Consider the following 115,904-nt stretch of genomic DNA (forward strand, 5'->3'; position numbering starts at 1 on the left):
TCAAACCCCCCTCCTCCTCCTCCTCCTCCTCCTCCTCCTCCTCCTCCTTGTTCTCGCCCAAACAACGTGTCCAACATTTGCATACAAAGTGAGCAATTAGCGTGATGCCTGCGAGTTGGTTTAACTAATACGTCCATTAGAGGCGTATTAATTGCAGGCGTGAGACGTTTTGACGTTTATGGATGGTGGCGGACATTTACTTTGACATATTTAGGGGGATGCTCAACGGGAAATTCCTTCCCTTTGGGTTTTGTGGATGATTTATGATTACATTACATTTTTTTTTTTTTTTTTTTTTTTTTTTTTTTAATGGTAAAAGCTATAACTTTAACATTTAATAAATGGATTCTAAGCAGGGATAAATGTATTTGTCAGCATAAACTTATCCCGTGGGCACCAATAAGTGAGGGCTGGGGTACAAACACAATGAATAAGTACATAAAAAGATTATATATATATATATATATAATATTATAGTAAACAACAGTTGTGACAATACAAATGATGTTTAAATAGAAGTTATAAACAAACGTCTGTGATTACAGTGTGTTATTATGTAAAGTACAAATAAGTTAAAATATATTTTAAAGTGTGAAAAACATGAATTACGAGGGCAAAATCCTTGGTGCAATAAAAAAAAAAAAAAAAAAAAAAAACTCAAAACATGACTGATTTAGCTTTTGACAAATTGGAGCAGTGACAAGAATTTATAAATTTGTAATCAAGATAAATGGTTGGAAATCCATCATGCTTCAGCGCAGAAACACTGTTTTCTTGGTTTTTTTTATATCTTTAATTTGACATCGACTGTCTTTAAAGTTCTGATATTCTCATAAAGTGTCCCGGGTCATTCTCTACAGGCTGATATCTCGACCCCTTTTTTTTTTGGTCGCTCCACACATAGAAAACGCATTAAATGCAAAGCGTGATTCCAGCCTTATGTGGGGCTTCTTCTTCCCCCCACCTCTGTATTTGATATTGATATCGGCCCTCATCCACTTCAGCGAGGTGCATGAGGGCCGAGGAGGAGAGGAGGAGAGTGTCGGCGGTGGACAGGCCTCCCCAGTCGTCCTGGGTGGTCGGAGGAGAGGGGGAACACAAATACATGGCAGCCAGAGGAGGGGGAACAAAAGGGGGAAATGTTGCCCCGCGTCCGAGACCCGTTGGAAGCATTTGTTCCAGTCAAGATTTTTGCATTTGTTCAGTCCCGCAATAATGCCTGATTGACGCCCCGGCACAATGTCCTTTAACTTCGCGGGATAAACCCGAGCTTGTTCTGTGTTGTCATGGTTGTGAATGGAGCTGAATGGGATCTGGGACACTATCTACTGCTCTGCGTCCACTGCCGCCAAGTCTATAGTCAGAAGCAATATTACATCTGTGATTCAGGACGTATTAAACTGCTGTTAGATTTGCATGGTTCAACACAGTCGGTGACCTGTATTATCAGCCCAAAAATGCCCATGGATCAACATTTATCCACAGTTTTTTTTACGCACAGTTTTTACGCACATTTTACGCACAAATTGCAAAGCAAACACTATTAAGCAACCTTTAGTGGATAACACAAGACACTGAGAGGGCTGATTTCCTCTTGTAGCATCATGTCTGTGTACACATCAGCCTCCCAGCGGTGGACAAACACCAGAGGATTACAGTAGGTTTGCTGCTGGAGTGGATGGTTTACAGAGGGCACTCGATTGGAGAGCAGAAACACGCAAAGGCAAAGAGAAGTCATGTCCAAAGAGCGCCAATTTCTCTGTCCACAATGACCCAGCAGCCACTTAATCTATTTAACACCCGCAGGCTTCAGCTCAGAGAGGGTCCTCTGCAGCTCCCAAGAGCTCTCCACTGCCAAATATTTACTCTGTTGTTCAGCTTTCCGTTCCCAATCCCCCTTTCTCAGCCAAATGGAGATTTTTTTTTTTCTTTCTCACATGGTTCTGGATTTAGCAGCTAAACTGACAGTTTTAACATTTTAGCCCTCCAATGAATATTTTGCATACTGATCAACCACACGTTTGAAATTCAACAATGTTTAACTCCAGTCTTGAAATGAATTATAAAACTTAAGTTATTTAAGCTCCCATCGTTGCAGAATGTTGTTAATTGGATGTTTGAGCTTAACAGTGCAGAATGATGTTTGACACTTTTTCCCACATGAATCTGCTGAAGGGGGGGACGTTTATCTGTGCTCCCCTTAAATCTGATTAGAAGACCTGTATGTACGAGTATGACCTTTTGACATTACAACTAATTTGAGAGCCAATCGTGGCCCAATAAGTGGGATCAGGGGACTTGAAACCACCAGTGCTCAAACACAGAATGGAAGCTGTGTGTCTAGAAGTTAAACTTTTAAAATGAAAAGATATTTGCATATTTATTCTGGATTTTCAATGTAAGAGAGGGAAAAGCATTACAAATGACAATCCCACGTATAGGGAAAACCTCTACCTATAAAAAGGTAAACAACATTTAAGAACAGTATAAAAAACAAACATATCTGTCTATCCATCTATCATCTACTTATCTTCCAATAAACTGCAGTTATACTTTTTTACTTCCATTAATTGTGCATTTATACTTTTTTATACATATTTTTGTTATTTATCGTAGCATAATGTACATAATTAACAATTTATTTTACAAAGTCCTTTATTTCCTTTTTTCTTATATTTCTTTATGCTTATAAATAAGAGCAACTGTAACATACAAATTTCTCCCTGGGAATCAAAAAAGTATTCTGATTCCGATGATCAATGACTAATATGAAAAAACAGTGAAGACTTTTTCAAACCAGAGATGGTCTTTTTCAAATTTCGAATTATTTTTCTGCCTCGACAAAATGTAACGCCTACACTGACAGTTCGTCCTGACATTCAGGTGTGTTATGCTAGTTGTGGCCTAAGTAGACTAGAGATGAGCGGGCTACAGAGACTCATTTCTTTGTAATCCACACCCAAAGATTTTTTAACATTTTTAAACTTGTAGTCTTCAGGCTGAATGCAAATTTTTACACATGTGCAATGTTACATCCCTGTAACACCTGTAAGAAGACGGTGATGTGTGAAAATTGGTGGAGTTCTCCTTTAAGTCGAGTAAACAAACAAAAGTCCAGCCAATAAGTTATAAAAGCGGGAAGATCATCTTCTATTCTGCCTTTTATCGTGAAGCACTTGACCGAACTTTAGTTTTGAAAAGTGCTGTATAAATAAATCTTATTGCTTATATACGACATCACTGCTCAACCAAGTCAGCGTCCTTAAAGCAAACAAACAACGTCCCCCACAGTGTCCTCTATTCTACTTTTGTTGTCCAGCTTTTAAACACTATCTGTTTAAATTAAATCCTAAAGCCCGGGATGTTTATCTGATTTCGGTCTGACTGGTTATCCATCACATCAACGCCCACAATGACCCCTCTGTTACTCCTCAGTGCAGTTGTGGCGGCTCAGTGTAGCATGATGCTGCAGCAGCTGCACCTGCCGCTGGTGTCCTCTCCCTGTCCCAGTCCTGTAAATACCATTAGCATTTCGGAGAGGGGCTGCTGGGGGATAATTACTTGGCAGACACGTCTCTCTCTATGCAGTAAACTGTGGTCTTGTGAGGCTGCTTGATCATGTAGCAGCTGTGTGTGCTGCTTAGTGAAAGTGTGTGCAAAATATGTCAGGCTTGTTTAAACGTTGCTTTAAGGCACAAAACTTAGTGTGTGCCAACGAGATTTTCTATAAAGGAGTTACCAAACAGGGAGAAGTGGGACATCAACAGGAAAGTAGACATTAAGGGCAAAGACACTTGAAACAACATGTCACACACGTAGAAAAGCCCATTTTTAAACTCTTTTGAAGTTCAACTTGTTTGGTATTTTGAGGGAACTATTCCACAGTTTTAGCGAAATGTATTTCAGACCAGTTTAACAAAAATAAATCATTTACTTGTTTTAGTATTAAATTAAAGGCACAATGTTGCCTCTAAGTTCTTTGCATGTAACAAAATGATGTATTATTATTTTATTAAGATACCAAATAATATAGTGAGCAGTGATCAGTCATTGCTCCAATTAGACACAAAGCGTGTGATGACATATTAACACTTAATTTTGTTTACTCAATATGAAAAAAAAAAAGCCAAAGTCTCTCAACAATAATGAAATAGTCTTACCTTGAGCCATCGCCACAGTCTGTCAGTGTTGATTGGAGTCACAGTGAGTTGATGATATCAGACGCTGTTGGAAAAAAAGAGGAAAACATGTTTATATATGTACACGAAATTTACCTTAAAGATCTAACCATTCAAGACCAAAGAATTAAGTTCTAGACTGTTTTAAACAAACATACTGCATCTTCTGTTCCAGCTATCAAGAAGTCTCACTGTTCTCATTTCTGTTTAATGTCTATAATATTAATATGATGCTTTGATGTAAAGGAATATGAGATCACTTACATGTAACTTTAGAAGATCTGCAGCTCCTGAAACCCAGATGATGATCCGTGTTGAACTTCTACAACAGAAGCAGCATCAATTAATACAGTTTTGTTTTTAAGGTAGCAACAGTAGAAAAAAAGGTTATTATTATATTCCTTTATTGATCCCCATGGGGGAAATTCAAGTGTTGCAGCAGCTCAACTACACAGACACAGACAATAAATACACATACTATACAACAAAATAAAGATAGAACAAAAATAAGAAATAAGAATAAAAATAAAAATGTACAGTATATCCACATGGGGGGGCCTGGTCAGCATGTTGACAGACTGTGGTCTCCGCTGTTGTTGTACAGTCTGATGGCATTACTTTAATAATCTTTCTTATTCCATCTGCAGACATTTGATGAGGAGAACAAAATGGGATATATTTGTTGGAATGAGGGGCATGAATGGAAACTAAAGCAGCTGTTTCAGTTCCTGATTATGCACTCTAGAGTTTATGACATTAGGTAGATTGGCAATAAAAAAGTTGTGATCATTAAAACTCACGTGCGTCAGACTCACCATGGAAACGGATGATTCAGGCTTCAGCAACTAATATCATGGCACCGACTATCCTGAAAGAAGAAATTTTAAAAAAAACGTTTGGGTCTTACTGCCTGAACACAAAAAACATGTAACTTCTGAGCACCAGCTTTAGACTCTGGACTGTCTTTGTTACCTCTGACATGTGTGATACTTGGAGGCCCTCTAGAGGACACAAGGTCAAACTGACAGACTCAGACCAACCTCAAACTTTGCCTGGAGTTCAGCTCACTTCATCTCTGTTGGCAAACAGATGTGACAGTTCCTCGGAGGTGTCCTTTTGGTCATTTGTTTGTACCTGTTGCTCTTCATTCTCACCAAGCGTGTTGTGTAACTAAGGAAGACAGAATCAGAGGGTGAAATAATCTGAAATGATGAAACAGGGTCCTTTACAGCTGTAAGTGTTCAGTACCTCAGAAAAAGGGACATTTCTTGTTGACCATCCAGACCTGGACATGAATATTAGAAAAATAAATGATTAATTTCATAATGAGTAGAACCTTTCATCTGGGTTGATGCGTTTTAAGGTGCCTTACAGGTGAACAGCGTTGTAAGAAATATTGAGATGATTTACTCAAGTTAAAGTACCACAGTGTAAAAATACTTAATTACAACTAAAAGTCCTGCATACAGAATCAAACTTAAGTAAATGTAAATTATCAGCAAAACATTCAAGTATTAAAAGTACTCATTATGAAAAACATCCCCATTCAGAGGGTTTATATTTGTCATAAAGGCTGGTCAATATAACTTAATATATTATTGTATTATAACTGACTCTTTAATGTGTTGGCAGCATTTAAAAGTTGAGTCTTGATCGGAAAAGTTACTAGTAACTGTGACAATGAAATTAAAGTAGTGGCATTAAAAGTCCAACATTTGCCTCCCAAATGTAATTAAGTAGAAGTACGATTATCTGACAGCTGGAGTTACGAATGACTTTACAGATACATGTTTTTTAAAACATTAAGATGCTGCCTACTAGTGTAATTGTCAATAATATTATTCCAATGATATGACGGGAATTAAATGGACCTACTGCTCAACAAGTATTCTTACTTTTAAACCCAAGTAAACTAATAGATTTGTACTTTTACTTATAAATCTTGAAACTTGTGACAGTATTTTACAGAGCAATATTTATAGTAAAATATATGAGAACATTTGGCACCACTGCTAAGAAGCTATTAATACTCCTGGAAAACTACTCTTTTTTTTTTTTCCCTCTGATGACTGGTTGTTACATTCCTAAATGTCCACCAGATGGCGCCACGGTATTTGGGACTAAACATGCTGTCTGGTCAGAGGACTCTGCAGCATCATTGACACCACACACACTGCACACACACACACACACACACACACACACACACACACACACACACACACACACACACACACACACACACACACACACACACACACACACACACACACACACACACACACACACACACACACACAGACAGACAGACACACACACAGAGAGAGAGAGAGAGAGACAGACAGACAGACAGAGAGAGAGAGAGAGAGAGAGAGAGAGAGAGACTTCAGATAAAAAGAAGATGCTTCAATATTTCTGCCTCATCTGCTGCCAGGAAACACCTGGAAAATGTCTGATTTCAGGAGCATCTGCTGCTCGACGGGTCCTGGATGTTCCTCCTTGTTATTATCATTCTTGCAGGAAAATCAACTCACCTCGATGTACCAGATCTGCCTGTCAACGCGCTGCTTCATCTTCCACTAACATGCCATTTAAATTTGCAATAAAAACTCAACAGCCTCACCTCGATTCCACGTTGGGAGTGTCGCCAGGCTGCGTGCCGAGCAGCTCACGGAGGCCTCGGTGCTGCTTCAGTCCTGTGAACTGTTCTCTCCTTCATTAAAACAGAAAGAGTTACATCACACTCCACTGAACTGAGAACTAGTGGATGTAAAGTTGTGTTCTGATTTCTATCCTTTAGAACTTCTTATTTGTTTATTTTTGAATAACAAAACTAGATCAGAGGACACAATTCTCACTGACATACATCTGACTCTCTGTTTATGGGGATATTGAACTCTCAGTCAGCTCGGTAATCTAATAACATTGTGTATTCTTATGCGTTGATCTTAATGTATGAGGAAATTTAATATAAGTCCAATCCAGGTATGACTCAACGATTCCTCCAGTATGAACACCCCATTTGCACGTTTCTGCACAAAGAAAACGCCGCGTAAAAAAGCGCACTGAAGGTACAAGTCTCCATTTTTAGTTTTTTTGCTCCAGTGTCCTTGGTGCGGGACAAAGAGCGCTCCAAATTAGGTCTGGAATGAAATATCTAATACTAATGCGTGCCAGGTGCCAGACGAACAGATGTCAAAGTGATGTATGCTTAAAAGTGTCGTAAATATTGTTTCTTTGTGTCCCTCTCCGCTGAAACCCGGAGCCGGCCTCTGAAACACGACTACATAGTCGTTAACCCGCGTTCGTCCTCATTAAGGCCGCACTAAAAGTTACCGGGAGAAGTGCTAACCTGCAGAAGGACGTTAAAGGTGTCACCGCCGTCTGGGCTGCAGAGGTCACAGTCATCAGTGCGGGAGATTTTAAAAAGGCGCTCAAGCGATAGCGTTGTCCTCCGCACATTAAAGCGTCACATAGTCTTATATTATTTGTAACAAACAGCTGGAGGCGACACCGTTTCTCTCTGCGCCTTAATAACCTGGATTAGTGGCACACACACACACACACACACACACACACACACACACACACACACACACACACACACACACACACACACACACACACACACACACACACACACACACACACACACACACACACACACACACACACACACACACACACACACAGAAGAAACACACACGCACAGAGACACACACAAAAACACACACACACACACAGAAACACAGAAACACACACACACAGACAGAAAAACACACACACAGAGACAGAAAAACACACGCACAGAGACAGAAAAAACACACACACAGAAAACACACACACACACACAGACAGAAAAACACACACACACACAGAAAAACACACACACAGAAAAAACACACACACACAGAAACAGAATAAGACAGAAACACACACACACACACAATGAATAAGACAGAAACAGAGAAACAAACACACACACACACACACACACACACACACACACACACACACACACACACACACACACACACACACACACACACACACACACACACACACACACACACACACACACACACACACACACACACACACACACACACACACACACACACACACACACACACACAGTGTATCTTATTGCAGATGTCAGTCAGTTTGGGGACATTAGTATGAGATGACAGACCTCCAGCTCCTCTGAAACAAGGACTCACTGCGCGTCCCCATAATAAGCCATTAGTGGTGACTTGGATTTCCCGCAGGATCATACTGGGAACATTAAAACAGGAAGGTTTTTTTGGTTGTGTTTTGTTTTTTTGCCCGGCTCTGCAGCTTTTCTCCAACCGGGAATATGAACTGCTCTGCACACACGTGTTTCACAGATATTAAAGCATGTCCTGCACTACTTATCTGTTTATTTTAAACCACAAAGAAGAATCAGTTGACGGATTACAGTCAAAGCAACTTAATCCATTTCCGGTTACTTCTCTCTCTCTCTCGATAGGAGAATTGTTTTGAAAGTTTTGGTTTTGAAGTTCAGGTCCACTGATACAAAGTCATGCATGATGTCGCGATAGATTAACGTGGATGGATGGGATTATGACAAAAAACAAAAACAAATCACTGCATGCAAAATAGAGTTCTTCACCGCTGTAATGCTGATGGTGATAATAATAAAAATAAAAATAATAATATGTAATGTAATAACAAATTTTATTTTAAAACAGCATTTGTAATAGGGAAGTGCCTGTTATAATAATTGAATACAGATTCTCAAAATAATAACTCAAATTACTGATATTATTTTTAAACTATAAAAGTCACTTGACTTGTTTCAGCCTATTTTCTGAATCCGAAATGCTATTTTTATATTATTTTAAATTACAGCAGAGAAACACATTTTCATTGAAAATCCAAAATGACTGAACATCCAATTGAGTGTTTTTTTTGTTTGTTTTAAAACTTGTAGTATGTCACTTAACCAATATTTTGACCTCTGAAATGGTGTGCTATTTATCATTTATGTCCTCTTATGTAGTTGGAGTCCGCGTTGCATAATAAGGTTCAAACTGTGGGTGAGCTGATGAATAAATTGTCAAGTGCGTCAGTTTATTACTTTTATGTCTTAGGTTTCCATTCAACTCCCGGCAGACGTGAGAGACAAAGATAACCTTTTGCTTGATTGAGAGATTGAAGCGCGAAAAATAGATGTTTAGTACTTCAGACTATTTATTACAAATGAATTAGGGAATACTGTGACCTGCATTTGAATAATCGGAGTGTATTAATCTGTTGTATTTGCATTTCAAATCTATAGTGTTGTGCACCACGTGTTGTGTGCTCTGTGGAACACTGCCCCCATCATCATCATCATCATCATCATCATTATTCAGATAAATAAAATGCATCTGACAGGAGCTGAATAGATCATTACAATAAATCCTCAAAACACCTTCACGGTTTAAAGTTTTGATTCTGATTCTGAAACTGTTTTGGTTTCAACAAGATGAGAATTTTTTTTTATCGTATTAAGTTCGTTGCAGTGTTGCATTAATTCGGTCACTAATATTAACTTATTCTCCCATTTAGATGAAGAATATACGTTGATTATGAGACAGGGTTTGGTTGAGATTCATTTTTTATAAAGTAGAACGAATAGACCCTCTTGAGGAAGACATTATTTCCAGAAGATACAAGCGATTGATCTCCGTTTGATTTTAGATTGCTATGCATTAGCCACTTTTGTTATTTACCACAATATCGTGATGATACCAAACTCCAATGATGAGAAATCGTAACGTATGTCCGCTTAATATTTAGGTATATTCGATCAGACTTAATCGAAATCCTGCAACTCTTTTCTGTTTCTAAACTTGACTTGATGAGAAACGTTTGAGCCTCATAAACCAGGACAGGTTTTCCTTTTTTGGTTCTCTCCCAGAGCTGCACTGCATCTCTCTCATCGGGGTGACAACAACAAAACGTTCGATCAAGTCCTCACTTGTTGGAAAAAATGTGGAAATTAAAAACAAAAAGGCGGTTCAGCAACTTTGTTCACACATGAAGAAGATATTTGAAGTGGGGGAGGCTGATAAATCACAGTGTAGAACTTCTCAGGATATTGATGTAAACAGAGTCTCTCGGATCTTTTTTTGGCTCAGTAGTTTTCTCTCCTCTGCTCACATCTCTTAGACTGAAGCCATTGTGTGATTCAGAAATGTGGCTATTTGGCATTGGAGCACGAGCAGACGGGTTTCTGTAAAAACAAATTCATTTTCGAAAAGTTTCATCTTTGAGAGTGTTTCCATTTGAGGTAATAAAATGGGTGACATATGATATCCAGTGACAGTAAACACAAATAAGAAGACGATTTACTCATTCTTTTTTACAATTTCATGATGTACAGGTTTCATATCTACCTGATAAATGCCGTCATGACTTTGAGTTCCTCTGCTCTTCATCCTGCTGGTGGACATCTTCCCGGTCTATCTATCGGCTGGGACCGTCAACACCTTCATGACACGAATGTAAAAAAATGAAAGGACACAGAGGAGCAGCACAAAAATATCTTACGCCTGGAGCCAACACGCTTCTTCCATCATCTTGAGTCAATGAGGACCTTCTGTGTTCATGAAATCAATTATGAGCAAAGCAAACACTTTCCCATGAAAGAAAGCTGTGATATAAACCGGTACGAGGTGAGCCAGTTCAGTAAAACATCCCCATCCAGCTGGAACAACAGCTGTTTGCTGAAGAAATTCCACAAAAGGCAAATAGAAGAAATCTTTAAACAAGAAGAGACGCATAACACAATAAAACTCCCATAATAGATCCATCAGTAAGAACTCAAATAACTGAGTATCCTGATATAAATCATGAGCTATCTTAGGTTCATATTCATTTAAACCCCTCACTGTTTATTCTCTATGCACATTAACCTTCAATTGACAGCTTCATTGTCTCAGTTATCTGTGCAATGGCAGTAACGTTTAAATAAAATTAAATTAAAAAATATCTCGCATCTCCAAGAGTTTAATTACATTAAAACTAAATTACATTTTCTTTAAATACAAGTATAAGTATGTATTTTGAGTAATTTGAGCGCATTTTTAAAGTGTAATACAACTTTTTACAGAGATCAAATATATCATATAGAGAGAGAAATGAGGAAGGAAAAAAACGCACTGCAGGAAAAACAAGAAACTCACGTGTGATATTATCTACAGCATGTCCATCACGCATTAACCTGAGATTATGGAGGCTAAATGACACTGTGTGCTGCAAGATCTGCCTTGCTAATGTTTGCACATAAACCGTAAAGTTCGCAGTGCTGTGCATGTTTGCACTTTAGTCCAATCCATCAAACATCCTGCAGGATTTAGCCAAACACACACTTTCAAAGTAAAAGTACACTTTTAGTTGATTTCTTTTTTGTTTTGTTAGCCAAGTAAGAACTGTGCAATTATCTTAAAAGTTACTACAAAATCTGATTATCATTATTAAAAGGCCCGCAGCAGATTATGTAGAGGAGGAAGAAATCTGCTGCCAAATCCGCAGAAACAGTGTGAGATGATGGAACACATCGGGCCGGACTGTCTCCTGCAGAGAGCTGCAGTCGAGGCTTTGGACTCCATCGTTACACAATTTGTCTGACAAGTGATGCGTTGCCTTCACCGGCTGTTTGAACAATTCAATTCGACATGGACGAGTTCGGGCTTGTGAGCTGCGCAGGCATGTGACAGCCATGCAGAGTCTGGATATCATTATTGACACAATGTGGCAATGCGCGTTCAATTCTGACGCATAATAACAATAATAATAATATTATAATAGCCTAGAATAATAATATTACTCGCTGTGCCATGGTTCGTCCTTGTGTAATAATCACATCATTTGCCATACTTTTGTGCAATGATTTAAATCACCTACATTTATTTATTTCAAAGCATATTTTCCAGGTGCAGTGTGATGTCATTAATAAACATGAATAAAGGTAACAGAGTGCGGTGATGTGGCTGCAGCGTCCTCAGGTGGACTCTATTCTATCACAGACCAAAAAAAAAAAAAGAAAAAAGGAGGAAGCTCAGGTGTCCGTTCAGTCGAAACAAACAAACAAACAAAAAAAAAATATGCTGAAGATGGAGCAGTCTGCAGAGACCTTTGATCCTTCACCACTGACCTTTTGTTATTTCAGCCACCAGAGGAACCTCAGTGGAAACTAGTCGAGCACGTTTCCCCACGGTAAACATTATCCTTGACGCATTAGTGGCCTGGGAGCTGAGCAGGGTGGGCAGGTGGGGGGGGGGATAAACGGTGGTAAATAAGAAGAAAAAAAAATAGATATAACAAAGTAAACTAAAAACCTCGCTGGATTGCTGAGTAAAATAACACGTCATGTAAACAAAACCATTCCCAGAAAATATTTTTTTAAAAATACGCCTCCTATAATAATAATAATAATAAATAAATAAATAAAACCAGTCTGCTGACTACCATTGTGTGGAAGGCAGGCGCTCTAATCTGTGCTCCCTCAGAGATTTATGCCATCCTGCAAAGGTGAGAAAACCAGACGACTAAAAGTGTTGGTACGTTCACCCCGCAGCACCGAGCCCGGGACCGGTGTGTCCGCGTCGGGCCCGCACCGCCGCTCCCAGGGCCTCATGTCAGCAGAGGGCTTTTTGCAACAATATTCCTAATTGCACGGCCGAACACAGGAGCGCCGTTTGATGTTTACATGCACGTTGATCCCTTTTTTCTTTTAGCTCGCACAGAGATGAAGGCCGGTCATGCGCCATGGCCTTTTTAAAATATGACACGAGAAAACCCAAAGCATGTGTCAACAAAAAAATTTGGGGGGAAGAAAAAAAAAAAAGAAAAAAGAGTGAAGGCGCAAAGTTATGGCCTGTGTTTGTTTCTCGTGTCGGGGAGCAACAAATCTTTCTTACTGCTTGCAAAGAGGGGTTTGTGTTCAGAGACAGCATGGACGCAGAGGTAGCAACGTTAGGAGATACTGGTCGGAAGACTTTTAGCATGAACAGTAATTATCTAAAAGGTTAAGACGCAAAAAGGCACTTTCTTTATCATATTATAGATGTGTATGGCTTGACGCCTGAAGAGCACAATTGGCCAAAAAAAAAAGGCCACATCTGACCTGCCCGGTGCAAAAACACCCTAATGCAGATCAAATGGACTGAGTTTGAAATTGAAAGGGGGGGAAAACTGTTGAGCACTTTAAAGCTTAATGTTCGTCTAAATAAATCACACCGTATTTAATTTTAAATTGGCACAGGGGATTAAAACTAACGTCTGTCATGTATTTTCTAAATGCATGACCAGAGATTTTTTTTTTTTTTTTTCTTCCAAATGTTGAACATTTTGACCGCCTCGTTTGCAGCTCGAGATCATCCCCGTGAAGGGTTGGTTTTGTGTTTTTACAAAGAGTAGCAGCGAAAACATGGGCGAAGAAGGAGGAGGAAAGGCTCGACAATCCTCTAATGCTCTGAGATACAATTTAGAAGAAAACAAAAATCTGCCAACTGCATTACTCAAAATCAATCATTCATTTCCTCCCGGGTCCTTAATGATGACATTTAAAAAAGGTTGAGATGAATGGTGGTGCAGTGGAGCGGAAAAGCCACCCAGACTCAGGTGTTACACCTTTCTCTGCTTTTATTAGAAAACTTGGAACTTTTTTTGTTGTTTTCTTTGGAAAGGGTTCATCCCCGTTATAAAACCAAAAACAAACTAAAATATATGCTTGAATGTATTATACGTTATATGGGGTTTTAAGTGCAATTTATTTTTCATTTTTCATGAAAATATTTGTATTTTCTTTCCCCAGGTGACGGATCCTTGTGTTGGAGCTTTTACGCATCTTTTTTTATTTAGCGCCACATCACTGCTGAGGAGGTGGAGATCTGATCCAAAAATCTTGATATTTCTTTCTACTCACCATATCCGTCTCAATAACAAACGCATTCATGGTGGTATATCCCCAACTTTGCTTTCTGATGGGAGCAGGACGAGGAGGAGGATGGGGGGAGGGGGAGGAGAGGAGGAGGAGAGGAGAGGGGTCTCCATGGACTTGTCATGTCAAAAACTTTTTGGACCAATAGCAACACAGCTCTGGGAAATCTCGAAAGTCTATTGGAGGGCTGGGCCAATCAGCGTGGGAGAAGCGTTGGAAGTCCTGCCTCCTAATTTCAGCAGATTGAAATGTAAGACTGTCTGCAGCGCCGTCAGGAAACACATCGAGCATTTTGTCCCTCTTGTTCCTTATCGCGCAAGAAGATTTTCTTGGACGCGGTTTCGGACAGTGGACACGCTGGACGCGGAGCAGGACCCACGCAGGAGGCACAAACCGGACGCCGTGTTCTTCGTTTGCGGCTTTAACACGATGGGTGAGTTCAATGTGGGATCGTTTCATTTTATTGTTGTTTTTTTTCTTCCTTGTCAGGGATGCAGAGACCCAGGGTGGTTCACATGTAGCGAGATACCGGCTGCTCGGTGGCGCTCCGGCGGGTCGGTGAGGCTGATGATCCGGTGGGAGGACACCAGCAGACTGAGTTATGACATGTGTCACTTACGCACCAGTTTTTGGGACTTTCGTCTGAAGTTTAGCCCGTGCCCATCTGCTGGTGCTTTTAACCAAACGTTCACACAGAAAATAAACGTGCTACATTTGTATTTTGGCGTGATAACCTTTTTGGTTAGAGCACTTTAAAAGATGAGCCTTTGCGTTTTTTTTTAAAATGAACTATTAAAACACGTTAAAGAGATTTGGTTGCACAATGCTCTTATAGAATAAGTAGATTCAAACACTTTTGCCATATTTGAATTACACAATCTAGTGTTTGAATATGAGGCCTTTTTTTTTAAATAGGTGGTCTAACCCGGGTGGGAGCGGTCTGTGCTGGGCCTTTTGCTCGCTTATGCTCGCTGTCTCATTGTTCTTGCCCGTCTTGTGCGTTTGTTTTTGACACCAGAGCCAGCCTTCGGTGAGGTGAACCAACTCGGCGGTGTCTTCGTGAACGGCAGGCCGCTCCCCAACGCGATCCGGCTCCGGATAGTGGAGCTGGCCCAGCTCGGGATTCGACCCTGTGACATCAGCAGGCAGCTGCGCGTCTCGCACGGCTGCGTCAGCAAGATCCTGGCCCGCTACAACGAGACCGGCTCCATCCTGCCGGGGGCCATCGGGGGCAGCAAGCCGCGGGTCACCACGCCCACCGTGGTCAAGCACATACGGACATACAAGCAGAGAGACCCGGGGATTTTTGCCTGGGAGATCCGGGACAGGCTACTCGCCGACGGGGTTTGCGACAAGTTCAACCTGCCCTCCGTCAGCTCCATCAGTCGGATCCTCCGCAACAAGATCGGGAATCTGTCCCAGCAGAGCCAGTACGAGTCAGGCAAGCAGGCGCCTCACCCCCCGCCCCAACCAACGCTACCCTACAACCACTTATACACGTACCCGACGTCCAAAGTGCCCACTCCCCCTGGCATGCCCACCCTACCCGGACACATGGCCATGCACAGGATATGGCCCTCCTCGCACTCCGTCACAGATATTCTGGGGATACGGTCTATTACAGAGCAACAAAGTAAGCATGGCTGTGTGGAGGGCGGTTGCTTTTGTTTATTGCACTACATTTAAAAACTGCGTTTGAAGAGGCTTTTTGCGCGCAAGTGTGCGAATGTGTGTGTTTGTGTGTGTGTGAGAGAGAGAGAGAAAGTGGATGTATTTGAGTTACTGTGATTGGGTTTTTTTACATTTATTTTATTTTATAGGCCTTCAAAAGTAACTATCAGGACGATATAAACTCAAAGGTCTCTATGGAGGGGAGAGAGAGAGAGAGAGAGAGAAAGTGGATGTATTTGAGTTACTGTGATTGGTTTTTTTTTACATTTTATTTTATTTTATAGGCCTTCAAAAGTAACTATTGGGACGATATAAACTCAAAGGTCTCTATGGAGGGAGAGAGATAGAGAGAAAGTGGATGTATTTGACTTACTGTGATTGTTTTTTTTTACATTTAATTTTTATTTTTATAGGCCTTCAAAAGTAACTATCAGGACGATATAAACTCAAAGGTCTCTATGGAGGGAGAGAGAGAGAGAGAGAGAGAGAGCTTAAATGCCAGTTGACCTGCCGACTAATATTGATTTGAAAGGGAGGCAGGTCAGTCCAGAAACAGATGGTCAGGCTTGCAGTAATAATTAAGAGGCGGATGTGTAATATTAGAGGTGAAGAGCATCACAATGAGGTGTGCTGTGTGTTGGCCATGACCTGGAGCCAGGCATGTTGTGCAGGACTGCGTATTCAGCAGCTTTTAACCGGCATTCGGGTCCCAAAAAAGGGGGCCAAGCAGCTCACACATTAAAGGCACGGGTTTTTTTTTGTTTTTTTTTCCCCCCACTGTGCTGCATGTGTTGTGATCGTCGCTTCTACGTGTCACATGCAGCAGGTATAGCTGGCTTGCATTCTGCGAGACCACAAATGTTTTGTTAACAGTGAAACGGGACCCGGCATAAATCAGTGTGAACGGTCGGCTCGGTGTTGTGAGAGGGGATTTCTTCTTTCTTTTCTTTGTGAGAGCTTGTGTTGTGGAGGGCGGTGCTGTCAGGCCACTGATCCCGGGCCTGCTGTCAGGATTCATGGCTACCAGGCTCTCAAACACCGCCCCGGCGCCTCTCCGCCTCTTAACGACCCAAACAAGACGTCTGTAAGGCGAGATATTCCGCGAGAAATCACGAGAGGATGAATGCGGTTGTTTTTTTGTTGAAAAGTTGCCTTTTTTTTTTTTTTTTTTTTAAACAATTTGCTCATTTTCAAAATGATTAGCAGATGTTTGTGGCAGGTTTTTTTTTTTTTTTTAGATGCTTAGTTTTACAGTAGGCCTACGTTTGGTGAGGCGAGAGCACATTTGCACCAAAGTTTTTTTTTTTTTTTTTTTTTTATACCAGTCAGGCTATTAAAAAAAAAATAGATTTTTAATATGTAGGAAATAGCAGGTAAAAGGAGAACAATATGTACAGGATTACTACTCAGGCCCAGTGCTTTTACTTGCGCTATCTGTATTATTAATTTGACGTGCATGCGTTGACACACACTGATTTAAACGCACATATATTAAATAGCTGAATTCTATTACTAACATGCAAAATGCTATTTCCACATGTCCAAAACGCATATTAAAAAAAAAAAAAAAAAAAAAAAAAAAAAAAAAAAAGCTCTCTTTATCGAGTTATGACTTTGGTGGGCTTGCTTTTCCCAGACCAAACGTTTAAGGAGGACTGTGTTTAACAGAGTATCCATCACGCACAGAGGAGGGAGACGGTGAAAGTAAATCTAATTTGTTCCCCCGACAGGAAGACGCTTTGCTGGGCTCAAATGTCGCTGACCCACAGGAGAGTCGTCTCACTTCTCCACCCATCAGCTCAGTCTGGTCCTCAGGGGAACCAAAACATTTGAGTTTCATTCACTTTTTAGACTTTTAAAATAAAATACTTTAACAACAAATCACAGTGTTATAAGTCAAACTCCCGATCAGAGACAGTTGAGGCTTAATCACGTTTATTGATAAATTAAATGGACTGAAATAAGAGAATATATGTTAATATTATATCACGTGCAGAGTGAGACGACTATAACATATTATGTTCATATTGGATTAGACACTAAAACGGCAATTTTTTTTATTTAAATGACAAAGAATAGAAATGTTTTGTTTAAACTTGACGCACAGTGGATGTTTGGGCTTTTCGTGCGTAAAATGACAAATAGTCGTTCTCCCGTGCAAAATGTCTCAGTTTATGGTCAAATGCAACCTGGCTAACCTGAACCTGCTCGATGGATGAGAGGCAGCGGCCTGTGCGGGTCTTTTCCTAATCTTAAAATCTCCTCTTCCTCTCTTCTCCTCTTCCTCTCTCTCTTTTGCCCTCCCAGTTAGTGACAGTCCATCCTTTTCCAGCGCCATACTAGAAGAATGGAGCGCTATAAACAGGATTAATTTCCCTCCAGTCACTGGCGTGGATAAACTGCATTTAGAACCTGAAGCAAAATACACACAGGTAAAAAAAAAAAAAAAAAAAAAAAAAAAAAAAAAAAAAAAATGCACACCTCTCGTTTTTTTGCAACCTAAAAAAATGCAACATTAGTGAAGAGAGTACATCCAAACCTCTGGCAAGCTGGCTTTTAATCCAATTGACCTCTTGGGTACGTCATAACTTTTTTTTTTTTTTACAATTATGTGGCTTGGAAATTTACACAGCTTTAATGCACTTCTTCTGCTGGCTAGTTGGTAATGGAGCTTTTTTAAAATCTCTTATTATTGTTTCACTTCCTGTACATCCTGCTGCATCGCCAGAGTGAAACTCATTGAATATTCAGTAGGTTAAAGAGATTTGGAGGGTATAGTTATTCTCTTGATTCTTGTTTTCAAGCTTGATATGTTTTTTTTTTTTTTAATTCATTTTGGCGTGTTAAAACACTCAGAAACTGCTTGGACCCATAAATAAGAGTCAACAAACTTAAACGGTTTCCTGGTTAATGATTCTAACATAGGCCTTCAGTATTTTTAATGGATTGATTTAATCGTTAGAATCAATGCAGAGATTGAGCTGCATAGAAGGAACATTGATCTCTGCAGAATGTGTATTTGTCACGTTTATTGCGAAAATATGCAGCAGGTTTTTTTTTGTATAAAAGAACTGTCGTGCAAGCCTAAACCTTCGGCACATTAATTATAATTATTATTATTATTCACTGAGTTCCAAAAAACAAGTACATTAATACACATAGCGACGCAGCATTTCACACATTCACGTTAATTTAAAACATTCAGTTTCCCAATTATAATTATTATAAATACAATTTATTGTACTCCCTGATTTATTCAGATTTGAATTATTTTTCCCCCAATGAAAATGTATTTTAATCGTTTTATAGGTTTTTATTTCCATTTCTTTCCTAGAGAAGGTGTAACACGTGACGGGCTATGAGTACCCGATGTGTGCGCACGCATGCGTCCTTGTTTTCTCCTATTTTGACAGACAGGGCGTCCGATTCTCGTTACACACACAAATATATATATATATATAATCAATTTCATGCCGCATAATTTATTTAGCCACTTTTCACGCTTGTAACTCAGACCCCGGCCCGGTGCTGTGCGACCTGCAGCGTTACGTCACAGAGGACACGCTGACTGTCTGAGCGGTCAGAAAACCGACCATACAAAGACACGAGTGAGCCTTTAAATGCAGAAAATAACAACTCTAGAAATTACAGACTTTTATTGCGTGAAAAACAAAAAAGTAAGTAGTGTTCCAGCATAAGACTGGAGGATGAAACGAGCCTCTGTAGCTACTGCTCTCATCTAATGTGAAATAGATGCGTTTATGCTTTGAGATAAACACAGTAAAAGAGAGATGTCATGTGAGCAGCGTGCTGAAAAGAGTTCAAACTGCATTTTTTATTTGAATTTCTAAAACTAAATGTTACTTGTTTTGCTCTTTTTTTTCTAATTGGTCTTATTCTTATTTTCCGTAAGGTAGAGTGTCATTAAAAAAGATAATTCAAATGGGACACTGAACACATCATCGGCCTAAATCAAGTCCACTGATTGGCCCATGAGGCCTGTAGGCGCTGTGCGGAGGGCAGATGCTCCCATGGGACACTAGAGAGAAGAGGAGCATCATTAAAACAGATTTAAGGTTAAGCGGCGGCGGCTCCACGTTTGGAAAACGGTTGAACCCTTCAGTAAAATGGATTTTCCCCCAAGAACAGCTCTTTATAACGGGGTAATAGTTGTGCACACGGTATTAAGGTTCTTTTACATATTTTTAATGATTTATTTGAAATATAAACAGTGGGATCAGAGCGTGACAAAGTGAAATACGTTTGAGTTGTAATTATTTGGATGAATGGCTTCAATGCTTTTATTTATTAATCAGCAATGCTTTTTTACGTGTTCTTATTAATACTAATCCAAGAAGGCATCAACACGTGTATTATTTAAAAATATATATTTTGACAAAAAAAAAAAAAAAAAAAAAAAGGATTAACCTAATCAAATTCATTTTTAAAAATATTACTTAAATACAATACACACATTTAATATTTTGAATAGGATGGGTATGATAATATATTTTTTATAGGTATATAAATATTAAATAAAACCCATGTCTAATTTCTAAAATATAGAAAATATATTATAGATACTTAAGAGGTATATTCACTTCAGTTTTGGATGAAAAAAACAAATACAGCTAAACATATCTGTCAATCTATAAGAGCCATAAATACATCCTTTGAAAACTTTTCGATGCGGTTGACTTTGTGTCAGACAGGTGTTGATCGTCTCTGCAGCCATTTGGCTGGAATGTTTTCATTGCTTTATACTGTAGTTGTGTGCGTTTTGTATGGTTCTTTTCATTAGTGGGAGATGTGATCATCCTTTAGTCTAATTAAACATTTTTCCAATGGATTTAATTGAAAAAACAACAACATTATTTTAGCTCAAAGCTTTTGTGGTTCTTTTCTGAAATGAGCTTCAGTATAGTTGAGCAGAGTGAAGACACACAAACACCCACAAACACCAACAGACACCCACAGTCACCCAACGCAGACCCACAAGGCAATCAGACACACACAAAACGAGGTTCCTCTCTATAGTTATGTTTTATAATCCCCACAAATGTCAGCTCAGAGTATTCGTTTTATATATCTATTTAAAAAAAAAACAAGCAGTGACTCTGGTGGACAATGAAGTCAACAAAACCAAAAAAGATCCCAATTTTAGAAATAATTCTCAGTAGTCGCAGACCACCCAGGAACAGAAATTTCAGCCTCCCTGTTGAAATGCTTTGGTGAATTCCTCAAGTTAAGTCCTGTCGCTGTGCCAGAAGAGCAAAATCCCATTCATGCTCCGAAACCCCGTGTTCGCCTCATTCTCTATCATATTTCCCCTCTTCCTGCCCTTTCACTCTCAATCTCTCATGACATCTGTTTTGTGGCGCTCCCCCCCCTCCCCAACCACCCCGTCTCCCATCGTCTGACGTGGTGTATCAACGCAGGCCTGGAGTAAAGGTCCACTTTTTGGGGGGTTAGAAAACAAGCCCCATAGACAGACGGGCAATCACGCATGTATGGTTTTTATCCATCCTTAATATGTTCCAGGGGCACGAGGGCGCATAATTGATCATTCATGCTTTCATCAAAATTGGGGAAAATGGGTTTTTTATGTGGTGGCTGTGAAGTTGGAATTATAGTTTCACTATTCCTTTCACTTTCCTCAGCTTTTTCCCCCCATTATAACTCAACAGCTTTGGTGTGTCTACCTGGGGTTGGGGGGGTCACCAAACAATGTAGCTAAAAAGTCTTGCTTCCCAATGCGCTGTCAAAAGACTAGTATTTGTGGCAGATCATTTCATGTTTTCATATTCTGAGGTAAACCACAGACTGAAAATCCAAATATGTGATTTCTACCCCGAGCAGGGGGCCCAAAAGACAAGTTACTTGCGACCTTTCAGACGTTTAACGCTGACTTTTCTCTCTCTCTTCTGTCCCCAGACGCTGAATGGCTTGCCCACAGCGAACAGCTATGTCACAGCACCCAGCATCCCTCCCTACCACCCTCCCACCACCCAAGTGTCACCCTACATGGGGTACAGCGCCACCACGTCGGCCTATGTGACCGGTCCCACATGGCAGCCGGCCAGTGGCAGTGCTCTATCTCCCCACAGCTGTGACATCGCCGCCTCTCTTGCCTTCAAGAGCATGACTGCCAACCGTGACGTCTTCCACCCCGTCACCGCCTTGGCGCTGTGAGGTCAAGACTGATGGGGAGAGAGCGCGGGGGGGTGGAGACAGACAGCGAGGACAGGAGACAACAAGTCTGTCCCGTGGCTTCATTTCATTCCCGCTGCCTCCTTTCCATGAAGGACTCGGCCCCAGGACCCATGTTTGTGCCCCCTCCTCCCCCCCTCCTGCTACACACAGTCAGACCAAAGACACCCAAGGAATAAACTGACAACAAACTTGTTTGAAAGAACTTGCAGGACAGACAGGTGTACTGAAGGACTGATGTATGACTGCTCCTCCATCCATCAACACAATTCCTCTCAGATTCTTTACTGCACACTTCTGCAAATGTCTTTGGGCAAAATGGGGTAATGTATAACTTCACAAGTACGCAATCAGAGAAGAGGGGGGAAAAAAACTTTGCATTAGTGTTTCAGGGTGCTTAATAATTGCTATTGTTTTTTATATATATATATATATTTGTTTGTATGCTTTTTTTGTGTTATGTTTTGATAAAAGTAACTGGCTTATGGAGCATTGTTTTCCCACTTCTCTAAAAATGTAGCTGTATGCAAGAGCTCCAGAGAGAAGTTTATTTATTAGATTAAGGTACGTTGAATGAAGTGCAATTAGCCTTACAGACAGCACGGGAAACTCCACCTACGTTTAGACAGAATTGGCATTGGTCTTATGTTGGGAGTCTAGAGCATTGACAATTGACAAATGTTGCACAATGAAATTGAATGTATCTTATTAAATTGTTTGGCTGTTACTGGTCTTCATGGAGTCTGCCGGTTGTTTTTTAGGGAATCCTAAACAGTTTTTATTCTGAGAACATTAGACGTTGAAAATACTTATGTTCCCTCTCTCTCTCTCTGTGAGTAGCTAACTTCAGGTAAATTCTGGCTATTGTAGCCTGACGGCCTGTTTTACATGAGCAGGAAACTGCTTTTCATAAAAAAAAAAAAAAAAAAGAATGTGTCCACACTCACGCAGGGCCTGTATTTTCTATTAGCGAGGGTCACGGCTCACTAGGAAAGTTCATCAGAAATGCTTTGAGCACGAATGCTTTTTGTCACCACATAAAGCAATTCTTTAAAATGGTTTAAGTCATTAAAATAACCTCAGCTCATTACACTTAATATGGCCCTTTGTATATTCATAAACATTTATACCAGATTATTAGCTCAATGCTTAAGGAAAACATAGCTTAAAGAAATTAATTTATGTCTTTATAAATAACTATATATAAACACTACCAAATGCTATTTTGCACAATTATTTTAAAATTAGCTTAGGGTCTTAAGTGCATATTTTATTCATTTAAAAAAATAATAATATATAAAGCACAGTAGTATTACAGGATAAAGAGAAGTGATATTTTCTAATCTCACTATTTTTTCATTTTATAGAAAAGGCTTTAGGTAAATATCTCATAAGAGAAAGTGTTATGATTTTGAAAGCTACTATCTTTTGTAAAAAAAAAAATAGCTAAAGTCTAACATCAAGCATTATAATTTAAAGTCAAAGAATTTTTCAGTTGCATCTATGCGTGTGCAGGACACAGTAAATCAGAACATCACTGTTGCATTAAAATTTGAGATCTGTGAGCCGAAGACTCCCAGACTCGGAGCGAGGTGGAGTCTGTGCGCATTCGGAGATCCGCAAATAGTCTCATTGGCCTGCGGTCTCCAAGGTCATCAGACATCTGACCCAAACACGAACCTCCGACAGCCACAAAAAGGCCTCGTCGGGGCCGACTCAACACGTTCATTACAAAAGAAAAAGCACACGTGCCAGTTGACATAATTACATGTTTGCAAAAATGATGCAAAAATACTTTCTGAACGACTTGAGGGGGGAAAGTGTAGTGAAATAAATTCTGAGTGTGTCTGGCAAGCTCTCTCTGGCACCTCAGTGGAAACCAGATATGCAAACAAACTTGCATGAATATGAAATCACAGATTAATATCTAGATAAAAATGCTCACCTGCTCTTTTACATAGCATGAGCTGCTGCTAAAGGGTTCAGAGGGTGCTTTCTTTTAGTTATGTTTCCAAACCTCCCGGGTTACAGTGTAAACAGTCGCCCCCATGTGACAGTGTCAACAGTCCTCCCGATTCACGGGCTGATTTGACTTGGAAAGCACTCTTCCCCGCATCCAGTGGTCACGGACCGTTGCTCAGGGATCGTAGTGTTGCTTTGACCGTATGTGAACCACATCACAGGGACGTGCTGATCATACAGCCGCTGTACCAGCCAGCCATCACGGCCAACCCCTTTACCAGCCATCACGTACAGTAAATGATGGTTGACTCTCTTGAGTGGCATGAAAAAAAGTCGTTACATGCTTCTTTTTTTCTTTTCTCTGTTCACCTCAGCTTCCAAACAACAAGGCCAAACAACTTTTCCTTTCAACTAAGCTTCACGAACTAAGCAGAGCCTTGTTAGTCTCCTCTGACTCATGCAACAAAATTAAAATGTGGTCTTCCTAATTGACACCAGTATTTAAAAAAAAAAAAAAAAAATAGGAACATTGTGTTTTCTAGACAGGAGGAATAGCTTCTCGAAAGTCTAATAATCCGCGCTCTTGTAGTCCTATGTTGGTCAGCTCTGTGGAAGCGGGGGCCTACAAGGCGTAGTTTTAAAATTAGGGGCAGACACGTGTTTAGAATTAATGATGTTGAGTCTGACTTCAGTGTCATATGGTTATCTTTACTTCTCCACATGCAATCAGAAACAAGACAGCCATGCAGAGTAACACAGAGCAGAGTACCGGGTGAACACAGTGCCTCATGCGTGCGCCTGCTCAATGAACATTTCCAAAAGGAGGCTGACAACAGCCAGAGTGTTTTCTTAATGCCTTAAAACAGCAATGTTGAGCACACAGGTGAGCAAAAAAAAAAGTAAAAAAAAAAAGAACAACATGTCTGGTTCTGTGTCTTTGGTATGTACGCACGCGGCTCCCGTGTCCAATCACACCGACATGAATCACTGCTTCTCACATGTAGTGAAACTCCTGGACATTTTAATCTATATTAATCATTAGCCTCATTGGGCAAGACAGGTACTGCCATGTCCTAATTACAGGTTTGTGTAAGCGGAGGCACTGAATTAAGATGTTGCCGTTGAGGAGCGTACATGGACAGGAGTATAAAGAAAATAATGACGAGGTGGGGAGAAGACTTTGCCGAGGAAGATTTATGATGAGTGTGGTGTGCAGGGAATTCAGGTGAAGGGTGGGTCTGTTGCTTAGCTACCGGCAATACACGCTGCACATGTTGCAAGCTGTCAGGTCTGAAACAAAGATGCATGCAGCACTTCATTACAGAAACGACAGGTTAAGCGCTAACAATTCCATCAGTCTGCAAGCCGCAGTTGTGAGTCCATCACCACAGGCCCCCCGGGCAAGAGAACCAGGAGCCGTTACACTTTTGGCTGAGAGAGAAACTCCCACATTAATGATGACTGTCAAATGCCAACGTGGCTCAATATAAGCTACTACCAGATGAGGCTGAGATGAGTCTCTCACAGAGCAGCCATTACCCCGAAGGCTGTGCAACAGGTGTGTGTGTGTGTTTGCATATTTGCATAAGAGATAGACTGGCAGAAGGAGAATGTGTGCGGTGACCCCCCCACCACCACCACCATTCCTGCAGCAACATTTGCATTTCTTGAGCTTGTTGTTTTAGCTTGCACTAAAACTACGCACAGGCACCTAATCCAACTTCTACAGTTGACAGGTTCTCAAAGAACTAAGTGCTCCGACGGGGGGAGACGAGGAGGAGGAGGAGGGCGAAGTGGTGAAGTGAAGGAAAGTGATACTCTTATATCAACGCCAAGCTGAAACGGTCCCAGTGAGACACAAAACACCCAACAACACAAACTTACGGGACACACAAGTGCTTAACCCAACACACAAACAGTGAGGAACCCAGTGAGGAGTTTAATATTATTCATCTTTTATTTGTTACCGATACATAGAAGTGAATTTTAACAAAAGCTACATTGAGATAAAAGTCAAATTAACAATTTCTTACCAATAAAAGGTTTCATGCTTCAATTCCAAGGAGGTCCATAAAAGTATCAGTCATGCAAAAGGATATTCGATAAAAAACTTCTGCAATAGGCCATAACAATATCAGTGTATAAGAAATTAACAGTAATTCTTATTAACAATTATCAGGCACTATTGCGGCTCTTTGGTTCGTTTAAGATATAGAGTAAGGCTCAGTATTATGGGTGTGATCACAGTATATTTAAGACATATATCAAGAGGTGTACATACACACACATACTATGTGTGTGTGTATAGACACTCTGCTGCTGCATGCACTGTAGCTGACTTTAAAAGCAGTTTATATTTATATTATATTATTAGTAATGCATCGTTATACTATTAAGATACAAGTGATGTTTGATATATATGGATTATCCACTGAGTCCAGCAGAGCTAGGAGTGAGACTCTTCTAAACTCAGTATATGTTAGTTTCATCATATAAGTCATGTACTGTGCAGCTATACATCATCTATACTTGAGCGCTCTTGAGCTGAGTTTTGGTATTTTGTAACCATGCCTTCATTCCATTATCGGTGTTATATTTAATTTGAAACTGAAAATGATGACCCTTGAAAACTTCAAATATTTAGCATAATAACATTATGGAATTCATGACTTAATAAACTACTTCATAACACTTCTTAGTTATTATTCTTTAAGAGTTTAACTATCAAAGACATAATTTGCTTAATTTGGGTTTACTTTGCTCAGATTTGACTGACAGTACTGGCAACATACTTAGCTCCGCCCACTACAACCCAGTAAGAGGAGCACAAAATGCATAAATCTTTCATGTCAAGTAAGACAACATTTTCTAAATTTGGCAGAAAATTCTGAAAATATTGAGTTCAAGTAGGACCCCATTACTCAAAGTAGGAAGCTGATTGAGAAAATAGGTTTTCAGGGCCTTTGATCCACTGTTAAAAAAAGCTGTTTTCCATTAAAAAGTCACTGGTCACGTTCAAATATTGCAGCTGTTTTGAATTCCTGAGAAAGCTACTTAGATGAAGATGTAGTTTATCCTTAGAAAGCTGCATTGAGGTACATGGTAATGCTGATGGGTTATTTCGGAGAGCAGTATTGTGTATTCAAGGTAAAAACAAACAACGTATTTGGTCAGACGTTACTGGAATCAGTTAACGATAATGGCGATGAGGCACGATCCATAAGGCACTCTTTTGGTTTTCCTTTCTGTGATTGTTTTTGTTACCAGTTCTTCTGTAGCCATCCGGACACATATTCATAGACCAGCAGCATCACTGCTCCACCTGTAACCCAACAGAAGAGAGACACAGTGAATCAACCGGTGTTTCTCTGCTAGTGAACGAGCAGCATGAATCACTAGGAAGTGTGTTTAAGTGTCATGTTTAGGCTTTCTGGGAAACACACAGGAATAAATTGTATTACAGATAAGAGTGGAATGGTTGGGGACATTAGGGAAAGATTAATGGGGGTAGGCAGTGGTTATGGCTCACAATATTTACATTCAAATTGTATAAATATGCGAAAAAACAATACAAAATAGTAAGAATTTATACATCCAATAAGGACATAGTGCCAGTTCCCTACTCATTTAATTGGAAACACTCGGGCAAAGATTAATTTAACACTAGCATGCTTTGGAAAGCTCTGTCTAGATTAATAATTTGAGAGTTCCCAGACTTAAAAAAAAAAAAAAAAAAAAAAGTTCCTTAACCAATCTCAATATTATTCGAACATTTTCATCTGCTGTAACATGGAATTTGTGATTATAAGGACGACTTGAATACCAGTATAAATATATTTTCATAGTTACCTGGTCCAAGCCTCATTATCTTGGGCACCAACCCCTTGTATAGTGCCAGGTACCTATAGAAAAAAAACAAGATGTTAATTATGTGCAAATACAAAATACCATAGTTAAAACTCAAAATATCTAGATCCATTTTTATCCATGTAAACCTAAAGTGTGTGTACTTGCATGTGTGTGTAGGCTGGAGTGTGGCGGTGAGTTCTTGCCTCGTCTGTCTGTCTCTCACCCTGTCGTCAGGTACCTAGTTGGGGTCTAACGGCCAGCGGTGGCGAGTACCTGCCCCTTAATGCATTCAAGGTGATCAGTGGCTGCCTGCCTCCGCCTCGTGCTCCCTGTCCGGCTCCCTGCCCCCGCCACTGATGGCGTTAATAAGGCTCGACCCACTTCCTCCCTGGCCTTCTGTCTGATTAGATTGACCCGTGGAGCGCAGCGCGGCTCGTTAGGGTCTGCTTAACGACGTCTCCCATAGGGACCACTAATTAGCTGGGACTGTGTTGTGTTAGAGCAGGGGACTGGATGTGGCGGAGGGGGCACCCTCCATGCACCCCTGCGACGACAACGTTTCAGTGCCGTTCCTGCAGCAGCCCCCCCGAGGCTCCTACGTCCACTAACTACAAACATCTCGCTGGCCCTTGTCTAGTGGAGCTGCATGGGGGAAAGTGGAACGCCGAGGGCAATGCTAACATAACGCACACCTTTTTCCTTGAAGCTTTCATTTAGAGCTGCCATTCTCCGAGGCTCCAAAATATGTTAACATTTACTTTACGTTTGACAGACTGCAGAAATATATATATATGATCACACACGTGGGGGATGCAGCCCGAAGAATGTAACGTCACTATTTTGGTTACCATTTATCGGATCACAGCTTTGCATCAAGCTATTCATGCACTTCTCCTGTGGTTATTGCAAGAAACTCACACTGCACAATCAAACCGTTCTAACTTGTAGCTGCAGCTGGTACATTTGTCTTTTCTGACAGCCAGTTTGGCAGATAACCAACTATTAATTGCTAACAAAGCAGACAAAGTGCCTCATTAATTCTTGGACGCATCTGTGCCAGCGCTTCATTCTTTTTCTTTTTTACTGATGATCCCCTACTTATCCCCCCCCATGTTCTTACCCCTCCTCCCGGTACACCAGTGCCATGGACTGGAAGCAGGTGCGGTACTTGATCTCTCCGGGCACAGGCTGGGGGCCCTGGATGCGGCTCTTGGCTACGTCGAAGGGAATGTTCACGCAGGAGGAGATGGTCCCCGACACTAGGCCGATAGCAAACTTCCTCATGAACTCCAGGGTGGGGTCCTGGTAAAGAAGAGGACATACCGGATTAAAACAAAGTATGCTTGTTCGACGAGCACCATTTTACTGGAAACATTTCAAGAGTGAGCACCAGGTGTTCAATAACATTGCCCTAAAATATAAGGAGTGAATAAAACTAACAGCAATAAAGAGAAAGTAGTGTCATGGAGTCGTTATGTGTATGTATATGAGAGCTAAAGTGGGGGAGACCATGAGGGGGCTTGTGCGTATGACTGCAAAGCTGGCATGAAAGCCCTGATCATTTTATGGTAGCGGGGGGCAGATTAGTGCTTCCTGACTGCGGTGCAGCGTTCTGATTGGCTGAGCAGAAGCACATGTTCTTTGGGGAGCCAAGACAGAGGATTTATAAACAGGGTGCATGCAGGCAGACTGGGGAGGCATATGGGGACAATTTGGGTAATTGGGCTGTGACTCGGTACAGGGGTATTACTGTACCAAAGAAGCCCAGACTCAGAGAGCTCTGACAGCTAATTGGCCGGGATATTTTTACAAATGACAGCAGCCTCTCTGGTCCAGGCCTTTCTCAAGCGGCTGGACACCCTGAGAGCCGAGGTAAATCAACAGCTAATCCCACTTCTTCTTTTTTTTTTTTTTTTTCTTCTTCAAGTGGGATGTGGGGAAGGGGGTAACATACCCTCAGCCTAAGTACACCCATCAACCCACTTCCTAACAGCCTTAAGCAAACATCTCCTCACACATCCACTTGTGAATGATGGCAGTGTGCTATCTGCCTCCTCTGTACCATTAAAAGTGAGATATGAGAGAAGCCCGAGCTCGGCCAGCTTCATTTGACTACGGACATGTTTGAGCTGCCAGCTCGTTGCTCATGTTGCTGACAAATGGGCTCAGGAGGAACGCCACTATCAGCTCAGGCAGTAAGCTGTCAGAGGCCACAATATTTATCTTTTTTCTGCCTCAACAATAGCCTTTGTTAGCCTCTCACAAACAGGATCATTCCATCACCGTACATACCGATGGATAATTCCCAAAAGCGACGGCCACAATCTAAGAAGAGAGCTATTTGGGTCATCCAGCCACATAATTATCATTCACAGAAGATGACCACTTGCTTCTCTGTGCATGCGTCACTGGAAAAATGTTGAAAATATAGCAGGGCTTTGGCTCCCACTGTAACCGTCTCTTGAAAATAGCACAGTTGCCTGCTTCCAATTAGTTCATTGGAGTTAATCTAATGCTCCGGTTTGTACATATGGAACTGCCGTATGGCAACGTTTCCATTAAACAAAATTAACTTTTGTTTGGGCCATCAGGCGCTGCCGGATGTGTAATCTGAAACTTTGAGGATGTTATGACGAGCAAACAGACGAGGTATTAGCGGGGCTGATCTTACAAGCTCCTCTCTGATTTTTGCTTCCTCCTTGCCGTGGCAGTCAGGCTAACTAATCACACTGTCAAACACTTGCAATTGCCCACCGGCGAGGTGGCTGGGACACGTGCGTATCATATAGCTTGAAGTTAGGTGTAGTCAAGGTTACAAACACAAGCAAAGCATTTGTCCCAAAAAAAATAAAAAAATATAAAACAGCCCTGGAGGTCGGAGTGTGATCATAGATTTTGATTGGCATATTACCGGGCTGGAAGGAATAGCATCCTTGACATTGAAGTAGAAGCCAAAGTAGATCATGTTGAAAACTCCATGGCGTCCCAGCGTCGATGTTAGTCCTTTATTCAGGCCCCGCAGTCCGAATCCGTCTGAATTAATTATGCGCCTTGCTTGAGCAAATGAAGAGGGTTGCTGTATTGGAGAGAGTGAATACAATAGAGGATGTGTCACATGCTGGTTAAAAAAACAAAACACTGGGCATCTAGAGAAACACATTACAGTATTTTATTTTTTATCAACCTGAGTGAAGGAGTCTCTGTTGGCTTGGAGACTGACTTTCACCACTTCGAAAGGATTGACGACGACAGCCTCAGTCAAGCCTGCGCCGAGCCCTGCTACAGACAGCGCCTGGAGGGGAGATGGACATGATTTAGGAGTGAGAATGTGCAGATAATATTCGGGTAGAGACAGCGCAGAATAGACAAACTCATGTAGACGGTGTATGAAATTGTCAATGCGTCCGAGCTACAAGAACTTAATGGCGAATCTTAGTTACACTTTGAGAAACTTGTTCTCCGAGTTGTTTTTGTCTCGTCTAAAATGGACATTTGTTTCTGTCAGTCTTGTCATTGTTGTCATGTGACAAATGTTTAAAAGACACCTGTGTTTTTTATCATTTGACAAAATGTTATATGACAGACAGGATGCAAGAGGAAGGTGACGGAAAGGAGAGAAAAGAAGGAATGTGAGCAAAGTAGCAATCTGTTTAAGATTTATCTTTAAAAAGGATAAGTGGAAAAAAAAACCCACATTAATACAAGTTATTCTCTAATAACCAAAGCACTTCGTTTTGTGCCACCCGAAGACTCCACTACCTATTTATAAATGTAGAACCCTGACATGTAATTAAGACTGGATGTTGCCACACCGCATGTATTTGCATTGGGGCAGCACAAGTATGCATGCAAGTGTGAGTGCGTGCATGTGTGCGCACTCAGAGAAGCGTAATGGGAACATGTCAAGAACGTGTCTTTAGCTCATTACTCTTCCTGCCTCTTTATCCTGCTGTCAGGGCCCCGGGACCCATCCTCTCAGACATGCCCCCCCATGTTTACACAGCCAGCCAGCCACATTTTAATTCCTTATTTGTATTATTACTGTGTGTGTCCTCATTAATCAGAGTGAAGGCATTCAGCTGTGCCCTGCTGAATAGGAGAGAGAGAAAGAGAGAGACATTTAGAACCAATCCTTAATTCACTCGCACTAATGATCTTATGTGATTACAGTACTTGATACGCGTGGGCCTCTGGGTGGGGAAATGGGGTTTGGAGGCACTTGAGGAAGAGGAGGATGAAGAGATAGAGAAGGAGGTGGATAGCGTGATGGATGGGACGGGTAAACATTTCTCCACCAATGGCTGTGAAAACAAGACGAGGATACTCGCCGTGCCGGGGTGGCCTCCACGTTGAGTTACAGGTAAGTCATCAATCACGCCTGACACTTTGCTGCCACCTGAATTTGTAGGTGTGTGTGTGTGTGTGTGTGTGGTGACCACACCCCAGCAACATAGCTCTGTCTAGCTCAAAAAACACTGACTCAGTATAACATAAACCAGATTGGTCGAGAAGGATGAAACCACTTGTAGATTCATGACCTGAGGCGTAGTCATTCAAGAATTAACAACCGCCAAGCATACATACATACGAGTCTGCTTATTAAGACTATGAATAATTGTCATTATTTTGGCTTCACTCCAATACTCTGGTTTTCAAATGAAACAATGACTTTGCAGTTTAAGTGACAAATTTCAGCTCTAAAAAGATGTCTTGGTGTTCACGACCTTGTTCATTTTACCTTGGGTACTACACATTTTTTTTTATGTAAAACCCTTAAATTTTAATCAGGAAGTTACATTGAGATCGAGATATCATTCACAAGGTAGGTCTGACTCCATAAGAAAATTTATAAAATGACAGTAAATAAATAACAATGTCAATGGCAATGACAAAAATATAGTAAAAGTAGCAAATATCTAAATATACATACATATAGACAAATAATAAATAAAGGCTTTCTGAAATATCCTTGGCGTAGGTATACATAAGAAACAACCATACAAGCATATCATGTTAAACGGTCATAGGTAAAATCAATTAAACCTCCAACAAAAGTTTTTGAATTGCCCATCGATAGTGAGTAAAGTTTCATTCTAAATTATTCTATTACTTTCCTACAATAAAATGTGAAACAGGACTTATTCATATAAAAAGAACCCCAAAAAGTTGCATCCTTAAAGGGACAGTAGGTAGGATTGGGTGGCATTTAGCCCTCAGCTCACTCCTGCCTTTCCGAGACTGAGCTGAGACTTAAAACTTCAAACGCCAAGTGCAAAATCTTGGTTACGCTGTTTGCCTCACTCAGATGCCATCGTTACCATAACAACACTGCTTTAGGAGCAAAGGAAGTTAGACGGCGGCTGGCAGCACCACGGTTTTTCACTCTGCGGCTCACGTTACACAAGTTTGTTTCACAAGTTTGTTTCACAAACGTGTCGAAGAACTACGATGGCCTTCAAGTAACATAAAAACATGGAAGGCACTTGCTAGAGTCGGTTTTTGGTTCTGGGCTACTATAGAAAAAAAAGATGTATTCTATTTTTGCGAATATATCCCCCCAATGTTAACTTCCTTAGCTCTCAATAAACTTTGTTTTATCTGTACTTATTATAGTATTAAATGAAAGGAGCAGATTATCAATGGCTGACTGGTTAGAGTTTGCTGACTTTAATAAAATGGGTGTCATCTGCATAAAAACGTAAATTACATGTATTGATGGACATGCCAATGTTATTAATATCATAGATTAAACCGGGAAGACACTGCATGGATCAAGCCAGATTCGAACGTTCAACTGGGCGCCCTCGGCTCATTTTAGAACTGGACTTTACTCCTTCACCAGTAAAAAATCATATTTGTATTAGCTTTTAATGTTTAAGGAGAATTACACTTAACCACGCTGATCATTATACAATTTCTCACACTTAAAGCACATAAAATCAAAACAAAACCTCTGTAATAAAAGAAAATGGCTCCTGACAACCTGCCAGTTCCACTGACTTTACACAAAGTGGTAGAAAACCAAAAAATTGCCTCTGGCTGCTCTGTTGCCTGGAATAAAGCTCATACAGCGGAGGTTCAGGCAGGAACATGTGGTCATTAGTATCGCCCTGATCAGCTGATTTTAAATGACACACTTCATAAATCAAAAAAAGTGAAACTGGAACTTTCAGGTTCCGTTTTAAGACGTAAGTAAAAAACAGTTCCTCTTGATCATTTATACCTGATATTTGGATCTTTTAGTTAACAATCAAGCATGTTTTCATATGTTCTTCAAACCTAACACAAGTGTTATTTCAGGCTCTCTTTGCTTAATCCGCACTTGAGATGTTTACTTTTTAACCTGTCCAATGTGAGATGACCTTCTGTTTAGTGAGTAAAGCCAATTGTATATGACCCCAACAGTAGACTTGAACAAAACCATCTAACAAAATAAAGCAAATGTTTTTTTAAGCAAGCAACAGTAGAAACGGTATGCTTGGTTTATGGTCAGCAGGTAAAGACAAGGATGTAAAAAGTTGAGTAAATTCTCCAAGACTACTCGAGCATTACCTGGATTTGTACATGAAACAGAAAACTGTACGATCACTCACTACTCTGCATTGACAGGGAAATTTACATAAATGATTTGGCCATAAAATCATTCTTGGCATTTATCTTTGTTTTTCCAGCCTTTGGCAGGTGAGGGGGATCGTTAATTCTCTTCCTGAGAAGAGCGTTACACCCGCGTGTTTATTTTTCAGGTGAGAGTGTATTCAGGTGTTTCTGTGCGCAAAGACTCACCAAACCAGGAGACAAAGGGGTCAAATTCAGCAACTTCTTGTATTGCTCAAAGGTGAAAAACTGCAGAGGGAGGATCAGGATAAACAAACCGTCAGAAAGTCACAGTGCATTCACAAAACTGACATCTGAGCACACATACACACCCACGTATATACACATTATTAACAGCAGCTTCCATAGAAAACACTCCAGAGGAAAGGGGAATTCGGGTGAGCATTGTATTGACCAAACTAGCATATGAACATGAAGCCGCACTGTGAATCTTAGAGCAGAATCTCTGTGGAAAGGGAAAGGTCTAATGCACAGACTGAAAAGGAGACACAACGGATTAGTTTATCCGAGCAAGGGGCAAAATGCCAGCAGAGGTGTTTTATTCGGGGCTTTAATTTACTTTAATCCTTCGCTCCAGACATTTCTCACCATTGGAATCTTTGTCCGGTGTGTGAGCGATTACCCCATCTTCTCAGTGTGAGCGTTTATTTTTAAAGTTCACACATCCTCGTCTCCAGTATCTCATTACAGAGCAGCTCTGTGCCAGGTAGCAAGCCCTCTTTGTGTCACCCCAATTATATGTTGTAAGCCTTCCATATCAAAAGATGGAGGCTCAGTGGAAGGCTTTCTGTAAACACTTGTAAGTCAATATTTAGTAGGCCAACAGTACAAATGGGAGAGGCTGAGGTCGAGGCAGACATGGCGGAGGACGTTGTGTGTTTAATCAACATGTGTGTACCATGTTAGAGCAATTGCGGTTGGAGTGTTTTCGTAGAGCAGTTTACGGCTAAACAGGAGCCGGAGCATTGCATCACAGCGCAAAGAAGCTCCGCGGGTTTCTACGAATCAACATTAACAATCCTTTTTCTCACCTTCACTGCTCTCTTTGGAGTCTCCGCCACAATTGGAGGGAGGATCCCCTTGTAGAAGCCGAGAATTCTGTACGGAGAGAAAATAAAATGTTACGCCTTACTATTATTATTATCTGATGACGCCTAGTGTAATATAGCCTTTATGACTTGTCAAGTTCCCCCTCATTCTTTAAAGCAAAATTGCAAAATCTTGACCAAGATCTAACTCCTCAGTTAAGAGTTGCTGCTGGTCTTTGTCATATGTGATAGTAAACTGAATATTTTGAAGTTTTGGACTGCAAGTTGGACAATACAAGCATTTTGAAGACAATCAAGAGTATAAACAGATGAAGTGATGTGGAAAGTAGTTGTTAGTTGCAATCCTAAAGTAGTGATATCATTTAGAAAGTAGGCCCTATGCAAACATACGAGTTGTTTTGCATGTTTAATCCCATTTACTACAAATTTGCAGATTGCTTTACATTAGAGCTAACCATTTTGCAAACCATGTATTCATTTTGTCATTCAAGGCAGCCGTTGGTTTCCATTCATATCTGTAAGATGTTAAAAGCATTAGCAGTTAAGAAAGCCACGATTTGAGTAAATTTGTAAGTCACTTTTGTCCAAAGCGACGAACATATAAAGAGTAAATATCTAGTCTCCATCCATTTTTGCGATGAGTGCATTATCACTGAGTCTTTTCAAGTTAATTTACACTTATATATGATCTGCTTTAATAGTGCATTAAAAGGGCAGTACAGCCAAATGACCAAACATTTCTATGCAGAGGCACTGTGTTGTCTATTTACTAAGGTACCTTTATGAATGGAGTCCAATACAACAGATCTGGGAGAAATCTTACCTTCTTGTACGTTATACTACTCAAATCTCTGACAATACTAAATATATACATAGCAGGACTAATACTGGGCTCAGAAAATGGCAACAGAAAGTATATAGCTGCCGTTTGGCAACATAACTACCAAGATATATTTTCAAACCACAAACCCTGGCAACAAGTTCCCCAGGAATCTGCGGAGGAAATGATTTAAGAGTTTATTTCAGCCTATGATGTACTGGATGTTTCAAAAGACGGTAGCTGTATAATTTTACTCAATTTGGTATTTGCCTTTGCTAAATCATACGTCCAGACATGATTTAAAGTGTACTTGGAGGTAGGAAAAATAATAAAATGGTACAGTGAGTTATGTATATGGAGATGTATGCCTACATTTGACAGACTGTATTTTGTAGCAGTCCACTTTATGGAGTATATTTACAGCAGAGTAAATGGTCAGTCTGGTTAGATTGCTACACACTTGTTTAAACAGCCAGAAATGTGATTGGATGTCTCTAAAATGTACAAGTTCATTTCTGTATTGCTAAACTATACAATTTATCCAATTTCTTTTTAATCAAAGAGTATTGTTATTCTTGTGGTTAAATCATGGGAATATAATGACAGGTTATGATTTCCCCTTCTAAAAAGCTCTTGGGTTATATTGAGGAGCATCACACTGGAGGTTTTCCCCCCAAAATACACCTGACCTGTCTTTCACGTATATGTGTAAGAAGAGTAGTACGTTTTCTGTTTTGCAAAGACAGCACAAAGCATGTTTCGTATACATTCAGAAGTGCATACGTGCGCTGCCCCATGGGGGGGGGCAGCGCTTAAGTCCCAGTTGTGAAACGCAGCACACCTGAAGCATCAGACACTACTGAGTCAATAGCTGTTGTGTTGATAACTAACTGTTGCTGGGAAGAGCAAACTACTTACTTCTAATTCCTAAATGTTGTTTTAAGAGGATGGCCTCATAGTGAAATAGGTCAAACCGGTCTAAATATTCAAACAAGACTAATCATAAAAATCATCTTACATTTTGGAACGGATAAAAATGTTCTGTATCTGATCACTTCTGCAATGACTATATGTAAAGGGAAATTGAAGACATTCTGTGGACTTGATCAGATCATAAAGGATGATTTTTAGACTCTGTATATTTGATGTGATCAGTATTGCGATGTGGGTTGACATGAATGCTTCGTCTGTGGTGAGCTGGGCTACTCACTCTGAGTGGCATTGTGGTCTTTTTTTCTAAACATGACATTATTCATGTACTTGGTTGACTCCAGATGTTGCTTTTGTTTCCTTCCTCTGTCTTTATCCATGAGCTCGATATAGTAGATTCCTGTTTCGAGACTCGAGAAAAGACATCTTATTATAAATATAGAGGCCCCTCTATTCAATTCTAGCCATATAGAAGGTATGAAAGCTACTGGTTCAATGTTATTCTTATGAGCTGTGAGGTTTAACCTTTATATTTGTTTGCATGTTTTTGTTCTTATACGTTTAGATAAGCTTTTCTTAATATGTGTTTGTGAAGGGTGTTTTGTATGGGTTGTATGGTTCAACGGTATTATCATGTGACCATCATCCGACCAGAGCGCATGTTTTTAAAGATGGCATCTCTGTTATTACTTAGAAGTCTGAAGAAGAGCATTAGCTTTAAACGTCACTTATGAAATGATAAAAAAAAATATTTTCCTTTAAAATGTTGAGGATAAGAACATCCCCCGTCTTACGCTTGTTAGAGTATAAGGCTGAGTCAGATTTAAGGATAAAGTCAGATAATCTTTGATTTTCTTATCGTCAACGGATCCCAAGCAAAGACCAAAATAAATTAACCAATCTAACACACACTAACATAAATCTGTGAAGCCAGATTTATCTCCTATTCCTCTGTGCCAAAGAGCTCCACTGTTGTTAAACAATTATTTAATACACATCAATCAATTCTTGCACTGTGTAGACATGCTGCTCACTGTGATGAACATGGGCAAAGTACAGTTCATTTGCAGTCAGTTCAAAAGAAACCGTCATGCTATTGTAAATGCTCACTGGAGCCGCAAATGGATATTAATCTGCAGCTAAATATAGTCCCCAACAAATATCGAATTTACCCCCATTTGAGTGATGTTTACTATAAACTACTGAGCCCTGTGTTTAAAAAAAAAAAAAAAAAAAAGAAAGTACATATACATGAGCAGTTGTTTTCAGTAGAATGGTCTAAAGGCTCAGAGCTACAGACAGCATAGGGAAGTAGGAAAAGTGAGAGACAGACTAACACATCTGTGATTTTGTTATTTTCATGAGATGTGTTGAGAAACAACAAAAATACAGAATATCATCAGCTTCATCCTTGAAGTCAAACTCTTTTTTTTTTTTTAACCATTGCAAAAATGACATAACTTTCCACTTAGCTGCTTGCAGGTTACAGGAAGAGAGAGAGAGTTCATATTGATACTGAACACAGCTCTGTGGACAAAGAGGTGGCGTGACCGACTGTATCTTGTGAACAAGTGGCACCGGCTCTGTTTTGGCAACATCCTCGACAAGTCAACAGAGATGATTTTGCTTGATTGGGCGCGTGTGTAAATATTTTCGCTGCCGGCACACCTTTCCACTGAATAACAACCGGAGAAGGAGGACGGGCAATTACACCCAGCAGTGTGGCCGCCTTCCAAAAACAGCAGGGAACCAGACGTAATTATCAAAACACTTGTTATCAGGTGGACAGAGCAAACACCTGAAGTTGCATACGTGGTACTGGCTTCAAAGGCCGAGAATTAATCCTTTGTATCGTTTGTGTAAACAAGTTATTTCAGACGAACGGAAGACCCTTTCCTCTGCTCTCTTTGTCCATGCAAATGGTGGCCACAGATTTCCCGGGTGTGGTCAGCCTGGGGAGCCACCAGGTGATGAAGGAGGAGTGAAATTTGTTACAGAACAAATATGGCCTCTAGTGAGTGGCCATCATTTGAATCCTCATTTGATTTCCAATGTAAAGTACACACTAAGTCCCTTTTTGGCTTTCCTAAACAAATGCCCTCCTGACACAGAACGAGGGAAGAGGATGGATATGTGTGTATGTATGTTATTGCGTGTGTGTGTGTGTGTGTGTGTGTGTTTTGTCTTTCATTTTCATAAACCTTTTTTTAAACAGCCTACATCCGTTTGGAGAAGAGCTTAGCACGGACCGGACCGATTAATTAAACTGACCAATAACATCCTTCAGATTAAACGTGTAAATGCATAAAGGAAACGGATCATTTCCGTCAGCAGGCTGATTCATTTTCACACCACTGCTGTGGGGAAATATGAGCCGCCCCAGGGAACATTTTAAAGCGTAAACAACCGGCATGCTTCATCTGCAAATATTTTCTCTTTCCCAGCGTCTAATGTAACCTTGACATTGTCATTAACAGCATAATCAGTAGTGATGAGAAATGTTGCGCTAAAAAAGGGACAAAACTTAAAAATAATTTTAATTCACACCTTAATAAATAAAATAATATTTGGGCATTTTGTAAAATACCCTTATTTCCTTTCTTGCTGAGAGTTACATGAGGAGATCAACACATGTCTGTGCGCTAAATATGAAGTAACCATCAACAGCCTGTTGGCATTACTTGGCATACAGACTTAAAACAGAGGGAAACAGCTAGTGTGGTTCTTTCCAGAGGTAACAAACTACTAGCAAGTCTGAAGCTCCTCATTAACATGCTCCATCATCCATCCATCCATTTTCCGTAACCTGCTTATCCAGTTAAGGGTCGCAAGGGTGCTGGAGCCGATCTCAGCTGTCAATGGGCGAAGGCAGGGTACACCCTGGACAGGTCGCCAGTCTGTCACAGGGCTGACATATAGAGACAAACAACCACTCACCCTCACATCCACACCTACGGGCAATTTAGAGTCTTCAATGCACCTAAGCTGCATGTCTTTGGACTGTGGGAGGAAGCCGGAGAACCCGGAGAGAACCCACGCTGACACGGGGAGAACATGCAAACTCCACACAGAAGGTTGTCCAGCCCGGGAATTGAACCCAGGCCCCTCTTGCTGTGAGGCGACAGTGCTAACCACTACACCACCGTGCAGCCCATGCTCCATCATGTTTAATCTATATTAAAAATGAGGTGAAAAATCAAGTCCTGGCAAAGACACAAATACATTTATCTTAATGTCGAACACGATTGCTGCTTCATACAAACCATATGAACCATGTGTTTCACGGTAGCTTAACATATATAATCTGATTGACAGCCTTATCTGCATTTCTTCACATTTCCATGAAAGTGTATATTTTTTGGTATGTGTGGTCCCAGCTGGAATCAACCGCCCCGCTCAACCCTGCCCTGTCAGTTCCAGGCATTAGTCACTGATCTACTGTACGCGCTCCGCTGTAAGGCACGGACCTTTTTCATATTCCTGTGGCCGTGCTTTGGGTCCCGACCCGCTCTCTGGATACCACACTGGTAAAGAATGCTCGAGAATAGAGTCTTTTTGTTTCCCTCCAGACGGAAACACTTAACACATGCTCATGGCTGCTGCACCCGCATGCAACAGAAAAAAGGAGCGTGGCCTGTAAGGCAATCCACCAACCAAGAGCTGGTGAGCATAGTTCACACTGTCACACACTTATGAGCACAGCTACAGGATTTCATGCTAGATTTTCCAGATTAAATAGCAATTTAATGTGTTATGAGTTTTTAACCCAAATAATCCCGACTATAAAAGTGAATTTTTAACTACAGGCGTTCAAAATATATTCTGTTTCTGCATTAAAACGAAAGTCTATTGTGTTCAGGCTTCAAATTGTCTCGGTGTCACAGATGTGCATATTTCCATGTCTTTCCTCAGTTGAACCCCAGCGATGGAGCCGAGAGCTCAGGTTTCCTCCTTCACCTCAGAGAGAGAGAGCGATGCCTGGTGTTAGCCCCGTGCTGCCATGAGCTGACGGGAAATGTTTATTTTTAATAATAATTCAAAACAGTGGGGCCTAAAGCTATTTGTATAAATTATAACTAAGTGGTTTGGCCTGGGGGTAATCCCCAATGTGCTACTGGGGAGTCATTACAGCCTCAGCAAAAATATACTCTTAGTGATAATTGGCCGACAAGAAAGTGGATCTTCTGTCTATAGGGACTCTCCGACACACTTCGTTGAGTCAACCAACTGTCAAAATGTCTGTCATAGTAGAGGATGTTGATGCTGTGAAATTTGCCAACAATTGTTTTTGTGTCAGAGAAAATTCAAGCGAATTCACACCCAGGAGACACACCCAAAAGGCATGCAGCAACAATGGCATTCACTTTATGTGAGTGTGTGTGTGTGTGTGGGTGTAAGGGTGTGTGTAGGGTGAAGAGGGCACAGCTACTGTAGCAGGATAGCCGTGTCTGTTGAACTGCAGCCAGAGTAGGATTTCCAACTGTCACTAGCCGGCCTCTCACCTTGCGCTCACTCACACCTCGCAGCAGATCAACTTTATATCCGCTGTAAAGCTGTCGACTCGCCGTAAACAGAGCGAGTGGCAAACACTTTCCCCTGCACCTGCACTGTCTCACAGTGCTGTCACAGGGCAGGCAGAGGAGGAGGGAGCACAGCGGGACAACTGTCTCTAGTTAGTAGGGAAACCTGCAACACTTTCAGCTTTCCAGCCACGAGACCATCTCAATGCCAAAATACCCGCCAGTGACATTTGAATAAATCAGCATGACTAATAATATTTCACTACGCTCATAATATTTCACCACTAATGTATTCAGATCGTTTCCTCTGCAGATTATTTTTGAACACTGTCAGCCAGCTACGGATTGGCTAATTGTGTATTTCAACTTTTTCTTTTGCATTATTTTGTATTTTAAAACATGATTTCATGTGTGTAAATGAATTGTTTATGTGTTATTGTGTTTGCAAATGTAAATCGCCCCTTGTCAGATAAAGTATTTTGAATTGCTATACATTGGGCTATACAAAATAAATTGAATTGAATGAAGACGGAGGAATAACTTATATAACCCTGCATTCGGGAAACAGGAAGTGTGACTCCATTGGTGCTCTGAAGAAACTGTTTAACCAACTAAAACAATTGTTGAAGATCACCTACCCCTCATTGCGGAAGATGGTCCGGAAGCAATCACTGAGGTTCTTGTAGCTGTTGGGGTCACTGGTTCCCCTTTGGATCTGGAACCTGCAATGACAAAGATTTTATTTAAGCTCACAAACTGTAAATATTACAGCAGATAGTCACAACTTTTCTTTGTTTTATTGACCTTATTGTGTAAATTACATTGGGACACTTGTGTGAAAAATACACTAAACCAATTTGACCTCATCATAACTGAGCTCATTCCCCTCCTTTCTGCCCCCTCACCCTTTTATCTGCTGTGTTTTCCTTTTCTGTTAAGATGAGAGGCTCCTTCCACCAAGTCCTCCCAGCGCAGGGGAGAACTCAAACATTTATTTAACCCAACCGATCCAATTAGCCACCCAACTCCCCAGGACCAGGCCTTTTGCAGCAAGCCTTTCGACTACTAACATGCTAGTAAGCCAATTGTAACAGCTCTTTAGTTACGTGTAAATGTTTAATATGATGGAGCCAGTCGAAGGACCTTTTCTTGTATAGCAAACACGCTGGTACCTCCCTAATAAAGGCTGGCGAGCGGTGTGTAAATCTTTTACATGAGACCAGTGGGGGTGGGAGAATGAATATAAAAGTAGCCTGTTGGAGATAAAGAGTTTCAGGTATTGAGAGGATAAGAGATCTCATTATACCCTGCCACATGGTTACGACAACCAAATGCCAACAAAACAACATGTTGAACTAAATGGTCTGATGAGATTACGCCGTGATTTTAGACCCAAACATTTGAGAGATTAACAAAACACAATAAACTAAAGCATGTTTCAAAATGTGATCGATAATAACTGGAGGAATTATTAGGAAGGGAATCCTTTTCCCGCAAAAAGTGAAGGAACATCAGGGTTTCTGAGGGTAGAAACAGTAGTAGAAGTGAAGAGAGTAGGAGGGATTGGGACAAGAGAAAGATTCCCTCCTCATATGGCTTCAACTGCCAGGTCACAAGGTCAGCAGTAAGTCGTCCATGCGGGTGCCTGATGGGGCCATAAAGGGCCCCCAGGTTCCAGTGGAGGGGGACTTTAGTGGGGTGAGCGGCCTTTCATATCGCTAACAGATTAACATCTTGGAGGGGTGTCCCTCCAATCCTATTTGGTGGATTCCCAAATAGCTTGTAACCCGTTCCTGAAAACTAGTTAAAACAGCATAATAAATAGATGTCTGACACCATATTAAAGAGAAGAAGAAAAAAGAAGGACTTGAGGTATGAGACGGTGCTGGAATACGGGGGTACAGAGGTTTGGGGGAGGGCAAGGACCCGGAAGATTTAAGACCACTGGGGCTTGTAAACATATTCAAATCTGGCTTAATTGAAGGCACATGATGCTGGGGTCAAGGATGGAAGGGATCCTGTCCACAGTCTCCCCCCGTCTCCTTTGCTTTGCCTGCCTCGACCCGAACCGGCCCTGAGAGTGTGGGGTTGGCAGGGCCGTGGTCCGGTTCCAGCCCCCTGACTCCTCTCGTGACCCCGGGGTCACCTCATTTCCTCATGGCCCTCTCCTACCCTGCAATAAAAGCCAAGGACCAAACAGCAAGGCCAAGGGAGTGGGAGATAATAGGAGGACCAGAAGAACTTGTGGCTGAAGGGGGACGGTCAGGCCCCTGGCTGGAAAACTGCAAATGTTCCTTTTCACAGCAACAAAAGGTGGAAAATAAGACTCAAATCTTCAGTCAGTCCAGTTTCAATGTTCTGTTTAAGAGGATTTTTAACAGACAAAAGGCTCTAGTTTCTGTTAATAAAGCCTCAGTGAGTAGGGAGATATACTGGTTGGCTGAAGAAGAGCACAAGATGGCCTCTATGGCGGAGTCACTTGGCCTTGGAGTCCGCCATGCGGATCGTAAACGCAGCAGACAGAAGACCCAAAGAAAACCCTGGGGCTTCCTTAAAACACATCGCTCAGAGCAACTCCTTCAATCATCAGCGAAAAGCTAGCGGAGATACAGTATACTCAGAGGTGATGAGATCTGTGAGTTCATCAAAGGTACTCCTTTGTTCTCCTACCCATATCCCCCTCTCCCTGTGTTTGTTGCTTTACAGGCCCCGAGCTGCCCAGGTGAGGGTGAGGGCGAGGGCAGGTTGCTGCTTCTGTGAACGAGACAAGCACTCTGGGGTAAATAATCCTGAGGACCTCGCCCACCTGACCTCCACTGCCTATAAAAGTACAAACTCTAGGCGTCCACAAAGAAGTCAAAAAGGTAAATGAGGGCGGAGCAGCAGGCCAGAGCCCCATTCTTTGTATTTTTATGGACACAAGCGCGCCGTTTGAGGGGCCTTACAAAGCCGTGTCCGCTCCCAGACCCCGGTGGTAATGGGCTCGAACCGGGGCCCAACAAGACGGGCTGTCACCCCACAGAGGACGAGATGTTGAGGTGAGGCTCATTAATGATGGTGTTAAAAAAAAAAATGCCTATGGGAAAGGGGTAGGGGGGTTTGATCAAAAGGCAGAGGTTTGATGGGTCTACTTTTAAAAAGGGGCCGGCCATGCTTTTTAGGAGATCTCTTAAAAATATGCCCTATTAAACGAGGGGTATTCCCTCAGTGGCACTTTTTGATGACTTGCTCACTTTAAAATTAAGGATCTAATAAAGCTGATAGGAAATCATATTTATAGCTTTTCAGACAGATCGACATATAAATTAACACTCTATATAAAGAAGTAATGACCCAACCTACAACAGGTAGTTATCTTATGCCATCTATTATGCTGTAATATTTAAAATGGTGCCATTTTCGCCAAGTATGAACATTATGATTTATGTGTGTTGGTGTGCATTTGGACTGGTTGCTACAGAGAGAGCCTTGATCTACTCATGCCTCCCCTATAGGAATGCCAAGTGCTTTGGCGAAAAGAAAAAAAAACAAAAGGAGAGAGACAAAATATATGAATGAAGAAAAAGAAGAAGTGAATCACCGAGGGGAACGTCTGAATGTTTAGCAATTTCTCATGTTAGATCTGAAGTGCACAAAAAAAAAATCTAGAAGGCAACATAAAGGGGGAATCTATTTTTACAGCCAGACAATTAATTTTAATGAGCAGGATCATAAAGATGGTAGAAGTCCATTGCATTGGTACATGAGGTTAAGAGCGCTTTTTCGACCTAAATGGTCCAACATGGCAAATGTGGCCAATCGGGTCTTTAGCCATCCAATCCTGCTTCAGAGTTAAAGAGTGAAACCATAAATAAAAAAGGGTCCCCTTTGGATCCAGTGGCGGCTTGTTTGGCTGTAGTGGTTGTCAGCGCTGTCTGTAAAAAGTGTTTGACAACTAAAAAGAACATAAAACAACGAGTAGGACACTTGATGTCTGAGCACTGAGGACGTTTTTGGTACATTTTTAAAAAAGGAATACAGTATACAGTAGACAAAAGGGTCAAATAATAATGATGTAATAATGTTAATTTCAACGGAACTCCATCCTGCAAAATAACTTAAACAAGTAAGGGAAACGTATATCGCTGGATGGAATAGACGGCATAACTGTTGGAGGGCAAAGTGTTTGAGCATGGCAGGAGGAGGCCAATAAAAATGAACGCGCCTTGGAGAGACGAATAGGAAATAAAGTCGAGGGGAAGAAGATGCAAGATGGGAGCAGAGGGGAAGTGATAAACCTTTGGCGCTTGTGACACGGCAGGCTGCCAGAGCTTGATCTGGACCAGGCCAGGTTGGGTTTCACCAGCGCCACAAACCTACTGAACCTGGGACAGCCCACGTTATGGAGCAGGTTGTGGCGTGGATAATAGAGAAAGAGTTCCTCTGACTGTTGAAAGTGCTGCTACATTGCTCTTTCACTCTGGACTCGTTCTCACTCTGATAAAACTGACTCCCCTGACTACCCTATGGTGATGTTGGGACCAGTTTGCCGGTCCAGATGTCGGCTCATATACTGTGACCTCTGTGACCCGAGATCAGGCTGTGTTAGTGTGTTAGAGCAGGAAAAGAGCTGCATAAAACAGCGTGAGGACAGGCTAGGAAGGCCCAGACTCAGACTCAGATGTTTTGAGCATTACAAACTTCTGGTTGACTGACAGATCACTCTATATCTTAAGAGAGGACTGTAGCAAATTAAGAAAGCTGCTAATGCAGCGGAGCAGATGGAAAAAATGAGCACTCTTACGGACATTTCCAGTAAGTGGTTGTATAACAAAAAGGATTTCTCGGGTGTTTAAACCGGGGTCTATTAACCTCTGCCAAATGCTGTAAACTGAAATTATGGTGCTAATGTTTGAGCAATTGTTGTAATTTTATGTATATTGTATATAACATTAAAGTTAAACAGATATAACCGTTAAAGTAACATAAAAAATTGTTTATCCAACGTTCTGCAAGTATCCATAGAACTTTTTTTTTTTTTTTTTTTTCTATAGGAACCAAACTAGCTTAGTTCTTAATTTAAATGTAGGAGAAAGATGAAAAACAAAAACAGAAGACGTGAATGATGATGGCAGGTCAGACGAGCTAGGTCAGGACTACCCGGTGATAGACTGGTCCGGGCCGGCGACATTAAGAGCCACTTTGATGTGAGGAGAGGCTGCAGGATTTTGGAGACTTCCCTGACAGCAGGTGACCACTGGCTATAACACAGTGAGCTCCAGACAGAAGACCACGGCCCTGCATGCTTCCAGAGAGAAACCTGAGAGACAGCAATACTTCACTTATTTCAGCTCCTTGTTATATTCTTTCTTCTATATAAACATTTTTTAACGTTTAAGTGTTTAGTCACGGCTATTTAGACTGGAGCCGTATAATTTTGGTTTGTTAAGGCAGACTGTTGGGCAGAATTTCATCTCCCAACCATTGATGGATAAAGAGGTCTCTAAGTAAGAGGCCACCACTTCTGTTATCTCTCTCCATAATTTTTCCTCATTTTAGCTTCCCATTCATTGTTTATCTGACATATTGATCTTTCTCGGGCAAACACTACTACTCTGTCGTCAACTGGTATTACTGAGGAAGAACTCAGCCTGTTCAGGTAGTCACTTCAACTGGATTTTGTACCTCAGATCCAGTTATTTTAAGTGCATCATGAGTGACATGAAGTGTTATGGTTCCAGTCAGTGATGCAGACCTTTGAAAGCAACAACACATAACGACCCTGTTGGAACCCATCGGCTTTGGGCCCCGACTACAGATAAGCCTCTTGGGGCGAGGGGCTATATTTCTGGGACTCTTGTGTAGGCAGCGGACATCTGATGAGCATCTTAAGATGCAAATCCTGAGTTGAAGTTGAGAGACATTGTGTACAACCAGATTACAACTGGCTTTTAGCTGCCTTCAACCAAAACCTTCTTGAACCTTCTTGGTCAATACTACTCCGACTACAAACGAGTGGCCAGCTGTGTTCTGTATCTGAATGCAGAATCTTTCTTGTAGATACTATGCAAGCGTTCATAAACAGGTTTGAGCTAGGACCTCGTGGCAAAGATCAAGTGGAATTATTGGAGAAGTACAAGGCTTGCTGTAATATATTTGTCCTGGTCTTTGCGATCTGCGAATGCCAGCAAGCCTCTGCAATTACACAATTATGGCAGGAATGTGATTACCAGAGCCAATCAACTTCTCTTCAACCATCTTCAAACAATACACCAGCAACCAGATAGCCAAGGTATTATGAAAGACGCAAAGAATGAGGAAGCAAGGAGAGGAAAAACAACACATGTGCTGTGTGCAATGGCCACATGCAGCCGTTGTGAATGTTTACACAACAGAGACACCATGTCCTGCTGTAGATTCGTCCACTGGGACATTTTGGAGAGCGAGGGTAACTCCCACAAGGACGAGAGAGCGACTTGTGTCAATATGTACCCATTACTGTTTGGTGCAGTGACCGTGTCTGTTCAACACTACAGGCACAGATTATCACCACTGCACTAAAGAAAGGGAAATGGATTGTGGCTATGCCAAAAAGTAAAGCACACCCACAGTTTGAATGGGTGAAAGATCAGAGGGGTTCCACTGAAAACAGAGTTGTGCCATTTGAGATTTATCAAGCACTGCAGCCTGGTCACAGTCTGTTCAAGTAGTAATGCCACAGTGATGATAATTTTTTGCTTAATTTAAAAGTGCCTTTACTAATGACTCATAAGTGCAAAAAGCTGTTTGCAAGAAGTTGGAAAATGGGTGATTAAGGCTGGATAAAGGACATAGCGACATGCATGAGTTTTGAGAGTCAAAAATAAAAGCGCGATGGGGCAGCAGGGGGGGAAGCACTGTGGTTGTAGCACAGTCAGGGTCTAGAGAAATCAAAGCATGCAATGCCTCCACTCTGTAATTAGTATACTGGAATGTGAACCCCTTCACTGATAATGATTACAGGTGCGCCAGTACGACACACAAACACACCGACACGCACATCTGCTATTTATGTACACCTCGATCTATAGTGAAATCTCTCATTTAGTCATCCATTTGTGACTGCAGCAACATCTGTCACAACATTAAAAGTAATGGGTTAGGTTTTAAAACTTTATTTTTCTGGCATTTTGATTTTATTAGATAGTCGACACTAAAAAGGTGAATAGAAATGACGTTCCAGTTACATCATATCATATTATAATAATAATAAAATAAAATGTATTTATAAAGCGCTTTTCACAAAGTGCTTAACAGCAGCGGAATTACAGTCAAGCAAGAAAACAAAAACAAATCAATAAAAACAAGACAAAGCATTAAACCGTGATAAGAAGTTACAAACAATAAAAACATAAGTTAAAAGCAGACCTGGAGCATGACTTTTATACAAAGGCCTTTCTAAAAAGGTATGTCTTAATCTGGCCTTTGAAAGAAATAACCGATTCAGCTAACCGTAGGTGTGCAGGCAGAGCGTTCCATCATTTTGGAGCTACCGCCTCAAAGGCTCAGTCACCACGGGTCGTAAGGCGAGTGCGTGGGACAGAAAGAAAATTCAAGTCGTTTGACCGGAGAGTGCGGGCTGATAAATGGGGGTGAAGAAGTCCTGCTACATATGATGGAGTCTGACCGTGTAATATAATGCTGGGACCACCAGGATGTCCAGTTCCTACGTTAAAAAAAAAAAAAAAAAAAGACACATTATTCAGGAACTCTTGCAAAAAATGACTCTTCGCTAGGCTTTGTCCTCCGCTGCTGCTATTCCGTCAAGCTGTCAGAGCTACCATGGAGCCCACACTGTAACTTATTGCACTCACTGCAGAAAATTATCAACATTTTGGAGAAACAAAAAAAGCTATTTCAGAAAGCAGCAAACGGTCTACAATACAAGACAAAAACACAAGTGTTTGTCACCAGCATGATCTTGCTGCACAGAGGGCACACTGCTTCCTGCATTGGCATTAATGTTAATCATGCTGGTGTGTACATACATAGGCCTGTTTATTCATCTGTACATCTTGCCCACGGGTTAAAATGTTCAACATTTTCAATCTGATTGGACAAATACACTCTGATTGGCCACATACTTTCATACAGAAGACTGAGGCAATCATCCGAGAGCGTGTGACTGGAATGCCAAGGCATCCTAGTTAATCCTGCCAAAAATTCTGCTCTCATGAAAGGACTTGCTCTCCTCCTTGTGCACTGGACTCACCCTCGCTAATGCTTGTAGCGATGTAGCAATGCACAGACTGAGCCCGGTTCATCCTAGACGCACGCCGCATGTGTGTTTGGCTTTAAACTGGGAGTATAGTCTTGCCCTGCAGTCCCTCAGCGCCGGAGGGATTAGGAGCCTGCTTGACGACCGCTGACCTGCCTGCTCCTTTACAAGGCAAGATCAGCTATCAGGCTGCTGCTGCTTTGTGCCCTGCTGTTTGAGGGTTGTGTCAGGGATTCCTCCATAAGTGCACTGGGGTTCACCAAGCAGTTGGGGGGCAAACGGAGGTGGGAGGTGGGAGGGAGGGGTGAAGCCTTTGGGGCATCCTCAGCGCCGTCACACGTTCCCCCAAAAAGACTGGACGTCATCTGTCAAAGCCCTCATCAAAGATCACTTTCAAGCCCCCCAAGTGGGACACACTTTCAAGCATGCTGTGACCAAATGGAGGTAGTGTTGCCATGGATACTGCCGCGAGCAAGGGCCAGTACCAGGTTTTTCTAATCAGGCTTGAAACAGGCTACTGGCAGGCTTAGTGGTTTGCAATGACTGACAGCCATGTCATACAATACAATTTACGGAATTGCGTAATTCAATACAAATCTTCTAAAAACACATGTAGAACAGGGATTTAAAACAACATTACATAATCGCTCAACAAACTACAACTTCAGGGGGAATGATGGCAGTTTAAACAACGCACTCGACATGATGTTGTTACACAATATGGTTTATATTAGCCAAAGTGGAGGCTAATTCAACAACGGGCTAACTGAGATGGTTGCTGAAAAGCTTAAACCATATAGACTGAATGTAAAAACAGTGGAAACGGTTAAAGCTCAGTGGGAGGAGTTTAGAAAAAGCTGGATGAAGAGTGGATATCGGAGAGAGAGAAAAGACCAGAAAAGGAGGAAACAGAATGGGAAAGCATTAGAGAGAAAGAAAGTGTGTGTGCAGAGGGAGAACGGGGGCAAAGGAGGAGTGGCTCAGTCAAGAGTTATTCCACAAAATACATCTTTGGGGCTAAAAACCAAATCATGTGCACGACGTAGAGACCGCAGGAAGTTCACGATGTCAGGAGAAGTTGCTCAGGGAAACGCAAACACGAGGAAGATGTGGTTTCACTCTTTGGCCGGAAGTGAAATGGGTGATGGGAAGCTGCTTTTCAGATGAGCGTGCGTATGTTTGCGCATGAATGTGTATAAGGGTGGAGCTCCATGTAATAGGACCTCGACATGAAGGGAAATGCAGGCTCAGTGCGACTCTCTAATGAGAGGGAGAACCTGATCAGAGTCAGATGGGGTGCCCCGAGCGCACAGCCCCCTGCAGAAAGTGCCGCCCGACACCCTTTGTTACCTCCAAGTGAGCTGAGACCAGCCCATGAACCATGTAACTAGGTGGTTTCCAGGTTAATGAAAAGCTGTAACTCCGGTCCCACTGTCTCTCTTTCTGCTAAACCGACGACTTGGCTTCCCCACAATGCATAGCGCCCACCATCTTCAACCCCCGCATTCCTGCCCCAACCCGCGGAGGGAGGGAGGCGAGGTTCAGGGTCAATTAACGGTTTACTTTGTGTGAAGAATGCTACATTTAAATATTGGGCTGATTATTATCCGGATTGACTCATAACAAGAAAACAAAGGACAAGACAGGCAACTGTTTTAGATTTCAAGTTAGGTGTGTAATAAGTAGTCGTCCTAAACTTTAAATAGCTCAGAAAAAAAAAAAAAAAAAAAAAAAAAAAAAAAAAAAAAAAGAATCACGGCACACAACTCTTCTCCAACATAACACGCTAAATGTTCCATAACATTTTGGCTATTTTGCCTTCATCCAACCTGATGTGCTTGTAATGACACAGAGTTTGGTCTAAATCTGTGTGTGTGTGCGTTATCAATGAATAAATACTGAAAAACGTGTGTGATCATATGCCTTTCTCTGTTTTGTATCATTGTAAATGGAATATCTTTAGGTTTTGGTCTGTTTTTTCAGACAAAACGAGCACTTCCTGCATCGGATGTAGCAAACAATTAATTCCCAATGGAAACACTTGTTAGTTTGTAATCCTACTAGCGGTTCTGTCATCTGCTAAAAAAGGTCGCTTCACACTACAACTCATGCCATTAGCTATTCCAGTAAATAAGTCTCAACTAAGACACAGAACCTCTACCAGCCTGTTTGCTGCATCCCTGAACTTAGCAATATAAATTTGTTCATGTTCAACTCCTTCACAACGATGAAAGAGGTGTAGTAAGTCACACTGATGGAAGGTGGGCTCTGCAGGAGTCCCTCAGATGTAAGATAGATGTACTTGTTAGCAAAGGCGAGTAACAGGGGTCATGGCTCAACTGGTCAGTGAGCCCGCAACGGGGAGTTAAAGTGCAACAACAAAGGCAACAAGTCTGACAAGATGTTTACTTTTACATCGAAAGCAATGTCCGGTGTGGTTTAGAGAAATACTTTCTATCATTATCCAAAAACATTTTCCCCAACAGTATTTTGAAAAACATATACTAAGCTGATCATTCAGTCATAATGAACTTGCTTTCATATTCTTTAAAATATAAATAATCCAATTTTTTTTAGGTCACCCAGTATTGAAATCTGTGGAACACAGCTTTTCATTTATCTGCCAAAACGTTCAACTTTGATGGTTAATCAGCACTTTTTATTTAAAGGAAAAAGTTGTCAAATTCTCTAAACATCTTTATGATTCATAACAGCAGTATTTAGCTATAGTGGCAGTGCCTCTATACCAACTCCTGCAGCTAATACTAGATCTGAAATGCACTGCCCCTCCTCCCCTTCCTCAGAGGAAGAAGAGAGAGATAAACCCTCATTTGGAAAACAGGTAAACATTAGCTCCAAGGCAGGTACGCATTTAGTCAAGTTTACCTTGCAAAAAAAAAAAAAAAAAAAAAAAAAGGGAGAAAGGAAGGGGGGGGATCCCTTTGATTCTTAGTTGGTGGAAAAAAGTAAATTTACTCCAGTTGCTGTTCAATTTGGACCGGTGGACATTAAAGCAGGAGTCGGTGCCTAATAAGAGCCATGCCTGAGCGAGAGAGAGAGAGAGAGAGAAGGAAGGAGAGAGAGAGACCCAGTGGAGGTGTGTCTGTGTCTGACTCTCGGCTCCAAGGTTCCTGCTAATAGATTTCAGCTCCCTCAGTGTCCCAATTAGCTGGTATGTATGCTTGGTTTATGAATTCATGTGTGGATGTTTAAGTGTGTGAACATGCATGTACAGTATGCATGCATATCTACACGAGTATGGTTTGTTTTTGTGTGGATGTCTGCCATCAAAATAAGCAGCAACCTCCTGGTGTTAAGCAATTTTTGACATCATCTAAAGCTCCCAATAAAAATAGAAGAAAGACTTTTCCGTTTGTTCATTTTGTTAAAAAACAAACCCAGATCATGACCAAAGGGAATCAATTTAGACAGATGCATTCTCAGCAATAAAAAGCCCATCAACACGAACACATGGCGACACAAACAGAAAACAAACAGATAAACCTGTCCAATTTTAGAGCGGCTTTTACCGCTTTTTAAAGGGAAGAGCGTTACAAAGAAAATAGTGAGTGCACTTTTAACCCTGACCCCGTGTGAGGACGGACAGGCAGAGCTCAAGCCTTACCTGTAATAAACCCCCAAAGTTTCTACACGTGACCATAAATCACACTGTGTGCCTTCAAAGTATCAAATATCGACTAATACACCAGCGCTCACCCCCCTGGCTTTTATCCCTGCGCTTCCCTCTCTGTGTTCAGGTGGTGGCACGGCCTTCAAAGTGCAACCATCTCACTATTTTTTTTTTTAAAAAGGGCACGCCAAGCAATTTATTTACCAAGAAACTGCTGCCGTAAATGACAAAAAAAAGCAGCACAATTTACTGACAGGTAGTGAACTGGGCAGGGGGGGGGTGTACAAAACGAAGCCAGAGGTCTTGGCTATGCCTGTGAAAGACTATAAAGCTTTAGTAGTAGCCCACGACCTGTTTATGGCCGGCTGAGACACTGTGGTGTGAGGCTCTTGATCACTCAACAGCTTGGGACTGCTGCCACTCTTGCATAACACACACACAAAAAAAAAAGGAGATGCTAACGGAAAACCAGCTAATAGACACAGAGAGTTCATTTAGTGGCATTTGATTGATCCTGCAAGTCCCCTTTTTTCACAAGAACGAAATTAAAAAAAAAAAGTCTTTATTCTTAAATTAAGTAATAAGGTAAGAAATGTGGCTGATTTGCAGATATAAAACCTTCTAACATTGTGGGGGGAATGAATGGGTAAATGAAGCATTTCATTTTCCACAAAATGTCTCAGGCTCTTGGCATTGCTGCCCACTTGTGAGGAGAATGAGCACAGAGTTGGCCAGCTGGAAAAAAAAAAAAAAAAGAGCTGGTATGCTGGGAACTTCGCTACACACAGACCCAAATACCCACCGAGAGGATTCAAGGCAGATGTGGAATTAAAAGTGGCTTTTCTTTTAAGATTATGAGTGAGGTAAAGTTACCCGAAATATAGGTTCATGTATTAGTAAACGAGTTTGGATGGGTGGCTTACCTTGTCTTCACTACATCGAGGGGATGCATCAAGCAGATCTCTACCAGACCTGAAAGGAAGAAACAGTCAGGATGAGTCACTTTAATAACCATGAACATTGAGGCGAATGCCGGTTTGTCATGTTCTCAGATTTCAGGCATCCGAGCAGTGAAGAACATTTTTAACAGCAGAGATTAAAGGATTTAAAAAAAAAAAGGGGAATTGACTGAGAAAACGCCAGTGCCTGCCAACCTTCTACCAGAACCTCTACCACACTGATTGTCACTCCGCCTAATTTAAATGCCAACCATCTCAGTTATTCCTGGTGTTTTCAGCCTTGTGCCATCTTTGCAAGAACATGGGTCTGAATGCGTGATATAGTGAGACTATGTTCCAAAAGGTTGTGAGTGACCATAATTCTCGGTCTTTTGAAGGGCCGAAGCCACCAACCATGTCATCCATGCAAACCCAGTAACACCAGCAATGAGCCAGCAGCTGGAGAGTCAATGCAGCCTGGTTGATCAGCGGGGGCCTCTGAGGTTTCTCACACGCACACGCACACACACACACACACACACACACACACACTAACTATGTGCATCTGTGTTGAAAAAAAGCCACTGCTTTGGCCCGGATGCCTTAAGACTCAATCAAGTTTTTTTTTTTCTCAAAATTCTCACTACATCCCTTTCCTGGTGCCGTGCAGATTCCACCGTGTGTGTACACAGCTGCTGTGCAATATGGACTCTTTCTAATTTGCTCAATTAAACATATTGTCTATTAAAAAAAAGGGAGCGTCCTCTGGGGTTTTTTTTCCAGAGAAGTAATTATCAAGTAAAATACCACAGAGAAAAACGACTTTTGTCTACAGTTGCATCTAAATGTACAAATGGGGAGGACCAAGAAATACTGAGCCAAGCTACCAGCAGGAAAAAGTCAAACAAAATCCAAACCGCTACGGCTCAGCTGACCTGACTATTGTCGTTTAAAGATCCTGCACTGAAAAGTTAACAGGACGGCTTTGGACGCATCATTTTCTGGCCTTGCTTTTAAATGGGCCTGCAGTGAAGATGAGGCGCATCAAATCTTTCAGCCGGTAATCAGATTGCACGTTGAAACCAAACCTGCCTGATCAGCCTGTGCAAACATTAAGATGCTGGGAAGTGACCGAACATGCTCCAACAGGTGAGATGGGTGGTGGGGGAGTCTGGGAAAGAGGAGAGCTCCTGCAATCTCATAGAAACCAAACACTCTATTCTTAGGGCGAGTCTCTGCAAACTAAAATAACCTATTGGAAAATAGCCAGTGGTTGAATCAGTTGTTGATTTAGATCTTCTACTACAAGTTTACTTACGTTTTTAGATTATCAAACCTTTGGAACTTACCTTTGTAAGTATCTACAGAAGTATTTGCAATGAATACTACTAAATACTTTACTATTTGGTAGTTCAACACTTGAGAATATATCAATTTAGGAAGTCAATCCAGATTTGTACTCTGTACATTTTCTAATCTGTAAAGTAATAACAGCTGTCAGATAAATGTAGAAATGTAATAGAGTAAAAGTAGCTTTGAATGTAAACACTCACGTAAAGTACGTCAAAATTGTAAATATATTAAGTTACATTTCACCAATGCAAATAGCAATTTGCAAAAACTGCTGCATTTGCAGATTATACCCTCTTGATCTGTTATGATTAGACTACTTGGCTGAATGACTTTTAAGACATGAAATTTGTTGGATCACCTTACCGACTCAAACTGTGTTTTCTTAATTTTACTGGCTAATATTTCATCAGATTTGTTTCCAGTTTGATCTTAATAGAATCATGATTTATTACATTTAGAAACATTCATTCATTTGTCCTTTAACTGAACATCGGTGCAGGATCGTAAATACAATGGAGGTAGTGCAGACATCTTGTTTTTTCTAGGATTTATGAGTTGTACTGTTGCAAAAGGCTACATTTTCTCTTAAAAAAGGTAAGGTGCAAGTTTCTTACATTTTTAACATGGAAAAAGGTATAAAATGGGTTTGAGTCTGTAAAGTAATACAGATAATACCACAGAGAGGTAGGGCTTGAAGCAAAAGAAGAGTAAAAAAATATTGGAAAGTTAAGAATTATGATGGAATGCAGGTGTCTGAATAAAACAAGCGATAAAGCATATGAAGTATTTTCTTCAATTATCAAAAGGAGTGTTCTGTTAGAGGCTACTTGTACCTGCAAGTGACCAGAGCAGCTGTGCACATCTGGATACTTCACTTAAAATGATTCACACTAGATTTTGGGCCTCATCGTAAACCCCAGATTACAGGAACTCTGAAGGATACAGGTTAGCGAATGCTTCATTAACTTAGAAAGGTAACAGTAGTTAACACTCTTTGCTAATTAACAGGCCTGCCCTGCTGTGCCATTCAGATACAGTGATTAGTTCCGCGTGTTGAGTTCAGGTTCTCAGGCTGTCGAGAATTCGTGTCTATGTGCAGTATGAGCCGGTGTCTTTAGATTGCCAGGTTAACGTCAGTCAGCAATGTCTGCGGAATCTACATGACGTCAGTTGCAGAAGCATTAAGTGATGACAAGCATGGTTGCAAAGCTAGGTTGTGTTTATTTTAGCATCTGCCTAACGACCTTCCACCTTAAGAACAGCTGATGGCAGATGAGGTGACAGGCTGTAGGGAAAAACTAAAAAGAACAGAAAGTGCAACCACAATCAGAAATTGACCTTTCTATGACATGTAGAACAGCTCTCGTTTCCGCCTATGTTGTTAAGCAGCAGCTTTGCAACACAAGACAACCTACTGAGTTCAATATACTATGAAATAGTACACCTACTAACTGACAGCAGACTAAAAGAGGTATTCTAGCGCCAAACACTCACGCTCAGACGTTTTTTGTGATGAAGTGTAACTTTAGTGATTACCGTCATGTCCCAGAATGCTTTCCGACAACTTGCAGTAACAAAGGTTCTCTGTGCTGTATATGTAAATGTGACAAGAGCAACCGTTAGTTTTTCCAGTACAGAAAAAGTGTTAAATGCTTTTGTGTGCCTTGTCGAGCAAACTTGGAAAGATACTGCAGAAGAGGGCGTTGCATTTCTATAACTGATGACAGATCCACAAAGGATGCAACCTGTGATGCATCACATTTTGATCTTTTGATGCGATTGTTAGCGAAGCAATTAATTACCTACTGACACCTACTGTAGCGTGAACTATCTCAGAAGCCATTTTAAGTATGTTGTATGTGTAGTGTGTCTGTCTGTTGAGTCTTTTTCACAACCGTGCAAGCTGCAGTTACGAAACTTTACAGGGCACTAGTTGAGATCAAAATGAAGTTCTGCAGGAAATGTTTGATGGTTTACTATCACAAAAAGTAATGTCATCATTTATTTAGATTCAGCTCTGGTGCTAGGGATGGGATTATAGGATTACATTGCGGGTTGTGGATTTAAAAAAAATGCTCACGATAAATTGATTGAGGAAAATTTCCATCACTGGGATAATCGTTAATATAGTAGTGCGTGATCTGAAAAATCCATCTAGCTCTCTATCTTAGTAGAGAAGTGAAAAATAGAGCGGGGGATGTATAATAACCTTATTTATTACAGTTAGATTTTCACCAGAAACTTATGTTCGTTAAAAAGAAGGGTGTGTCCTATCTGTGATGCCATAAAATATCTGTCCATAACTAAATGTAAAAAATAAAAAAAATAAAGTTTGTTTCAGTGCAATTTGAAGAGTTTTAACAACATTTTGATGATTATCAGGATAACAACGATAGTCGTGGCTTGACATTTTCACATCTTTCCATGCCTTGTGGTAACAAGTCGTTGAACTGCATCGAGGCCCTTAAGACACCAAATATGTAATTTCCTCGACACCACCGAGAAGCAGCTTCTCGCTCCGCTGTGCCCGAGTGCATCATGCTCCTCCACTCCAGCTGTCAGCACATACTACCGTTTAATCACAGAGCGCGGCAGCAGTGAACCCACACACACTCGCGGGAGCACTTCACACCCCTACTACAGCCTCTGGTGCACTGAGCATGGTGAGGGCAAACCAAAGGGATGATGATGCCGAGTTGCTTCACAAAGTCTTCCCTTCTCTGGCTCAAGCTGCTCCTGCAGACAGGCGGCCTCTCCCAGCTGCGAGGAGGGGCCTAATATCACAACGACATGCCATCTGGTTGACGTAAATTCCTTTTCTATGAATCAGTTAGTGACAAATTGGGAGATTCCAGCATTTGAAGGTTTCTTTTGTTTCTGAACCACAATGGTCGTGACGGGGCAAGTCGTTCAGCACCTTGCAGACACACGGAAACAGTCGGGCACAAGAGCTAATGACAAAGGAGTGTCTGGAGCACAGCCATTAAAACGTACTCTTACATATACACTAAAAGACTGTTAATTGCCACATATGCATTCTGTGCCAAGACACAAGTTGTGCAGTGGAAACAAATGAGCTATAAGGATAGTTGTATTTTATACTGTGACAACATATTTTTGACTCGATGCCTGGTTTTCTTATTCCACAGAGCTGACGTCACGTGCAGCTTTTTAACAGCCGTGGAATTCAGTAATTGATAAGAAGACCATATGGCAGAAACAATGGTGCCGGGTGTTAAAAAGTGCTGCATCACTCCATTGTTCAGCTGGAGTGAAATTTTACAGTAGGTCTCTGGGACGGACCCGACAAGAACAGCCTCACCAGTAGCATTACCACGGTATTGGCGAGACATTCCAGTCCTTCCGAATAACTTGTCCTCCAAAGAGATAAGATCATACATCACGCAGATGAGATGATTATCTGAGTTGGTTTTGGCTAGGGAATGCACACAGTTTGCTCCCACGCAAAAGTGAGAAAGAAAAACAACAGTGCACCAGGGAGCGATTGCTCAACGGGTGCAGGTGTCATCCATCATACTGAGACACACACTGAATGACTGTAATTCCCAGCAGCCACAGGGAGAAGGTCACTGCCACAGGAAGCACAGCTCCCCCAGTTAAATGGGCTAATACATGAGAGACATACTGGTTGCTCATTTCACACGCTTACTTGACCTGGTAAATGCTACAGTCTCTTATAATAGCGTACACTCTACTTTCTTAAATTTGCTCATGATAGTTTCTTAATGACGCTCATAAAATAATGGAGATTTCCATTGGAAACAAGTCACAAATGCATGATTAAACATAACATGGACTCTTCGTCTTTGGTTATGAAAACCAACAACATCAAAAGTAAATTAGATTTTGGCAAACAATTTTTTTTAGATAATGTACTTCAGAAAGGAAGATAAATATTGCTAATTGTTTTAAAAACATTGTATTACACGATACATTTCTTGGTTCATTGAGAGGCGAAGCAGAAAAATCACAGGTCATCCTGGTGTTTCGAGGCGTGACATGAAGCATAAGAGTGTCATGATGACAGAGCTTCACCCCACAGGCCCACTCGGGTTTTGACAAGAGCTCCTGACTGAACCTGCAGGTGATATGTCATGAATGCATGTCCTCCATTAATACTTTTCAAAACACATCGCATCTGGAATGCTAAACAAACCCTGCAAGCTGCTGCTCCCCAGCAATTTGTCATCTGTGGTAACAAAGCCAACGCGATATCCATCAGCGGTTGGGCCGGGTGCCGTGATATAGAAACGCTGATTAATTCTTCTAGGCGCTCAGGTAAAAGTACAGTTGAGGTGAAAGAATGAAGAACAGCACGGCGGCAAATGAACGATAAAAACATGCCCAGGATTATAAACTCCAGGGAGTAAACTCAGACAACCAACAAGATGAAAATAATAAAGAAATAATTCATATTAGCCCATTTTCACCTCCAGACTTGAATCTTTTATACACGGCAAACATTAAACCAGGTTGTGTGGAATTTAGTCGTGTTTATCTTTCATTACAAACAATTAGAGCCTGTCCGACTACATGTAAATGGGATATTTATTGTGTTAGTTTAATAAAAAAAAAATGGACTATGACAATAACTTACACTGTAGCTGTAAGAAAACACTTGCGGTTGGGCAAGAAGGCAAATCATGGAAGTGGGTATAATAAATGTAACATAAAGAGGTATCCAAATAACACGTTGCCCGGGTGAGGTCAATAAACTATAGTTACTACCAAGTGAAGCAAACTGTAGTATTGAAATATGGCCTTGGGGCCAAACCTGTTTTTTCAAGCCAACAGGCGCTGCAACACTTCCAAACTGCTCACATTAAAATAGAAATGTAGTATAAACCATTTTGTACAATAATGGCACAAGAAAGAAATGTAGTTTTATAAATTATTATTATTATATAATCAAATATTTGTGAGAGAAAGTAAAAAATTCCAATAATGCAGAAGCAGGCAACCATTACTAAAAGTAATTTATGCTCCCCTCTTCTCTTCTGTCCTAAACCAAACACTAGTGAGAGGGAACAGATTATGTTGGAATTTACATATTATAAAAAAATAAGTAATGGCTTAAGACATCTGGGAGGTAGGGGGGAGGCAGGGAGGTAGGGAGAGAGGGTGAGAGAGAGAGCACTATTAATCACAGATATCACCATCATCAGGCTTCCTGTCTCAGCAGTGCAGACGCGTTCTGGTTAACTCCCCAAACAGTCCCTAATTCTGCACTTGAAAAAGCTCAAAGGGTGCTTGTAAAAACAAGCGAGGCCATCTCCAATGACAGCAGGGGATGTGAGGGCCCCCGACGTGAAGTGCAAGCCGGCATCCAGCACTAGGCCTCCGTCGGCTACCGGTGCCGCTGCTTCATCTGTTATCACCTGGGACGGCTCACAGAGTGGATATCCACACTAGAAATCTGAGGCCGGAGCCTTTTTCTTACATTCTGCAATGTCAAAAATGTTATAAAATGAGATTATCAACATTCATTTTGTGATGATTTTAAGAGACAATATTGTCATTTTAGACTGAAGTGTGTCAGTTAACCGACTCATTTGGTTTCAGTATTGCAGATTATTTCATTTGCTGAGGATTTGAGCCACAATGGAAGTAGATGGAATGCTGCTTAAAAACTTCAACAACGTAGAGACTCTCCATTAAAAAACATATTGGCCTTCTGTGGAAGATTTACTACTTTTCTAGAAAGGAACCTAGTGTACTGACTCTTTCAGAGTCATAAAACAATCACAGATACACAGATATGATCGCAATTTTGCTAAGAAAACGTGACCCCTCCATGCTAAACTGAACAAGATCTGAACAATAAGGACATGTCTCACAGTTCTACTGTTTACAGGTCAGTGGTCTTCAATGCATAAATTGAGATGAAAAGGAAAATAAGATCTTGTTGGTTTACTTCATCTGATAACTTTGCCTTTTCTGCAATACAGTTGGCCAACACCTTCAAACATCGCCTTTATCTCTTTATTTGATAGATTTACCAAATAATCTGCATATACAAACGTACGTTGATCATACAACAGGTGGACTAACATGATTGTAAACTATTGATTTGTCAGTTGAGTGTGCCGTCTCCAGTTTAGATTTTCCGTTGGAAGCGATGCGTCATGGAGCATTTTCCCCACTGGCGATACGCAGAGACAGCTAGGGTATGTCCCTGTCTGTCAAACTCGCGATGAACTCTGTGATATTGATGGATATGTAAAGGTGTGTGTGTGTGTGTGTGTGTGTGTGTGTGTGTGTGTGTGTGTGTGTGTGTGTGTGTGTGTGTGTGTGCTGATGACTGGGTTAGGGCGTGAGTTGATGGGCTAATGATAAACTAGTGACGGATTGACAGGCAATCCGTGCCGACAGTGCAGCACTGTCACTGATGGAGCCTCTCTCATCCATTACTGTCACTTTTTCTTGACACCTGTGGTCATATTTCTTTTCCTTTTGACACCCACCCACCCACACACCCCCACCCCACACACCACACACACACACGACCATCTGATGCAAATACACGCGCCAGCAGCACGGAAGTGGGTGACAGGAGGAGAAGAAAGGGGGACAAAATTAATGCAAAACCTGGTGTAACTGATGTTTGAGAGGAAGTGCCCCGTGTCATCTGGGTCCGATTCTTTCACGAGGATGGCTTTTTAAACAAATTGTCTCCAACTCCTGCAGGACACCTGTCACCATCTAAATAAACGGTATAATCTAGAAACAATAGACATAGTTCTGCAAATATGAGCTAAACAAGCAGCTAGAAATCCTTCAGGGGATTGTAGTTAGAGATGCCGGCGTTGTTCACTACAAACCAGTGGTTTCCTAAACTATGGGTGGGGAGACTTTAAGTGGTCACAGCAAAAATCTTAAGGGTCATAATATAACTACTTGAGAATTAAATATAAAAAAAATAAACCAACACTTGACTTTTAGCCAGCAGACTGCAGTTGGTGTCTCTTGTTAAAGCAAACGTGAACAGTGACTTATTTGACCCAACTTTTGTTACATAACTTACGTACATAACTGTGTGAGTTGCGTGTCAGACATACTTATATTATATTAACCCAAACCACAATCTTTCCTAAACCTAACCACCATTGACGCTTTCATTAAATATTTACTTAATGAGATTTGTTGTAAGTAATTATCGGTGAAGTGGATATAATGACTAAGTGCAATTAAAAATACATCACTTTACTGTAATGAAGCCTTAAATCCAGGATAAGACAACACTTGTCATATTACGATTAAATCCTAGTCTCACATCACAATATTTATATATCAATTTATTGCCTATTGATCATATTAGGAGCTAGTGATTATCTGAAAGTTCACCAACAAATGTATCATATTTTATATGTGAAAGTACAAGTAAAAAGATGGACAAAATGGGCAGCAGCTCTATATTTAAGAAGATACTGAGACCATGGTTCTTATACTGAGGTAGTACTGGAGTCCAAACAACATCTGAACTCCAAAAAGTTTAAGCAGACACCAAGAAATTCATCCATAAAATGTTTGAATGTTTTATCCTATTTCATTCATATCATAGGCCTACTCCTGTAAATTGTGTTTATGAAAGCTTGTTCTCAAAGGCTTCTCGACAATGACGAGGAAAACATTCATGGGAAATTCTGAACCATTTATTGATTTATTAGCCTGAATGTAGCGCGGTTTAAATATACTATATCATTATTGTAATCAGGCTAAAAAAACCCCCCCAAAAAACCCAGTGTGTTAGCTTTGACAATTGAATAATGCAACTCCCAACAGAAGGCATAAACCTCAGTGTCAATAGAAGTCGAAAGAGATCGTCACACACAACGGTCAGTTTATAATCAAAATGGTATTGATACAGTTTTAAAACCTCTTGCATCGCTGTTAAAATTTAAACATGTCTATTTTATTAAAAACTAGCTCAAAATGCAATACCCTTCCTAATTTAATAAAAAAGTAATTTTAAAAGGGATGGTTCGACAGTGTTGGTAGAAAGGAATTGGACGACCTGGACAAGAAAGTGTGACGTGTCACCAAACTGCCAAGTAGAAGATCTGAAATCCCAGTACTGTGCATCATAGATGCGGCCGAAGTCCTTAATGAAACACTTCATGAGTGTTATAGGGATTTTTCATGCGGCTTTAGCCAGCCACATATCTAAGACAGTATCCAACTGCCTCATAAACCCATCATAAGATTTGCCAAATCAGCAGTTGAAAACCATTTTGTTTTAATCAAATAATAATACAAAAATCTTAACTGCAGTACTAAATTATTTCACATGCCTACAAGTCAAATCCAGTCTGAAAACCACACAAGCCCAAACTCCTTGGCTGCTGGCACCAATGCTTTGATTACCAGACTGTAATTGCCGGAACATGAATTTCACAAAAGAGAATAAATGGCCCTGTTGCAACAATATTAAACTGTTAATCAAAATGTGACAAAAGATATATTTTTAAAAACTGGATCTACAAAATAAAGATCAGTCAGTGCGGCAGACAGACTTTGCTTTAAATCTATTTAAGTGGAGTCCTTGATAAAGAGATTACAGGAAACCAAAACAGTGAGAAAACACAAATAGCCCGTCCCACCACACTGCTCTCTACCATCATCTTTTTGCAATCACAGAGATCTCACGGTGTGATGTTTACTTAGCTGCATCACAGTCTAATTTATGAAAACACAATTTCACAAGAAACAGAAATGACTGATGTGTTAAATGCTCAATGTGTCACAACTTATCACTATAATTGCTAAACGTTATCTGTTCTTCAGAACTTCAATGAACCGGGCTGGCGTGCGTGCGTGCGTGCGTGCATGCGTGCGTACCTGCATGTTATTGTGGCATCATTACACGTCATAGTGGTCATCGGCTCACACTGTTCTAGTTTTCACATGTTTGATAATTACATCAGTTAACGGTCCTTCGTCATACTGGACGGGAGAATACAGAGTAAACACTACTACCACAGTACTACGGTTTCGGGCAAACAGGCTGCACAATATATCGTCAATTTACCATGTAAATTTGCTGAATAAACAAACCACAAATATCCAGCTTTTTAATTGGTTGTAAGAGAGCATCAGTAGAAAACTGAGCTTCTAAATGTAGTTATCTTTCTTTATTGGTGCCTTTTGTGTTCAGTTCGATATTCAACTCATTCAGCAAAATAAAGTTGGAAATCATTTTCTTTCATTGAAAAATGTATTTTTGATTTTGAAATCAGAGCATGAACCGTTCCTGATTTAAATTAATAACAAGACACAAGCCTGTTTACAAAAAAAATGTCTGTGGAGAAGTTAACTGTTGGTCCCAAAGGTCAATTGTCTGGAAAAGATGAATAATCTGCATCTTAAAACAGTTCACTTTGGATTTATGGGTCAGTTTTGGGGGGACTATGGCGTTAGTGGAGAGCAAGGTAGTTCTCCAATCAGAGGGTCGGTGGTTCAATACCCGGCTTCGGCAGTCGATGTGTCCTTGGGCAAGACACTTAACCCCAAGTTGCTCCCGAAGGCTTGCCTGTGTGGACTGGATGTTGCATGAATGTTAGAGTCTGATGGTGGCACCTTGCATGGTAGCCTGTCATCAGTGTGTGAATGGGTGAATGATATGTAATATACTACTGACTGTAAGTCGCTTTGGATAAAAGCATCTGCTAAATGACTAATGTAATGTAATGTTATTTTTTGTTTACAACTGCAACAGCAAATACTTTTTGAACTTCAATTTGAACCTTCTCCAGCCAGGCTCACAGGTATTGTAGTCTTTAGAGCCATCCGCAATACCAAATATGATAGACGAAGTTGAAATAATTAAAACTGGTGCTCATAACATAAACCTGTATGATCATTTCCTTGTCCGCGAGTCATTTCTTTCTATGTTGAAAGAAAAGATGTAAATGGGAGTGAAGAACGGGGAATTAAAACAAACCCCTCCCCCACAACTCACTATAAAGATGTACTACGTCTTGATTGAAAGGAATATTATAAAATCTACTTTTACCATAGTGTTAAACAACATTCTGTTTAAAATCTGTTCACATAAACACTTGATGGGTGAAGTTCATCCGAACAGGCTGTGAGGTCGGATAAAGAAAAGTACTGCTGCTGCTACTACTACTTTTTAACAAAATCAAGTCTCTATGTTCTATGATACTTTTCGGAGCTTTCACAGAGCACAATACATGCGCCATTATGGTGAGCCTTTATATGCTGCTGAGTGATGTGAAGCAGAATAGTAAATGGGTAGTAAGTGGACTTCCCACTGTAGTCACCACCATCATTAACCTCACCACCACGTCACCACATCACTACAACATGACCACCGCTGCTGACACACCCACCCGGTCCATAACCCCTAGTCTTCAGCCAATTCACCTTCTGTAAACAGAGATTACACCTCTTCTCATCACCAGCCCCCAGAGGGGAGAACCGTGTCATTACTGTCACCTAGTGGACGGAGGGGAGACAGAGATTGATTAACAAAGCAAAGGGGTGAGGCTGTGAGAGAGAGACATGGTAAGCACATGTGGGCAGACAAAGATGTCTCTCTGACTGACAGAGAAGAAAAGCAGCTGTAGAAGCATATTCCATTTCATTTAACAAGAAAAGTACATATGCAAATTATTCATCAGCAAAGTGTGTCAATTCAGAAATGATCTCTTTACCACAACAACTCCAGAGATTCTAGCCTCTGGGCTTCATCCTGGTATTTTATATACGGGGCCGGAGCTGACCACTCAGCCAAAACAAGCACAACTTTCTCCGGAGGCTCACCTGAGTCCATAAAAGCTGATAATAGAGCCAATAATAGGGAGGGAACAGCAATAATGGAGTTTTAGTGAGGCAGTAAATCCTTTAATTAGTTGTTAACACCCTATGTCTATATGGATAGGTGGAAGCCTCCACCAGTAATAGCTGCTGTCTGGAGACGGCTGGATGAACATTCAGGCTGAGGGCCAGCGACTCGTCTTTAAAAAGGAGAAAAAGAGCATCGCCTTTACTTTTAACAGGCTGACGAGCACCTGTATGTCATAATGGAAAGCTGCTGGGAGACATCTTCTACTACAAAAGCTGTCATGTGCAAGCTAAGTTGTAACTTTGCAGCTCAAGAGCCTGAAATGTTGGTCTTCTGCCGGCCCGGGCCTCTTGCCGCGCCTGGAAGAAAACCCTTGTTGGCTGACATTTAGGGATGCATCATGGCAGGGACGTTCTCTAAACATTCAATCTTTGCGGGCAGAGAAAAAAAGGCTGCAAGGTAGATAAATGCAAATGATGCAGGGATTGGAAAACCAGCGGACATTCCTGAAGAGTGATACGATTGTTCGGTCCACAAACTATCCATGGCAGGAGTGATACAACAGGGGAGAGAGTGAATAATCGGACAGGGTGGTCCGGGCTTTCTCTACTGGGTTTGGCTGACGGGCGTGAAGGAGGAGGAAGAGCAGAAGAGCTGCGAGGCTGCAGTGGAAGCAGAGGCTGTAGCAAAAAGGGAAGTACCCGCATGATTCGCTCGTGTCCTAAGCCAGGAGAGTTAAAGGCAGGAAGCCATTACCAAAGTGTAAATGCACTCAGCCATCACTGCTCAAACACAGTGGAGGTACGTTCCAGCACTTCGGGTGTGGGAGGAGGTTCGATTCAAACACAACAAGACTCTCTTGTCCCCTTTTAGAAAAAGGACTCTGGGACAAGGCCCTACACGAGCCCACCAGCTTCACACATATTGTCAGCAAGCTCGCTGTGTCTCTTTCCAAACATTGCATAATGACGCTCCAGATGCGAGCCGGTGGTTCGAGCCTGATGAAAGACAGTGATTATGTTACATACGCCAGTGGTTTGATGCAATAATTATGTAATCAGCAGCACAGTTTTGTGTTATGTCTATGATTTATCAACATCATTTCAACATGATTAATTGTCGCGGGCGGGCGGGCTTAATGGCTCAGTGTGTGACAGGGCATCTCTGACGGCTTTTGTTTTGGCAGATGGCCCTGTGCCACGTCGCTCACCCAGCTACAGGGAAACCATACTCTGGATTAATCACAATACAGGCCTTACCCTCTGCCTATGAGTGCCCTCTAAGTCGTAAACAAACAGACTTTATATCTACAGAAGTGACTAACAGGTTCTTCATGTCCTGTAGGAGTAAAATACAGGAAAAAAAAAAAAAAGGTCAAACGAGGGAAACCCAGAGCAAATTCCTGCAATCTTAGACCGTTAAATCAAGATTTGTAAACATGATCACGTGTCACTCAAGCTGGAAATGAGAGGCAGAGCTCTCCGGTTGTTAGAGACAAACCCTGTAGCTGCTCCATTGGCACTGAATGACAGACGGACTTTCAGGTCGGACTCAGTGGCCGAGGTGATGCGAAGAAAGGTCAAGCAAACATTCTTTGAGTCCATAAGTCTCCGATTCATTGTCAGTGGAGCAGATCCACGTTTTGTCTCCTGATGGCGTCAGATTATAGCCCTGGCTCTCTGGTTTCTGGCTTGTAGAAGGAGGCAGCGGAAGGAACCAGAGATCACAGACCTACAGATGTATTCGGTTGCATTTAAAAAAGGGAACTAGTTAGAAAGTCTTTGTAAGAAACGCACAGCAGTTAGCATACCAAAGCCAACAAATAATAGGAAAAATCCAAAGCTTCACCGGGTTCATTCCACATGTGTGGATGCAAAATTGTTAATGCATTCAGCAACACGCAAAAGAAACAGCTCCATCATCCTGTAATTGAGGGGTCAAGATCTCCTCGTTGGACAAACGCCAACTGAACCGTGCACGGATGTGGTGGTCGCTTTTATCCTGCTTTTTGTCAGAAAAACTGAAATAACTCCAAACTGTCAGCAAAGAATTATGCATGGGAACCAGTTTTGGGAAGGAAAAAAAAAAAAAAAAAAAAAAAAAGGAAAAAGGCACACAATAACCAGACTAATAAAATCAAAAGGAGGTGTTTGACGAGTTCCAATCATACAACGCAACACAAATCATTTGAAAACATCTGATAATTAAAACTAAAAGATCGGGAGGATCAAACTTGAACTTTATGGAGTACTACGGAGGTTTTAAACTATTTCATTTTATAACGAAAGTTAAAGTTAGTTAAAAAAAAATGAAATGTAACATGCTGTTAAAATCTTGATTTATGAAGTTCAAGGACCACTTTTATATTTGCATCAAATGGAAATGCAGTATTTTCATTTGGATATGTAAAGGTTCATAAAACTAACAGATGACACCTTGGCCCTGACCCACTACTATGTGTGGGGCCTCTTGTGCAGGAGCCAACCGGGTCCCGGGACAGATCCTAACATGTCCTAAAAGGATCCGTCAGTTTGCTTATGTTCAGCCATCGCTGAGGCCAGTTTGGCGACAGCAGTTGCGTGGCCTGTGTACATTTGAAGCACGAGCGAGGCGCTGCGGTGTGAGAGCGGCAAATGCTTTTTGGGCGCTGGCTTTGCTATGACAGATGCCGACGATGAACTCTTGACACTGGCTCAACCGGTTTATGTTCAACATGTGTGTCTCCGTTACTGTCTCTGGTTTCCAGGAGGGCTGCCCTGGCTGGCTCACCGCGGACGTAGGTGTGTGTGTGTGTGTGTGTGTGTGTGTGTGTGTGTGTGTGTGTGTGTGTGTGTGTGTGTGTGTGTGTGTGTGTGGATAGGGGGAGAGATGAGAGGAGCAGCAGGATCTGTAGCTATCTGGGAGGTTGAGCGTAATGACACACCGGGGACAGATTAGGTTCCTGTCCATCAGGGTTCCATCAGGAATACTCTGATTTACAGCCGCGCTGACCAGCCAGCTTGCCCTCCACCCAAAGCAAACACACACGGAAAACACCACCGCCTCTGTGTGGTGGCAGCTGGTGGGCTCGCACACATGTTGCGTTTGGCGAGCCGGGTCAGTCTTTTAGACTTCAACATCAGTGCAGAAGTGTGCATGGAGGGGAAAAAAAAAAAAAAAAGAAAAAGCTTGAAATTTCAATGAAGTCAATTTTGATATTAATTTTCTTCAAGTGAGTGCATATGATTACTAGAATATATGCAATGCTGTGCATGCTGCAGGCTGCCTACCTCCCCAGAACAGTGAAAGAAAGGAGACAGACAGATCCATTAAACAAGATGTCACCCCCAAACACAACAATGATTAATCACACGCTGCAAATTATAAGCACCTGTATGAATGAACGGCAAAGCAAAGGCCACTCCCACCGTCTGACTGCATGCTTTCACTCTCTCAGACAGCCACACCACCACCTCGGCCCCTGCAACCCCCCAGGCCCCTTTCTCTCCTCGCCGACCCTCTGCCCCCCCCACTCGAGCAAAGAGGAAGTCTGCCTGAAAAAGAAATAACTCACTGCGTACACAAAAGGCCATTTTGACTTAAACTCTCCATGAAATGATAGATTTTGATGTTTTACTCTGTCGACCTACAGGAGCTGTGAAGCTCAAAGCAAATACGTGATTAAGTCTGAAAAAACTCTTACAAAGAAAATGGAGAATTCAGCATTTAAGCTAAACAAAAACAGCAAAAAAAAATAAAAGTTCTTGATTTATTCATCACCCAGCATACCGAATTCACTTTTAGAGGACTGTGGCCCTCTGTGTGAAACCACCTGAATTCATTATGCTAACAAGCTAGCCTCGCTGATAGGCACACGGGCTGATGTGAGGAAATGTGAGTTTGATTAATGTGGGCAAAATTGAGCTGTGCAGACCGCTCCCCAGCCCCAGTTAAAGGAGTCGCCTGCCATCAGGCTCAAAAAAGGCTGCAAGCTGCAGAACAGGCTGCAGAACAGGCTGCCCAACACTTCAGAGCAAATCTGCAGCAGACCTTCCCTCCACTGCCACACAAAACAAAAGTGGCCCCTGCCTCCACCTGAATAAATCTAGCTGCCGCAAATAGCCCTAAATGAAAGCCATATTCCTGATAGGTTACACAATGAGGGGAGATGTGCTTTGTGTTTTATGTTCATGTATATATAAAATAGACCTGGGCTGGCATGTCTCTGTCTGTGATCCTCCAGCGCTCTTAAACTAGCCAGACCACAGCAGACTCTCTTGAGAGGCCGGTCCCAGGAGACGGACCATCTCACGGAGCACAGCCGACCAGCAGGCTGGATCCAAAAGCAGCAACCCTGGCAATCTCCAGCCCTAAGGGGAGCGTGGCCCACCGCAGAGCATGGAGAAGGCACAGAGGTGGAGAGGTAGAGGGGGAGAAGGGAGGAGGAGAGAGAGAGAGAGAGAGAGTGGGGAGGAAGGGGAAAGCTGAGCAACTAACAGAGCCCCCAGGTACCTGCCTGTACAGTCGCCTCTCTCCAAATGTTTACTTTGGACCAGACTGGCGGCCAACTGGTTGCAATTGACCCTCTACCAGGACGAGTTAGAGAGCGAACATGAGACTTTTCCTTCAGGGAAAAAAAGATGGAGGAAAGCCACACACGTACACAGACTCCAGAGCGCACACATGCATACAAATGCATATCAACAGATGAAAGGAAAATGCCAAAATACACAAATCACTTTAAGTCACACACAAGAAAAATGTTTTGTAAGAAGAGCCTACATGTTCAGCCCAAAGCATTAGAGTAAAAAAAGCAAGGACAAATAAAATCTAGAACTGAGCTGGAAGGAGGCCGATGTCAACAGCAGACCCAAAACCTACACAAGTCCACCTGCCACAGGTGTTAAAGCTCAGGGCTGCTGACTCCGTCTGGTGGAAAACGTGGAGGCTGGCACACGGTCACCACCAAAAATACTATTCTACCGACTCTAAACCCTCCTCGGCCATCCCACGTGTTAACTGGCTGGTCATCCACCCAGACAGCGGGGGGGGAGGCTAGGAGGCAATGGAGGAGGGTTGCAGAGAGGACGCCCGCAGGCCCCGCAGACTAAATAAAACCTCTTAATCCTCATAAACTGCTCCATTTGAGTATTACATCCCAAACTCTGCACAAGACTTCCAAGGGAACGGAATTCATTTTCGTGGCTCAAACATTACCAGGATTCCTCCTGTTGCTGCTCGGCTCTCATAATAGGTTCCGTGTTCTGCTGAGGCCCGCCTCGATGAAAACACTCAATCCCCCCCCCACCGCAAATATCGATGACAGAACGCGCTTATGATGACAAAATGCTCCGGAAAATGTAAATGAGGGGGGCTGGCTGAGATGAAATGATCGCTGCTTATGAGTAAGTATGTGTGTTCAGACAGGCAAAGCAAGTCGCCCGTCAAGAAACAACCCGTGTGCTAAAAGCCCTTTTGGGATTCGTTGCAGAAGAAGAAAAAAACATGGCAAAGCCGACATGCCACCCACTTGCTAAAACGTGATCATACAGGCCAGAGTTGATATGATTCATCAATAAAAATCACGTTTAAAATAAACACGGCGATGTAATCATTTCCCTTGTCAGCTGGCCTATTCATGCTCAGCACGCAAGCCCTCTCAGAGCACACCTGAGCAGTGTAAGCAAGCGTCGGCCCCCGGGGCAGGAAACAAGGGGAGGAGGGGGCAGGTTGGCGTTTCACTCCAGGCCGGTCATTTGTCACAATTGTCACAGAATGCACAAACACAAATTACTGAATTATAACTGCGGATGTGTGTGTCCTGCCTTGGCTAAATCAAGACCGAGCGCTGGGAGATGTCATAACAGGGAGTGGTGTCTGGGCCACCATGGGGGGGGGACGACGACGATGGAGGAGGTGGCCTGAGACAGTATTCAGGACTCCTGTGTTGGTCGTTAGGTGTTTATTTAGGTAAGCGAAAAGGCAGGACAACTGGAAAATAATCATGTAGTGAGAAATACATGAAAAAGTCTGGGAAGCAAGACAGAATTTAAAAACTCCCAACTAAGTTGAGTGTTTTCTATAAAGATGGCGGTATTGACATGGGAATTAAACATCCTCATGCATATTAAAAGGTGCTACAATTAACATTTTGTGATATTTCACTCATTGTGATATATTGATGTTATCACTGTGAACAAAATAACGTCAAAATAGCTTTAATATCTTAAAGCTTGGAAATGAGAGGGCCTGTGCAGTCCTCCTACTTTAGGTGATAAAGTAACCAATCAGATTTCCCACAAAACACAACCCAGTGGCATGAAAGGTATAATGCAATGGCCGCCTATCCTATCAGCAATGTTGCCCTAATTACGACCTACCAATACCCTAAAGCTAAGGATTAAATGATGTTGAAATGCTACAATATATTAAAGGCACAATAACCATATCAATTCTGCACAGGACAAAATGTCAAAGGCATCTGTATCCATCCTGCACAAACTATATCCCCAGTGTTACTAAAAGAGGTAGTGGTGTGCGTCTGACTTGCTCTGTTGTACAGTGAGTGTGCGTGGAGGTGAACCACACAGGTACGGTGGGCCAGACACAGGAAACGTATTAACACGGACCACCGTTTACCCTCCAGACCACACTGCGTCCCACAGGGACATGGGTAGAAAGCTCAAACCAAAGTCTCTTCACACACACACACAAGAACACACACACGTATACAAACAAATCCAAACATATAAATTCAGATATACTAGGCAGTTGCGCAGACAGATAAACAATCATTTTTATATATACTGCAAAAATTGAGACATAAAAATGCACACAGGCACGCACTCACAGCAATAAATGCAGCTACATATAAAAATGTAGAAACACAAATTAAGCCACGCGCAGACAAATTCAAATACCTAAACATGCAAACATTCATTCATGCATATGAACACACATTCAGTCATGAACAAAAATATCACACACACACACACACACACACACACACACACACACACACACACACACACACACACACACACACACACACACACACACACACACACACACACACACACACACACACACACACACACTCTCAGACAGAAAGGAAACCGTTTCTCCGCCCCTCCGTGTTAACACCTGTCCACATACTATCCATTAACACCTACATAAAACACCTACAGGCACCCGTATTCTATTAGAGGTCAGCACCCGGCTCCTCAATTTCATGGCCCATGCATGAGGGCTGCAAAGGTGAATGTGATGACAAGAGCGGCAGGCGAGCTGCACTGCTGCAGACGGACTGATCACTCACTGATACGTAAAAGGCACATTGGTGTTGGACAGGCATGAAGCGGCCTTTACATCTCAAATCAAATCAGGTTTCTACATAAAACACTAAATATTGAACAAATTGGATCTCTGGATTCCATCGTTTCCTCTTTCTCTCAGAGGTATTGAGTTGTTCTCGTTGGCTATCCGTCTCTCTCTGAGCTCTCCCCCTTTTTTCTTCCCCCTCCTCCCCCCCTTCCTCTCACTCAGGAACTACGTCTCTTCCATGGCTGGGAGGTTGTAATTTGTTACAGGCGGCTGGGCCGGCAGAGAGGTCTCCCTCTTATCTGGACAGGGGATCACCAGGAAAATCATATCAGAGGGGAAGGCGTGTTTAAATATAGCCGTAATTGCAGCAATCATTTCTCGATGTCTCTTCAAACCCCCCCCCAACCTCTCGGTTTGAAAAGGCTCCACCCTCCGTTCCCCCAACTTTATCCTTTCTCCGGTCCCCCCCACAACAATTCCCCAACATTTTTCCCCCCTGGCTTTTCAGAACAACCTCCCTCTTCCCCAGTGTTTCCTCTTCTAGTATCCAGTTTAATCCCGGCTCGTGGTGTGGGCTCGGGGGCTGACAGTTGCATGACAAGGAATGTTTCCCTTTGTAAGAGCCTACTTCCTCCTCGTGCAGTTTTAGCCTAATTGAAATGTTTCCTATTGAGCTCAATCAAGAGGGCAATTACCTAATTATTCGCTTATGCTTAACTCTAGCCTGTAGAGAGAGACGGGGAGAGGGATGGAAAGAGGGGCGAGAGGAGGAGGAGGAGGAAAGTAGAAATATTGAGATGAAGGCAGAAAAAAAAGGGAGGAGAAAGAGGGACGGAGAAAATATAATATAAAATATTAATAAAGGCATTATATTTTCACTTCGGGGAGAAGATTCTGTACAGAGTTTTATCCCTAAGCATGTTGGAATGAGCACTCTGCTATTTTAGCTATTTTATACACACAAAGTTAGGAGCGATTTGAAGATATTGCCACTTAGAAAAATCAAGAAAAACAAGTTAAACCAGTCCTAAACTGAAAAATGTAATTCCAAGACTAACTTAAGATGCACATTTATTGCAGTGCACAAAGGGGAAAAAGGTGGTTCTCTGAGAAAGCGTCTGGTTTTATGGGCTCATAAGGAGAAGTATTATCAAAGAGAGGAGCGAGGGGGACGGGGGAGACATTAAAGGAGCTGGAATGTTTTGTCCCAGCTCAGCCGGCCTCCAACACATTTAATAATGAGACAGGTAATAAAACACACTGGCACACGGACGCACGCACGCACACACACACACACACACACACACACACGCACACACACGCACACTCGTGTTTTCATACGTTTTCTTCCAGGCTTTCCCGACATTAAAACAGATTGCCTATGTCATGTTCCGAACCATAATAAACAAAATTTTATAGCTCATTTGAAAATGGAGTATGTTAAAAAGCAATCAGTACATCATTAAAAGTATCCATCTTGTGCAAAGTAAAGCTTTACTTCTGAATAATTTACTTCAGCTCAGTGAATAATGTCCCTCGGCAGCGCGATGGATGGCCTAAACGCCACTACCTGTGTGAGAGAGGCCGTGTGTGCTCTGATCTGAATTCTCGCCTTTCTTCTCTCTCATCTCTGAGAGCCCGCCCCCATCCGCAGCCTCAACAAGTGTTGGCGGGATGACTCTTAAATCAATCATTTAAATATATGGATAAATCAGCGAGCTGTCTGGGTTTAAGCACACATGCCGTAGCTTAATTCACCCGAGCAAACGAGCACAGCGGCCATATTTCAGCCAACATGTGCACCACTGTTGTCTAAACAAGCGCTGAGAGGCAGGCCGCAGAGGAGGGTCCTGGCTGGAGGTCATGGAAAGCAGTTATAATGCACGCACACAAACACACACATAAATACACACACACACAAATACAGACACACACACAGGCAGGCCGTGAGGGCCCTGGCTTGAGGTCATGGAAATCAGTTATAATGCCGCCTTTCACCAGGGAAAAATGAGAAGAGCAGGGGATCACAGACAGAAGTTGCTTTCCTGTGACACATATGAACATGTGTACACAACCACACACACATTAACATATGTACGCACACACATATGCTCTGTGGAATAAGGTGAAATAGGCGCAAACATACGACGGTCTGATTTGCTCACACACTCACAGTCACACACACACACACTGACCTCTCCAGTCCGCTGAGAGAAGAAAAATGGAAGCCCACTCTCTCACAGGCTGGGTGGGCTGGTCACCTGGACTTAGCGGGGCAGTGCATTTGGGAATTCTGTTAAAACGCTTTACACACACGCAAACAATTTCATAGAAACCTGGTAATGGCCATCCACTTCCTATAGAATGACTATATGTGATGAAAAGAAAACTGAAAAAGCTAAACTCGGATGAAACTATATATTTTTTCTAAACACGCAAAACTCCTTTTTTTTCGACATGAAATTACAACACTGCCGGGCAAAGGAAAGAGAGAGAGAGCAGATCTGTGGATCGTCCAGGTGGTCTCTTACCCCCGGAGCCTGAATTGGGCACTACACTGACATGAAGGGCAAAAACCTGAAACCCATGCAAATGTGATCACCAGAGCTGGTCCTTGATTGGGAAGGCCGCATATGATTAAATATAATTGCAAAGAACCTTTTCCAAATGCTTCGGTGGTTTTGAAAAAGTAGGAAGGAAGGATTTAAAACCAATTCCAGGCTTTTTAAACAGAAAGGAGAAGAGGAGAAAGGAGGTGTGTTTGCGATTTAAAAAAAAAAGAAGTGAAAAAGTGAATTTTGTAAGACAGCGGGAGAGAGACACAGAGACAAAAATGTTATTTACTTATATTTCGGATCGGGGCTGGTTTTTACATGCACACACTGAGCAGGGAGGCTTTGCTGGCTGATAAAGTAGGCCGGGGTTCAGGGGCAGACCCGTCACACTCGGATGATTGATGGCTCAGTCTGAATGCTTAAGTCAACAGAGCATGAGCACGTCTCAGCAGCCCGGCCCAGGCCCTCCACTCAGCACCTATTTAAGGGTCAGGTGCTTCAGAACACACTCACTGTGCGACTGCTCCCATTATCTTATCAAAGCCCGCGCTGAGAAGTAGAGAAACGGGGAATCACCGCGCAGGTTTGAAAAACTATGACGCGCATGAGACGCATTAGTGTTAAGGAGCACATGTGACCTCTTGATGACAATTTCGGTTAAACTGAAGTATTAAAGGACAGGTTCACATTCTTTCAAGTTCGGCTAAAAACAATACTGAAATGTTCCATTATGTAAAATGTTGTTTGCTTTAAATGTCCCTCTTAGGAGATTTAGCAATTTCTTATTCAAACAATTGAAATGTAAATGATGGGGGGATAACATTTTTAGTCCTATTTCTGTGCAAACATTTAATCCAAATGTTAGCACAACACACTTTGACGCTCCAGAGCCATGACAAATTAAGGCTGTGTTTGGGTGCACCAATCACAATTTAGCAACATTTGATTCAAAATCTGATGACAGCTGTAGGATTGTGTGCTTATATTGTCAGATTAACTGAGCTTAACTTCATAAATAACACCTGAGAATGTTTTGTTCCAAACTTTAGCAGAGATTGTTGCTCTTTTATGAATAATTCATGTAGAAGAAATACTTAAGATTTAAAGCAACTCTTTCAGTAGCTCTAATATTACACAAGTGTGTGAATATCCAGCAGAGAAAGAGAACATTCAGTGTGTGTGTGTATATATATATATAACCCTCCACTGTGTAAGGGAGGATTTTGGAGATCCTGGGTTTCTTGTTTCAGGGGGCAGGTGTCCGACCTGCTGATCTGTGGGCTGTTCCACTTCAACACCTTGTCACCAAACCCCCAAAGCCTCCTCCACACTCTCCACCCACTGTCCACTGGATCCAGGTGAGAAATATGTCTCTTTTTAAAGTACTACACCCCCCTCCCCCGTGTCAGAGTGAGTTGTACTTACAAATGTGCATTTCCTCATCTGCATCTGGGGAAATGAACATGTTTACAGTTTGGCGTCCCATTGTTTTAAAGTAAAACCTGCGTCTGGGTTGGGCCATCTTTTATGACATTTCACTCACCAGACACACTTTACAACAGAGTGCATTAAGGAAAGTAACAGGAGCAGTCAGACAAACATGATCATTTCATTTGGATAATAAAATTAAACTGGGGATTTGTTTACAGCCTGTCTGAACGTCTGACTGCTCGTGATCCTTCTTTTATTGAGCTTTTCTATGTAAGTATGTTAGACATAGAGTTAATGAGTACACTCATTAACTTAATGATCGCAAATCTATATGAAGAAGACCGGAGTAATAAAATCAAACTTTACTTTAATACGAGGCTGCTGACGGGATGAATCTGCCAGAAGCGTATTATATTTTAACAGTAAAAGTTATCTAACACTTTATAGATGGACAAACATGAAGAAAAGAGTTCTAGAAAGTCACCCGTAAATGCCTCCGAGTTGCATTGTGATCTTTACCCCTTCAGTATCCACATGTCAAACCTACAAAAATCAAACACAGATGCACTACAACTACACACATGCATCTGACTCTTCAGTGGGGTTCGCTGCAGATTGGCGACATCGCCGAGGCAGCAATGAGAGTGTGTTTAAACAAAGTAAAATTCAATTGTGGAGATGTAGCTGGAGTTGGAAATTTGCTCCATGTGCTGTGCAAACATGTGTTTAAAATGCAGTAGATATGCACATATACAATGGAGTGACCCCCAGAAAGAGAAAAAGGAAAAGAAACAGAGAGACAGACGGCAAAAGAGGCAGTCAGGAAGTTAAGAGAAGGACACAAATGGTCCTGTGGTCTGAGTCATTTTCATCAGTGTGTTTGTCTTCCACTCCAAATGAATGACAGATGCTACAAGGTGGGCTACTAACAATTGCAAGGCCGCTCACACACACACACACACACACACACACACACACACACACACACACACACACACACACACACACACACACACACACACACACACACACACACACACACACACACACACACACACACACACACACACACACACACACACACACACACACACCTCGGTGATACAGTGTTGCGGCAATCTCCGTTTGATTAGGAGCAGGCCCCGAGTCAGCTGCGAGGAGATAAGCTTTGAGGGGCGGAAGGACGAGGAAACTGAGACGGCTTTGACATGCTGTAGGTCTTGGCTGGAGCGAAGGCCAATAAATCGCCTGGCTCCGTCATGGTTCCACCCAGCCCTGTACGTATGCATGTGTGAGTGCATGTCTAGGCCTATTTGCAGATGTCTCCCCAATAGGCGTACAGCTCTGACAGGACCTACACACCCCTGCATGTGTGAGAGTATATTGTATGCGTGTGTGTGTGTGTGTGTGTGTGTGTGTGTGTGTGTGTGTGTGTGTGTGTGTGTGTGTGTGTGTGTGTGTGTGTGTGTGTGTGTGTGTGTGTGTGTGTGTGTGTGTCTTCCTGTGGGGCCTGCAGCTGTGACAGGACCTACATCACAACACAAACATCAGGAAAACAGCTCCGAACACAATCACTGGATCACACAAGATCAGATTCGGTGACTCAGCAGGGGCCTGGGGAGCACTAACGAAACAATCACATGTAGACAAAACACACAGACGCACACACACACACACACACACACACACGCACGCACACGCACGACAGGAACAGCATTTAACCTTCACTCTGCAGGGGGAGTCTCATCTCTGATTTCCCCAATTTCCCCCGTTGATTCACTCCCTGTTGGAGCCAGATGAGGACGAGGATGGCACAACAAAGCCTGGCGCTCCTGGTCATCAGTGTCCACATCGTCATCCCGACCAAACCCCCCCCCCCCAGCCTTCTCACTCACCCACCCGCTCACCCGCTGCCACCCCTTGCCCCATGGGTTGGGTGCCTCCGAGCTGCAGCCCGGCTCGTCCTGATTGCGCCTGATTTGGGTTAAGTGATTATTACCCTGCTGCGGTTTGGGTAGGGACTCTCCCACAGGCTGGAAACAAGGAAGGAGGGAGACCTCTCCCTCTCTCACACACACACACAGACACATACACAGACACACATACCCTGTCTGTTTAGGTGTGTATCTAAGAGAGGACAGAAACAGAGAAACTGCCTGAAGGGAAAAGATGACTGTAAACACACATGACAAGAAGGCAGACATCAGAGAAATGTGTCTGTGCGAGTCCATCCAAATTTAGCACACATTTTAAAGACAATTTCTAGAAAATCAGAAGACAAAAAATAGAATGTACACATTGAGATTGAGAAGAAGACAACGAGGTGACATGCTCAAAATAAGACCAGTCATACATCAAACAATGGAAAACTACGTGAGAAACATGATGGAACTATAAACAGTATATGTATCATTTTTGTTAGTTTTCTTTTAATTTGAGGAGTCTACTCATCTCGCCACAAATATTTGAATTTGTCATCCACTGCCCTTTTGCAACTTGCAAATTAGACATTTTGACTATTTTTGCGTTTTTAGAAAGTTGTTTTTGTGTGCAAATTGAAAATGTGCATTAAAACAGGTGGATGGAAACACACCAAGTGAGAGAGACGTAGAAAAAGAGAGACAAAAAGACGCATGGAGAAAAATAGCATAGTCGTAAACGTACATATCTAAAAAAAAAAAAGGGATGTGTCTCGACAAAATATAGCCATAAAGACATGCACACTAAAGACACCGTATAGCAGGGTAACGGGGACGCTACAGGAGAAGCGTGGAGGGAGGGAAAAAGCCAAAATGTTCCAAACACATATTTACGACCCGGAGTTAAACTGTCTCTCACTCTGTAATTCTCAGAGCTTTTTACTGCAGGCTGGGGGTGAACAAAGTGCACGTTCTGTTATTCTACCGTTCGTCTCGTCTTACATCCACCCATCAGATTTAGGGCTGAGGTTTCAGGGCCGCCGCTGCAGAGGCTCGGGGCCTTCGCTGCATTAGGAACACCCTGAAATTGGGTCGAGTTCAGGATGGGTTTTCTATTCATAATCTCTTCCTTTCTGATTTGCTGTTTCTGGAGAGACGGTGCCGTTTCCATGGCCGATCTGTCTGCGCTCTTGCTAAGACGTTATTTTCCGATAGATATTTGGTTCAAATCGTTCGGACTTTGATTCATGACTCGTGTTAGAATAATGACAGAACGGTGACTTTGGTTTATTGTTCCCTCTAAAAGGTGACTTGACCTTTTTAAAAAGCCAAAAACTAATGTTAAAGTACTCAACTGTTTTAAAGGAAATCTATTAACATCATGAATACTGGAATTTTTTTGATATTACCCATTATTTTTCCAGGCCTGAAATAAAACCTATAGCTTGGAGCTCACAGAAGTTTTTAATCAGACATTTTTACAGCAGCAAGATCCATCTATTATTTAGTTTTCCATTTATCTGTGGTTATTTTTGAATACTATGCCATGCAGCTTGTAGAATCACAAAACATTTCCATATCTCATTCTGCAAATCAAAAGCAGAATTTGGGGTTAATGTACCCCGTCCTATCAGATGTTCCTTTTATTATGAATTCATGGTGTCCTGAGTTCACATTGGAGATAATGAGTGGACAGCTGCAGTCCAGCTTTGGCTCTCTGAATGTGGCCTATTTCAGGCTGTCCAGCTCCCAGCTAAGATAAGTCGGCCCAGCAGCATGTGAATAGAGAAACAGCAACGAGTTCAGAATGAATCCACACAGAACCTCCGAACGGCGGGGAGCCAAAGAACACACCATAATCTAAAACATACCAATTTAATCACGGTGGGAAAGATTCAACAAGGCATGCACACCTGCTCCACGGAGCATTTCCATACGGCAGGGATATTTCACAAGTCAAACAATGAATTTTAATCATGTGTCTGCAGCGGACAGAATGCAAAGTAACTGTCAAAGCCAAAAATAGTTTCATCTATGGAAATATATATGAATTACCAAAAATGACCTTAAACACAGCTGAGTAGCAGAACAGATGGTGCTATTTTAAAATACATCTCCAGAAGAAGTCACTAAATAGAGCTTCATGCTACCATGTTACACTCTGCTACCACACTACACGGTAACATAAGGCAGAAATCTTGATTTTTATCAACATTCTTTTTGGTCAAACATTTACAGCTTGAACGCAAACAAATTTTGACATTGTATAATACTGCACCAATATTGCAAAACAAAAACCTATTTCTAATTTCAAAAAACACAAACAGTGCATTGCAAGTTTCAACACAAGTCAATCAAAATTAAGTTGCACTACTCTTCTTCATACTTTATACCGCAAACATTTTAATGTTCTACCCAAAATTTATTTAAACATCTTATAACCTACTTCCCAAATTTACAAACATTTGGGTTACATAGCGCACTGGAGAAAAGTTGTGTAATATTTAATTTTGATGGCACAAAAGACAAGATGTTTAAGTTCATTTCCAAGTATTACTTTAAAAGTTGCTCATTGGCTTTCAAAACTATTTCTGCCTATAGTCAGGTGTGGTTTAAAAAAAAAAAAAAAAAAAAAAAAAAAGGACATCAAAGTCTAAACATAAAATGTGGGTGATCATAAACCATTTTAAATTTTCTTTTACTTTTGCCTTCAAATACCATCACATTTCAAGTGTCTTAATGTTTTTGAATAATCCACAACTTGTGAGACTGCAAAACTATGCACAAAGCACCAAGACATTTACCATGTTTGTAACAGGTCAACCTGTCACACTAAGGAAATACATAAAGGAATCACTAATATTCTCTCAGATGCTAGAAATAATTAATTTAAGAGCAGTAAATCTAGTTCAATGCCAAGATTAGAATTGATGCAATTAAAACTCCTGATCTACCAGCACGCCTCAGTCAGATAGTTCTCTACATCAGCCTCATCTTCATTCACCACTCAAGCTTCAGTAGCTTAAACTAACACATTCAAACAAACCTTCCTATTATTAGACCACAGCACTACTAAACAAATTCTCCAAGTCACTTTTATCCATCATTAAATCTGTGGCATTTGTAGCGACATTGCTCATTGTTACATAGCGAAATACTTGCTCACATAGCATCTAAAACACTTTGGAGGATACAGTAAGCCTCACAGAAACTAGCTGTGCAGCAGTGGAATGGAACAACATGTCTTAAGATAGCACTAATGAGTGAGATGGGGATGCGTGAGATGACTCTCAGCCTCGCGGAGCATGGCCACAGATCCTGAGGCCCAATTACGCACACCAAGAACATGGTGTGAAGTTTTTGAGAAGCCAATTGGTCTGCTTTTAATTATGTAGAAAAGCAGTTGGACATTAAGGCTGGAATGCAGGGTGTGAATAGATTCTTCAGCAGCAACTAATTTCAGATGTTTACCACGCATGAGCTGGTTTAAAAGTTGAAAATGGTGCTCCAAAGTGGAAAACATAACACTGTTTTTTTTGTCGGGGGGGATATTAAAATGAAAGAGAAATGAATTATATTTGACACTGATCGTTGGCATACAGCAATAAAACATACTAACTATAAAGTAGCTTTTTAAAACGTGAGTTACTTTACTGTTATACGGCTTTCACTTTCACAAAATCATGACCGGCTAAAGAAGTGCAGTGAGGAAATATATTTATGTAAATGTTTAAATTGGATTATCTCAATGGAAACAAGTGTTTACATTGGTACACTAGTGCACGTTTTCCAGACTCGCCCCACCTCTGTAAGTGCATCTATAGACTTGTGACGGCATTAAATTAGACTGAATTAATACCAGTGGAGTGTGAATGTACAGTAGTGTATTCTCAAGCAAAGCAAACTACGAGACCGGGCCACTGGGGAAATGGCACCACACTGCACACTGTTGTCCAAACAAGGGCAGAGGAGAGAGAAAACATCAACTGAGAGGGGGGGGGACCCCAGACCACCAGGGTTATCCCCCCGCTCCATATTTACTTAAACTTTCATGGTTTGGCTCGGGTCCTACAGGGCCATCTTTCACCCCACGTTTTCCCCTCCTTCACGCCCCAAAACAGCATGCAGCGCAAGAGGTTTCCTGTAGCAGCCGTCTGACTAACATGTACATCCTAAACACACCAACACACAAACGCACACGCACACACACACCTTGGTCAGTCTGACCTGGAGGTAAGGTCAAGCAAATGGGAATGTTTCCCGCCGGGAGCTTCACAGGGTCAAAGCTGCTTGACCATCTTATTTTAGCGGGTCCACTCTAGAGCGTTTGTCGTTGGAAGTGAATAACACTAGTACGCCTTCTAATATTGCAGATATTTCATTTTAATATTTGAAAGCAGTTCTGATCTGATCAGATATAGCAACTTGCATTTTTTTAAATATCATTTTTTCAATACTGTGATTACCAGAAAATGTAATTCCATTCAGCTCCACTGTATTGGAGGGGCAGCCGAAGTAGAAAAATATGACTTGGCAAAATAAAAACCCCAAAAAACTGTATGTACTGCTAAACAAGCATTGTTTTTGGCCTTTCTAAAAAAGATGTATAGCCTTTACATATATTATATATAATAAATAGGCCTTTAATCAAAAGGAATGTGCAGTGCAAGCTATCCAATGGTAAACATATCATGGAACAACTAGTTTGAGGATTAATCATTTGTGCATTTAGAACAAGGAGAAAACTGCAAAAAACATGTAATCTTCACCACCTAATTTTGAAGATTACATGTTGATTACACACCTAAAAAAAAAAACTGTTTGCTTGCGCCTTTCTGATGCAATCAGGGCTGAGAAGATTAGCCAGCTCATCGCCATAATTGTGACTGGGATATGCTCCAATTAAGCTTTGTGGAAAAAGAAACGCTTCAGCTAACCAAAGCAAAAGCAGCCATCACTGTAAACAACAACTACGAGAGTGGAGAAGATGCAACGTTATGAGAAAAGTGTGGTGACAATTAAAAGCTGATCTGTAAAGAGCAGACAAGGTAGCCATTACCACAGACTCATGGAAAGCTCTTAGCATGTTGTCATATGGAACCGTCACTTGCCATTTCATACCGCAGCTTTTTATCCCCAAAGTCCTCTGTGATACATTAATGAGAGTACTCGAATATTGAAATTACTTCAAATGAACATCCCTAGTCACAACAGGGGAGACGTATGTAAATATTTTTTAGCTTTCAAAACCAACAGTTTGACAAGCAAGCCCCCTTCACATAGTGATGGGCAAAGGATTACAGAGGTGAGAGAGTATGCAGGACTTAAAGATCTCTCTTTTCTTGTTCTTTAAATATTGACTGTAACTCTTTTATTTTTGTGTATAATTGAGGGTAAGCTCTTGAATTCTTTCTTTTTTTGGCATTTCATTGATTATTGCATCATGCCTCCCTCTGTGATGGAGTGTGGCCATTCGGACAGCTACAAACAAACAAACTACAAACACTTCCTCCTTTAGTCGGGGTTGATGGACACTTCATACAAACTAGTTTTTTTTCAAGCATACAACGATAATGAATAAAATGAAAACGATAATAGCAAACGGCATAGGCATCCCAAAAAAGGGGACTTCTCACACTCAGCGTCAGGATGGGTGAGGCAGTTTACTGCTCGGGGGGGACGGGACTGCTGTGTGTTCCCCCTCCCAGGGGACCTGAGCCCAGGACGGCTGCTTGTTGTTCTGCAATCCCCTGAGATTCCCCTCACTGCCTATCACAGCCCCAAAACCACTAAAATCACCGAGGAGTATTCAGATCATGACATCACGTCAGAAACCACTAGTCTGTGTGTTTTCTTGTGGTGTGTGAAGCTTCTCCCGCCCATGTCTTAAGTAAGACCTCCTTGTGTGTGTGTGTGTGTGTGTGTGTGTGTGTGTGTGTGTGTGTGTGTGTGTGTGTGTGTGTGTGTGTGTGCATCTTCGCTCTCCCACACACTTCGCCTCCCACACACTTCGCCTCCTTATGATACAGACTTCCCACAAAGGTCTTGTGCTTTGACAGGGGTGAGTTTTTTTTTTTTTTTTTTTTTTTTTTTTTTTTTTTTCCTGTCTGTGGAAAATGGAGGCGAGTTTTATGACCCATGTTCCCTATCCTCCTGTAAAAATCACACCAGCCGTTTTGCAGCGTTGCAGCATCATTGGTTGCGCAGCCAATGAAAACAATGGAGCGTGTGGAGAAGAGAAACAAGGCAAACAAAGAGAGAGAGAGAGAGAGAGAGAGAGAGAGAGAGAGAGAGAGAAGAAAAGAGACCTCTTGGAAGGAAATACCTGCAGGTCTACTTTATACATATACATCATCCTTTCCCTCCCCGTCAGACTCTGAGGTAGACCCCTTACCTACGCACACACATGTAGAAATCTTTAGGACTCATAGCCTTAGAGAAGTTCTCATGGGTTTTCAGTGGCAATCCAGCCTGGCAATCTTCCAACGCTCTCTGCAGGCACTTTGTTTTGCGGAGGGGGGGTCTTCTGGGTCAAACCCAACTAAAGATGCATCACTGCATGGGCCCACCACGTGTGGGTGGATAACTGGGCACAGTTTTGTAATTCCATATTGCAAAAGGGAACGCTGCCAGGCTACTCTGCCTTCGCACTAATTGTGATTGTCAAACTCTCTATTGAATTATGCGAAGAGAAGGGGGGGGAATGCAGACGCATGTCTCTACTAAGCCTTGAAGATGAGAGAACAGGAAATGCCAAAGTGGCTGTCCTGTGAGGTCCTGTCTGTAGAGGTCGGATGAAGACATGCATTGTGTGTATGATTCACGTGCCACATTGTGTTAGCGCACAACAAGGGCCGAGAGGAGGCAGGTTGGCTTGGAACGCTGGAGGAGCGGGACAAGGCATTTGTATTCTCCTGTGCTGGTAATACATGGTAACAAGGGTGATTTGCACAGCTAAATCAAAACCAAGTGATGGTGACATTGAGGTCCGATGCCTCTTAGGATGATGAAGCTCTTCGGCGTGTTTCGCATCGAAGCCCACTGCAATCCATTTGCTTGCTCAGGAGACTCAGTCACTCGCGGTAACGTGAAGAGTTGGTTAACCTGCGAGAGAGCGTGCTTGAACCCTAATGCGCTGCAGATGTAGCCATCTTAGGAGTCACACGTTTTATTGAAAGCTCGCTGCACTGCTGCGACGTTGCTTCTCCGTCCCTTGAAGGAAATGTTTAGAGAACGAAAATTTATCTGGGGGATGTAAGGAACCGATGCTGCAAACACTTTGATTCAAGACGCACAAGACGTTTTGCGTTTACGGCGACATGACTGTTTGGTTATTCGAGACGTTCTAAGTTAGAACAGGCTGGGAGTCGCTAAGGGCGGCACTAATGCAGGATAGGTGCAAGATGGATGCATGATAGGGGACTTCTGTTAGGGCTTCCAATGGACATGCCTGCCAGGCAGCCACATTACTCATGTAGTTGGAAGGTCTATTATAAAATTGGCTATGCATTACAGGGACCTAATGTGGGCTCCTGGCAGTCCTGCACACTGCCTGCGGTGAAGCTATCCAACACAGTCGGTGGGGTTTATCTGATGTTACAATCAGACCCACAGCAGACCTGCCTAAACACACGCTTATCGGCCCACTTCAACCCAGATCACATCCAGCCCCCGGAGAAAGGTCTGAAAGAGGGAGGCTGCGCGAACAAGTCCGCATCGGACGATTCAACCCGAAATCACACGAGAAAGCAAAACCTAGACCTGACTCACACCTCTTTTCTTCATCAAACCCTCCCTCCTTCGAGGCTCCTCCTCCTCCCCCTTCCCTTGCTCAGACCCCCCCCCCACACCCACTACCTCCCCCGCCCCCCTTCCCGGCTCCATTGCTCCAGGAGATCCTATCATTTCTCCCGCAGACTAGATTTCTTGGGTGACTTCAAAGCTTGTTCACTAAGTGTTTAGAAGAATGCAATGGAAACAGGAAAATAATGTTCTGATTTCTGTAAACTTTATAACATCTGCTTTTGCTTAGTGCTGGTGCAGTGTGAAGCTGGGGGCTCCGTGCTGTGTTCATTTCGGGACACTTTTTTCCCCCACAGTTTAAGCGGCATCTTGCACATTGTGCACAATGGATAGGGTACATTAAAAAAAAAAAGAAAAAGTGTCATGAGTTTAAAAAAACATTCTTATTGGTTACAAAATAATGACACAGCAAGAGCCTTTCTTTCCCTTTCATGGCGGGCAGTTTCATTTTCTCCCATTTTCAGCCATGTCACAGACCATTAGAAAAGCAGGTGAGGATGAATCCCACAAGAAAGGCAATAGCTTAACCCTCTAAGACCTAATTTCCATCACTGTTTGTATAACCTTCATCTTCTGAGAATTCAGAGGATGCAATGAGTACATTCCCAGTGAGAGGGAAAGGAACCAGGCGAGGCTTTGCTCGTGTCCCAAAAGGCCTGTGAGTAATGTTGCTGGCACCGCACAAGCATACACACAGACTAACGCTACCTCCTTGTGTATACACAAGATGACAAGCCGTTTTCAGGGCCAGGCCAGATAACTCCATCACAATCTCCCATGCTAACAGGGCAGCATGACAAGAGCGCCGTGTATACACGCATACACACACACACACACACACACATACAACACACACACACACACACACACACACACACACACACACACACACAGCATCCGACTAGGCAGCCTCAGGGCTCCTGTCTCCTTTCCCCTAACTCAATCATGCTCGGGTTTCACTCTCGCCCATCCGAGGCTAACTCGCTTCCTCTCTCTATCCCGTCACACTACCTACCCCCCCATCCTTAAAGATCCTTAACCCACATCCCACCCATACAGTATCAGTTCCTAGTCCAATATCTATGCATGTTAAGAAAAGGCAAGGCTTATAGAAAATAAGATATTTCATGCCCCGTATTGCTAAATTAAATATTTTTTTGTTCAGAATAAAAAAATAAAGAAATAAAAATAAAATAAAACAAGTATTATAAATAAGCAATAGACAAAAAAAAATGATGTACATTTAAGGGAAAGGGAGCAACATTTAAGGGAAAGGGAGCAACCTATGAACCATTTACTAGTTTATTTTTCTTGTTCTAAGTTGAAAATAGAAGAACGCGAGTGGCTTCAGAGACAGCAGCCCTGAACACTGAATTCTCCAAAAAGGTAATAATCCTCCCTAAATCACTCCGACACTGCTGAAGAAAAATATGTATTGGCAATACACCTTGCACTTCTCCATTTCATTGTTTGGTTGTATATATTTTTTTCCATATTCCATCAAAAGTGCCGTCGTTGAGCTGGTTCCAGTGCAGCTACAAATGCATTCGCCAAGTCTGCTAGGAAATGGTTCAGCTATTTAGAACCGCAAATGTCAGATTTCGGTGTCAGTTCCTCATAGTTAAATAGCAGTAGCATCTTTTCTGCAGAGCTCATTCTGCTCTGATGTATAACAACCTAGCGGGGATGAGGAGAGTAACCAAATCCCCACTGACAGCAGCCTCAATAAACCAAAATGCACTGCAGCCAAAAGAGATCCAGACCTGTCGACTTCACAAGCCTGAAGAAAACTCAGACTCTCTGACCTGACAGTTTTGGCATCCATACACACAGAAGGTCTTTCTCTCAGAGAGTACATTCATCAGGTGGGCTGGACTTTTATGGCCTGCTCATAATGACAGTGTGTTACCATCTCCAACACTGAAATACTATAACTCATAGCTGAATGCAAGTTTAGGCAAGCTCTCTCTCTGAGTTGTCAAAAGACAATTTCCTAAGTGTAGACCATACTGGTGTTTTTGAATGGGTTTTTTTTTTTTTTTAGCCTATTCACAACATAAAATTCACTGCTGACACAACTTTGCTAAAATGTCTTACCATTCCATGCCTTTTTCTCTGCAAGTTTAATTTTTTTTGACATCAAATAAATAATAAAAACAAACTTGTGTCTTCCTGAAAGGTACAAAAAAAAATAAAAATATTTGATTGTTCAGTTGAACTGGAATCACTAAATCGACCATAGATGAGACTTTCTGTCTGGCTACACTGTGTGTACATATCCAGGGTGTAACCTGTCTCTTGCCCAGTGCATACTGCCACCTTAACAGGACGCACTGTATAAATATAGACAGATGTGCTTAAACATGCACAAACACTGATATTCTATAATCAACAAGGAACAGGAAAATGCTAGCTGGAAGTAAGTAACTCTTTAAACGCATTGGAAAGAGTGACACTGATTTGACCATTTTAATAATTTTTTCCACCTTACTTTACAATATTTTTATAATCTTTTGCTTCCAGACCAGACCACTGGAGGTACTCACAGGTTAACTCAAGCTGAACTAGGCCACAAGTGTGTGTGGGTTGGGGGGGACCAAATCCTTGTCAAGCCTGAGTTTCTGTGTGAGGTTGAACATGTGCCGGGTCCACCCGGCTCTGTTCTCTGTTAGCCAGGACTTCACACATTTACTTGTAGAAACTGTGACAATGCCATTTTGTTTACAGCATTGTTGTACTGCACGTGTTGAAGGGTTAATGACTTGCAGATGCAGCATCAGGTTTGTTTCTAGGATGAGGAACTAACAGGGCGAGGGTGTTAAACACAGGACAGGTTTCGAGGGTCAAGTATGTTGCGTTGTCAGACCTGGTGCAACTTGCCAGACGCTGAGTTCATGGTCGAACGTGGGATATACACAAGTGTTCACTTGGCTCTGGTGGTGCAGGAAAAATCTCTGAAATATACTCAGTCACCTGTATAACTGTGTTGGTTTAATATATAGTATTTTTACTCGTCAGTAGAGATGTTTCAATGCCATTTTTTCCCCCCCTTACGTTATAAATTCAGATCCTTGAACTTGTGTATTGGACGATACCAGTACAATAAAAACAAAAGTTAACAGGTCATAATTCCCTCTATGTCTACTTTATATTATAAAAACATCTCCTTCAAACAAGGGTATTTATTCAAATGTCCTGCCAAAAGCGTAATTCTACAAGATTACCTTTGAACTCATTATGAAATCATACAAATGTACCTCCTGCAGGAAAGAAATAGCCCTGATGTCATTTTGGGCTCAGAGACTACTTATAGCTAGTCCGCATCACAAACTGGGGGTGTGGAGATGGAAAGACGAGGACGGTGCAATGGCACATTTGTGTTTACTTCAATTACGAGTTTGTGACCTGTGGTCACGTCAACATCCTAATCCTCATTACGTCTGAAAGTCTCCGACATGGCTCTATATGATGCTTTGACATTTTATCTCGTGGTCAATTAAATCTGGCTATTAAATCTGTCTTTTCAGGACAATATTATAAATTTGTATGGCTCTAAGGAGAAAACCATGTGCATTAACTGTATTGAAGGCATTACATATTTGATTTCTAATAATTATATCTAATAAGGATAAATCTGATAAAATGCGCTGTTAATTTATAGCTATGTTTGAATGTTCTCCTTCAAAGGGAAATCTGTAGAATAAGCAAGAGAGTGAACATGACCTGGTTTCTAGAGGAAAGCACATGCAGTGACACTTTCCCTAATGGCCATCTATTGCAGTTGCCCATGTCGGTCAGGCTGCTGGGGGCGGAGTTTAGGAGCTGCTAATCTTCCCTGGTCAAGACTCGCTGGGTAAACATTCATTTCATGGCCAGTTGGACTCCAGGTTGTGTCTCTTCTAATTGGCCTGCAGGAAAAAAAAAAAGTGACATCTTCTTTCTCGAATGGATGGCTCTCCCTCTGTCACCCACTGTCCCCCCCAAAAACCTCTCCATCCAGGGTCCAGCTATTTGTTTCCTGCCATGGCCGCCCACTACCATGATAAATAGGCCCAAGCTCCATTCAATTACACCCAAAGTGCGAAGACGCAGGAACAATGGAAACTGGCCTCGGCCGTGCGGTGCAGACCCTCAGCATTCTTCGCAACAATTTAGTCTAATTAGCATCAACTCCTGCGCCATCCATCATGCTCCTCAAGAAACATAAACAAACTGTCAGCTCTAGCGTAACAAACAGATCGCCCAGCTACTTAGCACAAATTATTCTTACATGAAACGCAGCTTCTCAGGCAACCTCCCCCCCCTCCTTCAGGCCATCTGGGGGAACGGAGAGCTATTAAAATTGAAGACATATGTTTCAGTCAAGTTCAACTCTCCAGAGTGCCACGGTGGACACAGTGACAGTTTCCTCTGCTGGCTGGGCTCTGATGGGCAGGGGCTGCAGGACTGACTGAATGGTGGTGGGGGTGGGGGGGTGTGGTGACCGGGATCAGTGTGTGTAAGGGTGTGTATGTTTATATGTGCAAGCATGTCGCAATTGTGTGTGTTTTCATAAGATCTATGCATACATGTGCACTTGTAAAGGGATTACAATTACTTCATTTAGGCATGCATTTGCTTTTAAAGGATGACTTCATGCTTTGCCAAGTTTCTGACCGAAAATGAAGATGTTTTGGACTGTAATATACGTCAATTACCTCATAAACATCAAGATATAAAAATAATGACTCAAGACCATAAACAAACTGTTGATGTTTTGAAGTCTTTAAATGAAAAAACTTCTTCTAAACAATGATGACAAAGATTTAGTAAAAAAGTGACTTGAAAGTTTGTGACTTGTGTCTTACTCCTTAAATCTCACTTTTTTAAAACTGTAGACAGTATATTCCAATTTCAATTCATTCACACAGACCTGTTTTTTTTTTTTTTTTTTTTTGGGGGGGGGGGGTTCTTTCAATTTGCACATAAAAAATTGCTGGAAATTTTGATAAAAATTTTAAATATTAAAAATATTTCAAGAATAAAGTTGTTCACGATTGTCTTATATGGAAAGTTGGCAAATCAATAAAACATTTCAAACATCTGGATGGCAACTACTGGGTGATGCTTAAAAATGTCAGGTCATCATGGAAAGGATTTCCGTTAAGTCAGTATCCCTTTAAATGCAAAATATATAAACATGCTGAGGATGTCCCTGCCTTCAGCATATACAATCATTATGAGGGAGCTAATAATCAGACTGTTAAATAGCTGGAAGTCATTGAAGGCACAGACTACACAAACAAGTAGGTCAACACTTAACAAAACCAAACACTTTTGATCACATTTCAGACTTTATGTTTGATTGTGTTTTAAGAGCCCGTCTGACCCGCCCTGGGAATGCGGTAACCAAATTTAAAAACATTCACTCTGCCCTAAAAACACAATTTAGCCCTTTATTCTCACACTTATCTCGGTGCTTGTAATCTGTTGACCTATGATACAACTGTAAATAAATTAGCCAAGATTAATAAATGTTTTTGGAAGATTAAAAATTGGGCATTTAAAATCCTACAGCATTGGATTGGTGTAAATTGGACCAAGTTTTACAGCAATCTTGTGTTAGAGTGACTCTAAATGTGCTGCTTTGGAGCTCCACCAACCCCCTCCCATTCTACACAGACCGTGCTTAATTTGTCAATTTTCCATTTCCTTTTTGATGTTCTGCACAGTGTGAAATGCTTCACTAATTATCTAGGAAGTTTGGCAGGCGAGGCTTGTTGTTTTTAGAGAGCTGATGGCAAGCCTCACTCATCCCGGCGAAAGGAGGAACTGTGCAAACTCACGACGACAAATGAACCAGACCTCCCTCTGCCTCTCTGTTAACGGCTAAAAAAAGGTTCAGCAAAATAACGAAATCGAGCTAAACGAAATGTCAGCACCGGCGTTTATATTTTTATTCCTCCGTTGAATTTACTTATTCAACACTAAAACACACCGAAACCATAGGGGGTTGAGAGAGGCTTTGACAGGCAGATTGCAGAGGAGTTGGATTCCTGAGCCAAGGTGAGAGTGGAGGGTTATTCTAATCAAGCCAATTCCCTCCAAACCTCAGAATGAAGTCATCCAGTGTTTGCTCATTAGAGATTGTTGTAAGGAGGCCAACACTAATTCTCATTCAGTCGTGAATGCTCCTTCATCTTCTTACAGGACACATTTAAAGGTCTACACATTACATGAAATTGTGAAAGGGAGGGATAAATGGATTCAATTTGTCATATAGTCGGCTCACTGTGCCTCAGATCAAATGGCGCTTGATTCACCTACATGCAAAGACGCCCATTTCCCCTCTCTCTTTACCACAAAGCTCAGTGTTCCGTGTGTTTTTCACTTTTTTTTAAATGCTCAGCTTTCTGCCCCGTTTCTTTCCTGACGGACATCACTCACAAGCCGTTAAGCTTCTGAACCGCTCTCTGGCCCAAACTGTCAGTACTGTGGCTCAGCTCGCAGAGTGATCCTCAGATCAAATGCACGAGTGGAACACAAGGGGTGTCGGATCGTGCCAGAGCTCTCTTGTGCTTTTTTTCCCCCCCTTTCTGTCCACTGTTGTTGCCACTCCCAACTCTTTCTGCTCTCTCATTTTTCATCTTCTCTCCTCTGCTGGTCTTTTGTAGGGAATCTTTTCAATGAAACACATCAGTTTGTCTGCACTCTTTGTAGCGAGGCACAACACAGATGGGCAAAGAAAGTAGACCCTGTGTTTACTTACAGCCCCCTTATATGTGCACTCACTCACATCTTAACAATCCCAACTGATGATTGACTTGTCAACGGTTTTGACGATTAATCGTTTGGATTATAAAATGTCACTTTGCTATCATGAGCGGCCTAGAAAACGAGGAAATGGTCACATTTTAGAAGTTAAAAAACCAGCGAACTAATCCCACGCATGATTTCAGCTGATTTTCCTGAACTTCTACTGTCCATGTATTTGGTATCATGACAGAAATAGACTTCTCTTCCTTAAAAAGCTCCCGTGTCTCTTTCAAACAGGCAGGTAACCTTCCTTCTCCAGTTATTACACTTCTTTGCCTGACATCCTTTAAGGTGACATTAAAAGTACAGAGCCAAACAATTTCAACTCTGTGTGGTGTGTAATATTTATAACAACCATGAGATTACAGTGAGTGTTATGGATTTGTGCTTGGTTCAAAGCCAACTTGTAGTACCTGTTGCTTTAGTTTCTTTGGTGTCAAGAAAGTAACTATCAGAATGCAAAGGGTCAAATGTAGCTTAAGGCTGTGACTCAAAGTTTTCATAAATTAAATAATTATTTTCCAATGTATAGTTTGGATTATAAAAAGGGTAGAAAGTCCCCTTCTCAATTTCATAGGGTGACATCTTTAATTATCTTTTTTTTTCCTACCAACAGTCATAACCAAAATATATTCAGTTTACTACCATACAAGAGAGAAACACTTGCCGTCTTATGGGAAACTAAGAAGTGAAACCTTAATATTCTAGTGATGGCTTGTATGAACTGTTTTATAACTCAATTTTGTATGTGTCAGTGATTTTTACTGATGATAGATGTATTTATTGTGCAGGTTTGTTGGTAGTGATGTATTTTCATCTAGACTCCTGTATCTGAGCCATCAGCAAGGACCACTTTATAAATTCCCGTCTTGAACTTTACTGTGTAAACAAGGACACTTCTGAAGTGGTTCTCTTTCACCTAAATGTCAACTAAACTAAGATTTTCTTCTTACTTTCTGGGATTGGCACTGTATATTGTTTAAAAAACAAATGATTAAAATTGTTTGAATAGAACATGAAGGGGGAAATAGCCTTGGAGGAAACTTAAAAAATAATTTTACAGGTTAATAACATGCCAAAATAAAATCAAGCCACAGAAACCACATTTGCTTTTCACATTCACATATCCTCATTAGGTTGCAGTTCTTTTGTATACTGCCAGCTTATTACATAGTGCAATGCGCTGGCAGTATCATGTGGGTTGTGCATGTTTATAGGTCCACACAAACACTTACTAGCCGCCTTAAAGAGACGGCAGAAGAATAACATTCGGCGGCCTCAACTACCAACAAACTCCCTCCTCCCTCATCCACTATATTGCTTACAGTGATGGAGCTGACTAAAAGGATTTCATGCACACAAGCACGCCTAACCGGCTACAGTAAATCACTCCCTCTACCGACGGTGGTGGGAGAGCTGCTGCGTTTCAGGTGCTGTTCATCTGGCAGAAGTTTCAGAGGCCTGCCTCCGGAGAAAGAAAACAAACCCTGATCCGCTTCCCCACGAACGGCTCCCCGCGAGCCAGCCAGCGGCCTCCAGGAGGCTGTCCAGCCGCTCCGGCCCCTCGGACCAGGATGTTTGGGTTAGAAAATGACTTTCCTACTCCCTCAGCCCCTTTCTCTAATTGCCCCGAGGGTAATTACCTTGTCTCCTTTCCACTTAAGAAAAACCAAGAGCTGTAGTGTTATTGTATCAAGTAGAGGTTTAAAATTAGCATAAATAATATTTCTATGATCATCATTACAGATAGAATAATAAATGTATTAAATCAGAAAGCGTAGGTGATGGAAATATCAATGAACTATGAAAATAAAGTGTACCGACATCTTGTGGTCTAATAACTGATGAATTTAGGTTCTCTTGTTTATCCAGCAGTTCACAAAATGACTGAAGGACTACAATTAAATAATCCTCCAGAATTTTTTTTTTCCACTAACAAAACATTTCTTCAAGTAATCACAATAAAAACAACATCTGCAAAGCTGCAAAGGCCTCTTAGTGATCACTCAAGACATTTCCTTCATGGAGAAAAAAACACATACCATTAATTTAAACTAAATTCTGAATATGATGGGGGGGGGGCGGCCATAATGGCAGGGGCCCGAGTGTGTCATTCTGCCTTCCTCCGGCTGGGGACTGATAGATTGGTGCAGAGTGCAGGTTCTCCCCTGGGTGCGATACATCAGGCTGCAACGGTCCAAGTACCATTATGAAACACACCCGAGAGTACCGCAATTCAGGAAAAGACCAGAACACCAATGGAGCTCTCAAAAGATTTCTTCTTGTGCGGTATAGGCAAAGACGGAGGAAAGTTTTTTTTGACTGATAATTCCCATCTAACCGTCACAAACCACGTGTAAACCTGGAAAACACCGAAGAAAATAAAATAATACACAGGGGAAAGAAAAGATCACCTGCTCGGATACGTATGCGCCAGACTAGAGGGAGACTTGTGCCATGCCTTGAAAAGAGACATGCCCTGCTACAGTTGTTGTTGGATCCCCGTTCTTCTTTTGAAGACCTTAACATCAATGCCTCGCTATGGAAACAGCTGGCCGCCTGTGTGTCCCTCCAAAGCTTCTGGGGGATTCTTCAAAATCGAGAAAGCATCTGTCAGACCCTCTGATTACAGAGCGGCCCAGCTGAGCGCTCGCCCTGTCGGACGGCTGATAACTCAACCCTCTTCTCTGTCCCGTTCGTCGGCCACCGCTCTCCCTCCTGTACCTGCTTCAAACGCCGCAGAGCCAGCGCCCTGTGTGGTCTCCGTTCTACTCAACGCATCACGGTATGGACTCCTGTCCTTAGACTCACACTGGCCATAGAAAACACAGCCTGTGTTACATCTGAGTCATGATTTGGATCTCTATGTGGGATGAAACTATCTGCAGAATCAGTGTGCTGAATCAAAGCTTGGAGTCCTCTCAGAATAAATACGCATTCCGTACTGGTATTATTAACATTTCCAGTGATACCTGCAGCAAACTAAACACAGATGTGAGGGGATATTCTCATATTTTCAGAGCTCTATGTCTCGGTTAAGTGAAATCATTTGTCCGCACATGTTAAAGCATCAGCAAAGTCTTTATATTACGTTAAATCCATGAACTCCACTAAGCTGCTTTACTGCTAAAGGTTCCGCTTGGACAGGTACAAACCTGAAACTGGATTCATAACTGAGGCGGATTAAAAAGCACCAATATGGCTCTCTTCTGCCCTCTAGTCACTCTGTCTGAGTAATCATATTCACAATATTCAGACTCTCCACTTAAGGCAAAACACTTTAATCCTCATTAAATAGCTGTGCAGAAAATTAATGCCAAACCTGATATATTTAGAACATATTGCGTCACTCTCAGGATTGCCGCCTTACAAAGCGATGAACACAAACACGTTGCTCTTTTCTACAACCTGGCAGCTTCCTCCACATCTCCATTCCTTTCAAACAAGCTAAAAAGAGAACTGGTGCGTTACCTCTCACTGTTCTTTATGAGCTCTTTCCAGACGGTGACATTTGTGTCCGCTTTGATTTCAAAAATGATAATGAAATGGTAAACAAATTCCTAACATGACCTTTCATTCAAGTTTTGTTTCTCATTATCAAAATGTTTCCTCATCCTCCGCCAGCTTCTCTCTCTTGAGTATGTCATCCTCCGACCACTCAAGATCAGAAATAATACAAAGTGTCTATAAATTTGAACTTCCCTAATTAAAGCCTTGCCCCGGGACATGCTCTCTGATGGCCACCGGGCACGAGATATTTCCTCTCAAACGACACAAATTGGCCCATGAGCACAACAAATTACATTATGATTACTGCACCGGCCCAAATGCTGTTCATCTTGATAGAGTTAACCCAAAGTGGGCAGGCCTGTCTCCCAACTACAGAGCTAAAAGGAGAGAACGAATTACAGTTTTTGGCCGGGGCTTACAGTAAAAACCTGCGTTATAAATTTCCAGCTCATCCAGAGAATCACAGGGCAGACACACACAATGCACACATCCGTACACACACACACACACACACGGAAACAGCCATGTAATTCAGGGCTTTTAGTTTGTCCGGTTTTGTTTTTGTTTTTTTCACAGTACTTATTATGTTTATTTATATATCAGCGCTTACAGCAGGAGCACGGAGGCTTTGTAATTATTGTATCTGAACTCTTGAATGGTGTATCGCACTCAGTTGAAATAACATGAGGTTTGCCTTGGCCTTGACCGTTTTTTTTTTTTGTTTTTTGAAGAGTTCCTCAAACAAAACAAAAACTATTAAATAAGAGATCAGAAAACCGGTGAGCCTGAAAAATCAGCGTTAGGGAAAGCATCCGGTGGTTGGCTTTACCGCAGTGCTGCAGGCCCATATGTCTGACCTACTACCAACTGTGGCTATGAGCTACGGGGCAGGAGGTTAAATGCCCAATTCGAGACTTTTCAACACACATGTCAGTGTTCATGAGGAACAAGGTGCTAGAGAATAAACAGAGAGCATGTTGGGGGCGGCTAAGTTGAAATCTTTAACAAGTACATTTTTGCTGATTTTTCTGCAATTCTTATTTACAGGTATTTTAAAAACACTGAATGCAGCAACATCCCATCAAAGATGAACAGAAATCACAGAGTGCGATAATAAGTCTGCTGGGATGACAGACAGTAGCTCCCCACAGGAAGAGCTTGATCTTACTGTGACTTAATTATGAGGTTCAAGAGCCGGGCTCAAAAATATACACCGACAACATAATCCAGACGCATGCAGAACACACACATACACACAATCGCTTAAAATATATATATCTATTTCCTTGGAGGCATGTGCACGCATGTCTCGCACAAACGCATGCAATCATAACCAATTTCCTGGCATAAATTTGTCGCTCGGATGCACACACACGCAAAAACAAACAAACAAACACACACACAGTCTTGACCACTTCGTGGCATAAAATCATCGGAGGCACGAACACACACACAGCCATCTTCTTAGCACGAATACATAACCCAGATGCATGCAAAGACACACACGAAGCACATTCGCACAACTGTAAACTTTCATTTTCTTGGGGTCACTCTCTGTTTGCTCCTTGACTACTTAGTCTGAGTGCTCAATTAAGCATGGCTTGTTTAGCCGATTCTCCTCCCAGTTTTATTATTGTTGCCATGTGCTTGACCATGAATGCCTTCACTTTTCACTTTGACTTCCATGGGATTTCTGGGTGATCTCAGGGCCTACTGTACATCTGTCCTCTTCCTTGTTTAGCATGCTTTTCTTGTGCTGAATAAAGTACTACTGTACTGCTGACTGGTGAATGACTGGTGAAATGTCATGTGGCGAAAATGTGGAAGACTTTTTGTGATCGCTTTGTACGCAGTGTTGAATCATGCAGAGGTGAGATGAAATTCTTTATAAAAATCAGCTTTGCTTCCTGCAGCGCAGTGTCCTGGTTTTAATAACTGGTACCTCTAAATAGACATCAATGAAGCAGTGAAACCCTCCCATGTTGAGTAATCATAATTATCCGACTGAATGTGCTCTTACCGTAACATTATAATTATTATTATTATTATTATTATTATTACCTTAGGAACTCCCTCCCTTGTATGATAAATGCTGTGTGTTGCCATGCGTGATAATTATATTAACCATAAGCTTTTATAAAAACAAAGTAGGTTCTCAGATCTGACCGGACAAGACGACGGTAAATTACAGATATAAATGCTGTTTATTAATGCAGCAAACCATAATCATATCACCGTTCTTACTGACAGTTATAATTTACTTATTGGAGTGCCCACAAATTATTTTAAAACGTTTAAAATGAACCATGAACTCAACTTGAGCACATTGGTCCCTTTCCTTTTTTTGCCAGATCTATAAGTGTGATTGGACCAATAAGTGTTCAGAATGCCGCTGACATTTTGTTACGTCATCATTCTCGTGTGATGACTCAGTTTGTACAATTCACCAAAGCATTACACACGTCACATTTTTAATACCAAGTAAGTGTTTTTAGAAGAATTTAGAAGATCGTGTTTTTTAGTTAATAGCTTCTGTTTGAAAAATAAATATTCAACCAGGCCTACTTATTATCAACTAAAATCAACCCTTTATTGAAAATGTTTAAGACTATAAGCGTTTTAATGACAAATGTTCTTATTATGGATGCATTAATGTAATATTGTATGTTATGCAATAATGCGATATATATATATATATACATACATACATATTTATTTTTGCAGTAGTGCGCCACTTAAAACCCCATAACACACTGGCCTTCCTGACTAACAACAGCTGATTCAGAAGTCACTGCCGAGCACGCCGTCTCTCTCTCTCTTGGCTCTCAGCTGAAGTTCAGCCGTGCGCACCGCTGCGAGCTCGAGCAAGTACAATCCGGTAATTGCGCGTTGAGTCTTGGCTGGACTTATTTCAGACATGCGGTAACAACACAGGAGTCCCCCTCCCCGACAACTGGCCTCCTTCGGTACCCCTAAGCGAACCGTTTTCATAAATCATGTCATTAAGATAACGTCCTGAGCCCGACTGGAGCTCATACATCACAGAGCCTCACAGAGCTGGGACATGTTTTTTTTGTTTTCTGTCTAGACTTTCAACGTGTGTAATTATAGCCTACAGAGTATCTGCATTAAAATAGGTCATTGTCTTAAAATATTACTGGAATAGTTCATTTTTTTTATTTATCAGGCAGGTTCAACAACAAAAAAAGATTTTGGCTAAAATTTTGTTCCAACATTTGACACAGACAGATCTCCGTCCGAGGGAGCTGTAATTCCAGTGAAAATTGATGGCGCTTGTCAAATAAGGATGAGTCACACATGCAGCCTAAAGCCTGTGAGAGGCCTCACCTGTAGACACAGCTGAAACTCAAAGTCCAATAAGATTCTCATGCATGTTTTTGATTTTGCAGCTGGCATGACATGAGATAAAAATTTGTATTTAAATCGATAAATCATGTCTTGATATGCAGTCTTGATGTTTGCTGTAATGGGTATGCTAGTTTTTTTTAGGCCTCAAAAATATATTTTTTGATTATTTATTTAAGTAACTCTGAAATATGTTTGTGACTTAGACAGGGGCTTAACAGACACTGCTGATTCAACAGGCTGCCATTAGGGACTTCTTGTTTGACTTTATCCGACCTGGATGACTGAGAATCTTCGTAGGCATATTGCTGTCAAAACGCAGTCATTAGCTACGCTGATTGTAGCGCAGGAAGTCAGCCAAATGGCACACGACCGCCTGCGACCAAAGCATGAACTTAGGAACATCAGTCCCAAACAAACTAATCCTAATAGTCCCCTGGGCTTTGTAATAATGTGTGTTTCATGCCAGAGGTGGAAGAAGTACTCAGAACTTTTACTCAAGTAAAAGAGGCAATACCACAATGTAGAAATACTCTAGTAAAAATTTGAATGCAGGAATTTTCCTTTTAATACGGTTATAACATATTAGCATTAAAATATACTTTTATCAAAAGTAATGTATTGAAATAAATGTTTTCATTAGGCAAAATAGCACGTCAGAATATTATCTTATTATTGGATTATAATATAATTAAAGTTATAAAGTTAAAGTTGCAACACATTTTTACTGCACTGTTGGGTAGTTTAATCCATAATAATGCATCATAATTTATTAGTTAATTATATTTTGTTTTAACAATCTCAATCTTCAAAGTAACTAAAGCTTTCAATTCGATGCAGTCAAGTGGACTAAAAAATACACTATTTCCTTTTATAAATACACTAATTTATTTGAGAAGTATATCAGAAAAAAATAAAGTGAAGTACAAGGACCTCAGAATTGTATTTAAGTACTTGATTTAATGTACCTATTCATTTTCCACCACTGTTTAGTGCACATTAGTGACCAACGTATGGCAATGTTACGTCAGAGATGTTATTGTTCATGGTTTTGCTCGGATAAACTATCAAAAGCATCTGTATCCTAATAAAACTGGAATTTATTTCAGCCAAGATGAATAATTCAGGCCTAATCATTTAAATATGTCACTCATTTAAAGTATCTTAACCAAACCCACAGAACTCGTGCAAACATTCACCATTTTGTCATTTTAGTGCCAGTTAACCTTTTGGGTTTACACAATCTATTTTGGGAAGCGCATTAATTAGGCTACCATTAGACTTAATGCCTGTTTGCGTTCAACTAATTTCTTATGACATTGTGATCATTCACATTTGCCGAGGAGGGTGATTAGTAGACGGAGATAATAAATCTTTTCTGTTTGTTTTAGAAACGCTAGTGTGTTGTAATTTCTCCATATTAAATGGGGGGTTACTTTCATCATATTTCCTGTACACCCTGAAGCATGCAATTTATTCATGTGGACACATCAGGGGAAATTCACTCAAATGAATGTAGAAGATTGCAAACTTATCAGTCAGAAAACTTTAAATCAACGCATTCGATGTTAACAAGCTTGTCTAAAACGCTGCCTTGATGGTAAATCCACCTTGTTCTGAAAACCGACACGTGTAAAGAGAAGCATAGAGAACAAAAGACAGATGTGTCCGGATAAGTAGCCGTCCTTCAGCACCATCATGGCTCATTTTAACCAAGCCATCCACGACCTCTGTGCGTGGACATCTGTCTGTCAAGGATGGAACAGAAAAATGTAAATGTCTGCCAATTAATGCGAGCCAAAGCACGCATCAAATATGAAGGACGCGAGGCTCTGTGTGCCCTCCCAGACCGAGAGAAAAAAGAAAAGAGAGATGGGAGGCAGCGGGAGCAGATTTGGAGGAACAGGCCAAGAAGCTACCCCATCCAGAATCAACATTCAAACATGAGGTCATCTAAACATCTGTCTACAACATGTCCACGGGGAGTTCAATCAAAGCCCCACTGAAACATGCACAATTGTTTCTGGAAATAAATATTAGGCCTAATTCGGCTGTGATTGGCGAAGCCACTCGGGAATCGCTCATTGCTAACTGAAGTTTGTATCAATGGCGCACACGCACACACACACACACACACACACACTTTATTTATTTGATTCCCCCCTCTCCTCTTTTCTTCCTCTCCTTCATTTAGGCTAAGTGGCTTTATTTGTTCTTTCCCGACTGATTTCAGGTTCACTGTTTAAAACCCAATTAAATCAGGGGAGCTGCGTTGCGGTTTGAAGGAGGGCTGCAGTAATCACACGCGGGGGCGTCTGTCTCATGTCGTCACAGTCCATTTGCTGGAGACGGATCGATTTACTCATGGGGTTTTAAAAAAATGCTTCTACCGAGGAAATAACAAAGGACTTAGAGAAAACATCACAGCAGTGAGCATGTAACTAGATGGATTTCCAGTTTCTACTTGTAAAAGATGGTTGGCTTTGTATTTAATCATGATGACATAATTGTATGACTTTTTTATGCTCCTATATCCATCTTTAATTGATGTTTTGTTCAGATAAGAAAACATAAATTTTATAGAGGTTGTTTTCTTCAAATACTTTACGCTGTATTCTTTGCAGAGCACACATGCCCCATTTCTGTCTCCCTTTAGCCAAAAGTTATGACTGAAACATAAACATTGGAACGTTGCAACATCCCTTTACTATGAAAAGAGATACAGCATGCAACTACTACCCCCTTGTGGACAAAATGAGAATGGACTTTAAGGTATAAACTGAAAGAGCTTCATTACCCATCATGCACACATCTGCACAGCAGAATAAAAAAACATTTCATTTTTTTTTCTTTGTTTATAATGTGTTATTATAAATCATATCTTATAAAAATATTTCATACCATATGTATATTCTTTTTGTATTCGTTATAGTATTGTGAATTTTTTTTATATTATATAGGTGGAGGCTTCAAATAAGCCCGGTGGGCTTTCTGCCTCTTCCTGCACTGTAATATTATTTATATATGTTATGTTTTTTATATTTTTCAATTGTGCAAATAAAATAAAAATAAAAAAAAAATAAAAAAAGATTGTGGAAAAAATTGTGGAATTTAGACTTTTTTTTTTTTTTTTTTTTTTTTTAAACACAATGTAAACAACTCCATAAAACGTACTAGGGAAACTAACTATTACATTCATTAGCTAATATTTTTGGCCAAAATATACTGAAAAACGGCTGTGACAATTTCCTGAAGCCCCAGATGATGTAATCAGAGACCAGGGACCGACTATTTACAGTGTAAATGCAAATGATGCCAAGTTATGCGGCTATGAATTGTAGGACCCTATGCTAGAGGAGATAAGAAAGAAAGCATTGGAAAGTACCTTTCCAAAAACATTAAGAGAATTTGACCAGCTATGGATGTCACTTAAATACTTAAATGTTTTTTTTAGTTGCAAACTCTTTTTAAGCAAAAAAAAGGATCACATTTACAGACGAATGGACTTGGACGGTCGTTCCCACAAAGTCCATGAGGGTTTAGGGCTGTCCCACTGACAAATCGTCCAGTGCTTGACCGCTCTCTTGCAGACATCTTAAGAGATTCATAATCTACGCAGGTCTGCATTTCTGAAAACTTTGCCTGTGGATATTACCCACAATTCATAGCTTTGTGACATAAAACACGGTGTTACCCGGGGAAGCCTGGAGGCTTTTAAAAAAAAAAAAGGAAAAAAAGTAAACAAAGAGGACGTCACCTGGGTATTAAGCCTTTCATATTAAATTTACACAGACATTAAGGATTTAAGATTGTACATAAATACAAATATATTACACACCTGGTTTAATTCATTACCCATTTTCTTTAATTTCGCTTAATGATGCCATTTTAACAAAAACTGTTAAATCATTTATTTGACAATTACAGCTCGTCTCGTAAGGAAAGAGCCTGGAAGACGTTCAAATCGGGCAGTAAAAAAAAACCTGCACACATTTTGGCATCGTCGAGGTAACGTGATATGTTGCTGCAAATTGCTGTCCCATTCATACTTATACCATGTCAAGCCTCTCACAGTCAACCATTTACCAGGTGATGCAAGTTAAGTGCCAGAGGGTTCAGGCCTTATTCTATCAGGCCACCACTCCAGAACCTAAAGGATATTCAGTTTACTATCACATTTGACAATTTCCCCCCCCAACCTTTTTTGCTTGTGATATATGTAAATAAAGCCATATCTAGTTGTGACCCCTTATCGTAGGTGTCAGAGGGTTTAGAAGTTACAACCTTCGACCTCTAAACTTCTCACATTGTCTCATTTTAATATATTTGCATGGCCCAAAGAGCTACAACTATTCAATTTTTGACAAAAGGCAAAGATTGGATGTCATGCAATATTGCCCCCTGGAGGGGTCTTGACCCCCCTGGTTAGGAATCACTGAAATAAGACGAAGAAAAGCAAATCAATTGAGAAACTTGAACTAGAGAGCTAAAGTTAGCAAGTGTTTTTCTGTTGATTGACTAATAACTCAAAAACATGCTTACAGAAAAATACATATAATAATCAAATAATCTGCATACTATATTCCCCTAGGCATTTAACACAGGTAAAAAAATAACTGGTGCCAGCTAGCACTACAAAATAGCACAGTCGCCAAAATGCAGCCTTATCCCCTTAATTCACATTTAATTTATAGGCTAAGACCTGCTTGCACATAAATTAACACCAGTCTGACTCCATCCTCATTAACGTTGAATCGGGATAAAAAAATATCTCTGGAGGGGATGTAGCATGAAGGCGTGGAAAAACAGTGAGGTCATTCTGCTCAGGTTTAAAACCTCCGTCCCATCACTATTGGTGAGGACAGACAAGAGACTCTGGTTTGAGGTTCAGGACAGCCGCTTGTCAGACCCAGGGAGGGACGAGCAACAATGCCAGAGAACATATGACACCTCGTTTGTCATAAAAACATCGCCTGAGACAAGTCGCTCAATGAGTACTTCTCGATTAGTCGACAGCATGAAAAGAAGTGTTGGCTGAAGTTCATACGAGCAGCACACACAGATCCAGCATTCATTAGCTGATCAGCCGATCCTTACTATATACTAATGATGACAATGCGGCCTTCTTTGCAGAGCTCTCGGGGGTCAAGAAAAGCCAAAACACTTTGCTTATTACTGTTGGGAGTTAGTTCCTTCTTCAATAAAACCATTGTATGAGAGCAAAGTATTGGAGTAAATGAGGTAAATATTGGACTTTTGGAACCAAAATAATTCCGCTGTAAAACACCTGGAATATTCTGCAAAACCTGTTAGGAGAAGCCTTTGAAATTGTGTTATTTTTGTTGGAGCAGTAAAAATATTACACCATTAAATTTAACTGCATGAGAGAGGAGAGGACTCAGCGTCAGCTTAACACTGGGTGTCATGCAAATTTATACTGACTGTAACATGGATTAGAAGAAGTTAATGACTTAGTTTGGATATTATTCAAGGGGGTTGTATGAGGTAGGCTACTTATGCATAGGTAACGCATTATCTACAGTAGATGGTGGTCGTCACTTCCACCAGCATGGAAGCCAAGCAATGTACTGCGTGACGCATTCTAGCCATTCACCTAAAAGAAAGGCTCACCTTAAAAAACAAACAAACAAACAAACATCAACATATCATCATACATCAGTTTAAGTGTATTCAATATTTTAAATATTGTCACTGCTTTCCGTCAGGCAGCTCTTTCAGAACTGAAACCATTATTTATGCTCTCTTCAAACTCACCAGACTCCTTTGACAAAAACAGTATTTTTTTACCTCACAGAACATAAGGGTTGCTGGTCTACCGCTGCCTCGATCGATAGGTTTGTTTGTGTTACTGTGTGACTTTGTTGAACCCAAACTAACCCTTTAATACACCAAAGTCACACAATTTAAAAAAAAACAACTTGTGAAATATGTTTTGCTCTCGTTCCAGTCCACAGCAGTACCCCGCTTTGCTCCGGTGTTTGTACTCCTGCCTGTTTCTCCAAACTGGGGGCGTTCTGACCGCTATCTAGTGTAGGCAGTGTACTGACTATGGATAAGTATCTCGTTCAACCCCACTTCAAAACATCTGAATAATCGCTTTAACAAATAAAACATTCATTAAAGTGATAGGGGACCTCTTTAAGTAGCCACGGGAAGTCCAACAACAAAGACCCTTACATTTGAAACAACCCTTAAAACCCATAACAGCAGACTGCAACTATTAGTACCATTTTCACAATAGACACAAGTAAACAAGCTAAAGAGAGCAGAGATCCAATAAAAATGTAGTACAGGGGTAGTATTAGAAACAGAGTAACTGCTTCACGAATGAAAATATGTTGGAAGATGAAGGGAAGAGAACACAGTGTTCTCTAGTGGATAAGAGGTCTTGAGGTATTTGTGCAATAATGATGTGAAAGTTCCCATTTAACTGTTTATAGAGTGAAATCTAAATATGTGAAATTACACTACATCACTAATAATACACCTATATTTCAACGGGTGCACGCATTTGGAAAAATGTATAATTCTTGCATCTCTAAAGTGAGATTTTGCATTGTATTACTGTGATTTAAGACCATGAAAATGATTAATCCTGAAGCCAATACGACTTTGCTAAAGACTCTGGACGTTATGAACAGACAAAAGAAAACAAAACTGTGTTGATAAAGCAAGTGAGTGAGCACAGCAACAACACTGGGAATAAAAACATGAGGAAAGAGTTTAGTGCTCCTGATAGTTTCCAGCTGTTTTGCTTGTTCAGCTGGAGAAAAAAACAAAAGCTGACAGACAGTGGACACTGATAATCCCCTCACAGGATGGCTTAGCTTAATGTGTATTGTCACTTGTTCACAAATAAGTAAGATAAAAGGAACATATCATATTTTCATCACTGAACATGCAATGCTTGACTGCAACACTGACACTCCACAAACAAGCACTAGCAGCAGCTAGATGACTGGATGAACGCCCAGCAGAACATGAGTCAGCAAGTTTCAGATACTTAACAATTTAGTGTATGAAATATGAACTCAGTGAAATATTAAAACTACATACAAGATTTCCCCCCAAAAAACTTAAGCAAGAGGCTTATATAAATAAAACATTTATGCAATAAAACGCTTTTACTGAGCAGCCACAGTATGTTTCTCACACACACACACACACACACACACACACACACACACACACACACACACACACACACACACACACACACACACACACACACACACACACACACACACACACACACACAGCTGAGACTACCCTCTCACAGTAGCTGCTAATGAAGGGGAAATTATTACTCATACACTGACCAACACTATCAATACCCATGAAAGTGTTAAAACAAGTGACTCCTGCAAAACCTCTGACAGCAGCACTATAGTGTGAGCCTATATTTTTGGGATACACTTCTTACAATGCCGTGCTGGTGTAACCACTTATTCTAACCTTCCTCAATGACTTGATTGTTTAATGATTAACTAACGATCAACCTTGACTTTGGTTTAACTCTTGATGCAATCAACTTTCTGCTACTGTTCACATTCTCTGGAACACTGCCACTGATAAATCTTTAATATGGGCTTGGTGCATATTGTTTGACAAGGATTTTTTTTCTCATTATGTGTGATCATTTGGGTGTTATGTAGATTATGGGAGTAAATAATATTGGTTATAAAAAGGAGAATATAGCCTCTCTGGCACTGTAACCAAAACATGTCCTGGCCCCACAGCAGTTGGAATGAACTCCCTGCTGACGTCAGGACAGCAGAGTCGCTGCCCATCTTTCTGTGCAGGCTGAAAACTCACCTCTACAAGAAGTACTACCCTGAGCCTTCCACTTAGCACTTACTGTATTCATATTAGTTTGTTGCACTTTTTATTCGTATTAGTTTGTTGCACTTACTGTATTCGTATTAGTTTGTTGCACTTACTGTCAGTCGTCCATTAGTTTGTTGCACTTATTGTATTCGTATTAGTTTGTTGCACTTACTGTATTCGTATTAGTTTGTTGCACTTATTGTATTCGTATTAGTTTGTTGCACTTATTGTATTCGTATTAGTTTGTTGCACTTATTGTATTCGTATTAGTTTGTTGCACTTACTGTATTCGTATTAGTTTGTTGCACTTACTTATTGTATTAGTTTGTTGCACTTACTGTATTCGTATTAGTTTGTTGCACTTACTGTATTCATATTAGTTTGTTGCACTTATTGTATTCGTATTAGTTTGTTGCACTTACTGTATTCATATTAGTTTGTTGCACTTATTGTATTCATATTAGTTTGTTGCACTTATTGTATTCGTATTAGTTTGTTGCACTTATTGTATTCATATTAGTTTGTTGCACTTACTGTATTCGTATTAGTTTGTTGCACTTACTGTATTCATATTAGTTTGTTGCACTTACTGTATTCGTATTAGTTTGTTGCACTTACTGTATTCGTATTAGTTTGTTGCACTTATTGTATTTGTATTAGTTTGTTGCACTTATTGTATTTGTATTAGTTTGTTTCTGCACTGTACTTTTGCTCTGGTTTATGCTCTTAGATGCTTGTTTAAGAAAGGAGATGCACTTATGACTTCTGGCGACTAGTAGTTCTCTTGAATACCTATGTTGAATACACTTCGCTTTGGATAAAAGCGTCTGCTAAATGACTGTAATGTAATGTAATGTTAAAAAAAGAAGTCAAACTTCCAGAAATGTGTTCTTTCCTCTTTTTTTAGCACTGAATACACAGACTTCCTCTAAAAGCCAGACTTCTCTTTAAAACACTAAACAGAAGTTGGGGATGTTTGATGGGTGTCCTCCTCCTCCTCCTCATCATCATCATCTCTTATCAGGGCCCAGCACATTCTTCCCTCTCCCTGCCTTTTACCTTTCATCCCCCTGCTTCAGTTAAACACGAGCTGACCACGTGGCCTCCGTGTTGCGCAATCTCACTACAGCCAATAGTCTCGTTCCAGATGAGCTGAGCCTCGTTTCGAAAGTGAAGCGGAACAGATGAAGGTTGGAAGGGTTAAAAAAAAAAAAAAAAAAGGAGAGCAAATAAACGAGAGGGATGACTTCGGCGCACTTCCTGGTTAGAGACAAGGATGTGGCGCCAAATTTGATATGCCACCTGGAAACGTGTCACGATGACGTCACTTGATTAAAACACCACGTGGACCGCTAACATTACATATAAAAAGGTGGATTGACACATAACATTAGTAACTTGATCATGAAAATACTTCACATGCCCAATATGCTGCCAGATGAAGCACAGACACCAGTGAAATCTCAAGGCCAACACACCTGTGCATTGAGCTAGCAGAGCACGTGTTCGCCGTGTTTAGGGAAGAATGCGGAAGTACAAACTCACCGGACTGAAGGCGACATTTTGGGGATTTGCGAAGAGGAAAATAAATGTTTTTGGCAGGTGCAGAGTCACAAAACACATGTTTAATCCGACAACAGAGGGTTGACTTGGATCGATTAAACTTAAACTACAGTCAAATCAAATATGGCGCGGGGATTTCTTCCTCGTTTATCGACTTCGCTGCTGCTGAGCGCTGTGTGCTCAGTGCTGCCGCCGGTGGCCGGAAGATGAAGTGCAGCAATAAGTCTCATTTATATTTCCGCGACTACTGGCGGCCACTCTCAATTATCCGAGTGAATCATTTCGTTTTGCTCTTAGTCACACACATATGATAATCATAATTTCACAATTTTCCGAATAATCTTTTTGTGAATGTGTAATAAAACCCACAGGTTTCTCCCCAGCCCCCTAGTGGGGTAAAGTAGTTACTGTCCTGGTTGTAGTTGTAACATTGGTGGAAAGTAACCGAGTGCATTTACTGAAGTACCATTTTAATAGCCTGTTTTCATTGTCTACAAATCCTCTACCATTCAAATACTATAATTTAATAAATGTAGGTAGTTTGCACTCTTCGTCTAAGTATATTTTCCATCAATAAACTAGGAGACTATGTATAGACTTTAAACATTACATTACATTACAGTCATTTAGCAGACGCTTTTATCCAAAGCGACTTACAATAAGTGTACTCAACATAGGTATTCAAGAGAACTACTAGTCACCAGAAGTCATAAGTGCATCTCCTTTCTTAAACAAGCATCTAAAAGCATAAACAACATAGAATCCTACACTGTGGTATTATGACTTTTGTTAAGTAAAGGATCTAGTACTTCTTCCACCGTTGACATCCAGGCTTTTCACAGTGCCTGAGTTTACCCTAGGAAAAGTTCTCCTCTCTGGGCATACACAGTTAATCCAAGGTTAATCTAAGCCCAGGGTTATACGATTCACACTGCACTTCTGTGGGCTGGGTCCAGACCTTTGAATCTGCCAACTCCACAAAGTTTGAGTGCATTGAAAACAGAGTGTAACGAGTTGACAGTTCTTTAGCCTTGGGCTAAATGTCAACACATTGCTACTGTTAACATGCTAGAATTTATAACTGTTTACTTTAGCCCAGTTTCACACTTGCAACTTTTAGCCCTTTTAGTCAGCTTTCAGGGGATAACCCTGCACATTTAAGGCTATCCCTCCAGGGCCAGCAAGCCCATAGGCTAAAGTTGGGTTAGCCCACCTTGGCCTTTGCCGAAATTGTGCCAATGTGAAAGCTCACTGTGTGAATGCCCCTTACGATATATTGGTAACAGTCAGTGTCACATAAGGAAATGTTTTTCTTACCCCATTAAAGTCCTGCTTCAAAGTTTTAAATTTGAAAATGATCATTAAAGAAATTCCCTTGCATAAACAAACAGTGGTGGAAGAAGTTTTCAGATCCTTTACTAAGATAAAAGCAACAATACCACCAGATATGTGAAGATACAACACTACAAGTAAAAGTTCTGCGTTCAAATCCCTACTTGAGTAAAAGCAAGTATGTAAGTAAATTAAGTATGTAAATATTATCAGCAAAATGTACTTAAAAGGTTTAAAAGTAAAAGTAATTGTGCAGTGAAATGTTCTCCATCAGTGTTTTACTATAACATATAATATTTTTGAATTAATATTACTGCTGCATTAATGTGCATGTTGCATTTTATTACAGTAGATGTTTAAGGTTGAGCTAATTTTAACTCCTTTATGCACTGTTTAGTAGTTTAAACCACAGCGATACATCATATTCTATAAAATAATCATAAGTTTGTAGCATCCCTGTCCTGTGAGAACTACGAAACTAAAAGTCACTTTTTTATCAGCTCAGAAAAACAGCCCTGTTTTCCGGGCTTTGTGATTATGTATTTTACAGCTGATCCAAGAGGTTTTTTTTTAATAGTTTATTAAGTTTAAGAAGTAGGAGAATTGTAACAACCCATAAAGGAACACTTCATCCTTAAGTTAATCACAAATGTTCAAATCTCCAAATCTGGATATACATGGTTTCACTGGACAGGAAAAGCAGAAAAAAAGTGTAATCTGAACTGCAACAGAGCTGTCATACAAATGTAGAGGATTCAAAAAAGTAAAAGTAAAAAGTAAACACTCAAGTACACGTTTGCACCATGTGGACTGAAGTACTGTAGCCTTCTTAGCTACATTCCACCAAGAACCCAAGAAGGTCAAAACAAACTCCCTCCCTCCCTCCCTCACTGGACGGCTATACGCATGCGCGGTACTGACTTCCTGCCCTGGTGTCTCTTCCGTTATCCAGCGGGGTGAACTATCTTGGCAGCACATGTTTAATCTTTGACGACCTAAAGACCCCCGAATATAATGTACTTAGTTGTTGATTATCTACGCATGTGCGATTAAAACCCGGACCCTTGTGTGGGCCCGTCGTTACCTCTGACGGTGAACGAGGCGGATGTTAGGGCTGCATTTATTTGGTGAATGTGTAAACTGTCTCTGCACACATTCACGCTCCCTCAACGTGTTGCATAATGTGAAAAAGTGAAACAGTTGTTTTGACTTACCAGCGGATCCACCGGCGAGGATCTGGTGGGAAGCCTCCCGGAGCATGCTCTGCGGCTTCTCGGTTGTCATGTTTGAAATGTTTCACTATCAAAACAAACACATGCAATAAACCCCGTTAGAAGAAGTCTGGTTTTTTGCAGCCTAGCGTGAGTTCATGTGTCACAGGACTGTGTGTAACAACCTACCCGGGCTGTGTGTGTGTGTGTGTGTGTGTGTGTGTGTGTGTGTGTGTGTGTGTGTGTGTGTGTGCTCTGCAGTGAGGCGGTCCTGTTGTCTCGTCCTGCGGGCTTCTCTGCTGGAGAAAAGCGCAGCCGTGATATCTCTCCGGGTGCTCTCAGGCCAATATGGAATCAATTACCAGCATTAAAAAAAAAAAAAAAAAAAAAAATGCAGTTTCAGATCTACCCTCCCATGGCCTCACAGCCATGCAGTGTTTAATAATGTAAACACAATCTGGATAAACCATGACCCGGTGCTAGAGAGCAATATGACGCAAACAATCACATTAAGTGCACAAAGGTCATTTATGGTTCAGTGTACTATGCACACATGTATAGTATGTGTATTTATTGTCTGTGTAGTTGTATAGTATGTGTATTTATTGTCTGTGTAGTTGTATAGTATGTGTATTTATTGTCTGTGTCTGTGTAGTTGTATAGTATGTGTATTTATTGTCTGTGTAGTTGTATAGTATGTGTATTTATTGTCTGTGTAGTTGTATAGTATGTGTATTTATTGTCTGTGTCTGTGTAGTTGTATAGTATGTGTATTTATTGTCTGTGTAGTTGTATAGTATTTGTATTTATTGTCTGTGTAGTTGTATAGTATGTTGTATTTATTTGTCTGTGTAGTTGTATAGTATGTGTATTTATTGTCTGTGTAGTTGTATAGTATGTGTATTTATTTCTTGTCTGTGTAGTTGTATAGTATGTGTATTTATTGTCTGTGTGTAGTTGTATAGTATGTGTATTTATTGTCTGTGTAGTTGTATAGTATGTGTATTTATTGTCTGTGTAGTTGTATAGTATGTGTTTTCTTGTCTCCTTCATTGGAGTCCTGTGTAGTTGTATTAATGTAAATTGTCTTGGAGTTGTATAGATGTGTATTTATTGTCTGTGTAGTTGTAAGTATGTGTATTTAGCTCTGTGTGCAGTCAGAACAAATGAGAATCATGAGGTAGTATGGAATTGTCTGTGTAGTTGTATAGTATGTGTATTTATTGTCTGTTGTAGTTGTATAGTATGTGTATTTATTGTCTGTGTAGTTGTTAGTAAAAGTATTTATTGTCTGTGTCTGTCAAGTTGTATAGTATGTGTATTTAGTGTGTCTGTGTAGTTGTATAGTATGGTATTCATTGTCTGTGGATGTATAGTATGTGTATTTATTGTCTGTGTAGTTGTATAGTATGTGTATTTATTGTCTGTGTAGTTGTATAGTATGAATTTATTGTCTTGTAGTTGTATAGTATGTGTATTTATTGTCTGTGTAGTTGTATAATGTGTATTATTGTCTGTGTAGTTCCAGAGTATGTGTAGGGATTGTCTGTGTAGTTGAGCTGCTGCAAAGTTGAACTTTCACATGCAGCCCTCAATAAAGGAATATAATAATAATAATTATGGACATGGGCTTTCAATTTATAACTATTTTTAGTGTTATATTTACATTAAAGCTACTGTACAGTATAGCAGGACAAACGGGGTTAAATGGGATTATTCCTGTTGCAGCAGGCCCCAGTAAGTTAGTAATTATGATTCATCAACAAAAACTGTCTTTGTTTAAATTTGAAATTAAACTCCACCTAAATTGTATCTTTTGAGAATCCGGCTCAAACGATTACCTTACAGCGTGTCATTTGAACTGTTGTTTGCAGGTCTCAATTAAGGATTATTTTTAATTACTGATGAATGTTTGGATGAATCGGTTAAATGTTTACTATATAAAATGTGAGAAAATAAACAGTATAAGAGGCCCAAGAGTACAAGGTGACACTGTGAAATTGACCATTTTGTCTGACATAAAGTTCGAAAACTCAAAGAAATCCAGTTTGCAATCATACAACCAAGAATAGAGCAGCAAACTCACATTCTCATTTTCAAATTCTTCTTGCTAAATGACATGATGATTATCAAAATCATTGACGATTAATCAGCTTATCAATTCATTTTCAGGATCTAATAAAGTGTTTGATACCAATATGTCCATCAAATATTCATAGACAATGGAGATTTCATAGCACATGTCTTCTACATCTGAATTATGACTTTTCATGTAACTGCTATTTGCTCTTGAACAAGATCTCTAAACATGGCTCACAGGATCGGCAGGTTTGCATGAGTGACATGTACAGCGTGAGGCCTCCTACATAAACCAGATTCGAACATTGTCTCCCATCTCACTCGATTATGTAACGTGAGTCCATTGTTTTCAATACACTTTAGATTCCTGTTCCTATAGCGGTGAGAGGCGTAAAGTAGAAATGTCACTCCTATAGGTTTACTGCCT

General features: G+C 41.2%; 2 protein-coding genes across 6 annotated transcripts; one reads left to right on the plus strand and one right to left on the minus strand.

The window, feature by feature from the left end:
• The first annotated feature begins 14,447 nt into the window (after positions 1–14,447).
• On the plus strand, positions 14,448–22,055 carry pax9 (paired box 9). Of its 2 annotated transcripts, XM_054614318.1 has the most exons (4): positions 14,448–14,584; positions 15,170–15,784; positions 18,130–18,254; positions 21,757–22,055. In XM_054614318.1, the coding sequence occupies exons 1-4, from the start codon at positions 14,581–14,583 to the stop codon at positions 22,012–22,014; spliced, it is 1,002 nt and encodes a 333-aa protein (XP_054470293.1). In that variant the 5' UTR covers positions 14,448–14,580; the 3' UTR covers positions 22,015–22,055. The 2 variants fall into 2 exon arrangements, with proteins under 2 accessions (XP_054470293.1, XP_054470294.1); XM_054614319.1 differs by lacking the exon at positions 18,130–18,254 and having other exon boundaries at positions 21,757–22,025.
• A 3,879-nt stretch (positions 22,056–25,934) lies between these two features.
• Positions 25,935–113,606, minus strand: slc25a21 (solute carrier family 25 member 21). Of its 4 annotated transcripts, XM_054614038.1 has the most exons (11): positions 113,588–113,606; positions 113,402–113,486; positions 54,568–54,616; positions 42,416–42,499; positions 35,490–35,556; positions 34,627–34,686; positions 31,028–31,135; positions 30,755–30,919; positions 28,964–29,145; positions 27,844–27,896; positions 25,935–27,316 (listed from the first exon to the last, which is right to left on the minus strand). In XM_054614038.1, the coding sequence occupies exons 2-11, from the start codon at positions 113,469–113,471 to the stop codon at positions 27,255–27,257; spliced, it is 900 nt and encodes a 299-aa protein (XP_054470013.1). In that variant the 5' UTR covers positions 113,472–113,486; positions 113,588–113,606; the 3' UTR covers positions 25,935–27,254. The 4 variants fall into 4 exon arrangements, with proteins under 4 accessions (XP_054470013.1, XP_054470012.1, XP_054470015.1 ...); XM_054614037.1 differs by lacking the exon at positions 113,588–113,606 and having other exon boundaries at positions 113,402–113,553; XM_054614040.1 differs by lacking the exons at positions 113,402–113,486; positions 113,588–113,606 and adding an exon at positions 110,838–111,042.
• Between the last annotated feature and the right edge of the window lie 2,298 nt (positions 113,607–115,904).

This window comes from Anoplopoma fimbria, chromosome 15, assembly GCF_027596085.1.
Source record: "Anoplopoma fimbria isolate UVic2021 breed Golden Eagle Sablefish chromosome 15, Afim_UVic_2022, whole genome shotgun sequence".
In the NCBI taxonomy this organism is placed as follows: domain Eukaryota; kingdom Metazoa; phylum Chordata; class Actinopteri; order Perciformes; family Anoplopomatidae; genus Anoplopoma; species Anoplopoma fimbria.

What these genes read in the sequence shown, in the direction of transcription:
- pax9 (XM_054614318.1), top strand. An exon ending in GTCTATTACAGAGCAACAAA is followed by an intron (nt 15,785 to 18,129) that starts GTAAGCATGGCT and finishes TTGCCCTCCCAG; the next exon opens with TTAGTGACAGTCCATCCTTT. An exon ending in CTGAAGCAAAATACACACAG is followed by an intron (nt 18,255 to 21,756) that starts GTAAAAAAAAAA and finishes TTCTGTCCCCAG; the next exon opens with ACGCTGAATGGCTTGCCCAC.
- slc25a21 (XM_054614038.1), bottom strand. Translation starts at nt 113,471, where the DNA reads ATGACAACCGAGAAGCCGCAGAGCATGCTCCGGGAGGCTTCCCACCAG. An exon ending in CTCCAAAGAGAGCAGTGAAG is followed by an intron (nt 34,687 to 35,489) that starts GTGAGAAAAAGG and finishes CTCCCTCTGCAG; the next exon opens with TTTTTCACCTTTGAGCAATA. An exon ending in ATGCTATTCCTTCCAGCCCG is followed by an intron (nt 29,146 to 30,754) that starts GTAATATGCCAA and finishes CTTCTTTACCAG; the next exon opens with GACCCCACCCTGGAGTTCAT.